At 43.1% G+C, this 143294-nt stretch overlaps 3 protein-coding genes across 18 annotated transcripts; 2 read left to right on the forward strand and 1 right to left on the reverse strand.

Annotated features, from left to right (window-relative positions):
- Positions 1-2004: 2004 nt before the first annotated feature.
- ZNF131 (zinc finger protein 131) lies at positions 2005-31227 on the forward strand. 9 transcript variants are annotated; one of them, XM_041749791.1, is made up of 8 exons: positions 2588-2825; positions 3060-3198; positions 4423-4524; positions 10927-11071; positions 21439-21799; positions 21902-22124; positions 28629-28759; positions 29606-31227. In XM_041749791.1, exons 2-8 carry the CDS (start codon positions 3075-3077, stop codon positions 30290-30292), a joined length of 1773 nt encoding a protein of 590 aa, XP_041605725.1. In that variant the 5' UTR covers positions 2588-2825; positions 3060-3074; the 3' UTR covers positions 30293-31227. The 9 variants fall into 9 exon arrangements, with proteins under 9 accessions (XP_041605724.1, XP_041605723.1, XP_041605722.1 ...); XM_041749790.1 differs by lacking the exon at positions 2588-2825 and adding an exon at positions 2005-2147 and having other exon boundaries at positions 3065-3198; positions 21439-22124; XM_041749789.1 differs by lacking the exon at positions 2588-2825 and adding an exon at positions 2041-2147 and having other exon boundaries at positions 21439-22124.
- A 10888-nt stretch (positions 31228-42115) lies between these two features.
- NIM1K (NIM1 serine/threonine protein kinase) lies at positions 42116-105308 on the forward strand. 5 transcript variants are annotated; one of them, XM_041746833.1, is made up of 4 exons: positions 42116-42204; positions 88221-89235; positions 102204-102472; positions 104534-105308. In XM_041746833.1, exons 2-4 carry the CDS (start codon positions 88944-88946, stop codon positions 105281-105283), a joined length of 1311 nt encoding a protein of 436 aa, XP_041602767.1. In that variant the 5' UTR covers positions 42116-42204; positions 88221-88943; the 3' UTR covers positions 105284-105308. The 5 variants fall into 5 exon arrangements, with proteins under 5 accessions (XP_041602767.1, XP_041602766.1, XP_041602769.1 ...); XM_041746832.1 differs by lacking the exon at positions 42116-42204 and adding an exon at positions 43511-43623; XM_041746835.1 differs by lacking the exon at positions 42116-42204 and adding an exon at positions 44737-44834.
- A 6711-nt stretch (positions 105309-112019) lies between these two features.
- HMGCS1 (3-hydroxy-3-methylglutaryl-CoA synthase 1) lies at positions 112020-134586 on the reverse strand. Of its 4 annotated transcripts, XM_041748856.1 has the most exons (12): positions 134450-134524; positions 128329-128389; positions 123178-123635; positions 122743-122868; positions 122057-122221; positions 120769-120934; positions 119827-119997; positions 118780-118886; positions 117453-117578; positions 117059-117222; positions 116146-116249; positions 112020-114329 (listed from the first exon to the last, which is right to left on the reverse strand). In XM_041748856.1, the coding sequence occupies exons 3-11, from the start codon at positions 123623-123625 to the stop codon at positions 116160-116162; spliced, it is 1563 nt and encodes a 520-aa protein (XP_041604790.1). In that variant the 5' UTR covers positions 123626-123635; positions 128329-128389; positions 134450-134524; the 3' UTR covers positions 112020-114329; positions 116146-116159. The 4 variants fall into 4 exon arrangements, with proteins under 4 accessions (XP_041604790.1, XP_041604792.1, XP_041604794.1 ...); XM_041748858.1 differs by lacking the exon at positions 116146-116249; XM_041748860.1 differs by lacking the exon at positions 112020-114329 and having other exon boundaries at positions 114470-116249; positions 134450-134586.
- Positions 134587-143294: the final 8708 nt, after the last annotated feature.

The raw sequence follows: 143294 nt of genomic DNA on the forward strand, positions 1-143294 counted from the left end.
TTGCCTCTTCTTCCATTTAGCCTATTGTCCATATTGGTGCTTAGAATGATCTCTTTAGAGAGTAAATCTTGGGATTGAGGTAAAATGGCGGGCTGGTCCTGCCGCTGACACAGGGATGAAAATAGTTACGCGTGAAAAGCAGAATTTAAAATCCGTCTCTTCAAATCATCTTTCACACCACCCAATAGCATCTGGATTCACCATGGCGTTGGCAGCAGTAAAATGGGCAATATCAAACAGAACTGTCTGGAAACATTTATTTCCAATTCAAAATGGAGCTTTATATTGTTTTTGTCATAAATCTACATATTCTGGGATCCCTGGGTGGCGCAGCGGTTTAGCGCCTGCCTTTGGCCCAGGGCGCGATCCTGGAGACCCGGGATCGAATTCCACGTCGGGCTCCTGGTGCATGGAGCCTGCTTCTCCCTCTGCCTATGTCTCTGCCTCTGTCTATCTCTCTGTGACTATCATAAATAAATAAAAAATTTTTAAAAATCTACATATTCTCCCCTACCAGATGACTATAATTGCAAAGTAGAGCTTGCTTTGACATCTGATGGCAGGATGATAGTATGCTACCACCCTTCTGTGGACATTCCATATGAGCATACAAAACCTATCCCTCGGCCAGATCCTGTGCATAATAATGAAGAAACACATGACCAAGTGCTGAAAACCAGACTAGAAGAAAAAAATGAACACTTTGAGTAAGGACTCATGATAGAACAACCTAGCAAAATGTTCTTTACTACTAAGCACCGTTGGTATCCTCGTGGACAGTATCATAGACGTCGTAGGAAACTGAATCCTCCAAAAGACAGATGATACTGAGGTTTTCAGGAATCAAAAAGATGTTATCTTGTGTCTCATTTGCCATTTGAGAAACGCAATGGAGTATATTCACTAATGTGTTATATAGGAAAATAATAATAAAATGTCTTTTCATATGTTAAAAAAGATAAAATAAAATAAAAAGTAAATCTTGGGCAGCCTGGGTGGCTCAGCGGTTTAGCGCCTACCTTCATCCCAGGGCGTGACCCTGGAGACCCCAGATGACTCTCATGTCGGGCTCCCTGCATGGAGCCTGCTTCCCCCTCCGCCTGTGCCTCTGCCTCTCTCTCTTTGTTTCATCTCTGTGTATTCTCATGAATAAATAATAAAATCTTTTTTAAAAAAATAAAAAAGAGTAAATCTTAAGATGTTACTATCCTGCTCAACCTTCAAGGTTTCCCATTTGCGATTGTAAGAAAACCTATCACCTTTAACACTGTTTACAAGGCCCCTGTGGGTCTGTCCCACCCAACTTCCTTTAGTTCCCGAAATGCTATGATCTCGGGGCCTCTGGATGCGCTCGCTGTCCACCTGCTGACGGACACCCACAGACACTAGCTTTCCCGGCCGCTCCCCACCCCCACCCCATTACCTTGTTCTTCACATCTCATAACACCCAGAAATGCACCCAGGTAATTAACTGCCCAAAAATACCTATCAGACTAAGTTCAGGGAGGCAGAAAACACATTCGCCTTGCTCACCAGTGCCCACCCCAGCGCTGGCGCCCTAGAAATGCCTGTTGAGATAATGATGCCACTCACCCTTGCATACAGCCTGCTATTCTGGGTCTTTCCCTGACCCCCACTCTATTTTCTTGTGAGAAAAAAAAGTAAATCTCCACTCGTGATCTTCCAAAAGCACCCCCCCCCCCGCCGCCCAGGTGAACGGGTGAATGACCCAGCCAAGCGACCAAGGGAGCCGCAGTAAGTCCCCGGCCTCCTCCAGCGCGGGGGTTGGGAGAGCGGAGCGGCAGCAAGGGCGCCGCGCTCGTCCAGGATCGTCGAGGAGCGGAGCCAGGTCGCGAGCCCCGCGAGCACGTGCTGCCCGCCGAGCGCCGGGAGGAAGGTCCCAGGGGCCGGGACGTGCTCGCGCCCGGGGCCGCCGCCGCCGCGACGCGGCTGCCCGGGGCGCGGGGCGAGCGCACGTGCGCCGGGGGCCCCAGCGGAGGCCGCGTCCGGGCGCTCGCGGGGAGATGGAGGGCGAGGCGCTGGGCAGCGGGGGGGCGCTGCGTGGGCCGAGCCTCGCCCCGCGACGGGAGAGCGAGGACCGAGACGCTGCGAGGGCCCGACGGCAGCGGGCGAGGACCACGAGCTAGGTGAGGCGGGCCGACCTGCGGCTCGGGAGGGGCGGGGGCGGGGCGGCGGGCGCCGCGGATAAAAGCGCCCTGGGAGCGCGCGGCGAGCTCACTCTCCCGAGGCCGGGGGCGGCGGCGCGCGCGCACCTGGAGCTCCGGCGGGGGGCGGAAGGGCGGCGACTTAGGATCCCCGCCCCGGGCTCGGCCTGGCCCGCGGCTGGCCCAGCCCCGCCGCCGCCGGACTTCCTCGTTTCGGCGGTCGCGGCCTGGCGCTCGCCGAGCTTGGATCCTCCGGGTAGCTCCGCCCCCACCGGCCGGGGCGTGGCCCGTTCCCTCAGTGGTCGGCGCTTGGTCGGCGTCCGCGTCAGCCGGAGCCCAGCGCGGTGACGCAGCACGTCGACGTAAGTGACGCGCAGGCCCGGGCCGCTCCTCCTTCCCTGAGTGAGTGCCGGCCCGGTCGGGGCGGGGGAGAAGAGGGAGGGCGGGGGAGGGAGAGGCGACCCGGGAGTCGTTGTGGGCCGCGGGCCGGACCGGGTCCCGGGGCGGCGGGAGCCAGGGCCGGGCAGAAGGGCTTGGCGGGCCGTTGGGGGCCGCCACGACTGTCGGGTCCCTTCCGCTGCCGGACCTGCGCGCCCCGGCCCCGGAGCCTCCGGCGCTCTGCCCACCCCGCTTCAGCTCGCGTCTCCCGACTCCAATTAGGTCAGGCTCGGAGTCCCGCGGCCGCGGCTCCGGCCCCCAACGCGCGGCGGCCACCCGGCTCGCCTTCCTTTCTTCCCTCGCCCTCCTCTCCTCTTGCCTCACCCTCCCCCCTTCTTTTCACGTAGCTGGGGTTTGGGGGTTTTTTGTTGTTGTTGTTGTTGTTATTTTATGCTTAAGGGGTTTTGTACCTCAGCCCGAGCTCATGGGTGTAATTATCATGCTCCTCTTTTGTAGAGCAGCCCGACGGCCATGGAGGCCGAAGAGACGATGGAATGCCTTCAGGAGTTCCCGGAACATCATAAAATGATCCTGGACCGATTGAATGAACAGCGGGAGCAGGATCGGTTTACTGACATCACCCTGATTGTCGACGGTGGGTACGGTGGTGGGCAGAGCCTTGAATTTGTGGCTTCCGTTCTTATCTCCCCTTCCCCCACCCGCTTTTTCTACCCACCTTCATGGCTTGTGCCTGTCGAGTGTGCGCTGGGACCCGGGGGTGGGGTGGGGAACTTGTCAGTGTCCACTCGGACCGTGTTGCAGAAGGCTAGTTGGCTAGTCATGCTTTCAACGTAATCATCGCATCTTAACTTTTTGCAGCCTTTTTGAAGTTTTCCTGTTGCACACTTGGGAGCAAGATAATAGCGTTGGAGAGAGGAAGGATCTCTCTAAATGTTTGGTTAATAGCCTTCTATTCATCAGCTGCTTTGAGGAGCCTTTTACAGCAATCATGTGGGAAATGTGGATTCTTTTTCTCGTTTCCCAGATGGTCTCGGAGGGAGAGTGTGAGAGATTCCTTTGCAGCACCGGCACCCTCTTTGGGAAGCCTCCAAATCCAGTGGGGTCTTTACCAGTATTAGGAGTTGTCGTTCGTTATTCAGGAAGCAAACGCAGTTTGGGTATCTTTTCTGGTTAGTGAAAATAGGCTTCTTGAGGGCAGCCCGGGTGGCTCAAGAGGTTTAGCGCCGCCTTCCGCCCAGGGCGTGATCCTGGGGTCCTGGGATTGAGTCCCACGTGGGGCTCCCTGCATGGAGCCTGCTTCTCCCTCTGCCTGTGTCTCTGCCTCTCTCTCTCTGTGTGTGTCTCATGAATAAATAAATAAAATCTTCAGAAAAAAAAAAATAGGCTTCTTGAGGCAAGGTATCCTTTATTACTGATCTGCTGTATTGTAGGTCTGCTGCTTCCAAATAGTAGGCATGTTAACATGTTTTCCATAGCAAATACGTCAAGCTTTATGCTTATTCTATGGCTTTTTCTTCTCTCTTTCCAAAAGATGTATAACATTTTGGGTTGTGTTTATATTTAGCAGTTTTAAATGAATAGGATATATCTTGAAGAAGCTCCTTACCTCTTTTAGTTTTGTAAACTGACTTTTATGAAACTAATAAAAGATCTTTGAGATAATGATTTGGCTTCATGTCTAATTAAGATTGAAATTTAACAAGATAGCTGCTAAGATTATTCTGATTTTAGTTCGGTAATTTATATAGTCTTGTGGTTATAATGTGGAGAAAGGTTTACTTTATATAAATTTACTTTATTTATTGGTCTTTTCTGAGTGATACCTTTTTTTTTTTTTTTTTTTTTTTTTTTGATCTAGGACACCATTTTAAGGCCCACAAGGCTGTTTTGGCTGCTTGCAGTAAGTTCTTCTACAAATTCTTTCAGGAGTTTACTCAGGAACCTTTGGTGGAGATAGAAGGTAAATGTCTGTTTTGAGTATAATACTTAGCAGATGTTATAACTGATGAAGAAGCATTAGTTAATTTAGCAAGATACTATAGGAAATAGCATCTCAAATAGTTTCTATTAGGTGATTGGGTAAATTGTCCTTTTGACACTTGAGAATTCTTACTTCCATTAAAGTGCTTGGTAAAACGATCTACCATCTACATTGGATGGTAGATGTTGGTCTCTTAAAGGAGTCTTTTCCACTTCTAAAATGAGTGGTCACTCTTTTGGAAACGCGTTAAAAGTAAATTCCCATCTTTGTTCAGTGGGCTTATGTTTCAGACTGATGGGGATGCTTCAGGTTACAGTAGAGAGTTCTTTACTAGCAGAGGTACATATGACATGCACAGAATGAAGTGAGCTGCCATAATATGGAAAAGGCTAGGAAATAGGAAAGATGAACTGAAATAGCATTCAGAAGCTCTAGTGGATATAGAGTTTGGGATAGAAGGAATCATTTAATAGATACTACCTTAAAGTAGAAAGTGATTCTTGTACTTGCTTGGCTTTTATAATAGTGGCTCCCCAAGTGCCAGCAATAGTGCTGTGTAGTTTTTGTGCCTTTTCTAAGATTTACAGCAATCCTTTGAAGTAAGTGGTATTATTTCATATTTTTACCTCAGGGAACAGGCTCTAAATGGTTGCTTGCTCATTGTTGTCCAGCTAGCAAGGGATTCACTTTGTGCTGTTAATTACTATGTTTTTTTCTTATACTGTCATGTTACTTACCCTTCCCTGTCGTCCAAAACTGTAGGAAAAAAAAAAAAAAAGCTTGCCTATGTGAATACAGAATTTTAGTTCTCAGTATTCTTGAGTCTTGGTTTTGTATCTTTTTCACAGTGTATATAGTCTTTGTTATAAATGAGTTGCCTAGAAACACTATTCCCTTGGGGAAATTTGATGCTCTGGGGAATAAAATGTAAAAAGTTAAGCATATTCTTTTTGGGGGTACACTCCAATTTATCTAGCATGCTGGCCAATACATCCATAGATAATCTTTTCATTATCTGTGATGGACAGAGCCATAGGCATAATGGAAATCCACGAAGCTTACTGAAGTGAGAATCTAGCTGCCTGTACGGTATTGGTTTCTATTACAGGGCAAGACTTCATCCATTTATTTACCTGAGGTACTGTGTGATGCCAAGCAGGTTACTTTTACTTCAGTTGCGTATTTGCCTCTTCATCTGAAGACTCATTACTTCATAGGCTTGTAATGATTAATTGAAATAACATGTGCAGAGTGCTGAGCACAGTATTTGGTACATTGTTAAACTTAATAAGTTGGGGCTATTTGTCAAATTGAAAACGTGTTATATGTTATGCACTGTGCTAGACCCAGACGTGAAGAATTGATGAATAAGACAGCCCTTAAAGAATTTGCAAATTTAATCACAGATAAGCAGTAGATATTAGAAACACACACACACACACACACACACACACACACAACGCAAAAAAAGTGTTACAGTGACTTTCATGGTGGAATGGTGGTTTAGTCTACCTTAGGAAAGATTTCAAAAAGGAATTGATTTCTGGTCTTTCTTTTTTTTTAAAGATTTTATTCATGAGAGACAGAGAGGCAGAGAGAGAAGTGGGGTCCTCTCAGGGAGCCCAATGTGGGACTCGATCCCTGATTCTGGGATCACGCCCTGAGCTGAAGGCAGATGCTCAACCGCTGAGCCGCCCAGGTGTCCCTGATTTCTGTTTCTTAAGCAGAATCTTAAAAAGCCAAAAAATAAGTGGCCCAAGCTGGAATATGCATTGCTTTTGGAGCAAGAATACCTGGAGAAATAGGATCTTTTCTTTTATAGACTAATCACCTTGAGATTGTCTCTTGTATCTTTTAGTAGCTCTGACCTGTTAATCTCCGTTATAGTATAGCATATACAAGTCTTCAGTACTTAATATAGACAAATTAGAAAATAAAACGTAAGAACATTTTCTGGTTTTGTTACCAGATTCAGGTTTCAAAAATCATTTTGGCTCAGTGTTTTCTTAAGCCCTTAACTTTGAGATCACTGTACAACCTCTCTGGGTCACGTGGCTATAGAGAAAGCCCTAGGCATATAATTCAAAAACCTGAATTTTCTTCACTGTTGTCAGTTGTATAATCTTGGATGTGTTGGCTTCCCCTTTTTTTTTCATTTCTAAATCTGTAAGATACGTCAAGTAATTTTTTTTTAATTTTTATTTATTTATGATAGTCACACACAGAGAGACGGGGGTGGGGGGTGGGCATAGACACAGGCAGAGGGAGAAGCAGGCTCTAGGCACCGGGAGCCCGACGTGGGATTCGATCCCCAGTCTCCCGGATGGCACCCTGGGCCAAAGGCAGCCGCCAAACCGCTGCGCCACCCAGGGATCCCAAGTAATTTTGTATTATGTCATGGACATTTTGAATATCATGACACTGTGTTAGAGTGTCATATCCTCTGGATTTGTTGTTCTGATTTTGATTTTTGTTTCTAGCAGGCAGTCATCCTGCTTTAGGTTCCGACTGCCTTATGTGGACTGGATGCAATTCCAGTTTAGTTTTCAAAACTTTGGTTGTGGTGTTCAAGTCCCAGGTATGCCGACCTGGGTGGTAGTCCGCATAATAGCGTAGTACTCAAACCCGTTGCTGTGCTGTCTGAGGTCAGTTCTACGTGTGTAGCATGGGGGCTACAGCAAGACTTCATTCACAGAAGACCTTTCTCTAGTTCCCTCCTCTGACTACTGCACTTTAGCTCCTAGGAGCAACTTTTCCTGATCTTCTGGCTAGAAAACTGGGGTTTTAGCTTCCTTGTACTGTCTGTCATATGCTTCCCACAATGGGATCCATTTCCTAGACAAAGTGGTGAGAGAAAAAAATAATTCTCTCCATGCTTCTCAGATCAATAGTCTGTTTCCTAGTTCTCTGTCAGAAAAACTTTCTGAATTAGTGCCTGCTTGGTGGCCATCAGTCACAGGTGTGCAGCATCAGAACTGGGGCTTGCCTTGAGGCAGCACTGAGAGGAATTAAAAACCAAGAATCTCACCCCTGCCCAATACTCTCCATTGCCTTTCCTGGTTCTCTAGCTAGAAAGTTTCTTCTGCAGATTATTTGACTGTTCCTGCTACACAGTTGGGGGATATGGGCTGTCTTCAAGTCTAAGATGGGATATGGGGGGGGGGGGGAAATCAGGAAATTAACTGCTGTTCTTTGAGTTTTGATTTCTCTCCCCAGCCTGCTTGCTTCTGTTTATCTTTGAGTCCTTATATATTTGCTTTACGTATTCTGCCCAGAATGTTTAATTTTAAGTGGTGGACAACATGGAGTGTGGAGTGGTGGAGTGTGCTTTCTTCATCTTAACTAGAATTGGAATCCCATCTATAAAATATGAATAATGACCTCACTATATATCTAGAATGCTGGCTTAAAAGAAGATTCAAGTTAAGGTGTTTATATTAACAGTTTCCTTAGAGTCTCAGAAAAATCGTGTTCTCCTACACATTTCTGTTAGGAAAGGAGCAAGATGGGACGCCTGGGTGGCTCAGCAGTTTGGCCCCTGCCTTGAGCCCATGGTGTGATCCTGGGGTCCCGGGGATCGAGTCCCATGTCAGGCTCCCTGCATGGAGCCTGCTTCTCCTCTGCCTGTGTCTGCCTCTGTGTGTGTGTGTGTGTGTCTCTCATGAATAAATAAATAAAATCTTAAAAAAAAAAAAAAATGAAAGGACCAAGAGATTGAGAAAGTGGGCTGAGATTTGAAAGTTACCAGACTAGTTCTGATGGAGGATAGTGTTTTTGCAATTGAGCAGCATCTGTCACCATGTCACTTACCTGGGCAGGTGTTATCAGTTTGGTTTGTGTTAGCTAAGTAGGTCAGTGATTTATTCCTAGGACTGGTGCTGGATTGTCAACTTAAGTACCTAAGATGCTTATTAAAAAGTTCCCTATCCCAGTTTTGATTCTAGAGATCAGAGACCCATGTTTTTATTAAATCTACAGGGATTCTAATTAGCCAAAATTGGGAACTAAGTCCACAATTCCTTATGCAGATCCTTGGAGACCAGATGTTTCTTGAAATTACAAATTTTCTAAAGATAATACAGTCTGTGTGTTATACACCCAGTGGGGTATGGGTTGACATCCTGTAACCAAATATGTTGGAAGAGCAGAATATTAGTATTTACTGTAAGTGGGATAAAGACTAAATAAATAGCTTTATGTCAGTTCAGATCAAATTTTGCTGCCAAATTTAGGGAAAACTTCTGGTCTTAAGTGATTTGGGGGACTTTGGAATTATGAAGAGATTGTGGGCCAATAGTGAATGAACTCATGGGTATTCAAACTCTTTGAAGAAGGAATGTTTCCTGCCATTATCTTATTTAAAAATCTTTATCTTAGCCTTTAGGAGCCGGGCTGTCTGGGATTGATTCTCGTTTTATCACTTAAGTAACTTGCCAAAGTCACAGTTATTAATATCTCAGTGCCTCAGTTTTCCTATCTCTAAAGTGGAGATAATAAAGTTCTCCACAGGACTGTTACGAGGATTAAGTGAGTTAATACTTGTGAGGTGTTTAGAGTCATGCCTGAAATTTGTAGTATTACATGTGTATCTTTGATTAAGAATCAAAATGTTCCAATTCAAGAAAAATTTACACATTGTTTTTAGAAAGGACTTCTGTTGTACTTTTAAACATTTGGTCAAAATTCCTTTAAAAAAATGTAGTTATCTGTACCTTGGGTTACTCTCATATAATAAAGAATAACATGGTCAGAAGACAACCAAGAGAAACAAGATTTAGGAGATTCAAATAAAAGTAACCTTCAAAGAATCTAGTTGTATTTAGTTTGTTTTTTCAGGTGTATAAAGTACATTGGAAAAGCTTAAAAGTATTTTTGTATTTGCAGTTGTGTATATTGAGTGCACTTTGGACTCGGATGTTTCATAGTGTACAAATTCTGTTAAAAGTAGTTTTCTCGGGACACTGGGTGGCTCAGCGGTTGAGTGTCTGCCTTTGGCTCAGGGCATGACCCCAGAGTCCTGGGATCAAGTCCCACATCAGGCTCCCTGCATGGAGCCTGCTTCTCCCTCTGCCTGTGTCTCTGCCTCTCTCTCGGTCTCTCATGAATAAATAAATCTTTTTTTTTTTTTTTCCTAAGTAGTTTTTCTCTTGGGGTACCTGGCTGGCTCAGTTGGTGGAGCATGTGACTCTGGATCTCGAAGTTGTAGATTGAAACCCCAAGCTGGGTTGTAGAGATTACTTGAAAACCTTTTATAAATAAATGAATAAATAAAAGTAATTTTCTCTTTGTTTCAGTAGATTTTTGTAGGCTTACATTAGCAAACTGAAGCAGTAATACATAGCATTGAAGAGCATGAAGAAGTAGAGTATCCTTTTGGGCCAAAATTTAAACATAAAGCTTGTAAAGAAAAGTTGGAATCGTGGAAGCTTTTGAAAGTCATTTCGGTGTTTTGTTTTTGTTTTTAAAGATTTTATTTATTTCTTCATGAGAGACACAGAGAGAGGCAGAGACAAAGGCAGAGGGAGCCTGATGTGGGACTCGATCCTGGGACTCCCAGGATCAGGCCCAGGGCCGAAGGCGGCACTAGACCGCTGAGCCATCTGGGCTTCCCTGAAAGTCATTTTGAAAGTGACTTTAGCTCTTATTCATTCCTACTTTATATGTCTGCATTTTAGGGAGCATTGTGTTTGGTACTGTGAGGTGAGTGTACACAGACAAAAATTAATTTCCCTCAAGTAGCTTAGAGTCAGGAGTTGTCCATGAGTTGTTATTGTCAGAGTAGATACAGAGTTCAGCGGGGCAGAGGTATTAAAAGTTTCATTAAATATATGGCAGTAGAATTGGGCCTTCAAGGTGCTAGTATTTGTTCAGAGATAAAGTGACTAAGCAGGAAGAAGGGTAAATGTTAATGAAGGCAAGGAAGCTTTTAGAAGTGAACAGTTTATTAGAAGATCATTGTATAGAATGGGATTGATAAACAGTTTAAAATTTGGAAGTGCCTTAAGCTAAAGGCAGAGTGGTATGGAGCTTTATTTGCTGAGCTGTGGAAGGCCCTCGAAGATTTGAAGCTGAGTTGATACAGAGATGTCTGGTAGGAAAGTAGCATGTCTGACATGTAATAGCCAATTCATATATTTGAGTGGTAGGTTTTATTGTCATAAGAGCCTTAAGAAATCTTTGGAAAAAATCCTAAAGTAGTTGGTAGTTACTGCTGGAACTTGGCTACAGTCTTACTGGAGTGTTAATGAGAATTCCACCAGGAAATAATTTTCCAGAATTCAGATTTTAATCAGGTTTCAAACATTGAGGTGTTTTTTTCTTACTAACGTTAGAAGATTTGATCAACATGCATACATGCTGATGCACATCTTTTTTTTACAGGTGTTAGTAAAATGGCCTTCCGTCATTTAATTGAGTTCACATATACGGCAAAATTAATGATTCAAGGAGAGGAAGAAGCCAATGATGTATGGAAAGCAGCAGAGTTTCTACAAATGCTAGAAGCCATCAAAGCCCTTGAAGTCAGGTAATTATTTTCTGAGTGATGCACAGTTATATTGAGTCGTGTACACCCTGTTAGTCAAGAATTTATTATGTGTGTCATCCCATAAAGAACTGACATTTTAAAATTAAGAATATATAAGGTTCTATAAAATTCTGGGTACTGAGTACTCTTTCTCTCACACTTTATTTTTTTGTCCTTATGTGAAAACTGCTAAGGTTAACTAAAGTAGCATCTAATAAAATAATAATAAAATAAGGAGGACTAGGCAGCATTTAAGGAGTTGCCTGGGTTGCTGTAAACTGTTTTGTTGGATTTGAATTGTTAGTTACACCAAGCCTTACTCTCAAAAGGGTTTGGCTCACCAAGATTAACCTAGTAGTGTTTTAAAATAAGCAAGGAAATGGACGAAGATAAATAGACCAGATGAGGGCGATAATCAGTGAAGTTAGAAATATGGTAGTCAATATGCATGCCATTTAAGTCTGTATACTTGCTAGAGGGCTAAGTCTAGCTCTGAATTCTGAAGCAAAGACAAAGGAAAGAAAAATCCTCAGTTACATTATTCGTGGGAATGAGAACAAATTAGTTGCTTAGGAGCCATTCCTGGAATTAAGACACAAAATTTCTCATAAAAAGCATTAAGAAAACAGTAAATGATATAATGAGTAAAGACTTCCAACATCTTACATAATGAATGGTGGCGCCATAATACTGTGACTGAGAAGAGCTCTGGAGTCAGGCTGCCTAGGTAATATCCTAGCTCTACCACCCTGTGGCCTTTATGAAGTTACTCAACCTGTCAGCAGCTTGGTTTCCTCACGCATCAGATGGGGATAATGGTACTTTCTACATAAGATTATATGTGAGGGCTAAGTGAATTAATGCATCTAAAGTGCTTGGCGTGGTGTCTGGCATATAGTACTCTAAATGTGAACTGGTGTCTTCTTGTTTCCTGGCTCTGTTTCTTATCATGACCCTTGGTATAGGTTATTGGCTTAACACTAACGTGTAGTTTGGTAAAAAAATCAATTACAAATGAGGCAAAATAATTTAGTCCAACTCAATGGTATGGTTCAGTCAAAAGATATAATTTAGAATAATTCTAAAAAGTAATTGAACTGTAATCATCCAGAAGTACCAATTCTCTTAATGAGCTTTTAATTAGTTTGCTGAGTTCAGAATTAAGCCAAGAACTTCATGTGTATGTATGCTCTAATGCCTAGCACCTGGCACATAGTAGGTGCATGGTATACATTTGTAAATGGATGGATGGGTGCATGCTTATTAAAACCAGATCACTATTCTCCTGTATTGAGAGCTGAGATATAGGTAGCAAAATCGAGATATGTTGAGGACATATATCTGATGATGTCATACCTTTTCAAAATGGAAGTAAAGAAAACATAATATGGATAAGGCAGATTTGTGCTTAAATCCCGGATGAGAACCTTCTGGAAAAATGTTCTATGTAGTCCCCTTGCTGGTCATAGTAGTGAGTAGTATCTCACTATGGGGAAAGTCCTTGGCAGCAGAAAAATGGAACATATTCTGCCAATAGCCTAGGTTGGATTTGGAAGGGTTAGGAATTGAGTTCATGTGTGTAGTCATTGGGAAATGAAGGTAAGAACAACTGGGCACAGCTGTTTACCCAAGCCTATTTATTTAGAATCTTTAAGATTTATTATTATATAGGATCCTTACAGTAATTACAACCATAAGTGCGTGCTTTTCAGTATAAATGCAATGACATGTTGAATTGTTTGTTGAACCAGTTAGGCATACAGTATCCTCTGAAGGGTTTTGTTTTTTGTTTTTGTTTTAAGATTTTACTTGAGAGAGAGAGGCAGAGAATGCGAGCAGGAGCAGGGATGTGGGATAGAGGGGAGAGGGACAAGCAGACTCCCTGCTGAGCAGGGAAGGATACAGGGCTTGATCCCAGGACACTGAGATCATAATCCAAGCGGAAGGCAGATGCTTAACTGACTGAGCCACCTGGCGCCACTCTGAAGAGTTCTTAAAACAGGAAGACAACAGCGTTATGTATTGGCTTTTTTTAATCAATTCTGGAATAAAAATTTACTTGTGGTTAAATTGACTGGTTAAGGCAACTCTGTATTGTGAAGATTATTATATAATGTTTTGCAGAGAGGTGAGTTAGGTGCTCCTCTCACATTTGCAGTATGCAACTATCTTTGGAATATAGGGTCAACTTTTTGAGTGACACTGAAGAAATCATGAGGACCTTATTTTGCTTTGCTGGAATTTCATTATTTGAAGCTGTAAAGGAGAAAGTTCCTGATGTTTATTAGGAAGCAGCAGTTGCCTTACAATTTTTCCTCTTCAGCCTGTTGAGGTGTAATTTATATGTAAAACAATTCATCCAATTAATACGGAGTTTGAATTTTGACAGTTATATATAGTGGTATAATCACTACCATAATCAAGACACGGGAACATTTCCATCATTCTAAGTTTTCTCATGACTCTTGTCAACCCTGATCCCCAGCCTCAGTTATCCACTGATTTGGTCTTTATTACTGTAGTTGTATTTTATTTAGAATGTCATATAAATGGATTCCTAAGTGTAGTTTTTGTGTTTGACTTTTTTTGCTTAGCGTTATGTTTTAGAGGTTTGTCGGTGTTGTTGTATTACTATTTTGTTCACTTTTATTACCAAGTAGTAGTCCATTGTATGGCTGTACCACCTGTTGATGATGGCCATTTAGGTTGTTTTTACCTATTACAAATAAAGTGGCTATGCTTTCATTTCTCAGTAAATACCTAGGAGTGGAGTAGCTGGGTTGAATAATAGGTGCATTTAATTTTTTTTAAGAAACTGCTAAACTGTTTTCCAAATCGTGCTATTTTACATTCCAACTTGCAGTATATGAAAGTTCTCATTGCTCCACCACAGCCTTACTAATCCTTGGTATGATCAGCCTTTTTTCATTTTAGCTGGGTTGGTAGGTTTGTAATGGTTTTAATTTGCATTTCCCATTCAACTAATGATGAGCCGTATTTCGTATAAGTACCGCGCGCTAACCGATCGCACCACTGGAGCTCCTGATGAGCCGTATTTCATGTGCTTTTTTGCTGTGTGTTTATCTTCTTTGGCAAGGTGTCTGTTCAGATCTTTTGCTCATTTTTAAATTGGGTTATTGTCAAGAACTGTGAAGGGTCTGAAATTTTATCCTATTTGCAAGCTATAAGTTGGCCTGCCAGTTTTTGGATGCTGGCAGAAGACATGAAACTCCTGAGTCAGAGAGAAAAGGACTTCATTTCTCTCATAGCATAAAGGAGCAGCATGAAATCCTTGTTACATATCAATTATTCTTGCCCCTCTTAGCCCCCACCCAGGTCCCATAAGGGTTGCACAGTTGCCTAGATGTGTACTATACTCAAAGTAGTTGGCATCACATTTGAAGAACACCTGACTTCAGGAAACGCAACTTTTTGATAATGAGCTGTAAGCACACCTGCCCAGAGGTGCCATTATCTTTATTATAAGGACCAGTAAATGAACCTGTCCTCCCCTCAAGAAGACAAGCATTCTCTTCTAAGGCTATTTGCTATACAAACAACCGTGAAAAGATCCAGAGCAAAAGGCTGTCAGTGTCTTTGTTTACAAGACCTGCAGAAACATGAGGTATCCGTGGAGAGTTATCTTCCAACAGTATCCTTGTTTCTATATTATTTTAGCTTCAGGTGAATTTTTCCATGAGTGTACTACTCTGTAGCCACTCTGATTAATCTGATCAGTAGGGATAGGTCCTAATCTATTCCGTTTTTTTCACACTGGATTTAATAAGGTAGCTGTCAGCAGAACTTGAAGCAGCAGGATGTGGCTACCCTGCAGTGCTCGGCCTAACCATCCATCTACTCCTCTAAGGTCCTGGACTCAACCAACTGAATAAGTCCCTAGAAAGCCAGGTAGCTTTTTTTTTTTTTTTTTTTTTTTTACTTATTTATTCACGAGAGGCAGAGGGAGAAGCAGGCTCCATGCAGGGAGCCCAAGGTGGGACTTGATCCCAGGACTCTGAGATCACCCCCTGAGCTGAAGGCAGATGCTCAACCACTAAGTCACCCAGGCGTCCCAGCCAGGTAGCTTTTATCTTTAGTTTCTATGTTGACTTTTCCAATTAGCCCTAAGCATTAATCCAAGTATAGCAAGATCTTTTAGCACTTGCACAGTCTCTCTGTTGGTCCACTGGGAGGAAGTCTAGGGCAAGTCTGTCCATAATAACCCTGACTAGTGATATAATACTGACATGAATGCCTTCCAGGGCCCCAAGTGGTATCAGTGATCACATAGGCTTAAGTCAGGCACAGGTTTTGTGTCACCTTTTTAATTTGGATGGTTCTCATTATAGGGAAAACTTCCGATATAGCACACATAAATAACAAGTCAGTTATTCCTTCAGGAAACTCCCCAGGTACCCAAAAATTGCCTTGTTTTGGAGAGATCACTCCAGTCATTTGAGAACTGAACTGATCTACTGAAGTGCAAGTTGTCATACTTTTGGAAGGGAAGGAAGTTAGTACCTGGTTCTCACATAAGAAGTATAGTCATAGGGGCATAAAAGTAGGTTGGAAAGAAAGTGTTGTTTATGATTGTGTCCCAGAGTAGGACCTTCATCAGTCAGAGGCATGAGCCTTAAAAAGTAGCTTCCGCCTTTCCCTGATTGAACTTATTCCTTGTTTTTTGGAGAGATTCCTGAGAGCAGTCAATTTAGTCCATTCTGTTTGTCATGTGCACCTGAATGCCAGTTGAGTGGTAATTATCTATTCACCTCATGAACTTTGGGAATGGTAGTGGGGCAAATATGGAATATGCAAGAGCTTGGTCATCTCCTGCTGTTTCCAGAAGACTTCTCAGTATAGTTAAGGAAAAGATCATCAGATCATGGTCTGAGTCATTGGGCAGGGGAGGACAGATCCAGCGGTCAATTTAAAGTTGCTTGTGACAGTTGAGAGCTACATCAGAGCATTTTCCTACTGAGGAAGGCTATAGGGGCGGTTCTAAAGGACAAAGACCATTAATCCCTTCCTCCCCCATACCTCCTAGAACCTAAGATTTTTCTCTTCTCGGGTATCAGGGTTGTTCTTCCTTCCGCTGCATAGAATTATTGTGTCCCATTCTAGTAGCTATCACTTTACCTCTTTTACAATCATCCCCTTCTCTTACCCAGACCTTTCATCCAGAATGGTCAGGGACACATAGGCATTTTTATAAAACCTAGAGACCCATTGTATCTCCCACTCTGACTCACAAGGGCCACTCTTTTTGTTGTTGTTGTTGTTTTTGCTTGTTTTTAAGATTGATTTGAGAGAGAGTGAGCATGAGCTGGGGAAGGTACAGAGGGAGAGGGAGAGAGAATCTCAAGTAGACTTTCCCCTGAGCATAGAGCCCGACATGGGGCTCGGTCCCACGACCCTGAGATCATGACCTGAGCTGAAACCCAGGAGTCAGACACTCAACTGAATGAGCCACCCAGGCACCCCTTGAGTGTCTTATTTCTTTTTGATAAGTGAGACTTGGTGGTCAGGTTTTACCTTGCTGGTCATGAAGTTGACATCCTGCCAAATGGCGGTATCAAGCTAAAGAGCCTCAAAGCCTCAGTGGATCAGGTATCAGTTTCAACAAGAGCCCAACAGTTAATTAATCCTTTCTTTTCAAAGGAGTGTGCCTTATAGATGTGTCAGGGAATTGACAAGTTACAAAACCCAAGGTATACCTTGTTGGTGGAGCCTGACTACCTTTGCAGAAGTTCTAATGTGCAACAGCATCAGTCTCAAAGACTTCTAGTTCAAAAGGGCCATTAAGAGTTGTAGGGCCCCCAAAATTGAGTATGTGCCACAGCTTGATGAGCAACTTCCAGTGTAACCTTTTGGTTGGAGCCCCACTTAAAATATACTGATGTGGGTCACTTGATTGGCTCGGTGGTTGAGCATCTGCCTTCAGCTCAGGTCGTGATCCCGGGGTCCTGGGGTCAAGTCCCACATCAGGCTAGCTGGAGAGAGCCTGCTTCTCCCTCTGCCTGTGTCTCTTCCTTTCTCTTTGAGTCTCTCATGAATTAAAAAAACAAAAACAAAAAAACGCTGATGTACAGATTAGCTGATATAAAAAAGTAGAATGGCTAAGTGAGGTACATGCTATATCCAGTACCCAAAAAAGTTCGGTAGCCTGCTGATCCTCATTTTTGGTAGGGAGAGGAAAAAGGTAAAGAAACAGTTTTTCTTTTACTGCTGCTGAAGGGATTGCATGTGTGAATCCACCTGCTTAGTCCCAAGAACCTTAACTTGATGAGCGGGCCCCTGAAGTTTGTTGAGGGTTTATTATCAACACTTACTGGTGGGGATGTCCTAACATTGCAGTCAGGGCCTTTTAGACAGACTTCTAGCATGCTGGTCAACAGAACATCAATATAGTGTAAACTTTAGTCATCACAAGACACCTGTGCTAAACCCTGATCAGCTGCTGGTGGCATCTGTCAAGGGGTTTCTTCCAGTAGTTCTTCTCTACCTATGGCTCTTTCCATTTGGGACAATCCATCCCTTGTCCTTACAGAAGAGGGCAGTGTAAATGCCATACTAATTCCTGCTGTACATTCAGATGTCAAAGCAAGAACAATATGTAGACTCCGCGCCATGCACAGGGTTAAGACAGCCTCCCTTTCCTGCTGTGAACCTTGCCCGAATCCCATCAGTAGGATGTAAATGCCTCCTCTCCCCTTGGTAGGATGATGAATTGGACACCTGAATCTAACAGAGCCATGAAAGTTTGGGTCTCTTCTGTTTCTGAGTTTCCTCAGCATCCTTGGATGGGTACATGGTGTCTTCACTATACCCTTGGGAACAGGGAGACCTTGGCTTCACCCCTAATTATCTTCCTCTAAAGATATGGGGGCAGTGGGAAGGTAGAAGAGGAAGAGAGACTGGAGGGAGAGAGTGACTCTATGCCAGTGAGCAAGGCATATTTACTTTTGGTTTCAAGCAGATGAGAGTTGCATGTGGCTTGACTAAACAAATCTCAAGTGTTTTCAGCCCATAAAAGCCCCCTATCAGCCAGCAAGGTCATCATTACTGACAGTATCTATATTGGTTTTAAAGACCCCTTGATTCAACTGCCTTGTACATATTGATTTTCATTTGGGGCCATAAGATTTTTTTTTTTAAAGATTTATTATTAGAAAAAAAAATTTATTATTAGAGAAGGCTCACAAGCAAGCAAGGAGAGAGGAAGAGAATCTCAAGCAGACTCCCCACTGAGTGCAGATCCCAACACGGGCTTAGTCTCAGTATCCTGAGACCTAAGTGGAAATCAAGAGTCAGATGCTTAACCCACTGAGCCAGCTAGGGACCCTGGGGCCATAAGATTTATATGTCTTTTGGCTGACTCAGATGACTTGCATACTCTGGTGACTTTTTAAAAAGAGTATACCTTAATCTTGGACATTTGCTGCTCTGTTTTCACAATAACAACTCTTATGTTTTCACCTGGTTTAACATCAAAGTTAGGTGGATTTTCAGGAGGCCTGACCATAACAATTTATATTGTTTCGGATTCTTTTCTCATTCCGCAGTGACTTGTCTTCATCAACAGTGTAAACTCAATTGGCAGGAAGACTTACTAGTCAGTGCCTCATCACAGGAGTTTGTCTCAGAAATCTCCCCAGGAGCATCATAGCACCCTTATGGCAGCCAGGACACATTGCAGAGAAACAAAAACAAAACAAAAACCCTGAGACGTTTTACAGTTCTCTCCAAATGCATCTAAGGTGGACATGAGACACTCACTGCGGGAGAGGCTGAGCCCTGTGATGGCCTGGTGTTGCCTATTTATTTATTTATTTATTTATTTAATTTATTATTTTTTATTTATTCATGAGAGACACCAAGAAATAGATGAAGAAGCAGGCTCCCTGCGGGGGATGCGGGACTCAACCGCAGGACCCCAGGATCATGCTCAACCACTGAGCCACCCAGGTGTCCCCAGTTGCTATTCTTGACAAGTATCATGTTGCCCCCTCATCTTTCACGTGGACTAGCCAAAGTTCTAATGACTCATTTCTGTTAGTAACAGTTGAAGATTTCTCTCCTGTCCGTGTCACCCTTGGTTTAGGTAACTTGTCTGTCATGGGCCAGAACCTTCTGTCTCCACCCCTGCCCCCACCCATGAACCTTAGTTGTTTTGAAGGGGTAGACTTAAGGCTGACCACCAGGTTGACAGGGAGGTCCTCCCACAGCCCTGGGAGAGCTTGCAACACTAGAGAACCATTCCAGCAGCTGTCCTTGAACTTACTGCCCAGTACTCATCCTGCAACTTCCCAGTTTTTCCTCACTAGTAGGTGTTTCAGTTTTCTGAGGCTGCCTCAACAAAATACCACAGACTGGGTCCAACAGAAATTTGTTGTCTCAGGGTTCTGGAGGCTAGAAATACTAAACCACAGTGTTGTCTGGGCCATGCTCCCTCAAAAACCTCCAGGGGAGGGGCCTGCTTTGTCTCTTCTAGCTTCTGCCAGCCCCTAGTGTTCCTTGGCTTGTGGCAGTGTGACGCCAATTTTTACCTTCATCTTCATTCACGTTACTGTGTTTTTTCTCTCCTGTGTGTGTGTGTGTGTGTGTGTGTGTGTGTCTGCCCAAATGAACCTCTTTATAAGGACAGGTTGTGTTAGAGTGTGGCCCACTCTGCTGACCTCATCTTAACTTGATTACATCTGCAAAGACTGATTTCCAAATAAGGTTACATTCACAGGTATCAGGGGTCAGAACTTCAACATATCTTTGAGGGACACAATTTAATTCGTATAGTAGGCAATTAAATGGAAGACCACGCATTGCCCAGTTAACTGTACAAATTTGGTCAAAATATCTGCTGCTAGCTCTAGTGGACTTCCTCACATCCCATTGTTTGCTGTATGAGGCCTCATCTTTTGTCTTTCAGAAAACCTTATCTTTTTGGCATCCTGCCCTTGTTGCCAAAACCTGGTAAGAACTGTAACATGAGATTTTACGCTGTTTGCAAGCCAACAAGTTATCCTGCAGTTTCATGGATTCTGATAGAAGACATGAGACTGTTAAGTCAGAAAGGTTTTACTTTTTGCATAGTAAACAGCGTGAGTTTGTATTTGTTCCAGTTTTTCCTTCTCCCCCAAAGGGGTGACAGAATGGCCCAGATGAATGCTGTGCATCTATTTGGTTTACATCACAGCTGAAGAATCTCCAGCTTAAGACGCCCACATCTTAGGTAATGGGCTACAAGCAAACCTGCCCAACCGTTACCCAGAGGGGGACATTATTATATGGATAGTAAGCAAAGCTGCCCTCTGCTCCAGAGGGAGCCACACTCTCTGTCTTTCCAGATTGCTGGCTCTACCGCATACAGCCTTGAAGAGAGTCCAGAAGAAAAGCTGTCAGTTCAGAAGATGTGCAGAAACATGAGACTCATGGATAATTGTCTCCCAATAGTTGTCTTCTCGTATTGAGTATATTGGATTGTGAGAATTCTTTTTATACTGTCTGTACAGACCTTTGGCAGATACACGTGTGCACATGTTTTGTCCTGATCTGTGGCTTGCCGTTTTGTTCTGTTGTTTTGTTTGTGGCTTGCCTTTTTGTTAACTATTTCAAAGGGCAAACATTTTTAATTTTGATGAAATCCATTTTATCAATTTTTGCTATTAAGTTTTCTGCTTTTTGTGTGCTGTTTAAGAAATCTTATCCGTAACCCAATTTTATAAAGATTTTCTCTCTTTTTTTCTCAAAGCTTAATAGTTTAGTTTTTATCGACAGTCTGTGGTCCATTTTTTGTTTGTTTGTTTGTTTTAAAGATTTTATTTATTCATGAGAGACACAGAGAGAGAGGCAGAGACATAGGCAGAGGGAGAAGCAGGTTCTGTGTGGGAAGCCTGATTGTAGATTCAATCCCAGGATCCCGGGATCATGACCTGAGCCAAAGGCAGATGCTCAACCACTGTGCCATCCAGGTGCTCTGTGTGGTCCATTTTGAAATAATTTTCTGTGTATGATTCAAGAGTAGTAGTTGAGGTTTATTTTCTCCATATAAAGACCAGTTATTCCAGCAGTACTGTTAAGAGATTCTTTCCTTCATTAAATTATCTTGGAACCTTTTTTCAAAAGTCAGTTGAATAAGTGGGTCTAATTTTGGACTTTACTCTGTTCATTAATCTTCATGTCTCTCACCAATATGGATAATTTACTGTAGTTTTTCAGTTTAGTCTTGAAATCAGGTTATAGTATAAGACTTCCAATCTTATTTTTCGCCTTTCCATATAAATTTTACTATGAGCTTATCAGTTTCTTTCCAAAAGCCTGCTAGGATTTTCACTGACCTTATAGAGTTTTAAGTCCATCTATTATGTTTTCAGGAACAAAGAAAACTCAGCTCCACTAGAGGAAAATACCACAGGAAAAAGTGAGGCAAAAAAAAGAAAGATTGCAGAAACTTCAAATGTTATCACTGAGTCATTGCCATCTGCAGAATCAGAACCTGTTGAAATTGAGGTGGAGATTGCCGAAGGCACAATTGAAGTGGAAGATGAAGGCATCGAAACGTTGGAGGAAGTGGCTTCTGCCAAGCAGTCCATAAAGTACATTCAGAGCACAGGTTCCTCTGATGATTCCGCCCTGGCACTGTTGGCAGATATTACCAGCAAATACCGTCAAGGTGATAGAAAAGGGCAGATTAAAGAAGAAGATGGTTGTGCATCTGACCCCACAAGCAAACAGGTAGAAGGTATTGAAATTGTGGAACTTCAGCTGTCACATGTGAAGGACTTGTTCCATTGTGAGAAATGTAACCGTTCATTTAAATTGTTTTACCATTTTAAGGAACACATGAAATCACACTCCACTGAGAGTTTCAAGTGTGAAATATGCAATAAAAGGTATCTTCGGGAGAGCGCATGGAAACAGCACCTCAACTGTTACCACCTTGAAGAAGGTGGAGTCAGTAAGAAGCAAAGAACTGGGAAAAAAATTCATATATGTCAATACTGTGAGAAACAGTTTGACCACTTTGGACATTTTAAAGAGCATCTTCGGAAACATACAGGTAACTGGCAAATGCTTTATGTTAAAAGTATATTTTTCCACATTCGCTTCAAGTCTAAGTGTCTACCTTTTTTTTTTTTTTTTAATTAGTGCCACAGAAACCATCTCTTGTATTTTCTAATATGCAGGCTGAGCTCACAATGTTCTGATGATACTAGCGTGTTGAAATATTGACACTTTAAGAGCAAAATCATTAATTTTGAAGGTAGTTGTTACTCTTACACCTTGTCAGTTTTTATATTTTTAGAAGAAATACACAAAACACAGTTTGTGATTATTTACCAAGGATTATAAATTATGAAATCCTAATTATAGGGAAACTTCGCTCTTACTATTTTTACCTGTTTCTGATTTATAGGTTATATAGATAAGTACATTGACAGCCGACCTCTGGCATGTTTATACCTTTGCATACACTTAGTAACTGGTTTTGACCTGGTGGCCAGGTAGGTAGTGTGTGTGTTGTTTTTCCCACACCTCTCTGGGGGCACACAGTGTCAGGACTGATGAACAGCGGGGAGATGAGAAAGGTGAAGTCTTTCACTGCCATCCTCCTGGCAGCCCTTAGGCATGCAGGAGGGATCCCAGAGAGGCTCACTTTGGGCCTCTGTATCTATCCCCTATACCTGTTATTCCCCTTGTCAGATTCCCTGTCCTTCCACTTCCCAAGCATTCTTTGCTGAGTCTTCTGTGCCATACACAGGAGCCTACCACCTATGACTTGAATCTTGGGTGTGGGAAGAGCAGTGGATATGGTGTGCTAAGTGTCAGATTCTAGACACTTGTTCCCATGTTCTTGTGTGTGGTGGCTAAGGCTGTTTAGACTGTTTAATATAGTGAATACAACAAGGGTATTCCATGCTATTCAGTCTTTCTCTTTGCTGCAGTTTGGAGAATTTTGAAGACTTTTTTTTCATAGATCTTTTGCTGTCCTGAGTTGCTCGCCACATACTGCTTGAAACTGAGGAAATGGATAGATTGAAATAAATAGGATATCCTTCATTTTTAAATGCTTGGTATCAGTACTCAGGGACTGAATAAATGCTTGGTATCAATACTTACTGGTTACATGAAGAGCAAGAGAATCTCATAACTAAGTCTCTGTATGGATTTTAAAAGCTTTGGGGTCCAAGTTTGGGTAACTAATAGGTGTTAATGAAATCTTTAAGGGAAATATGTTCTGATTTTCAAACATAGGCATAATACCTATTGTATATTTAGAAACTGCCTATAGTAATAGTTTAAATAGTTAAATGATCATCTATTTTAATGTAGATTAGTTTTCCAAAATGCTATACCAGTAGCACATTAAATTAGTAAATAAATGTTCCTTGGTGTAACTAGTGTGCTTTGATAAAGGTTTACAGTATCCCAACAGATAGTCACTTTTACATTAGCATAAAAGTGGAAGCAAGTTGTCTCTTTAACCCAAAACATACCTAGTGGCTTACCCACTGTAAAACAGGCAACACAGACTATTTTGGAAGTTTTAGAATGTGCTTTCCATATCCTATACTTTGTATTTTGGATTAAATAGAAGAAAATAGAGCTTAAAGTGTATTATGTTGTATGTCTTTATAATTATGTAATATAACTTAATTAAGTAGTTAGAAATTACAGAACTAGATGTCCATTGGAAGAACAGTTTAACACCTAAAGCAAACTGAACTTTGTTAGCATTTAACTGCAATTAACTGTACTAGTAATTAGTAATAAGATAGTTGCAGATGTGACCAGTGACTTGGTGAATCAAGGGAGCATAAGTAAACGGTTTTAAATTGTGCTTATGTTGGGCACCCTGGATGGCTCAGCGGTTTAGTGCCGCCGTCAGCCCAGGGCCTGATGATCCTGAGGACTCGGAATCGAGTCCCACATCTCCATGCAGGGAGCCTGCTTCTCCCTCTGCCTTGTGTCTCTGCCTCTCTCTCTGCCTCTCTGTGGTCTCTCATGAATAAATAAATAAAATCTTTAAAAAAAAATTGTGCTTATGTTAATAAAGGATGGATCATTTTTTGCTTCTAAGAAACTCAGTGTAAATGAGGAAACAATCCCATTCCTGTTTCCTATCATAAAATATACATAAATCTCCTTCAGTTTCATATTTTGCATACTTTTACTAGTTTATTTATTTATTTTTTTTAATTTTATTTATTCATGAGAGACAGAGAGAGGGAGGCAGAGACACAGGCAGAGGGAGAAGCAGGTTCTCTGCAGGGAGCCCGATGTGGGACTCAATCCCGGGACCCCAGGATCACGCCCTGGGCTGAAGGCAGGCGCTAAACCTCTGTGCCACCCAGGCGTCCCAATACTTTTACTAGTTTAGTGGTTTGGTTTCTTTAGTGTTCTTAAAGCCTGCACTATAATCTGTGGCTTGATTTGCAAAATTTTGGCTGTGTCTTGTCCTGTGAATTAGTTTGTTTCCATTTGGAAAATAGTAACGGTAATGCCAACCTGCTAGGTCTTAGAGGTAAGGAAATGTTAGAGTCCCTGCCCTCAAGGAGTTCACAGTTAATGTTGGGGGAGACAAGTAGGCACAGTCACATGGGATGGGCCAAGGGTTGATAAAGGTCAGCACACAGTCTTATGTGAATGCCTGCCTGGGCTGTTTATTTATGATGGAAAAGACAGGGATGGTTTCTTGGAGCATTCCCCTTATAATGACTCTCAAAGGAAGAGCAGTTAGCCAGGAGATAGGCATTCCAGGCAAAAGAAATGAAGTGTACACAGGCATAAAGAAAGAGAGGGAGCAACTTGTTTGGAGCACTGCTGCCTGGGGGATTGGGTCCAAGTAGAGGAATGACAAGATGGAGCTGGAAGAGTTAGTAAGGGCTGACTGCGTGGCACATCCTAGGCATCATGAACAAGGGCAAGGGAGAGAAAGTGATGGAAGATGAAGCCAAGACCACACTGTTAATTTTTGTAAGTGCTGCAAATGAATTTGGATTTTATCTTGAAAGACCATTCATTTAAAGAAGTTTAAAGGGGTATCTGAGTGGCTCAGTCAGTTATGCATCAGCCTTCTGCTCAGGTCATGATCCCAGAGCCCTGGGATGGAGCCTTGGATTAGACTTCCTGCTCAGCAGGGAGTCCGCTTCTCCCTCTCTACTCCTCTTGCTCACTTTCCCAAATAAATAAGTAAAATCTTTAAAAAGAAAAGTTTTTTTTAAACCAGGATCAGATGTATATTTTAGAGTGATGATTGGCAGGAGATAGATTGGAGTGAGGTAAAACCTCCAAGATCTTAGCAAGCTGTTGGAGCAGTCTAAGCAAGAGTGAAGAGTTGAGTAAATGTAGTGATAATGGAAAAAAAAATTAGAGATGTGAATCATATTAAGTAGGCAAAATCAACAGGATTTGGTGACCAGTGAAATATGGGAGTAAATCCTAGCTTTCTGGTTTGGTTTTATTAACTTAGAAAAAAATAAAAGGGTGAGCACTTTAGAGGAGGGAGGAGATACCAGACATTGACAGATTCACCTGTGGGACACCTAGAATGAGAGAGAACCTAAAAGTGACCTTTAACCATGTCTTCAAATAATTGTTACCTCATTTCCTAGAGAGGCAGTGGGGAATTATAGAAAGAATGTGGGTCTGGAAATCAGAATTAGATTCCACCTCCAGTTCTGACATTTGCCAGTATGATGAACTTGACTAGTCACTTTATCTTTGGACCTCTTCCTTGTCTGTGTAAAAAAGGGTAATGATAACCTACATTACAGGGTTATGACAAATAAGAGAAAACAGTAAAAGCACTTTGAAGATTGTGCTGTCCACACATCTAAAGTAGAATTAATCTGTTGCTATTTCTATATTTCATTGGTCTTAATTAACTAAGCTAATTGTTAACTTTTTTATTTTTTATTTTTAAGCTAATTTTTTTAAATAGCAAAAGTTCAAATGACATAAAGGCTGAAATGACATACAATGAAAAATGAAATGCTTTCCTACTTCAGTAGATCTCTCCAGAAGCAACTACTGTCATTATTTTCTTATTTATCCTTTCCTAGCGTTTGTATTTTCTAGTAACCATAGATGGACACAGAGTTTTGGGAGGGTGGGGGGAACAATAGAGACATGCAATACAGTGTCATGCCTTTTCTCTTGAACTCTTTAAATATGTGAAAATTGAGGAATTTACATGTCTTTTTTTCCCCACTGTGGCTGCATGGTGTTTGGGTGTATAGGTATGCCATAATTTACGTGTATTGATACACATATAGGTTGTTGCTGGTCTTGTGCTATTACAGACTATGCTGTAATAATAATAATATACTGGTGCATATGGCTTTGTGTACATGTTCAAGAGCAGAATTGCCAAGTCATAGAATATGTACATTTTAAATCTTGGCATATGTCATGAAATTACTATTTAAAGAAACTATAACAATTTATATTTGTAGATTTTATTTATAGTGAAAAATTATGCACTACTAAAACCACAAAACTTAACCTTTTTATTTATCTCTTAATATTTGAGGAGTCGAAAACAAGTTTCTGTACCAACACTAATTCTAGGTCATAAGGTTTCTAATTTTTTCATCTCATGAACATTGTACAAAAAAATAAGCTTTTTTTTTTTTTTTTTTTTTTGGTCAGAGTAAAAACAACTAGTTACTTAACTAGTATGGGGGTCACAACTGGGACCTCAACACTAGAACCTGTTCTCTGTAGGCATCGTGCTATCCCTTGAATCCTCCCTCTCCTTCCCTTACTCTGACTATTGGACTCTTCCTCAGTTAGCCTGCCAGTCCTTCATATCCCTCTCCACCTAGCTTATTGCCCCATTTCTGATTTCTCTATCTTATCTTGTCCTCCTTGTGTACAACTTGAATCACTTTTTCTTGGGGTGCCTGAGTGGCTCAGCGGTTGAGCGTCTGCCTTCAGCTCAGGACCTGATCCCAGGATCCGGGATCGAATCCCACATCAGGCTCCTTGCATGGAGTCTGCTTCTCCCTCTGCCACTGTCTCTCATGAATAAATAAAATCTTTAAAAAAAAAAAAAAAAAAAAGAATCACTTTTTCTTACACTCCAAGCATATTCCCTTGGCTTTTGAAGCCACTTGCTCTAAAAAAAAATTTTTTTTTAATCCTGGAATTATTGGTCATTTACCCCTACTCTCTTGCAAAGGACTGTTGGAAACAATTCCTATCAGACCTTAAATGAGGCTTTTTAGTATCTGATTTATATCTTGTGAAATTATTCTGTACCTTCAGTCTAGTACTCAAGACCCTGCCCACACCCTACCCCAGCAGATGATGTATTTGTCATGTCAAAACCCTCCATCCTCTTTACATCCAAGACTTTGGAGAAGAATTTCTGTACTGTTTTCATTAAGTTGTCTCTCATCTCACCATAGTCTAGCTTCTAACCCCACCATGTCACTCACACTGTTCTCACTAGAGTTAGTAGAATCCCCTGTTGTCCTACCTGACATCTCTGTTCAGCTGACATTGTTTACTGCCCTCATCTTCCTGAAATTTCTTAATTTCCCTCGGTGCTCTTTGTTCTGCTTCTGGCTGTTCTGATTCTGTTGTCTTTGCTGCCTCATTACCTGTTTCATTGAGTTCCGTCCTTGATTTTGTTATCACATAACATACTTAGAGTTTTAACCACATCAGAGGTTTTTATTACCACTCAAAGTAACTCCTAATCTGTATATCAGTCCACCCTCTATTTGGCTTCAGATTAATCTACAGCTGTTTACCAGACTTTTCCACCTTGAGTACCTTCAAATCAACAGATACAAAACTAAATTTATAATCTTTCCCAACATACTGTACTCCAAACATACTTGGATTTCTGTGTTCTTTATTCCAGTTGGTATTCTAAGCCAGGAATCTGGGGGTCATTACTGATACCTTCCCTCCTTATTCCTCACCCACCATGTTGTTTTATATTCTATGCCTCTGCCTTGAATAAACTTCCTCTTTCCTTCTCTTACTCTATTCTAGGCAGGATACTCTCCTCCTTTCGTGCTGCTGCAGTACATTTTCCAGTGCCCTTTTTTCTGAAACAAGCCTTCTACAATACATTGCAGGTGTTCATTTCTGTGTATTTCACCTTCATAAAATACTCTGGCTTGTGATATGGAGTTTTTAACAAGAAGGGCCATTTATTTATCTTTCGTCACCTAGCACATTGGTCTGACACATAGTAAATGCTCAAAAAATGATGGTGGAGTGGATGGTGAGGCATTTCCCAAAAAGAGAAATTGATCTTGATTTTTTTTCCTAAGGGAAAATAGTTTTTTAAGAAATGAGAAAACATGAAACAACTCTGATCCAAATTTTATTTCTTCCTCAGAGTACAAATAACAATTACAATAATCACTGAAAACTTACTATGTCCACCTCTAGAAGAGCCTTTTGGATGTGGTGAAAACATCTTAATTATAAATTCAGATCTTCTTTCAAGAAGGTGCTACTAGAATTTACCAAAAAGAAAAAACTTTGCTTTTTCTGTTTTTCTTCATTTGTCAATATAATTTTTTTTCTGTTGTAATAGGTGAAAAACCTTTTGAATGTCCAAATTGTCATGAACGATTTGCTAGAAATAGCACCCTCAAATGTCACCTGACTGCGTGCCAAACTGGAGTAGGGGCAAAAAAGGGAAGAAAGAAGCTTTATGAATGTCAGGTATGTGTGGATGTATTCTGTCCTTCGCAAAGGAGGAGTCTGTGTTTAAAATTAAAAGTGAAGGGTGGGCAGCCCCCGTGGTGCAGCGATTTAGCGCCGCCTGCAGCCCAGGGCCTGATCCTGGAGACCTGGGATCGAGTCCCACATCAGGCTCCTGCATGGAGCCTGCTTCTCCCTCCTCTTGTGTCTCTGCCTCTCTCTCTATGTCTATCATAAATAAATAAATCTTTAAAAAAAATAAAAATAAAAAAAATGAAAGTGAAGGGTAGCAGAGTCTAGAGTAAAAAGTATAGAGCTGACAGTTTGGAAAGAATGAGAGTAAAGAACATCACTCTCCTCTTGATTTTAGAAGGAAGATTAGAATAGGGTGTTTTTTCTATCCAACCCCAGATTACACCAATGGCAATAAAATTACGTCCTCAATAATAGGTAGTCTGAAACCATGGTTATTCTTAACCATCAGGCAATCATTAGAATTCTAGAGTGAGGCAGTGGGGCACTGACTAGCTGTGATCAGCTCTTTCATGATTCATGTGTATTTAGCCCACATAATGTAAGTGTTCTAAATGTTAAGGGTACTATGGGAGAAATTTTAATATTGGTACTTTAATTCTTTGAATTTATATGGCATTTAAGCAATGAAGGCAGTATTAAAACGTTTCTCAAAATGTATTTAAGTTATTAGCTACATCAGCTAAAAGGCAAATAAGAGAATTATGAAATCTTAGACAACATTATAACATTTTTCAGAAAAATTCAAATTTTTCCTTACAGAGAATAAATGCACTCATATTTTCTTCAGTTTGAATATTAGTATTGTTAAAACCATATGTTTGGTTATTTCAGGTCTGTAACAGTGTGTTTAACAGCTGGGACCAGTTCAAAGATCATTTGGTAATACATACTGGAGATAAGCCCAACCATTGTACTTTATGTGACTTGTGGTTTATGCAAGGAAATGAATTAAGGAGGCATCTCAGTGATACTCATAATATTTCAGAGCGTCTAATAACTGAAGAAGTTCTTTCAGTAGAAACACGTGTGCAAACTGAACCTGTGACGTCAATGACAATTATAGAACAAGTTGGGAAGGTGCATGTGTTACCATTGCTCCAGGTTCAGGTGGATTCGGCACAAGTGACTGTGGAACAGGTCCATCCGGATCTGCTCCAGGACAGCCAAGTTCATGATTCACATCTGAGTGAGCTTCCAGAGCAGGTCCAGGTGAGTTACCTAGAAGTGGGTCGAATTCAGACTGAAGAGGGTACTGAAGTACATGTGGAGGAGCTGCATGTCGAACGGGTAAATCAGATGCCAGTGGAAGTACAGACTGAACTGCTAGAAGCCGACTTGGAACAAGTAACCCCTGAAATCATGAACCAGGAGGAGAGAGAGCCCACCCACGGAGATGCCGCCGGAGCTGCCGGGGACGATCACGAAGATGCTGAGGGTTTAGAGACCAAATCAACAGTGGATTCCCAAGCCGAAAGGGCAGGGAATGAAAACAGAACACCTATGCCTGTTTTAGAATGAAATAACAAATGAATATATTTTTAAATTTATGTGTTCAGTTTTTGAACTGATGATGGGCAGTGTGACTGTCCTTAAGCTAACAGACAAGTGGACCAAAGTTAAAGTCTTTTCCTGTTGTGCTGAACTGTTTCTATTGAAACAAACTGATTCCCCCCCTTAATGCCACAGAGGAGGGATCTTTCCCATACGTGAATGGGAAGCTTTGAGAAGTATTATTTCTGCAAACTTAAATGGATTATATTCTTATTATATAGTTGGGTACGAATGTATCTATTTTCATTGTGATAAGGGTTCTCCCTTCTCTTTCCCAGGTCACGTCCTTTCTCAGATTTTTTCCATGTTGTAAAATCAAACGTAAAACCATTAGAATACAAGTTTATGTATTCTAATGCATGTTAGAAAATTGAATATATAGGAACACAAGGCTGCATGAAGAAAAGTACATTGTTACTGTGCAGTTAAATTTTGGCTTCCGGCTTTCTTTAGTTTGAACAACCTTGTCTATACTGATAGTCACAGATGTCATCTCTGTGACAGAAACAGTGGTGGTGGCAAAATTTCTAGAAGGAAAAACAAAATAAAACAAAAAAACCACACCCATGTGCCTTTTCAAAACCAACTAAACTTCTATAAAGCGTCTCTGGTTCTTTCAAAATTTGTGTTGTAAGGAGCAATGTAGGTGATGCTGTAGTACTTTTATGTTTTTGCTTATAATGGCAACTACCAATTCTTTTTCTTGGTAACTTAGGTTGAGAAATTTCATTTAATGGCAACTGAAGGGCCATCTCCAATTGGGAAAATTCATTTATATCTGTGGTAAACTTTTTTTGATGAAAAGTTGCACTAGTATTTTACCACCAGATGAAAAAAAAGATGAGCATCATTTAAAAATTAATGTATTAAAATAAAGTACAGAGAAAAACATGTATATAATATATCAGGCTTTGTTTTGAATGAATCTTTTTCCCCGATCCTTAATGTAAAGATCTTGTGCTATAACTTTTAAAGCCATACAAATAAGAGTGCTAAACTGTGGACTTATAAGTAGGTGTGTAAATATTTTTAATCAGTATTACTTGGAAAATAAAATATAACAACCACATAAAGTAAACCAATATGCTATTTTCTTTACCTGTTAAATATTGGGAGATATTTACATTTTTAAAGTAAAGTTTAAAATGATGTGTTCATGACTCTTTTTTTCTTTTTGATTACTAGTGTAGAAGTTGGTCTGTGGTCAGAGATATTTTCTCATTCATGACTGATTCATGAATTAAGATCTACAATTCTTAGTATATACCTCTAATCCCCAAAAAACAGTTCAAAAGAATGGAAGGAGGAATAGGTTGGCATTTGCAGTTCAGTTCCATGGTAGTGAACAACAGCCAATGCAATTTTTTAAATAGAACTTTTTTTTTTTTTAAGATTTTATTTATTCATGAGAGACACACACACACAGAGAGAGAGAGGCAGAGACATAGGCAGAGGGAGAAGCAGGCTCCATGCAGGGAGCCCAACTTGGGACTCGATTCCGGGTCTCCAGGATCACACACCCTGGGCCAAAGGTGGTGCTAAACCAATGAGCCACCCGGGCTGCCCAGAGCTTATTATTTTTAAATAGACCTTCTCCACTTACTACTAGTATGTTAAATTTTATTTATTTTTAAAGGTTTTATTTATTTATTTATGAGAGGCAGAGACATGGGCATAGAGAGAAGCAGGCTCCTCACAGGGAGCCAGATGCAGGACTTGATCCCGGATCTCCAGGATCACGCCCTGGGCTGAAGGCAGGTACCAAACCGCTGAGCCACCGAGACATCCCTAGTTTGTTAAATTTAAAAGATCAATTCAGCTTATCCTCATTTGGTAATCCTAATATTAAATGGTATCACATGTATGAACTATTCCAAAGGCAGTGACTTCCCACAACTGGTGGGGTCATGGATTCAGATATAACAGGAATAGGAAGTTGTGTTTTTAAGATAAAATTTTATTAACATTTCTAAGTCTGTTCTGTTTGGTAGTTGGGTACTTACTACAGAGCTTACATATATATTTTTTTCTTTCTTTGAAGTTAGAAAATACTGATGATATAGTTAAATTATATTATGTGGGATTTTCAGCTTGCCATAAGATGTCCATGTTCCCGAGTTGGTTGTAGTTTTTTGTTTGTTTGTTTTTAAGATTTTATTTTATTTATTTATGAGAGACACAGAGAAAGAGGCAGAGACACAGGCAGGGGGAGAAGCAGGCTCCATGCAGGAAGCCCGATGTGTGGAACTCGATCCAGCGACTCTGGGATCATGCCCTGAGCCAAAGGCAGACACTCAACCACTGAGCCACCCAGGCGTCCCTGGTTGTAGTTTAAAAAGAAAAAAAATCCCTGACAGATAGTGGTTTCAAGTATGTAAATTACTAGTTAGTATCTAGTGAATTTTGAATGCTGAAAATAGCTAACGATGTGCCCTTTAAGCCAAGGTATGAAGTGAGATTTATTTTTAAACCTAATCTTTCAAGAGCTCTGACCAGAAGGGAGAGATCAGGGACAAGGCACAACAAAGTATTAAAATTAACATTTGAGTTCTCAGATTTGGCAAGGCCTTTCAAAACTGGTTTAAGGGGTAAGTATAAATAATTTTACTTTCTTCAAAGGGTATAAAGGCCATATCAGTGTACCCTGAATACCAGTTAGTTTGATTGCATAGAGGGAAGCTACCCACTGGTAGCTGCCATAAACCTGTCGATTTGCAGTTTGCAAAACATTTTACATATAATAAAACAACTATGAAAAACCACAACATATATTTAAGAACTGAACTGAATATTTTATTCCTTCCATTTTACTCCTAGTGGGGTTTTAGGTCTACAGTGACAGCTGGGCCTTGGAGTGCCAGACACACTGGTCATCACAGGAATCCCAAGTGCACTGCAGAACCGTAGGAGAGCCTCTTCTGTCTCCCCTATTCCACTGTTCTAACAAACAGCAGTACTTTTATTCTCTAGTACCAACTGGGTGTCCAACAAGTCACTTCTGACACCAGCCAGAGTTAGCATAGACTTTGTAAGTTAAATGAGCAGTGCCACAAGACTGCCCTCACTTCAGACGGTAGCCAAAAATGAGGTATCCAGGATATCTGCACTTGTGCCCTGTCAGCTACAAATTAGGGTTTCCCATCCTTGTCAGGTTCAGTACACTAGAACAACTTACAGAACTGAGGAAAGCGCTACATTTACTAGTATAGTTTTACTCTAAAGGATACAACCCAGGGGCACCTGGCTGGCTCAGTTGGTAGAGCATGTGACTCATGATCTCTGGGTTAAGTTTGTGCCCCGAGTTGGGTGAAGGAATTACTTTAAAATGTCTTTTAAAAAATGCCAAATGGAAAAGATGTATAGGGCAAAGGGAGTTGGGGGAGGTGGGCAGAGCTTCTGTGAACTTTTGGTGCTCCACTCTCCCTGCACAGGATGTGTTCACGAACCTGGAAGCTCTCTTAACCCCTTACCTTGTTTACTCAATTTCATTACCTAGATGCGATTGATGAAATCATTGGCCATTGACTATTGAACTTACTCTCCAGCCTCTCCCTGGATATCTTGGGGTGTGGCTGATTATTCCAGCCCCCTAATCATGTGGTTGCTTGCACTGGTGACCAGTGCCAAGATCACCTCATTAGCATAAACTCCGGTATAGGCAAAAAGGTGCGTATGACAAAAGACATCTCAGGAAATTCCAAGGATCTTAATAGCTCTGTGCCAAGAACCAGGGACAAGACTGGTTGTCCCTTACCTACAATCAAATTCAAAGGAAAACTAAACTGAACCCTAATAGGAATACATTTAAAACCCAGAAGTCAGGCAGCCCTGGTGGCGCAGCGGCTTGGTGCCTGCCTTCGGCCCAGGACGTGATCCCACATCCGGCTTCCTGCATGGAGCCTGCTTAAAAAGGCTGACTTCCTCATGCACTATTGAAAGGAATATTAGTGTGGAAACATACATGCTTCTGTTTCTGCTACATTCAACTTGAAATTAAAGATTTCAAGACTGAAAGGGTCTTTGAAGTTCTAGACTATTTGCCCGTGTTATAATTGGAATAAGCCAACAGTACCAACTGAGGCCTAAATGTAGATCAAGTCCACACTAGAAAATCAAGTATGTTTTAATGTACATCTTCAATTGAACATGAGTTGTTTTAAACACATTATCGGAAGGTCATCAGTGTATTCACATGGAAATAATGTTTTATAACTATGTCATACAAAATTAAAAGGAAATGCCTGACCTTAAAAGTTTAGCCTGATTCTGTTGGAGAAAACTTAGCTTCACATTCCTTAGGTTAACACTCTTAATTACATCAAGAGAGGAGGGGAACCTAAGCTTAATATTTTTCAGATATGTGCTGAGCTGTGCTATGGCTCTTACACCATTTGTCATAAAAGACTTAAAATGAGAAGCAGCAGGAATTAAAATTTAAACCCTCCCCACCACCACTACCAATTAATAGGATCCTTTGTAGTTGGAGACCTAGAAGTATATTGCTTTAAAAAGGTAACAGGAAAAAAAAATAATAATAATAAAGGTAACAGGGCAGCCCGGGTGGCTCAGCGGTTTAGTGCCGCCTTCAGCCCAGGGCCTGATCCTGGAGACCCAGGATCGAGTCCCTGCATGGAGCCTGCTTCTACCTCTGCCTCTCTCTCTCTCTCTGTCTCTCTCTGTCTCTCATGAATAAATAAAATCTTTTTTAAATAAATTAAATTTAAATAAATAAACAAACAAAGTAAAAAGGTAACAGAGGCTGTCATCATAAATGTATCCTGACCTTATGGGGACATCTTAAAGTTACTCTGCTGTATGAACATTACTTCATTAATCCTGTTGACATGGTAAATAGGAAGGCAGGCTGTGAATTCAATATTTTTTCTTCTCACTTTTCCTAAAACCTGATGTCATACATAATTATTCACCTGAAATAATGCCCACCTTGATGGTCATTGTTACAAAAGACAGTCTAGGGGCAGCCTGGGTGGCTCAGCCAGCGGTTTAGCGCCACCTTCAGCCCAGGGCGTGATCCTGGAGACCCGGGATCGAGTCTCACATGGGGCTCCTTGCGTGGAGCCTGCTTCTCCCTCTGCCTGTTTCTCTGCCTCTCTCTCTCTCTCTTTGTATCTCTCATAAATAAATAAATAAAATCTTAAAAAAAAAAAAAAAAAGACTAGGATAGAAAAATAGCATCATGGGCAGTCCCGGTGGCTCAGTGGTTTAGCGCCACCTTCAGCCCAGGGTGTGATCCTGGTGACCCGGGATTGAGTCCCCCATCGGGCTCCCTGCATGGAGCCTGCTTCTGCCTCCGCCTGTGTCTCTGCCTTTCTCTCTCTGTGTGTCTATCATGAATAAATAAAATCTTTTTTTAAAAAGCATCATTTATGAATCACTTATCATACGCTGAACATTTAATCATCTCAGTGACCTGAGGTAAATATAAATGAGGGAAAGTAAGAGAAGGAGATGAGAAACTGGTGAAGAAGGGAGCCAGTATTTGAAACCAAGGAACTTGACTGCACAGACTACAGTCTTGACTAAAATACAGTTAACCTTTGTATGAGCCTTCTTTTTGGAATCCACATCAGCCCATGATGGGGTTTGGGGTGCAGGGTACAGGAGATCAGAAAGGCTGGCAAGATACGTGCAGCAAATTCTTCTGATGTCTCCTTGCCCTGACACTACACCATCTAGGCAGTGGTTCTCCCACTTAGTGCATGAGAATCTTGTTAGAACACACATCGCTAGACTTCACACCCTAGGTGGCTGATTTAATTGGTCTGGATTAGGGCTCTAAAGATTGCATGTCTAACAAGTTCCCAGCTAATACTAACACCCTTAGTCCTGGAACCCCTGTCAGTTGGGGAATAACGGACATAGGGCACTCCAAGGAAGCACAGGATGAGTAGCCTTTCTGATGGTCTTTTTCTATAGTGTAGACAGGTGCTACTCTAAAAATATTTTGTTACCTATTGCTCATGTTTATCATTCAAGTAATGGACTGGACGAAGGCATATATCTTCGTTTTTTTTCATTTCAAGCAAGAACATTCTGCTTGTTCTCAGTAAATAATTACTTCTCTGTTTCTAAAATGAAAATGCCACAAAGACAAGAAGCACTGGAGAATAGAGAAATTAAAAGCCAAAGTATCAAAATAATTGGCTTGGAATACTTATGCTGCTTCCAAGTAACCCAAATATACGTAAGACACAAAATGTTAGCTAATATCTGCTGAGAAGTAAATGCCAATATATGAATTCACTTGAGAGAATAGCTGATCATGACTTGTGGTTTTGCGGTCTGGTACACTGCCTGCCTATATTTGTCAGGACACAAACTGTCCTGTGAAATAATTGTTACTAGAGGGCAGCCCTGGTGACGCAGCGGTTTGGCGCCGCCTGCAGCCTGGGGTGTGATCCTGGAGACCTGGGATCGAGTCCCACGTCAGGCTCCCTGCATGGAGCCTGCTTCTCCCTCTCCCTCTCCCTCTGCCTCTGTCTCTGCCTCTCTCTCTGTGTCTGTGAATAAATAAAATCTTAAAAAAAAAAAATTGTTACTAGATATAGCTGGGAAAATACTACTGAGGAAATACTATGGGTTCAGAACCCTGCTCCAGTTAAAACAGTGCTCATTAAAAACTAAAACTTCAGGGCAGCCCGGGTGGCTCAGGGGTTTTGTGCCACCTTCAGCCCAGGGTGTGATCCTGGGGACCCGGGATCAAGTCCCACGTCGGGCTCCCTGCTTGGAGCCTGCTTCTCCCTCTGCCTGTGTCCCTGTGTCTCTGCCTCTCTCTCTCTCTGTGTATTCTCATGAATAAATAAAATACTAAAAAAACCCTAAAGATTCAGACAAAGGTAAATGATTTATTTTTTATTTTTATAAATTTTTGTAAGATAATTTTACTTAAGTATCAGTGGGCCCAGGGCTCTTACGCTGTTCTTCATTGCCGAGTTGTAAATAATACCCAAGTGCCAATTATAAGAACATATTACACTAATTGCTACTATGTGGCTACACCTTCAAGAAAAGTTTGGAGTACAGTTGCTACTGTAAGTGAGAATCTCAGGGACTCAAATTTTATAGTGAAAATTACTTATATAATGAAAATTTCTCAAGATCACAATTTGTTTTTTTATTTTTCTTATGTCTTTTTGTATTTTACCTTTAGGAAGAAAGTTCAATGTTGAACTAAAGGATGCAACGGGGAGATCTGAAGTGAATTAAATAAAAATATTGAGAATATTGGGACGCCTGGGTGGCTCAGTGGTTGAGCGCTTGCCTTTGGCCCAGGGTGTGATCCTAGAGACCCAGGATCGAGTCCCACATCGGGCTCCTTGCATGGAGCCTGCTTCTCTCTCTGCCTATGTCTCTGCCTCTCTCCCTCTCTGTGTCTCTCCTGAATAAATAAAATCTTAAAAAAAAATTTAAAAAAATATTGAGAATATTGATAGAACTTAGGCTCACTGGCAGAGGGAAATGTAGTGGCCCTTCACTCAGCTACTGAAATTTGCAACCTCTTTCTTTATCATTTTGTTATTGATGTTAAATTACACCCACTCAAGTAAAAGATTTACATATTTTAGGAAATAAAGTAAGAAAAAAACATATCTTAGGAAATAAAGTAAAAAAAATATTCTTTAGGGACACCTAGGTGGCTCAGCGGTTGAGTGTCTGCCTTTGACTCAGGGCATGATCCTGGAGACCCAGGATCGAGTCCCACATTGGGCTCCCTGCAAGGAGCCTGCTTCTCCCTCTGCCTATGTCTCTGCATCTCTCTTTGTGTCTCTTATGAATAAATAAATACAATCTTTAAAAAAAAAAAAACATTCTTTAGGAAATAAAGTGAAAGTTATTTTACCGGTTATTTCCATTTATCAGAAATAATTATTGTTAACATTGCATGAATATTTGAATATCTAGCTCTACACACACACATATACACATGAAAGAGAGAGGAAGAGGAGGAAGGAGAGAAGGAGAAGAAGAAAAACAGAAGAATTTAAAAAGGAGGAAGGAGAGAGATGAGAGAGATGAGGGAGAGAGATGAGAGAGAGGGTGTACTTTTTAAAACAGTATTGCCATGCTAGCTTTAATTCTTTCAGTTTAATCTTGCTTGAATTTAATAAGCTGAATAAAATGGTAAAGCTCAGATAAATCTTTCTTACTGCAAGAAATATTAGTTCTTGGGACACCCGGGTGTCTCAGCAGTTGAGCTTCTGCCTTTGGCTCGGTGTGATCCTGGAGTCCCGGGATGGAGTCCCACATCAGGCTTCCTGCATGGGGCCTGCTTCTCCCTCTGCCTGTGTCTCTGCCTCTTTCTGTGTGTCTCTCATGAATAAATAAAATGTTTTTTAAAAAGAAATATTAGTTCTTTAAAGATTCTTACAAAGTTGACAAAGGATTTTAATAAGTATCAATTGTGATTAAATTTTAACTTGTCAGTTGACCCCCATGCTGTGAAAGTATGAACTTGGCATTCTCATACTTCCACTCATTGATTTTGTTGTATTTGCGCTGTCAAAGTTTATAAAGTCAGTGTTCAGGTTAAGCCACTGTTGAGTTACAGCTCAAGAAAGAATTAGTGAAATATAAGATCTGAAGATATTACCAGAATATAAAAAAAGTTAAACAGAAGGTAAAAATTTGGGAAACATCAAAAGACATGAGCTAGAATGAGGTCTGACATATATAATATCCAATTAAAATTCCTGAAAGAAAGGTAAAACATGGGATAGGGGTCATAGTCAAAGAGATTGAGAATTTTTCTGAATTGTTGAGAGATATGCATTATCAGATTTAGGTAGCACACAGATCCTAAGCAGTATAGAGAAGACAAATTTTCTTGGAATAAGATATGCCTTTGGAGTTGCAGATCCAACTCCACAGCACTATGAAGTCTTAGAAAACTTTTACTCTACTTCCTCTCCCAAGATTTGTCAAATATCCCTATGGGAGGAAAGAAGGAAGGAGACTAGGGGTAGGAAAACCCTAATTCAGGTTCACATTTAGTAGGATAGAGTATACCAGGTAACAATGCCAGAAAATGAGTAGACTGTCCCTATATGCCCTAGACTAGTAACTACCAATCCCTCAGAACTTGAAATAGCAATAATAGCTACCACTTATTAAGCACTCATTAGAGGAAGCACTGACCTGTTTGTGGCCCAAACTACTTAAAGACTGTGATGAAAGTTGTATCCTTTCACACATTTTTAGTGGGAGCTCCTCCTGGGAACCACCCCGAAGCCCCTAAAGTCCAGATTAAGACAACCTAATTTAACTGTTTGCCAGAAACTTTGTCATTAATTCTCACAATTTCCAGAGTACAGATGAAGGACCTGACATTAGAAGATGCTTGAAACAAACAAGCAAACAAACAAAAAAAAAAGATGCTTGAAACCAAAGAATTCATACAGCTAAGCTAATCAGTGCCAGAACTAGGAGACAAGGTATAACATTATGACTCAAAAATCTAAACTTTTGGCCATTGCCAGTGTTTCTCAAAGCATAGAGCAAGTACCTCCTGTGTTAGAAACACACAGGGCTGTTCCTAAGAATGTATTTAACTTATTTTCTGCCAAGACAAAGGAGCAGCGCTTAGAAAACTGAGACTACCTGCATTGACTAGGTCTGTTTAATCAATTCTTTCAAAAAATATTTTTTTCTCACATTAAAATATTTTTTCTGACACATATGCCCATTGTAGAAAATAGGAAAAAATGCTGGAAAATATTAAGAAGATCATTTAAATTACCTATGATTTCACTAGGTAACAAAAAAACATTACTAATATCTAGTGTATATCCTTCTACTCAAACATATCACAAATTTGTAACATTTGGCTTGGTAACTTTTGCTTTCACTTAATATGTTGAAAATATTTCCCCATACTATTCAAAATAAGAATTTTTAACTTCTAAATAATGCTACACTGTAATCAACCAATTGAATGGCTCTTTCTAGAATAAAAATAATACATTTTTCAAGTGGAGGGAATTGAATGAGCAGTCACTAGTCCTATATGGCTGGGGATCCCAGGACTTCCAAGGGAAGGGAAAATATGAAGGAAAGGCTCTGAAAGGGAATAGGCCCTAGCAGAATGGCTGCAAGAGAAATCGGGCTCAAGGGAGCTCCTGGAATGGAATCTGGCCAATGGACTTTGGAAGTGGTCTCTGATGCTGAAATTTTCCTGTTTTCTTTCAGTAACCTTCCAAGCCACTAGAATCTAGCATCTTTGGTGCTCTACAGGGGCATGATGGGAGGGTCTACGCAAGAGTCTATGTTAGGTTGTGAGTTTGAGGCTCTTGGCTTCCAAGCAGTTTCCTTAGGAACTCCTATCCTGTATATTATGTTACAGGATTCAAGTAGAATTTTATATTTTTAAACATGTAATGTCTTACCCTATGCTTTATTGCTTTAGAAAGAAAACAAGGGGGCAGCCCCAGTGGCTCAGTGGTTTAGCGCCACCTTCAGCCCAGGGCCTGATCCTGGAGACCCAGGATAGAGTCCCATGTCGGGTTCCCTGCATGGAGCCTGCTTCCCCTCTGACTCTATCTCTGCCTCTCTTTCTCTGTCTCTCATGAATAAATAAATAAAATCTTAAAAAAAAAAAAAAAAAAAAGAAAACAAGGGGCACCTGGCTGGCTCAGTAATGCTCCACCTTAGTGGAGCAGGTGACTCTAGATCTTGGGGTTGTGGGTTTGAGCCCCATGTTCGGTGTAAAGAGTACTTTAAAATATTTTTTATTTTTTTCATTTTTAAAAAAAGATTTTATTTATTTGTTCATAAGAGATACAGACAGAGAGAGGGAGAGAGAGAGAGAGAGAGAGAGAGAGAGGCAGAGACACAGGCAGAGGGAGAAGCAGGCTCCATGCAGGGAGCCCGACATTGGACTTGATCCCAGGTCCCCAGGATCAGGCCCTGGGCTGAAGGCGCCACTAAACCACTGAGCCACCCAGGCTGCCCTTTTTTAAAAAAAAAAAAGAAAAGAAAAGAAAGAAAGAAAGAAAGAAAGAAAAACTGATGGCATGTACTATTTTTAAAATCGCTCTTCAAAGAAAAAAAAAACTTTTTTTTTTCTTTTTAGGAAAGGGTCTCCCTTTATTTTTTATTTTTTTTTTAAAGGGTCTCCCTTTAAAGACAAATCTTTCTCACAGAGAATTTTCGTCTTCCACAAGTAGATAACCACTCTCATCAACCAAGGATTGGTTGCTTGCCAATCTCAAGGGCCAGTCCCTGGAGCTGTCCAAGGTTTTGTTTCTTGCTCTTCCTGTTCGTGGCCCCCTTAGTCATACAAAGAGGCAGCAAAGTAAGAAGAAGGGCAGGGACTCTGGAGTCCAACTGCCTGGGCTTGAATCCCAGCACCAGCATTGGACTGCTGTGTGATCTTGAGCAGTCAAGTAACATCTCTGGGCCTCAGTTTCCTCATTTGACAAAACAGGGATGGTAATAAGAATACCTAATTTATAAGGTTATTCTGAGGATTTAATCAGTTACTGTTGTGAAAGTATGCAAGCGCCTGTCAAATAGCAAGAAAAGGAATTTCTGGCTTCCCTAATTTCTACCATAAATAGATTTTAACTTAAGTTATTTGACTCCTTTAGCACTTTTGCTTTTTGTAATTATTACCCTGCAATGAGGAATACAGAAGAGTATGAGGAAGTGGCAAGGGTGCTCACCGAGCTGTGCCTTAGGGTGCCCGGTCTTGGCTTTGCCATTAACCAAGCTGTGAGATCCTTGTTAACTGACTTCTCTGACCTCACGTTCCTCCTCCGTAAAACGAAGGACGTGAATTTCAGTAAATAACCTCTATGCGTTGACTCTCCTGGGAAGCTCATTTTCTGCTCTACGCTCAGTTCCGGTGACTCGGCTTCCCGGTTTGTATCTGGCACCTACCCTTGGCCGAGGTTTACAGCTGGGGAAGGGGCAGGCGCTTGCAGAGGCTCCCTCCCCGCTAAGCGCTGCCCAAGCTACCGGACCTGACGCGGGCGGGGGCCGGGCAGAGGGGGCACCGGCGCCGCTTTCTGCGGAGCCTAAGCCTGCCAGACTCCCCTGGAGGAACCGTCACGGGGGTTTGCTCAAAACCGCGGTCTGTCGGGAGGGTTACGGGGTCGCGGTCTCCCAAGGACCCGCAAACCTTGGATCGAGGGTCTCCAGCGGTTCCGCACCGGGCGTGAGTCGAGAGCCGGGTGTGGCCCTGTCGCCGCTTCCCATCCCGGCCGTGCGAGGGCCAGACCCCGCCTCCGTGTCCCCGACGGGTGTCCCCGCGCCGCGCACCCCTCCCCCGGCGCCTCCTTCCTGGCTGCCATAGAAACCGGCCTACGAGGTCCGGGCCCGCGTCCCGGCGCCCGACAGGCCCCCGGCCCCCTCCCCCCCAGGCCGGCCTCCCCCGGGCGGCCCCCTCCCCCCGGCCGGCCCCCTCCTCCGGGCGGACCCCTCCCCCGGGCGGCCCCCTCCCCCCGGCCGGCCCCCTCCTCCGGGCGGCCCCCTCCCCCGGGCGGCCCCCTCCCCCCGGCCGGCCCCCTCCTCCGGGCGGACCCCTCCCCCGGGCGGCCCCCTCCCCCCGGCCGGCCCCCTCCCCCCGGCCGGCCCCCTCCCCCGGGCGGCCCCCTCCCCCCGGCCGGCCCCCTCCTCCGGGCGGCCCCCTCCCCCCGGCCGGCCCCCTCCCCCAGGCCCTGGCCCCCTCCCCCGGGCGGCCCCCTCCCCCCGGCCGGCCCCCTCCTCCGGGCGGACCCGTCCCCCGGGCCCCGGCCCCCTCCCCCCGGCCGGCCCCCTCCTCCGGGCGGACCCCTCCCCCCGGCCGGCCCCCTCCCCCCGGCCCTGGCCCCCTCCCCCGGGCGGCCCCCTCCCCCCGGCCCTGGCCCCCTCCCCCGGGCGGCCCCCTCCCCCGGGCGGCCCCCTCCCCCGGGCCCTGGCCCCCTCCCCCGGGCGGCCCCCTCCCCCCGGCCCTGGCCCCCTCCCCCGGGCCCTGGCCCCTTCCCCCCGGGCGGCCCCCTCCCCCCGGCCGGCCCCCTCCCCCGGGCGGACCCCTCCCCCGGGCCCTGGCCCCCTCCTCCGGGCCGTCCCCATCCGCCGGGCCGGCCCCCCGCTCCCGATTGGTCCTCCGGGAGGCGCTGCGGGGCGCCTGGGTCCCCGCCGCAGAGCCCGGGCCCGGGCGGCGGGCGGGGCTTGCGGGAGCCGCCGTGGGTCCGCCGTGGGTCCGCCGGCCGTGCCTGACAGCCCGGGAGCCTCCCGCGGGCCGGCGGCGCCCGCCACCCACGCACCGGCCGCCCGGGGCTCGCGGCCCCGCCACGGAGGTAAGCGGCGGCCGCGGGCTCGCAGCCAGCACCCCCGCCCGCGTGCCCTCCGCCGGGCTGGGGGCCTGGGGCCGCGCGGGGCGTCGGGGACAGGGAGACCCGGCTCCCCTCGGGGCGGCGGGCGAGCTGGGGTCCGCAGAAGGGCGCCCCTCCCCTCCCCTCCCCTCCCCTGCCCTCCCCGGGCGGCGGGGCGCGCGCGGCCGGAGGGCGTTAGGCGGGAGGCGCGGGCGCGCTGGCTGCGCCCTGGGCCCCGGAGCCCGCACGACGGCGCCCGCCCCGCCCCGCCCCGCCCCGCCCCGCGCACACCTGGCGCGGGCACCTGAGCGCGGGGCACCTGCGCCACCCCGGACGCTGCCCGCCGACGGCCGTGGCCCCCAGCGCCCCGCACCACCACGCCCCCGACACAGTCGTGCTGCCTCGGAAGACTGTGCCAGTAAGGAAGAGCCTCGGCTCCTCCTCCCGGGGGTCCCCTTCGGGAGTGTTAGGAGCTCCGGGATGACCGGGAGAGGATGGCAACGGGGTCTTTGAAATGCCCTGTCCGGTCAGCTTCTGCGTGCCTGACCCAACATCTGGGCAGGTGGACGGGTCCAGGCAACCCAAGGCAACCTAGGGCCGCAAGGATCAGCCGGCCCCACTTTTCCCTTCCTTCCTCCCCAACCTCGTCCTCCTCCCCCCCCCCCCCCCCCCCCCCCCCCCGTCTTCGTCCTCCCGCGTTCAGTAGACGAGGGGCCCCTCTGTGAGACCCGCCCCCCACCCCCTTGCCCACCCCGCTTCAGAATGGGAGCAAGTGAACCACATTCCAAGCTCCCACCCGTGCGATTCAGACAAGTTTGGAAATTAAACAAATCGCGTTTGCGACCGGAGACCGCGGGAATCCAGAAGGGAAACAAACAAAACCAGACCCGAAAAAATCTATTGCAAGTTAAGTCAAGATTTCAAGGGAGAATCTAAAAGGACTATTTGTTTTTGGCAGTATGGGGTGTGTGCGTGTGTGAATGTTTGAGAAATCTGTATCACTCAAGCTTGCATCATCAGTATTCAATGGGATTCACAGAAGCGCTTCAAAAGATGGTTTCTGTTAGTGTTGCAAAAGCACTTCCAATGTTGGTTGCCATGGTAACCGGAGAAGTCGCCCCGCACCGTTGAGACGCTGCCTGGCTGGAACCAGGAACTGTTCTTGAGATCTCCTCACGTCCCCTCATGTCACCATGGTAATAATAATTGAGCTTATAAGACACTTGTTTCTTTTCTTTGAAGTACTAGAAGCCCCGGGCCTGGTGTCTTTAAATTTTTATCTTTTCAGAGTTTGCAATTTGTGGAACAGAGATCTTCCCTCCCAGACAACTGAGTGTAAACACTGCCCTCCAGCCTGGGCCCTGCTGGCCCAGCTCGCTCCCCACAGCTCTCTCCTCTGACCGGAGAGGCTTGAAGGAGGAGGGTGTTTGATGTTAAAGGAATCCTGGCCTGGCACCGCATCTCCCTCCTCATCCAGCATTTCAATTTGGAGTCCTAATTAGCTCTCTAATTAGGAGATGGGGGGAATGTGAGTGGAGGTCCCAGAAAGACTAGAATGGGGGAAAAGCTAAGTCCTACTGTCCTGGACACTCCTGTCCTGTGGGCTGTTGAATTTGCCTCATGGCAAATTTATTTTTGGCTTGACCACTGTTCAGTGGTAAGCCTGGAAAACCCTTCAGAGAGGCCTCCTTCTGTGTTAGGAAAAAATGTGGGTTGGATATTTAGTTTGAGGAATGTGCTTTTTTCTAATAACTGAGCTGCATTTAAAATAAAGGCAGGTTTGTATGAAATCTAAATTTCCTGGTAATAACTACAGCTAGGCGGTGGAGCCCTCTATGCTCTTGGTTTAGCCTTAGGTTTTCAGTGGAGATAGATTCATTTGGGGGCAGCAGTGGCATCATTCAGATACTTTCATTAGCAAGTGTTGGTGTCTTTAAAGAACCATAATTCTTGATATCTCCACAATCCCTGAGCAGTGAATCCTATAAAATCAATTTTGTACGATGATGGCACATGACTGGGAAATTTGAAAACCTCTAGACTTACAGTTTTAAAAGAAGGGAAAAATAAAAAAATATTTCATCCTAGTAGGTTAATGTTTTCAGGCAAATATAGTTTCACTTTGAGAAATTTAAAAATTAAAATATAATGTGAAATCCAACTTCATTTTTTGAAGTTCATTACAGTATCTCACTGTTAAAGACTAAAAAGCCTTAATTCGTTGGCTGATTTCTTTCAGTTCTTTTTTTTTTTTTTTAAATGATTTCTTTCAGTTCTTTTTTTTTTTTTCTTTCAGTTCTTGAGAGGATCAGGTGTTTATAAAATTAGCCTCATTCTATTGTATTGTCATTTCCTATTGTTGTACTAGAAAAAATTTTCTAGAATTGAAGTTATGTATTTTGAGAGAAGGAAATATTCAAATTTCTTGTGAAGACAATAGTCTACAATTTGAATTAAGCAGATCACAGCTTCTAAAATTATTTTCTTCCAAGAACTTCAAAATAGCTCAGCCAGTATTATATGGTATCTTGAGGAATATTAACCAGTTTTACAGATGGGCAAGTTGCATTCAAAAGTTTCAAGTCATTTCAGTTAATCACTACATGGAAAGTGAAGAGACAAAAATACACCAGAGTCAGCCAAGACTCAGAGAAAAATCAAGATGAGAAGAAGGACAACAGAGGAATTGTGAGAAGAATTTAAGATTAGACAGAAAAATAAAACTGTAGGGAAAAGGAGTCTTAACTGAGAAAAAAAACCGCACAGATTAAGGAAAAAGGAGTCAAAGATAAAAAGTCAGGTGCAAAGAGAATTGCACAGAAACAAACTCAAAACCAAGACAGGGAGCAGGAAACTAAAAGGAACTCCTCATCTTTCATGGAGAACAGGGACCTTGATGTTTTTCCCAAAAGCCCAGGTATCTCATTTAGCAAACTCCTCTGACTTGTGTTGCAGAACCTATGGGAGGCCTGAGTGGCAGATTGGGGGGGCACGCTGGCCCACTGCCTCCTGTTGCACCCAGACCTTGAGATGAGGCAGCTTTCCCATCTGCAGGCCTGCCACATGAGGTGCTCCCAATCCTTAAGTCACCAGGAAAGCCTGTATCTCCATTTATTGGGGTCATTTAATTGAGATAATCTGTAGATGCACTTGATTATGTAATTGTATTTTTTTACTTTAAATTACAAGTTTTGATCTTTAAAAATTGCTTATCAAATAATGCATTCATCTAATTTTATGAATTCGAGCATTTTAAAAGATTCTAACAAAAACAACAGTCCCCCTCCTTGGATACAGCCACTCTCTGCTCTTGGCTGTTTGATTACTTAACCTCCCCATTTCTGAATATTTGCTTGCGTAGTTGGTCTTGATTTATCAGTTTTAGACAGAATCTATGGGCCTTCTCTTATTGTAGGAGTGGATATAGCTCTCTCACTCCAACCCTTGCAAATTCCCCCCCTTTATTTTTGCAGCATAATTGATGGAAATAAATCAGCCAGGGCACCTTTGACATAACCTTTTATTTGGTTTCCCATTGCCGAGCATGGGAAAGCTCTTAAGAGCATCTGGCTTGGGGCAGGTGGGCTAAATGTTTCCTAAGACTTTAGCCAGTGTAGCCAAAGTTCAGCTAGTATCGGAAATAGTTGATGGTGGGTGGCCCTCGGACAAGGGAGGAGTTGCTCTTGCAGATTAGCATCTATTGTTTTGCCTAATTTGGGTTTTATACAAGGGAATGGGGAGGAAAAGTCAGTGGCTGAGTCTTTTGGGATGGTAAGGAGCCAGAGCTGCAGGGGACAAGGCCTTGTGCACATCTCAATGTAAAATTCTGTCCTACAACACCTCTGTCAGGTAATATCACAATTTTAATTAAATCGATGTTGAGTTAGCATTACGATCGTATAATTATTGTTCACTGCAGAGCCAAGTTGTAAACTACGATATTTCTTTTTTTCTGTACAATTTTTTTGGAGAAAAGAATTATTTTTTATTTGCTTAATTTTTAGGAATCTATTGTTATTTCTTCCCAGATAGGCTAATGGATCTGTGAAACACCTCTCGAATGTATTTTCTACACAACAAAATGCATCAGATAGTCGTTGGTTCCTTCTGGGCCTCCCCTCATCCCCACCCTCCAAAATGGAGCCCTCAGATCCCCAGTCTGAACCAGTTCTTTTGTGGCCTTGACACACACCCACATTGTGAGATTTCCCTTCACTTCACTTCTTTGCGGATTCCTTGTTCTCTTGTTTTTCTCTCTGTTGGTTTACTCTTTCATTTTGTAAGGCATCCACTGTGGTAACTTCTTCTTCTTTTTTCTTTTGTACTGCGGTAGCTTCTTAAAGAGTTATGGGAAAGTTTTGAGACCTCGCATGTCTGAAAAAGTCTTTATTTTACTCTCGCACTTGGTAGTTTGAGTGTAGATATAGTTCTAGGCTGGAAATTAATTCCTGCAAATTTCTGAAGGCATTGGTCCATTGTTTTTAGCTTCTGGTGTTGCTGTAAGTTCAGTATCATCCTGATTCTTGATTCTTGGCCTGAAATCTATTTTTTCTGTCTGGACCTTGTAGGATTCTCTCATTGTTTTATGAAATTTCACTAAGTATGAATTCATCTTCTATGGATTATGTTCACATACCTACTGGGCCTTAGAAACTTGTATCCTGCCCTTCTGGGGAATTAATGATATAGGCATACTTGGAAAAATCATTCCATTTTATTGGTTACTTTTCCTTGCCATATATTGATTATTTTATTGCATCAACTCAAGACTTCTAGCTTTGAATGACTTGGTTGCTGCTCTTTGGAATCATGCTTGCTTCCAGGCCATTTTGCATTCCATTTGTTTTCTTACCACTTTTTGTCTTTTAAAAATAATCAGTGCTCATATTCATATGGGTCATACCCGTAACTCTACAAATAGTTTTTATACTCTGTGCATTTGCTATATGGGACATGTGTGTTTTAAAATGTAAATTAAAGCACAAAGACAGCAAATTTGTTGTAGACTAAACAATGATGTGATGGCCAAGTCTAAAATGATGAGGGAGGCAGCCTGGGTGGCTCAGCGGTTTGGTGCTGCCTTCAGCCCAGGGTGTGATCCTGGAGATCCGGGATCGAGTCCCACGTCGGGCTCCCTGCATGGAGACTGTTTCTCCCCTCCGCCTGTGCCTCTGCCTCTCTCTCTGTTTCCTCTCTGTGTATTCTCATGAATAAATGATAAAATCTTTAAAAATAAAATATAAAAAATAAAATAAAATATATAAAATAAAATAAAATAAATAATGAGGGATCTTTCATGCCAACTCTAGGTAATCTGCAACATAAATATTTCTCTAGAATATAGTCTTGTTCACCCTCTCATTTTGCAGGTGAGGTAACAAATCCAGAGATATTAACTGTGTGGCCATTTCTCCTGACTCCCACCCCCTTTTTTAAATAGGCTCCATCCCCAGCATGGAACCTAACATGGGGCTTAAACTCACCACCCTGAGATTGAGAACTGAGCTGAGATCAAGAGTCAGGCACTTAACCACTTGAGCCACCCAGGTGCCCCTCTCTTGGCTCCCTTTTAAACATTCATTCTTTCAACCCTCTCTTTGGCTACCTTGTCTTCTATTCCTTTTCTTTTTTAAAACTTTTTTCTTTATTATAAAGAAGGGTTATACTTCTTTATTATAAACTATGTATTATAAAAGAGTACATATTCCAGAGATAGCAAGAAGTAGTGGTTAAGTCTTACTTACTTTTACTTTTTTTAAAAGAAATTTTTAAAAATTTTTTATTTATTTATTTATGATAGTCACAGAGAGAGAGAGAGAGAGAGAGGCAGAGACAGAGGCAGAGGGAGAAGCAGGCTCCATGCACCGGGAGCCCGATGTGGGACTCGATCCCGGGTCTCCAGGATCGCGCCCTGGGCCAAAGGCAGGCGCCAAACTGCTGCGCCACCCAGGGATCCCTAAAAGAATTTTTTATGAAAGATTTTATTTGCTTATTTATTGGAAAGAGAGAGAAAAAGAGAGGGAGGGAGAGCGTGAGAGGGGGAAGGAGCTGAGGGAGAGGGAGAGGAAGAGGGAGAGAGAATCACAAGCAGATTCCAAACTGAGCCACTGAGTCCATCCAGCACAGGCTTGATCCCACAACCAAGATCATGACTTTAGCCAAAACCTAGAATCAGAACCTTTTACCGACTGGGCCACCCAGGCACCCTAAGTCTTATTTACTTTTTAAAAAAACATTTATAGTTAATATACAGTGGGGTTTTTTGTTTTTTGTTTTTTTAATTTTTAAAAAAGATTTTATTTATTTATTCATGAGAGACACACACACACACAGAGGCAGAGACACAGGCAGAGGGAGAAGCAGGCTCCATGCAGAAGCCCAACGTGGGACTTGATCCCGGGTCTCCAGGATCATGCCCTGGGCCAAAGGCAGGTGCTAAACCGCTGAGCCATCCAGGGATCCCGATATACAGTGTTATATTAGTTTCAGGTGTATAATATAGTGATTCAGTAATTCCACATCATCCAGTGCTCATCATGACAAGTGCACTCCTTGATCCCCATCATCTTTTTTTTTTTTTTTTAAGTTTTATGTATTTATTCATGAGAGATACAGAGAGAGAGAGAGGCAGAGACACAGACAGAGGGAGAAGCAGGCTCCCTGCAGGGAGCCCGATGTGGGACTTGATCCCCGGACTCCAGGAACACACCCTGAGCCAAAGGCAGACACTCAACCTCAGCCACCCTGGCGTCCCGACAAATTGAATTTAAATTAAAAAAAGAGGAAGGAATTAATGAGCTCATAAAAACCAAAAAAAAAAAAATTCCACATATGAGTGAAATCATGTGCTATTTGTCTTTCTCTGACTTAATTTCACTTAGCATTATACTCTAGCTCCATCCATGTTGTTGCAAATGGCAAGATTTCATTCTTTTTTTTTTAGATTTATTTATTTATTTATGATAGAGAGAGAGAGGCAGAGACACAGGCAGAGGGAGAAGCAGGCTCCACGCAGGGAGCCCGACGTAGGACTCGATCCGGGATCTCCAGGATTGCGCCCTGGGCCAAAGGCAGGCGCTAAATCGCTGAGCCACCCAGGGATCTCCGATTTCATTCTTTTTGATGGATGAAGAATATTCTGTTGTAAATACATATACCGCTTCTTCTGTATCCATTCATCTAATGAGGGACACTTGGGTTGCTTTCATAACTTGGCTATTGTAAATAATGCTGCCATAAACATAGGGGTGCATGTATCCCTTTGAATTAGTGTTTCTGTATTTTGTTTTTATTATTATTATTATTTATTCATGATAGTCATAGAGAGAGGGGAGAGAGGCAGAGACACAGGCAGAGGGAGAAGCAGGCTCCATGCCGGGAGCCCGACGTGGGACTCGATCTCGGGACTCCGGGATCGCACCCTGGGCCAAAGGCAAGCGCCAAACCGCTGAGCCACCCAGGGATCCCCCCAGTGTTTCTGTATTTTGGGGGTAAATACTCACTAGTGCAATTCCTGGATTATAGGTTAGTTCTATTTTTAACTTTTTGCGGAAACTCCATACTCTTCCAGGGTGGCTTCACCAGTTTGCATTCTTATCAACAATACAAGAGGATTCCTTTTTCTCCACACTCACCAACACTTCTTGTTTCTTGTTTTTCTGATTTTAGCCATTCTGACAGTTATGAGATGGTATCTCATTGTAGTTTTGATTTGCATCTCCTTGATGATGAGGGATGTTGAGCATCTTTTCATGTGTCTCTTGGCCATCTGGATATCTCCTTTGGGGGATCCCTGGGCCGCTCAGCGGTTTAGCGCCTGTCTTCCGCCCAGGGCGTGATCTTGGAGTCCTGGGATCAAGTCCCACATCAGGCTCCCTGCACGGAGCCTGCTTCTCCCTCTGCCTGTCTCTCTCTCTCTCTCTCTCTCTCTCTGTCTCTTATGAATAAATAGATAAAAGCTTAAAAAAAAAAAAAAAAGAAAAAGGATCTCTCCTTTGGAGAAATGTCTGTTCATGTGTTCTGCCCATTTTTTAGATTGTTTCTTGGATGTTGAGTTGTATAAGTTCTTTATATATTTTGAATGCCAACCGTTTATTAGACGTGTCATTTGCAAATATCTTTTCCCATTTAGTAGGTTGCCTTTTAGTTTTATTGATTATTTCCTTCACTGTGCAAAAGCTTTTTATTTTGGGACCCTGAGTGGCTCAGCAGTTGAGTGTCTGCTTTCGGCTCAGGGCATGATCCTGGAGTCCTAGGATTGGGTCTCACTTCAGACTCCCTGTGGGGAGCCTGCTTCTCCCTCTGTCTGTGTCTCTACCTCTCTCTCTCTGTGTCTCTCATGAAAAATTAAATAATATCTTTAAAAAAAAAAGCTTTTTATTTTGATATAGTCCCAATAGCTTATTTTTGCATAGTGGTTAAATCTTAATTCTGAAAATAGCTTGTTGCATTTGAATCCTGGCTCTGTGACTCACTTACTATGTATGTGGCCTTGGGCATGTAATTTGATCGTTGTGCCTCATCTTTCTTGGGGGTAATAACAGCACCTATATTCTAGGATTGTTGTAAGAATTAAATGATTTGGTGAAGCTTTATGTGAATAAAGCTTCTAGAATGGTGCCTGGCACACAATAAATGTCATTGTTGCTAGTATTATTGTAATAAAATACAGAAATAAATGTTAAAATGAAAGAAATAATCATTTATAATTCTATCTCTAATCCTATTGTTAATCCCAGCTAGAGAGATTACCATGGTTAACATTTCAGAGGGTTGTTTTTTGATAGTTAAAAATAAAGCAAAAAAAAAATTCTTGAGATATTGTACACAATTTTATTTGTTGTTCTTTTCACTTTATGTTTTGAAGTTTTCTCTCATGTTGTTGGATAGTCAGTATCATTCTGTATGGTATATTTGTTTTCTGTATTGATCCTAACCCAGAGCCTTACAAATTACATTTTCAGTAAGCACTAATTGTCTGGGAAGACTACCCTTTCTTCTGGACCCTTTGGGTTTGGTTCAGGTGTAAAGAGAGATTCTTCCATTATGAATTTGTGAAGCTCCCCCCACACCCCCCACCCCACCGCCGGTTTTAAATGCCACATTTCATTTCTGTTTTCCTGACCTCCATTTCCTTACCTTAGCGCTTGTTTACTCACAGGGGCAGATTCCTTCAGGCCTCTTCTGCTTCAGGAAATTTTCCTAATACATTCACGACACCCAAGATGTTCTCTGGACGCCCACTCTCCTGTACACATCTCTAGCCAAGAGCTTTGTACATTGTATTTAAATGACCTGGGGCACCTGGGTGGCTCAGTGGTTGAGCATCTGCCTTTGGCCTTTGACTCAGGTCGTGATCCCCAGGAATCAACGCCCCCCCATCCCCGCATCAGGCTCCCCACAAGGAGCCCACTTCTCCCTCTGCCTATGTCTCTGCCTCTCTTGGTGTGTCTCTCATGAATAAATAAATAAAAATCTTTAAAATATATAAACGGTCTTTGGCACAAAGTAAGTAGGCCGCACTTAAAAATAATGTTTGCAGGACTGGACGGTCCATTGATGCTGATGGAGGATTCCATTGTAGAGTGAGAGGGTAGCAGCCTCACATTGCTTAGGGTGGGAGTGAGGGCAAGAAAGTAGGGGAGAATCATCTGTTTGTCATCCTTCGTCTTTCTAGCAACATCTGTTCAGTGGGATTTCTGTGACACGCACAGCTCCTGCTTGTGAGACCAGATGAAGCAACAGCATCTGCTGTGTGTGAGGCACAAGCTCTGAGGTCAGATGGGCCTGAGCTGGAAATCAAACTGATATGTGTTTTATTGCCTGGACAACTTTGGACAAGTCCCCAAGTTCTTTTTTTTTTTTTTCAAGTCCCCAAGTTCTTAAGTTTAGTTTCTTCATCTGAAAAATGAGGGTAATTGCAGGCACCTTTCAGGGCTGTTGTAAGGATTAAAGGTAATACGTATCAATTAATTGGAACAAAACAATGATAGCTATTCTAAGTTAAAAATGCTTTTGGCTGCAAGGATTAAAAGAACTTGTCTGCTTAGCTACAAGAAGTTTATTTTCACATAGGAAAAAAAAACTCTAGGTAAGGTGTATTAGCCCAGGCTGCTGTAAAAAAAAATACTATAAACTGGGAGCTGAAACAACAGAAGTCGATTTTCTCACAGTTCCGGAGGCTGTAAGTCTGAGATGAGGGTGCTGATGAGCGCTGCCTTCCTGGCTCTCAGATGGCCACATTCTCTCTGTGTCCTCACGTGGCAGAGAGAGGGGTCAGGCGGGGGAGCTCTCAGATCTCTTCTTATAAAGGCGCTAATCCCATCATGGAGACCCAACCCTTGTGCTCTCATCTAAATGTAAATTCTGTCTCCAAATACCATCACCCTGGGGGTTAGGGCATTAACGTGTCAATTCTGGGAGAAGTACAATTCATACATAGCAATAGGTTATGTTAGCTTTGTTTGAACTGCCGTCAGAGACGTAATTTATTGCTATCTTTTTGCTCTGCCATTCTTCCTCTTGCTCTCAAAGTTATCATTTCCTTATCTTTAGGTGACCACTACACCTCCAGACAAGGTCCACACTGGAAGAAAGGGAAAGGGGCTGTGCTGCTTACTTGGTTTAAGGCCGAGTCTCCTTACTTGGCATTGTTGTATAGGAACCTTTAGGAGTGTTATACCCTATTTTATCAGGAAGCACAAGTTATCAGAAACTTCTTGTTAAGGTCTTATTCTCCAGAATTATGTCTCCTGGCCAGCCCCAGCTGTGTGTGGTGGGGGCAGAGGGGCTTTCCAGCTTTTTTTTTTTTTTTTAAGATTTTATTTATTCATGAGAGACACAGAGTGAGAGAGGCAGAAACACAGGGAGAAGGAGAAGCAGGCTCCATGCAGGGAGCCCAACGTGGGACTCTATCCCGGGTCTCCAGGATCAGGCCCTGGACTGAAGGCAGCACCAAACCGCTGACCCACCCGGGCTGCCCTGCTTTCCAGCTTCTATAGCAGAAGTCAAGGAAGGGAGAAAAGAGTTAGAAAGATGTTCATTGAACCAACCTGTAACTTTTGTCACATTGTCACTTATTGATAGAGAGCCCATATGTCCCCATAGGCCAGGGACAGCCCTGGTTTACACCTGTTGTCCCAGTGTGATTATTAAATAGCAACTCCTTCTATTCTCAAAATTGTCCTGGATTGAATGACAAATTCTATGTTCCCTCTATTTATTGAGTACTTGCTATTTAATGTAGGCTCTCAGTAAATAGTGGTTATTAATAAAAAAGATAGAATGCAAGCATAAGATAAATAATAAGCCAAGATCACATGTGATGAATGCCTGTGTGGTACAGGCAGCCAATGTGTTGGGTTTACAGGAAAGAGAAATGGGTGAATCGGTAAATGAGTTGGGGTGAGCTGATTAGGGTAGAGATGAAGTATAGGGGGAAATGTGACACCATGGCATGGAAAATAAATGGATTGGGTACAGTTTGGAAGATGGGAAAGTTTATGTGCCAGAGTTTGCTTTGAAAGGATGAATAATAACAGGGGCACCTGAGTGGCTCAGTCAGTTGAGCATCCAACTCTTGATTTCAGCTCAGGTCATGATCCCAGGGTCATGGGATTGAGCCCCACATCAAGCTCCATGTTCGGTGTGGAATCTGCTTGTCCCCCTCCCTCTGCCTGTCTCCAGGCTCATGCTCATTTGCTCTTTCTCTCAAATAAATAAATAAATAAATAAAATCTTAAAAAAAAAAAAAGACTAGCAATAAATAAGTCTTAACACTGCCTTTGTTTGAGTGATGAACACCTTGTAATATATGGGATACAATACTAAGATATTGATTTGGCCTAAGAGTATTTTGAGAACTTATGACACAAAATAAAAAAAACATTTATATATTAAGTCACATATACTTTTCTGCCATCACAAAATTTATCAGAGAAATTTTGCATATGTGAAGAAACATTTTCTAGATTATCATCTTTTTTTAGTAATAATTGAGTGAGCAGGAGTAGGGAGAGGCAGAAAAAGAGGGAGAGGGAGAAGCAGACTCCCTGCTGAGCAGGGAGCTGGATGCAGGGCTCAATCCCAGGACCCTAGGATCATGACTTGAGCTGAAGGCAGATGCTTAACCAACTGAGCCACCCAGGTGCCCCTCTAGATTATTATCTTGCAGAGCATATAGTAAAGTATGACCTTGAGCTGTTTAGTAATAAAACCCTCCTTCATCAGGAGAAAATATTTGTATCTTCTAAATTTTCTTTTGAGTTGATTTGAAAAGAAAATATTTACTTAGCTATTTTTTTTCCTTTGCTTGGTTTTAAAATCCCAACAATGTGTTTTATATATTCATTCATTCTGTTGGGCTGGGTTGGTTGGTGGTTTGACATAGCAGAAATAAGGTAAAGAAATTTGGTTCTTGTCTTATCCCTGGCCACCGACTAGTAAATCTCTTTCCTCTCTGGATCTGTTTCTCAAATACAAAATAGAGATTAAATAATCCTATTTCCTCTCTACTTTGGGTTCCTAAGAGTCCATGAGTGGTTTGGGAAACCATGAGACAGCCAATCGTTTTACAGTCTCAGGTCACTTTGGTTTAAGGAGGTATTAAGAAGTAAGTTTGCGGGCAGCCCGGGTGGCTCAGCGGTTTAGCCCAGGGTGTGATCCTGGAGACCTGGGATCGAGTCCCATGTGGGGCTCCCGGCATGGAGCCTGCTTCTGCCTCGCCTGTGTCTCTGCCTCTCTCTCTCTCTCTCTCTCATAAGTAAATAAAATATTTTTTTAAAAAAAGAAGTAAGTTTGCAGAGGAAAACTGACATGAGGCCACGACGTCCCTGAATGTCCATCTAAGCAACTTGCCATTCATTTTTGGCAGAAGGAAGGCATTTCCTAAACAGCATGGATCAATGGCACTCTGATGGATTGGAGGGAAGAAAGACAAAGAAGGAAAAGACTTGTTTTATTCCAAGTTCTGAGCTATTTTACAGTGTTCAGTGACCTAACAACATGGTCCAAAGAGCAGAACACCAGTGAGGCTTAGCTTCCCTGTTGCTGGGTTGGTGTCCCGAGGAGTTCTAATGGCACATCACAGGTCTAATCACTGTGACACTCTACTGTTGGTAGATCAAGGCCAGCCCTCCCATTCCCATTCTATTATAGCTATCTGCCACTTTTCAGAGTTCACGTTATACTATTCCACTTGTAAAAAAGATCTACGACGGTACCTGTTTTCCCTAACCAAAAGAAACCTGAAGAGGATTTTGGCTTTTATGGAAAAAGTCAAAGAATAAAAATGCATTCAGCATTGGTTTTGCAGCGAGCCCTTACAGAGGTAGTGCCCCCAGAGCAGGGACAGAGGCGCCACCAACCTCTGTCCCTGGGAGCCACACTGAGCATCTCAGCATCAGCCAGCAGAGGTTTGAACTGTTGTCTGTGAGCGTCTGTGCTTTATCTCCATTTATTTTGTGCAGCTGCTAGCAAAATATTTCCTAAAGTATCAGAAAAGCCCAAGAGAGGGACGCCTGGCTCAGTGGTTAAGCGCCTGCCTTCTGCCCCGGGCGTGATCCTGGAGTTCTGGGATCCAGTCCCACGTTGGGCTCCCTGCATGGAGCTCTGAAGGAGCTCTGCCTTGTGTCTCTGCCTCTCCCTCCCTCCCTCCCTCCCTCTCTCTCTCTCTCTCTCATGAATAAATAAATGAAATCTTTAAAAAAGAAAAGCCCAAGAGAGGTTATTTTTGGGGTCTGGGAATGCTAAAAAATTAAAATTAACGGTAATCGCTCCTTTACATTATGCCATCAAAGCTCATGAAAGGTTTTGCAGAAATTCTATACTTTCGAAAAGTGGCAGAAACCTGTATTTCCTTTCTAAATGACATCGCCAATATTCTGCAACCTTATTTCCCTATTACTTTTATTTTTGAAGGGAAAGATTTACAATCTAGATAATTTGTCTGTCAGTCATCCAAAACAATTTTTGTTTAGATCTTCTCTTGGGAAATAATATTATCAAGTAGTTGAAGAGATTAGCATTCCAATATCATGCTGCCACTTTTAGGAGTAACCACACCATGGATTTTGATATTTAAGTTGCCTGTTGCAGTGATTTTCCCAGACTGATGTCTTCAAGTTTCCAAAGACTGCTGTTCCTGACCTGTTCCAAGATCCTATCTCTGATCACCACCTTTAATGTGGTTTGGAATTATTTTGGATTTTTTTTCTCCTTTTAAGTCTTCATCTTTACCTCCTCTCCTATCTTATCTTTCCCATTCCCAAAAACTCATTTCTTTTTTTTTCTTTTAAAGATTTTATTTATTAAAAAATAAAAATAAAAAAAAATAAAGATTTTATTTATTTATTCATGAGAGACACACACACACACACACAGAGGCGGAGACCTAGGCAGAGGGAGAAGCAGGCTCCATGTAGGAATCCTGACGTGGGATTCGATCCTGGGACTCTGGGACCATGCCCTGGGCCAAAGGCAGATGCTTAACTGCTGAGCCATCCAGGCATCCCTAAAACTCATTTCCTTTTATGAAATCTTCCTTAGGTAGATTTTGATTCTCTCAACTTTTAACTTGTCAGATTTAGAATTATCTGCTGAGCACTTCTACTTTAGCTAACTGATGGAAATGTTGAAAAAGATTCCTCCAGTTCCATACTCAGGACAACTCATTGCCCTATCCAAAATTGTTCAAATCTCTGGGCTTCTGTGGCTATTCTGACCCACTCCTATGTAATGACTTTGCTCAGACCTCCTTTAGAAAGTATGAAGATGTTTGCAGTACCAATCTACATTATGAAATTGAAACAGGTCTGCTTGTATGTGGGTGGCACAGAATACAAGACTAAATATACCATTTTAAGCCTTTCCACACATAAAAACACAGAACAGTTCAGATTTTAACTGAAATCCATTAAACTTACAGATTCATTTGGGGGAGAGTTTATTTATTTATTTTTTTAATTAATTAATTTATTTATTTATGATAGTCACAGAGAGAGAGAGAGAGAGAGAGAGGCAGAGACACAGGCAGAGGGAGAAGCAGGCTCCATGCACCGGGAGCCCGACGTGGGATTCGATCCCGGATCTCCAGGATCGCGCCCTGGGCCAAAGGCAGGCGCCAAACCGCTGTGCCACCCAGGGATCCCTGGGGGAGAGTTTACATCTTTCTGATAGTATTCCCTTATTAAACATGGTATGTCTTTCCATTTATTAGATCTTCTTTTATGTTGTCCAATAAACACTCATAATTTTCATAATTTATGTCGCTCTCAACTCCTCTGTTGGATTTATGCTTAGGTATCTCATCAATGTTATTGCTACTCATATCAGTGGACTATGTCTTATTATTTCCTTATTATTACCAGATTACTGTTGGTAAATACAAATGTTATTGAATTTGCACTAATCTCATCTCCAGCAACACTCACTGTTAAACCTACGTATTAGTTCTAACGGTTTATAAGTAGGGGTTCTGGGATTTTCTATGTTTAAAATCTGTGTCGGCAAATAGGAACACTTTTATTTCTCCCTTTTCAATATTTAGTTATTGTCTTCTTATCATTGGCTGGAGGCTGCAATAACTATTGAATAGAAGAGTGTTGGCCGGATCCTCGTGTTGACTTTGTAGAGAATGCTTCTAATATTGAGCCACTGAAGATATTGAGCCACTTAAAAAGATGCTATAGGTTTTTGGTAGGTAGGCTTAACTTGCTTGAGCAAGTTCCCCTGTATGCCTCATTTGCTAATATTTTTATTAATAATGAGTATACAATTTTATCAAATGCTTTTTCTGCATCTCCTGAGATATCCTTTTGCTTTTCTCCTTTAATTGAATTATGTGTTGAATTAAACTCACACATCTTCTATTGTTAAGCCATGCTTATATTCTTGGGAGAAATTTTACTCAGATGTGCTTTTATAGGGCAGCCCCGGTGGCCCAGCGGTTTAGGGCCACCTTCAGCCTGGGGTGTGATCTTGGAGACCCTGGATGAAGTCTCATGTCAGGCTCCCTGCTTGGAGTCTGCTTCTGCTTCTCCCTCTGCCTGTGTCTCTGCCTCTCTCTCTCTGTCTGTCATGAATAAAAAAGAAAAAAAAGTGCTTTTATAAACATATTGCTAGCTTTGATTTGGTACTACTATTTTTATTTTACATTTTTGGTATCTATGTTAGGGAGTGAAATTGGCTTATAATTTCACTTTCTTGTACAGTCTGCCAAACTTTCATCATGTATTCTCTTCCAAAAAGGCCTGAGTTGTGGTTGTAACTTGAAGTATAGTTTTGTTTCTTCTATGGTATGTACATATACAGCAAACAATGCTATCCCTTCTTCTTTATTACTTCCTCTGAAACATTTAAGTAATAATTATAATAATTATGACCCATTTTGGACTTTCTCTGTATAGTTGTCACTCAAAAGCACAGTTATCTAGAGTTTCATCAAGTCAATTTGGATACTTGCAGTAGTTATTTCTTACTGTTATTACGTGTTATTACAAGTCCATTACAAAGTTGAGAATAAAGAAGAATTTAATTTGTATATTAACTATCACTGATGTTCATCAGGCCTAATGGTTTATCTAAAAACAAAGCACTTTAAAGAATATTACTTTCTCATTCTCCTACCTGCCCTTGCTACTGTCACTGATTCATGTCATACCCAAACTTGGACTTCATGGCGCTTGCTGGTTTCTTAGAGCATTATGTTCCACAGTAGAATACACCAAAGGAGGCAGCAAGTGGACTGGGGCAGGCTTGGATCCCATGCTGGCACTGTAGCTTCCCAGCGCTTTGAGTTTGGACAAATTCCTTAACCTCTCTAAAATTTTACTTACGCCATCAGTCAAATGGGAATTTTAATAGCTGTCTTGAAGAGTTTGTTATAATGATTAAATCTATAATATAAGCAAGCACAGCCTGGTATATTGTAAATGCTTAATAAAAGTAGCTTTTAGGATTCTTTCACTGTTAAAATGAATAAAATGCTAACAATACTATGCTAGCACCAAATAAAAATATGGCTTCTCTCAAATGTCCTTCAAAAGGTGCTGTTGATTTGCAGATTTTAAGTGAATGTGACAGTGCTTTTCATATCGTATGTCTTAATTCTTTTTCTTTTAACAAATATTTATTTGGTGCCTCCCATATCCTAGGACTAGATGCTAGGGAATATTGAAGATCTGAGATAAATAAGCAGCAGAGTTCAGTCTAGAGAGACCAAACATAATTAGAATATGAACTGATAGAACATAAGATGGGAAATATCAAGATGGGACATAAGGTAAAATGTGAGAATAGCAAGATAGGAGTTCAGTGGGACTCTTGAGAAAGAAGCAACTAACTAGCTAAGTAGAAGAAAACACAAAGAAAGTGATATTTCAGTAGGGTTGTAGAGGCTAAAAAAGGTTAAGGAGCAGTGTGTTCCAGGCTGAGCAAACTGGATATATAAAACTATCCGGGCATGAAAAGATGTTTTATGTTAGGAAAGGTAAAACTTTAGGAATAAATTGCATAATTGATTCAGATGTCAGAACCTCCCTTCAGGGCTGGATATGCAGTTGTGAGTCTTTGAGCTTGAAGGAAGGGGGCAAGGGATGCTTTGAAACCTCTGCTAGACACTGACCCTCTGGTGTCCTAGAGGTAGGATTTAATTCCCTGCTAATTAGTGTTGGTTTTGGCTCCCCTGGGGAAGTTTAAACACATAAAGAAGGAAAGGAGTAGGGAGAAAGGCAAAGGCAAGTGCATGGATGTGTATGTTTGCTGAACTGTTTCAGAGGAATTGAGAAGTGCAGAAAAGGTCTTGAAAATAGAGCAGGGATTATTTCGCACACTTTAAAATGAAGCAAATTTTGTTGGAGGCTGCTAACATCTCACACCCTAAAAATAAAAACAATGAGATATGGAACCTTTTTTTTAAAACTCTTAACTGTGATCATTTTAACCTCGGTAACCTTCCAAAGGGAAGCCATAATTGGGTTGCTTTTATTGTCTGTGGGCTGGAGCAAATGCTGGTCTGTAAACATTCTGATGCTTCCAACTCAAATAGCCTTCTTAGGAATGTCTACCCACATTTGAGGTGTGCTTCACTGGGAACCGTAGAATGTTATATAAAAGCAACGGGGCATCTCACCAAACCCCACAGTTTCAGAAATTTTCCAGCCAGAGGTGCTCTGGTTAGGGGCACTTATAACAGAGCCGCCCTTGTTTCAGGAGAAAACACTTGAAAGAGGTTTGGAGTTTTAACATTTTTTGCCTTTATTTTTTCTTTATCATAGAACAGTTGTTAGTAGTGCTGTTATTTTTCCACCAGAGAAGGATATGAAAGAAATACCTATTTCTGTATCTTCCAGGATCCATACTAGCCTTTTTTAAAAAAAAGATTTTATTTATTCACGAGACACACACACACATACACACACACACACACACACACACACAGAGACAGAGAGAGAGACAGAGAGAGAGAGGCAGAGACACAGGCAGAGGGAGAAGCAGGCTCCATGCAAGGAGCCTAACGTGGGATTCGATCCTGGGACTCCAGGGTCATGCTGTGGGCCGAGGGCAGACCAGACACTCAAGCGCTGAGCCACCCAGGCGTCCCTCCATACTAGCTTTTAAACTATCTGTACAACAGGGGCACCTGGGTGGCTCAGTCGGTGAGCGTCTGCCTTGGGTGCAGGTCATGATCCCTTTGGGCTCCCTGCTCAGTGGGGAGCCTGCTTCTCTCTCTCCCTCTGCTGCTCCTCCCTCCTTGTGCTCATGCTCTTTCTCATCAATTAAAAAAAATCTTTAAAAAAAACATCTATACAACTCAGATCCACTCAGGCAGCATTTATGAACTCCTCCTGGGTACTCAGTGTCCAGAATCCTGAAGCTAATAAGATTGAGGACCTGCCCCATAGAAACCCGCATTCCAGTAGGGAGGACAAATATGTACACAAGTAGCACAAGCACTAGACGGAATTTGAGGATGTTCAAGGAAAACACAGAGTTCATGGAGGAAATATCAGAGGAAGAGCTGAATTCTGTGTGGACTATCAGGAAGAGAAGAGAAGGGAATTTAGGCTAAATTTGAATAGCAAGTAGACTTTTAATCATGAGGTGATTGAAATGAGGAAAAGAATGGAACTAATCTCCTGTAAAACAAGAATTTAAAGTAATTGTTGTGCTTAACAACAAAATGCACCTGTTTTAATTTGCTTATTCATTCGTCTATTCCATAAACGACTACTGACTACCTGTGCCAACTAGCTGTGCGGTGCCAGGCACTGTGCAGAGGGATAGGCGACGAGCACAGCCTTCCTCCCGGCCCTCAGCACCCTCACCGTCAGCAAAGATGGACAGAGATGTTCACACAAGGGACAGTGTCCACAGAGACGCGTGTGAAATTCGCTGAAAGTCTCTTGGACTCAAAGGAGGTGAGGAAGCCTTCACAGCGGGATAGAGTTTTGAAGGTTCAGTGGGGGATGGATTGAAGAAAACAGTCCTGGTAGAAGGAACCATTGGAGGCTACTGCTCCTCGTCAGCCCAACACACAATGTGGATGGAACTCAAGCAAAGATCGCCATAGATGTCCAATGAAACACAGGTTCTGATTTTTCTTAAGTGCCTTGAAAAAAAATATATCAAGTATCAAAATATTTTAAGACTTGTATTGCCTCCTCCCTGCCAGTGCCCTAAAGCATGTGCATCTCCACCTATTATAATATGACAACCTTGCTGGGTTGAGGCAGCAGTCAAGGGTAAAAGGACTGGGCTGGTAGTGACGCCGGAAGATTTAGGACTTGCTTCACCTTTAAGACTAGGAGAAGGCAAGAGAGAAGTCTGGGTTGGTGCTCAGATGTCTGACTTGGCTGACAGGGTGTTGGCCACACCCTGCTTTGGGATTTCTACTCCGCATGTGTCATTCTGGTCATTCCCCATGTCTGGCAGAGGCCCCTCGGAGGCAGGCAGGCCTCCAACACTTGTTGCCCTTGCAGAGTCCCTCCATTTTTTGCACTTAGTCCAGGCTCCAAAGGGTGTTTTATAACGGCCCCCTCTGAGGGCCCCAAGCAAATCCTCACAGGCTTTCAAGTCCTCGGGACCAGATTCAGCCTCTGACATAAGTATCATTTCAGCACAGCTGTCAGGAGGCTCCTGACACAAGCTTGGCTCAGGACAGGAGGGCTCAGCAGGGGCTCCCAATCCTCTCACCCATCTCTTGTACTCCCCTGGCTAGTGCTCCTCCAAGCAAAGGTAACCTGGTCCCCTTACTCCCTGCAGGACTGTGGCTCAGTGACAATAAAGAGAAGATGCAGCCTGATGGAGACCCATCCTTATCCCAGCGTCAGGCTAATTAACCCACTCCCAGCCCCCAAGTCTGTCTGGGAACAAAGCCCCAGGCAACAGCTAAATATATCTCTGGGATGTTCCCGAATATTCTGAAGTGTCAAAGACTGAAAGACTTTTCCGTCTTATCCTGGGCCTAGCATTCACTACATTGTTTTCTTCAGGATTCCCAAAGCCCCAGCTTCAAGAGAAACAAACAAAAAATATCTACAGGTACATTATCAATAGAGGTTTAGCTTCCTCTCCCCATTCTCGCAGGCCCAGGGCAGGATACAGGCTCCCTACGTGCCATTTATTTTCATCACCAATAATTGAGCGTCTAAGTCTGCTTGGGAATCTATTCCGTAGTCGGTTGGTAACTATGTCACCATTTCAAGTGCTTGATTTAATATGGTGCCAGATTTCATTTCTTTCTAAGTCATCCTATTTCTGGATTCAAAACTTTAAAAAAGATCTCATCTTTGGAGTGCTGGACTAGACCATCTCAGTCGGGGGGGGCGGGCAGTGTATCATACTGGGGATGAGTCACTTTTACATTCGTGGTCATCAGAAATCAGCCACAATTCCCAGATATTGGTGAAGATAAGTGTATATTTTTCGCCCTTAAGCCAAGAAAATTTCTGTTGTAATCATAGTCAAAAAAGTATCAACAGCAAAGGCACACACAGAAGAATAGAGTAAAATATGACAGAGCTCTTCGAATTCTCCCCCTTCACCCCAATTTCATTTCCCTCCTCGTCAACAGCTAGGAACCCCATACATCCAGAACCTTCCCTGAACTTTGCAGATATCTTTCCTTTTTTTTTTTTTTTAAGATTTTATTCATTTATTCATGAGAGACAGAAAGAGAGAGAGACAGAGACACAGGCAGAGGGAGAAGCAGGGTGCATGCAGGGAGCCCGACATGGGATTTGATCCTGGGACTCCAGGATCACACCCGGGGCCAAAGGCAGGCCTTAAACTGGTGAGCCACCCAGGCGTCCTGATAACTTTCCTTATACATGAATATAGATCCCTGCTTAAGTGAGGAGTGACTATTTCCATGAAGCTCTCAGAAATGATCCCATTTCATGGACCCTGTGGTCATTCCCCTGTGATCTCTTATTTTTACAGTTATACGTAATTCATGAAATTGAAACTCAAGTAGTACAGGGTGGGGAGAGGGGAGTGTGGGCCGGGAATCACAGTGGAACCCTTGATGCATCCTTCTGAATCTTTGCATGTTCGGTCTGTGATCTTGCAGTTTTTTTTTTTTTTCTCTCTTCTTGCAGTTTTATGCATTGAAATAATATCTAGTCTCTAGATCTCAAGCTTTTTTCCGAGCTGCCCTGTGAGATGAGAGATCCTCATTATCTACTTTGACTTGCCTCCTTGGGGAGATTACTGCAGCCAGAAATACCGGTCAATTAGCAAGCACGAGGGAACAGTCTGTAATTCTCAGAACTGGCTTCCAAAGCCTCCAGGCTCCCTGGTGGGCAACACTTAGCTGCCTCCTTAGCACTGTGTAATCACTTCTCCCATCAGCCCCAGAATGGTGGCTGCTCTGGGGAAGAAAGTGTCTCTAATTACATTTGCTTCTCTCTTCCTCAATCGCAAAGGTCCTCTGTGCGGAGGTCTGTGCCAACCGGTTCTTGGAGAAATAAAGGCACAGCCAGCCACGAGAAGGCCCCCCTCCCCTTTTAGAGAGCAGTTTCTTTTGCTTTTTGTTAAGCCAGGTAGGCCCATGTGACCTTCTACTTCGCTACTCATACTCCTTTTTTTTTTTTTTTTTAGACTATTTATGTATTCATGAGAGAGGCAGAGACACAGGCAGAGGGAGAAGCAGGCTCCCTGCGAGGAGCCCAGTGGGGGACTCGATTCCAGAATCCCGGGATCAGGACCTGAGCTAAAGGCAGGCGCTCAACCACTGAGCCACCCAGGCGTCCCAAGCATTCATGTTCTTAAATGGATTTACATCATTATTTACCAGGCTCTCTTCAGATGAAAGACCAGTTTGGTTTTGCTGTATTTTCTCTTCATGTAAAGTCCAGAGTGACTGCATGATTTATGAATTTCCTTCCCCACTTTAGAGGTTTTTCAGTTTCCCATCAAGAATACTTTTTTTTTTTTTAAGAGTTTACTTATTTATTCATGAGAGAGAGATAGAGAGAGAGGCAGAGAGAAGCAGGCTCCTTCCAAGGATGCCTTCCAAGGAGCCTGATGTGGGACTCAATCCCGGGACCCCAGGATCACACCCTGGGCCTAAGGTAGGTGCTCAACCACTGAGCCATCAAGGCATCCCCACTTTTTTTTTTTTAAAAAAAAGCCACTTAATCTTTGATCCTGGTATATTTACAGTTATAAACCTATAAAGACAGGTAAATGCCCTTTATTACCATTTTCTTTCCCGAGAGAATTTAAAAATGTAGAGAGGCTATATTTTATATGGACTAAATTGCTCTGGTCTGAAGATCTCAGGAATGATTTTCTGTGAGATGAATTGAGGGGGTGTCCTTTATTGGAAACTGGGCAGGGAGTTTGTCACTGTGTCTGCTCCCAGCTGGCCCTAAGCCAGCCTCCTACCAAATTGCGAGTTGTTCTTCATGACAACGGATGAAAGGCTGCAGCAGCTGAGATCAGATGTAGTGGCCATGGATGTAAAAGAACGTCTTTTCCCCTCTGGTATGCAAGATTTGAGTTTAAATGTGAACGATGTCTTGAGATCAACGCATTCAGTACCTTTTAGTGATGCAGTAAAATATCCAAAATTGAATAGAAAGATAGGGAAACGTTTGCTTAATGAATGAAGGCTTTTTGGAAAAGATGAGCAAGGATAAAGTATTTTGGGGAACTGTGGACAAGTTCTGTAACCTCTCTGGGCCTTTGTCCCCTCATTCCTAAAACAAAGAGGTTGGAGGAGAGGAGCACTGAGGTGTCTTCCATTTCTAACATTCCAGGATTGCACAGTTCTTCCTTCTGGCCATTTTGGACAGTCTTGGCAAAGACCAGTAGGCAAGAAAGAGGAGTAAGCTCTTAAGAATGTGAGCAGGAATGGAAGTTGCAAGCAGAGATATGAATTACCGAAAAGGGAACATGAATGTTCTGGAAGCAGGTTTTTTAATCCAAAAATGTGGTCAAGGTTGTTACAGAAAAAGATTTGGAGGCAGCTGGCTGGGTGGTTTGTATTAAGTGAATATTTTCTAGTGTAACATTTAAATTCCTTTCATTATTTTAAATGTATTTAAAAGTACACATTTAAAGTATACAATTCAATGGCTTTTCATGTATTCACAGAGTTGTGCACACATCACCACAACCAATCTTAGAATATTTTCATTACCCTAAAAAGAAACATTGCTCTGCTTAGCAGCATTTCCAACCCCTACCCCAAACCGCAGTCAGCCACTGATCTACTTTCTGGTTCTATGGGATTTGCCTATTCTGAACAGGTTATGTAAATCGGATCATATAATATATGGCCCCTTGCGACTGGTTTCTTTCACTTACTGTATGTTTTCAAGGCTTGTCCATGTGGTGGTATATATCTAGTACTTCATTTCTTTTTATTGATGAATACTATTCTATTGTTTGTATATACCACATTTTATTTCTCCTTTCATCAGTTGCTGGATATTTAAGTGGTTTCTACTTTTTGGCTATTATGAATTATGTTGCTATGCTTGTATAAAAATTTTTGCGTAGACATATGTTTTCAGTTCTCGTAAGTATATACCTAGGAGTGGAATTGCTGAGTTGTGTGATAACTATTCAGCTGTTATTGATTGATTGTGCAAAAAGGTGATTTTATTAAAGCATGGGGATAGGACCCATAGACAGAAAGAAGTGCTGCTATGCAGCTGTTTTAAAAACTGGCAGATTGTTTTTCAAAGTGGTGAACCGTTTCATATGCCCATCAGCAGTGTACCAGGATTCCAGTTTCTCCACATCCTTGCTACACTTGTTATTACAACTTTTTGATCCTACCCATCCTGGTGAGTGTGAAGTGGTGCCTTATTGTGGTTTTGCATTCCGTGATGACTAATGATGTTGAGCATCTTTTCATATGTTTATTGGCCATTTATATGTCTTCTTTGTTTTTTTTTTTTTTTTGAAGATTTTATTTACTTATTTGAGAGACAAAGAGTGGGAGGGAGGGGGCTGGAGAGCAGAGGAAGAAGAACAGGAAGACTCCATGCTGAGCTTGGAGCTAGACGTGGGAGTCAATTCTACCACCCTGAGATTATTACCTGAGCCGAAATGAAGAGTTAAACGTTCAACCAACTGAGCCTCCCGGATTCCCCTGTATATCTTCTTTGAATATATGTCTATTCAGATCCTTCGTACATTTTTAAATTGGATTATTTATCTTTTTATTATGGAGCTTTATTTATAGATTCTAGATACAAGTCCCTTACCAGATAAATGATTTGCAGAAAATTTTTTCCATTCTGTAGGTTGTCTTTTCACTTTATTGATGCTGTCCTTTGAAGCATAAAAGTTTTTAATTAATGATGGCCAGTTTATCTGTTTTTATTGTTGTTGCTTGTACTTTTGTATCATAGCTAACAACAAATCATTGCCTAACCCAAAGTTGTAAAGATTCATGCCTATGTTTTCTTCTAAGAGCTTTATAGTTTTAGCTCTTACAATTGGGTCTTTGAAGCCAATTTGAGTCAACTTTTGCTTATGGTATGAGGTAGGGGTCTAACTTCTACATTATGGTATGAGGTAGGGGTCTAACTTCTACATTCTTCTACATGTAGATAGCCTTTTAATTATTTTTAACTATATATATATATATATATATAATCAGTTATTTTCTGAGTGGTTGCTCCAAGCTTAAAATATATTTTTTAACTGATCAGAAATTAGTTTAAATTTATACTAACATAATTCCAGTGAGATCTAGATATTTTACTCCTTTATAGCTCCCTTCCCAGCTCCCCTTTGTTTTGTTATTGTTATAACTATTACATCGATATGTGTTATATCGTTATAACTAATTGTTATAACTATACTTGTAGTATAGTTAGTATGCTATATTATAGATAGATTTGGGGGTTATTATGAGCCCCTGAGGTGCAGAAATGCTCTCTGCTTTGCTCATCTTCATGTCCCCTGCACCGAGAACAGTATTTGTCACATAGTAGGTGCTTACCTAATACATAAATGAATGAATAATGATCTCCATGCAGATAATATATAGACTCCCAGAGAGAGAGAGAGCGAAAGAGCATCACAACAAGATGTGGAGATGAGTAGTAAAGAGATAAGAGAATAAGATTACATGATTGTGGAGGTGTTGTGGGAGAGATAATAATCACAGTAAAAAATAAGAAGACCATGTCTTTCTCATTCAGTGTCATGTATCTGATGCCTAGCGCAGTGTTGACATTTGGGAGATGCCCAGTAGAGGTTTGAATGAATAAATGAAGCATCCCATGACTAGTGCAGATCTTGGGGTAGGAGGCAAGAGTTTCAGCCTCAAAAGTCCCGGTGCTCCCCAAATGGGCACATTCTCTGACTCTTCTCAGTGACCATGACTCTGCACTGGTGCTTCTTCTGTGGTTCTCACCTGTGTCCCACATCCCCACTAGACTGTCAGCTCCCTATGTGTGTTCTCAGCAGAAAGTCCAACCACTGAAGGATAAGAAGTACAAACCTGTTGGTTAGAACTTAGCAGAGGAAAGATGGTAAATTTATCATTAACCAAGTTGGTAGGGCAGAGAGTGGGTCATGAGAAGAGGAAGAAGAAAACTATTGATAATAGAATGAGACAACTGAGAGAAAGCCTGTGATATCCTAGATTTATTTAACTCACTCATTCCTCCACAACACCTATTGAAAGCCTGTTTTATACTAGGCTAGAGATGCATATAACAAAGTGTTCAACTTTTCTTATACCAAATATTAAATCCTAGACATAAAAAACTTCATTGTTGTAAGAACATTCTGGAAATAACTATACAGCCCTTTATACTGACTAAGATGTATAAGACTGGAGCCTTGCTCCCTGGGCTTGAATCCCAGCTGGGTGGATCACCTGATGACCTCCCTGTGCTGACTAGAGCTCCTTTTCCTGTAAAATTGAGATATCCAGACTTTTGGATTAAACAGTGAGTACACATAAAACACGTAGGATAGTGCCTGCCACATAGCATATAGTAAATAAGAGCTAGCTATTATTATTGATATACAATTATTATTAAACAAAGACCATAATAGTTAATTGAGATCATCTAGTAAGTTTCTTTTTCTTACGAAAAGATTTTATTTATTTATTTGACAGAGCGATAAAGAGAGCCAGAGAGCACAGGCTGGGGTGGGGGTGGGGGTGAGGGGAGTGGGGGGTGAGGATGGCAGAGGAAGAGGGAGAGTGTAGGGTCCCCACTGAGCAGGGAGGTCAGTGTGGGCCTGGATCCCAGGACCCTGGAGTCATGACCCAGGCCAAAGGCAGACGCTTACCTGACTGAGCCACGTAGGCGCACCCATCTAGCAAGTTCCAATACAATTTTAGAGTTCCAATTTCATAGTACTTAGCTACCCAGAAATCTTCTTAGTAGCAACCATTTATGTACAAATGAATTTATTTATTTAGAAGCTTTAGCTATTAAGAAGGAACAATCCTCTCCTTATGTATGATTCATTTTGTTAAATGATTACGATGGCAAAGAGCTGTTTTCTATCTTTGAATACCAGCTCCATTCCAGAGGTTACCAGAACAGAGAGGAACCCGCTGGATGGATAAATCAGAGGGCTGGAAAGAAGTTGCTTTATTTTTTAATTTTTTTTTCAAATTGGGTTAATATGAATGAATTCCTGTCTGAGATTTCAAAGCTGTGGCAGATCAATGGGCTCAGGAATCAAAGGCACCAAACGTGATGTTGCTAATGTCAATGTATAAGCCATTCAGAACACTAATTAAAGACTGTTCCCAGTTGGTTTTATCATGTAAAAGAATAGCATCATGAAAGATTCTGAGGCTTAAAAATATCTTCAGAAAGATACTGTAGAAAAAAAAAGATACTGTAGAAAGGTTGAATGATTTTTTTTTTTTTTAAGATTTTATTGATTTATTCATGAGAGACACACAGAGAGAGAAGCAGATACAGAGGCAGAGGGAGAAGCAGGCTCCATGCAGGGAGCCCAACGCGGGACTCTCGATCCCAGGACTGAGGGATCACACCCTGAGCTGAAAGCAGTTGTTCAACTGCTGAGCTGCCCAGGCATCCCTGAATGATTATTTCTATTACTGTATTCAAGAACCTCCTCCCTCTCCCCACCAAAGTGTTCCATAACCCACTATTGCTTGGAGTCCTAACGTACAATTCAGGAGTACAATTCAAGAGTAAGATTTTTCTTACTGTAGAACTGCAGGTTCCCTCCTCCCTTCAGTTGTTTTCTAGTAGAAGCAGAGAACTTACTTCAAACACTGAACATTAGTACCTGATGTTCTTTTTTCATCAGTAGATTGCCTATGTTAGGTCATGCATGTCCAGTGAATATCCAGCACTTTGGGTCCTGAACAAATACATCATGTGGAGAGGAAGTTGATGGCACATAATAAATGTTTAATAAGTGTTTGTTTAATGAATAAATATGGTGGTGAGGGCAAACTGAAAAAAAAATGATTATAAAGAGGAGTCTCATCTAGATAATTTCACCCTGAATGATTGCAAACAAGTCATATAACTGGATCATTCCATGCCTCAGTTTCCATGTCTTTAAAAGAGTTTTTTTTTTTTTTAAGATTTTATTCATTTATTCATTAGAGACAGAGAGAGAGACAGAGAGAGAGAGAGAGAGAGGCAGAGACACAGGCAGAAGGAGAAGCAGGTCCCATGCAGGAGTCCGATGTGGGACTGGATCCCGGGATTCTAGGATCACACCCTGGGCCAAAGGCAGGCGCTAAACCTCTGAGCCACCCAGGGATCCCCATTTAAAGAGTATTTTTTGATACATTGTGGTTTAAATTAAATTGTGGATTAAAATATTAATTAAAAAGTTGATGCTTTTAGGAGTAAAATAGAACTATGTTAATTCAAAATCGTAACATTGAAGACTCCCACCGCCCAGCTCACCTGGCTACAGTAAGGAGCAGGGAAGCAATCTAAACATCACGTTGTACAGTTGCTCGACCCTGGGCATACGTTGATCATCAGGAGAATGAATGCTCACTCTTATTTGCCCTGAGATTCCTTTGAAGGAAGTGACGCTAACAAGTAAAACAACACAATGGGTATGCAACTATATCATTATTCTTAGCCTCAGGGACTGTCCAGGGGAAGGAACAAAAAACAAAGTAAGAGGAAGAGATAACAGACATAAGGAGGACGATCATATTCTATATCATGCAAATGAAGACACTTTTGAAAGTGAAAAAGCAGCTAATATTAATTACATGGACAGCCTTAAGGACACCGGAATGTCTGGTTAGCCTGGGTCTATACCATGCCCAAAACCCATTCAAGCATATAGCATCAATTCTACCCTTTTTACCTAATTTTTTCCCTTCCTGACTCCATCTTTTCTGATAAAACTCCTCCCAGCAACTCTAGGTAAACACTGGGAGTTCCACCTTCATTTGATAGTTACAGCATCTGTGGTTCTCATTATAGAATCATTGGCATCATGGAGGCAATGAAGATTGAGGTATATGCCTTTCTGCTCCATTTGGTGAAATTCCACCTGTATTTTTAGTTAATTTACTTACATGAATGCTATCCAGTTTTCCACACCTTATTTTGTCTGATAAACTATAAGTCCTTGTAACCTGTAGATAATCTCTTGAGTTTGCTGACTTGACTTTGACTTTTATTTCTACTAACAAACCTTGATACTTTTCTTACCTCCAGTGCAATAGGTTTTTCCTTCTAATTAGCACTGCCCCCTCAACAGTCAGAGTGTTGACATCTCTGCTGGCCATACCCATTAGAATACCTGTGTGTTGTGATGGGAAAGAGGCAGGTCTTTTATACATTTGGTCAATAAATATTTAATTGAGCATTTATTGTGTGCCAGATACTATTTAGAGCCCTCGATTTGCAGTGTAGTCTGTGATTTGTCTTTTGGTTTTCTTAATAGTATCTTTCGATATGCAGAAATTTTTACTTTCATGAAGTCAAACTTGCCAGTTTTTTTCTCTTTTATGGCTTGTGCTTTTTTGTGGCTAGTCTAAAAAACTTGCCCTACTTCAGGGTCCTGCATATATTCTATGTATACTTCCAGAAACTTCATTGTCTTAGGTTTTATGTTTAGGTCAATGATCCATCTCAAATTCATTTTTGTGTGTGGTGTAGGATAAAAGTCAAGGTTCAACTTTTATTTGCACAGATTATCCTATCCCCCTTTCTCCTTTCCTAGGTTGTCCAGTAATACTTCTATTGGAAAACCTTCCCATCGGGCTTTCTAAACTGTTTGTGAGGGGAAAGCAGTTGAGTTACAATATTTCAGCATGTCCATATAGGCTTATGGGTTTTTAATCTCATTCGTGTGAATGTTACAAAGGTCCAGAAGGGGGCAATGTGACACTTGGACTTCAAGAGGGTTTTTTTTCACAGATGCTTTCGGAATTCATCCTATATCGTTAAAATCAAGAATCTTAGGTTAGGGAATGATTCTGTAGACATCACGGAGTCCATCACTCTCACTTGCCAGGAAAGAAACTGAAGCCCAGAGAGGGGAAGGGACTTGCTTAAGGTCATACAGGCATTTAGTGGGAAAGTCTAGACCTCAATTTCATCCTAAGTCGTCTTCCTTCTAGCCTGTATACACCTATAAAGCAAAACAAATGTTACTGATTAAATACAAACAAAGCTTCAACCAATGAAATTTCGATTAACAATATCACTTGGGGGACACCTGACTGGCTTAATGGTTGAGCGTCTGCCTTCCGTACTGGTTGATCCTGGGGTCCTGGGATCAAGTTCCACATCAGGCTCTCCACAGGAAGCCTGCTTCTCCCTCTGCCCATGTCTCTGCCTCTCTCTGTGTGTCTCTCATGAATAAATAAAAAAAATTAAAAAAAAAACCCGACAACACTATCACTTGAAAAATATGAATGGTAATTGTTTTGTTGAAATTAATTTGTTCCTTATAAGTAAATTAAATAATTACAGTGCTTTTAAAAACAATGTCATAGTTATTCATATCATACCTCAATTTCTTTCAAATGACCAGTCCTCAATAAATATTTGTGAATTTTCTTTGTATTGAAGGTATAAATAATTTAAAATATCTTAAGATCTCAGAAACTGTTATCTGAAGTCTCTGCAATTTTTATTCTCTCCTTGACCCAAGTACTTTCTCTCTATAGGTATATATATATATATATATATATATATATATATACACACATATATATATTTCGCATTTTTCAAATAATTATACATTACAAGACATTCAAATGATACGGAAACATAGGAAGTAAGAAATGAAACAAGCTCATTTAACATTATAAATATTGTATAACATCAGGTTGTAAAAATACTAGGTTGCTTTGACAAAGGTCAAAACAATGACCTTAAGGAAGGCTTAAAGAAGGTAGAATCTTAATTCTCTCACAACCAAATCTACAAGTGAGTGACCCTGGGCTGATACGGTGGCTCTGTAGTGAGGGAGGCCCAGGTTCCCCCCCTCTTGTGGCTCTGCCATTCTCAGGCCATGGCTTCCATCTTGGTCTAAGATGGCTGTTTCCATCTACACCACCATGTCTGTATTCCAGCCAACAAGAAGGGAAAAAAGAAGAGGAGGATGACACGCTTCTTTCCTTTCCTTTTCCTTTTGTCGACAACTCATGACCAGAATTCAGGTGCATGGCTGAACCGAACGAGAAGGGAGACTGGGCAATACACTAGCAGGATAACAGCACGCCCAGATAAGACTTCCTTGTTGTGGAATAATGGCTTTCAAATCTGGTTATGCAACACAGTCACCTGGGAAACTTAAAAACAGACCAAAAAAGTCTGCCCTCTCCCAAGATCACTGAAATCACAACCTTTGGAGGTAGGAGCCTAGGTTTCTGCATTTTAAAAGAGCTCTGTGGTGATTTTGATGCAGGTCAGGGCTAAGAATCAGTGCTATAACAAAATACAGACAGGAAGGAAGGAAGGGAGGAAGAAAGGAAGGAAAGGAAAGGAGGGAGGGAGAGAGAGAGATAGAGAAAGAAAGAAGAAAGAAAGAAAGAAAGAAAGAAAGAAAGAAGAAAAGAAAAGAAAAGAAAAGAAAAGAAAAGAAAAGAAAAAAGAAAAGATAGAAGGGGTACAAATAACAGCCTCTACAATACTCCTCTTTATTACCTCCAACTCTGCATCACCCTCTTCCCACCTCCACCCCTACAGGGTTGTCACCTACTAGTTCAATCTGTATTCTTCAGACCTTTTCCAGGGAATACACAGATGGACACTTCCATCCATACACATGTGCATGTCTAAACACCCAGTAGTGACTCAAATTTCTCTATGTATGGGTCTTGGGACTGCAATATTGTGGAGGTTTTTTTGCATGACAGTTTACATTAATTTAAGAAAATATAGATATCAGAGAATGGGGAAATCCAATGGGAGAATTTGGGGTGTTGAGAGAGCGATAGCCTACCTGAGACACCTGCTGGCTCAGTCTCTGCAAAGATCACATTATGGAATCATTTATATTTTGCCAGTGATTGGGAATGGCATGTCTATTACATGGGAAATTTCCATAATCCATGAGATTTTTTTTTTAATTCTCTATTCTGTTAGTTCAGATTGCTATTGTACACTGACACAGGTTCACTTTTTCATATTGGATAACTTCTCTCCTGTTCCCTGTCACCATTACCCTCGCTTACCTACACTACTAGGTAAATATTTAAGAATTCTCAGATTTGTTGTTTATACTGTGTGACGGGATCACTGAGATATGGGAGGCTCTTAATAAAGGTATCAAATCCACCTGAACTTTTTATATGGTAAAAGTAAAAGCTTTTGTTCTGGAACACTGTTCTCCCTTTCCCAGATCCTAGTCCTCTAGCCTCTGGTCATGCTAGCTTTCTTGAGTTCTGCTCAGATAGAAAAGGACAATGTTTTCCTAACTTCTAAGACCATCACTCAAACGTGGTTCCCTACTTCTTCGTGAATGTGCTATATCAGAGTTGAAGTTCTAAGGCAGCAAAAGAGCAGTTTCTGTTTTGACTTGCAAATATTTTTAGCCCCCTAAAAATAAACGGTGAGCTGCAAATAGACACAAATGTTCCCACACTGTGTTTCCTAAATTCATTATTTTTGAAGAGATGAAGCATACATTTTGTTTTTCTGCTTAGGGCCACCTGCTTATCATTCAATCCATGATTCCATTCTGTACCTTAATGCTATTCCTTCTCCGTCCTATACCTTAGTGTCATTTCTTTATTTGTTTAGATGCCAGCATACTCCCTCAGAGGAGATGGGAAGATTTATGTTTTGGAAATGGATTAATCACACATAAGATTAAAATCCTTATGGGGAAGGCCTTGGGTTTCTGCTATGTCCTGACTGAAACATAATAACATTCTCTCCCTTATGTGTTTGAAATTCCTGATTCCACATGTTACAAGACTTAGGTAACATAGTCTTCTCCCTCATGGTGCTTATAGTCAAGACATCAAAACAACTTCTTTCTTTCTTTTTCTTCTTTTGACTTAAATACATATTTCCATTTTAAAATCACTTTGTTTTGTTCCTTCCATCATGGTAAGTGTACTCTTTAATCCTCCTCCCCTATTTCTCCCACCCCCCCCCACACCTCCCCTCTGGTCACCTCCCCTCCGGTTTGTTCTCTGGAGTTAAGAGTCTGGTCCTTGGGGACACCTGCCTTAAGCTCAGGTTGTGATCCCGGGAGCCTGGACTGAGTCCCAAGTCAGGCTCCTTGCTCAGCAGGGAGCCTGCTTCTCCCTCTGCCTGCCACTCCTCCTGCTTGTGCTCTCTCTCTCTCTCTCAATCTCTCTGATAAATAAATAAATAAATAAATAAATAAATAAATAAATAAATAAAATCTTTTTAAAAAAGCCTATTTCTTGGTTTGCCTCTCTTTTTTTCCTCTTTGCTTATTTGTTTTGTTTCTTAAATTCCACATATAAGGGAAATCAGAGGGTAGTCTTTCTCTGACTTATTTTGCTTAGCATTATGCTCTCTAGCTTCTCATGTCATTGCAAATGGCAAGATTTCATTATTTTTTTATGGCTGAATAACATTCCATCATAGATATAGATATAGATATAGATATATAGATATTTATATCCACATCTTCTTTATCCATTCATCTACCAATGGACACTTGGGCTGCTTCCATAGTTTGGCTACTGTAATTAATACTGCAATAAACATGGTGTGCTTGTGTCCCTTTGAATTAGTGTTTTTATATTTTTGGACAAATACCCACTAGTTTAATTCCTAGATTGTAGGGTAGTTCTATTTTTAGCTTTTTGAGGAGCCTCCATACTGTTTTCCAGAGTGCCTGCCCCAGCTTGCATTCCCACAACAGCGCTCAAGTGTTCCTTTTCTCCACATCCTTCACTTGTCGTTTCTTGTGTTTCTGATTTTAGCCATTCCGACAGGTGTGTGAGGTGATACCTCACTGTGGTTTTGATTTGCATTTCTCTGATGATGGGGGATATGGAACTTTTCATGTGTCTGTTGGTAAAAGCAACTCTCTTAACTTTAGTCAGGCTTAGTTTTGTTTTTTGTTTCTGTTTTGATCTATGAAAAGGGAATGACAATACTCCACATCACAGGACTGACATGTCATGTCATTCATTCATCTACCCATTTGTCACTGTTGCCTATTGTAAAATACCTAACATTTTAAAATTACATGTATATTTTTGACCTAGTATATTTTAACAATCTTTTTAAAAATAGCAATAGAAAATGTTAAACAGATACAAAAATGGTGCAAAGACTGTTATAAACTTCCATGTGCTCATCACCCAGCTTTTAAAATGATCAATTCGTTGCCAAACTTGTTTCATTTAAATTTTACTATTCCCTCCACTCCTGGTTACTTTGAAGCACATCTCAGACATATCATTTCATTTAACAATTATTTTTTCTGGAACTTTATCTTTTTTTTAATTGATTTATACTTGACACACAGTGTTACATTAATTTCAGTTGTACAACATAGTGATTCAATAAGCCTATACCTTATGTTATGGTCACCACAAGTGTAGCTACCATCTGTCACTATATATTTTGACAATACAATTGACCGTATTTCCTATTTTTTAAGATTTTATTTACTTATTTATTCATGAGAGACACAGAGAGAGAGGCAGAGACACAGGCAGAGGGAGAAGCAGGCTCCATGCAGGAAGCCTGACGTGGGACTTGATCCTGGGTCTCTAGGATCAGACCCTGGGCTGAAGGCGGCACTAAACCATTGAGCCACCTGGGCTGCCCTGGATCCATCCATGTTGTTTCAAATGGCAAGATCTCATTCTTTTTTATAGCTTAGTAATTTTTATGACTTAAATTTATTTTTTAAAACATTTTATTTGTTTATTCATGAGAGATACAGAGAGAGAGGCAGAGACATAGGCAGAGGGAGAAGCAGGCTCTCTACGGGGAGCCCGATGTGGGACTCAATCTCAGAACCCAGGATCACAACCTGAGCCAAAGGCTCAACCACTGACCACCCAGGTGCCCAATAGCTTAATAATTGTATATATTCACCACATGTTGATCTATCAGTGGACACTTGGGTTGCTTCTGTATCTTGGCTACTGTAAATAATGATATAATAAACATTGGAGATGCATATATCTTTTTGAATTAGTGTTTTTGTTTCCTTTGTGTAAATGCCTAGCAGTAGAATTACTGGATCATACACTATTTCTATTTTTAGAGGAGCCTCATACTGTTTCCCACAGTGGCTGCACCAATTTACACTCCTACCAACAGTGCACGAGAGTCCTTTTTCTTCATGTCCTCGCCAATACTTCTTATTTTTGTCCTTTTGATTTTAGCCACTCTGACAGGTGTAAGATCATAGCTCACTGTGGTTTTCATTTGCATTTCCCCAATGATTAATGATTTTGGGCATCTTTTCATGTATGTCTATTTGCCATCTGTATGTCTTCTATAGAAAAATGTCTATTCAGGTCCTCCGCCTACTTTTTAAACAGATTATTTGTTTTTCTTTCGTGTTGGATTGTATAAGTTCTTTTTTTTTTAAGATTTTATTTATTTATTCATGAGAGACACACACACACACACACACACACACAGAGAGAGAGAGAGAGAGAGAGAGTGACAGGCAGAGAGAGAAGTGGGCTCCTCACAGAGAGCCCTATGTGGGACTCGATCCCAGATTCTGGGATCACGTCCTGCGCTGAAGGCAGACGCTCAACCGCTGAGCCATCCAGGTGTCCCTATAAGTTCTTTATATATTTTGGATATTAACCCCTTATCATTTATATCATTTGTGAGTATCTTCTCTCATTCAGTAAGTTGACTTTTTGTTTTGTTGATGGTTTCTTTCACTGTGCAAATGCTTTTTATTTTGGTGTAGTTCCAACAGTTTATTTTTGCTTTTGTTTCTCTTGCCTCAGGAGACATATTTAGAAAAAGGTTGCTAAGGCCAATGTCAAAGAGATTACCTCCTATGTTTTCTTCTAGAAGTTTTATGATTTCAGGTCTTACATTTAGGTCTTTAATCTATTTTGAGTTTATTTTTGTACATGGTGTACACACTGCATCTATAATTTAATTTATTTAAAAAAATTTAATTTATTTCATTTCCTTTTAAATAAGGTATTTTATTTCATTAACAAAATACTTCCAAAATACTAATAATTTTTATAAATATAATTTATACATATAAACAGGGTAAGCCTTACACTTTTCTTAAATACATTCCTATGCTATTTATAAACAATGAAATTTCAACATAAAACCACAAATGTAAACCAATTTTTCAATTCTTTATTTAAAATTAGAATCATGGGTTCCTGGGTGGCTCAGCTGGTTAAGCATTTGCCTTTGCTTCAGGTCATGATCCCAGGGTTATGGGCTTGAGCCCTGCATTGGGCTCCTTGCTCAGTGGGAAGCCTCCTTCTCCCTCTCCCTCTCCCTGTCCCTCTGCCTGCTGCTCCACCTGCTTGTGTGCTCTCTCTCTCTCTCTCTCTAATAAATAAAATCTTTTATTTTTAAAAAATATTTATTTATTTATTTATTCATGAGAGACAGAGAGAGAGAGGCAGAGACACAGGCAGAGGGAGAAGCAGGCTCCATGCAGGGAGCCTGATGCGGGACTTGATCCTGGGACTCCAGGATTACACCCTGGGCCGAGGGCAGGCACTAAACTGCTGAGCCACCCAGGGATCCCCCTAAATAAAACATTTTAAAGAAAATAAATAAGTAAAACTAGAGCCACAAAACTTTTTGTCACTTTATTCTGTTAAATTTTCTTTACAAGTATATAAAATCATCATCATCACAACAAAAGTATTAATACTATGGGATTTAAGTCTCTTAAACATCTCTGGTTTTGACAATAAATCCTCCCAAGGTTAAAAGATACTTGACCACTAAGTAGCTACTATGTCATTCTAGATGTCACAGAGGCAGGCATCTCCCAGCCAGTCTGCCACATTTGTGGATTAAACTCAACTAATCTGTTTCTATTCTCTACTGAATAATTTCACTAATCTTCTTGGGACCCAAACTCCTACAGATATTTAATAGACAGTTGAGTATTTTATAGCTTTGTCTAACTCTGAGGTCAGAGTTGTAAGAAAAATGCCAATGACAAAATAGATAAATACCACAAGACTATGAGGTACGAATGCAGATAGCTGAGTGGTGCCTGTCCCAGGTGACCTCGACTGTGGACCTCTGGATGACCCTCCCCTTTTCTTCAGGAGATATTCCTAGAAAACCTGGAGCAGACTCTGTAAATTGGCAACCTGAACGCCAAATCTGGCCTGATGGTTCAGTTTCACTTGGCCACACGGTATTTTTAAAATCTTTAATCCACCATTTAAAAGTTGAGAGAGGGGGGATCCCTGGGTGGCGCAGCGGTTTGGCGCCTGCCTTTGGCCCAGGGCGCGATCCTGGAGACCCGGGATCGAATCCCACATCGGGCTCCCGGTGCATGGAGCCTGCTTCTCCCTCCGCCTGTGTCTCTGCCTCTCTCTCTCTCTCTCTCTCTGTGACTATCATAAAAAAAATAAATAAATAAAATAAAAGTTGAGAGAGTTCACCAAAAACTTGAAATCCAGCTGTTTTTAAACAAAGGCCAGACAGAAATAAGCCTGCATTCTAATGTGGCTACTCTGGCCGGAACTGAGTGTGGGCTTCTTCCTCATGCTTGGGATGGGCATTAAGCAAGGTATGGGCAATGCACTGAGCCTCATAGAACAGCTGCATGGCTCTCTAGGTAAATTTGAGTTTGTGACCTTGATGGCTGAAGTTGACCTTGATGGCTGAGGAAACCTCAAGGGAAGTTGAACTCCATGTGGGAAGAGCTGATGTAATAAGTCATCAGACTGGGTGGATTGGCCATGGATGGTGGTTATAAGTGGATTGGGGGACACCTAGGCTGAGTGGCCAGAAAAGTAGCCTGTAAGGTCAAGCAGAGTGAGAGGTAGTGTTAAGAACAGCCCTCTCTATTCATCGCTAGGGCACACCCAGTTCTCCTTGATTTTCCACTTGCTTCAAAATTTCCCAACTGCCCCCCGTGGAGATCTTGATGTGTGTTCAGAAATAAAGAGCTAAGGCCAAAAGCTAAGACGGTGCAAATGATTTTAAGTGGTAAAATATATTTTTAAAGAAGCCTATTTGCTAAAGATTCTCCCTGAGGGTGCACCATGCCTGAGGAAGAATTACATGGGATTTGTCTATCATTGCATCTCGTTGCCACACAGACAACCCAGCTTTTCCTCTAAGCAAACCAGTGCCTGCCTGCCCTTGCCAGCCAGTGAAAAGGTTGTCTGAAAGCCTTGCTCAGAAATTTTGTAATTTAAACTCAGACAAAGAGAATAAAGGCCAGATGGTTTTCTTTGATATACTCTTCTTCACAGTGGGTCGCAAGTCAAGAGAATGAATTACTTAAGGAAGTTCTGTTTTCTTTCATCTTATTTAATGCATTGCTATTCAGCAACAGTAAGCTAATAATTAAGGATGGTCCTGCCTCCTCCAGAAGCTTTGATCTATACTCATGTGACTCCATGTTTTTGGCTGGTTGGGTTTCTAAGCTCTCATTTACAAAATCAAAAGGGCAAAAAGTAAAACCCCCAACAAATGTCTCTGAGAAAAGGGGGATTTCATCTGCAGTTAGGTATGTCATCATTTCCATCATTTGCATGATGTAACTTGATGTTTCGGGGACACTACTAGAAAGTATTCTAGATAGAAGCTATTTATAGCAACCCCACAACCTGTAATCAGGACATCTATTTCCAAACATCTAAGAAAAGTCTTAGGGGAAAAGATTACGAATGCAAACAGTATTCATTATACACATACCCAATGGGATTTATCTTTCCATTAGATTTTTTTCTTCTATTTTTTTTATTCTATTGGACTAAGAATCATTACTACTTTTGAAATTTGTTGGAAATTCAGGGCAGTCCCGGTGGCTCAGCGGTTTAGCGCTGCCTTCGGCCAACAGTGGAATCCTGGAGACCCAGGATGGAGTCCCATGTCGGGCTCCCTGCATGGAGCCTGCTTCTCCCTCTGCCTGTGTCTGCCTCTCTCTCTGTGTGTGTCTCTCATGCATGGATAAATAAAATCTTTAAAAAATTTTTTTTGTTGGAAATTCAAGTACAATAGGAATCTAAATAGGAACCATGTCTCATTTTACTGGGGACACAATAGTGTGACTCTAGAAATTCTAATAATTAGATGTTGGACTTCCTGAGTTGATCAGTTAATTTTCTTCCTTTTTTTTCTCTATTGTTCATGTCTTCTAGATTTTTTCTTTTTTCTTTTTCTTTTTTTTTTTTTTTTTACAAATGTTCAATCAAATGATTTAATTTCAATTTAGAAAAGAGCTCTTTTTGGTTCTCTGAGGGTTTGTGTGTGTTTGTTTTAGCATTTTGTCCTTGTTTCTATAGATGCAATATCATTTCTTCAGTCTTCTGCTTCCTGCCTTGCTTGCTGTTTCATTCAAGTTCCTCTCAGTGGTTGTTTTAATTGAGTGCGGTTTCTTTCATTTTGGAACCTTTCCTCAGGTAGTGCTTCTCAATTGGACATTCATTCAAAGCAGGAGGCACTAGAATCTGATTGGAAGCCCCCTGGCTGCAAGTGAACCCCACACCTGGGGCCTTTGTGTTGAAGAATCTGCAAATACTTGTTTCCGGAGATCTTTTCTCTTGAGAGCTATTAGGTTTATCCAAAAGAGGAATCCAGGGCACCCAGCTGGCTCAGTCAGTAGAACATGTGACTCTTGATCTCAAAGTCCTGAGTTCAGCCCCACATTGGGGATAATTTTTACTTAATAAAAAACAATAGGAAAAAAAAAAAGAGGAATCTCCTGCCTGAAGATTATATACTTATTTCCCTCCATTCTAAAAACTCAGAGTGCAGGGGTACAGAGAAAAGGGAAGGAGGGATCCCAGAACTCAGAGTCGGACCAAACCCTCTGTCCTGGGCCCTGTGAGTGGGAGGAGAAAGTAACCACCTGGCTTTGAGAAGGGGCTCCCGCTCTTACCGCTCCACATTTCAAACAATTCCTGTTGTATTTTGGTCTGCTTCATCCCTCCATACATGGAGGTACTTGGTCTCTCATAGTTTGAAGTGTTTTGAGCATTCAAATGTTGCAGTTTTTGTCACCGTCTTTGCCAAGTTACTCACTCTCCTCAATATGCTTTCCAAGCCTGCAGAAACATGTTGACATTTCACTGGGTTGCTCTTCTTTATTTTATTCTCTTTGTTTTTGTGAGTTTATACCCTTTTTCCTACTATTCCTATTGTGGATTTTTGGAAGGAAGTAGAAATAAATGAAAGTATAAATTTTTCAGTATTTAGTCAGAATTCCTAATTAATGTTTTGACTTTACAAGCAATCCAATAGAGCAAGCTTATTGTATAAGATTGCAACACATTACATATTTTTGATTTTCTAAGTGTAAATACATGCACATGGAAAAAATGTAAATCAGTTAAAAGAGTAAATAGTGAAAAGTACACTTTTCTGTCACTTTGATCCTCAGTCCAATTCTTTCCCCGCCAGATACAGTAATTATTGTCAGTGCTTTAGGGATGCCCTCCTCTCTGACACTCCTGATACCACATTTATATACACTCTTCCGATCTCTTAACCATATATGTTGGATATTGTAACTCATTCTTTTTCAAAAGTGCATAGTAATCCATTATGTACATATTATCATTTATTTAACCAGTTCCCTCTTGATAGCCACATAAAAAATTTCTAGTTTTTGCTGCAAAGCAATGCATTAGTGAATATCAATCTAACAATCCTTATATTAGAAATAGGTATATTTTGTGCAATGTGCATAAGTTAACTCTAGAAGTGGAATCACTGAGGCAAAGAGTATGTATGCATGTGCTTTACTAGTTACAGCCAAATTGTCCTCCAAGCACTTGTACCAATTTATACTCTCAGTAGCAATGAATGACAGTCCCTGTTTCTCCAGACCCTCTCTCACCAGTGCATTATCAACGTTTCTTTTTTTTAAGGTTTTATTTATTTATTCATGAGAGGCACACGGAGAGAGGCAGAGACATAGGCAGAAGGAGAAACAGGCTCCTTGCAGGGAGCCAGATGTGGGATCATGCCCTGAGCCAAAGGCAGAGGCTCAACCACACAGCCACCCAGGCATCCCTGTTTTAATGCTTTTTTTTTTTTTTTAAGATTTACTAGTGCATTATTTAAAACTTCTTTGTAGTTTCCAAGTTTATTGGTAAAAAATCTAATTTCAGTGTAGTTTTATGTACATTTCTTTGGTTCTAAGTGGGGTTGAACATCTTTTTCAATATTATAGAGCCATCTGTGAAATGTCTGCTCATGGTATCATTTTTTTTTCCTTTGGAGATACTTTATTTTTCTAATCAATTTGTAAAAATCACTTATCTAAAAATTAGATCTTTGTCTATCATGCGTTGGAAAGCTTTTCCTACCGATTATCATTTAATTTGCTTTATTTGGGGTGCCTGGGTGGCTCATCAATTAAGCATCTGACTCTTGATTTCAGCTCAGGTCTTGATCTCAGGGTCCTCACATTGGGCTCCATGCCTAGCATGGCACCTACTTAAATAATAATAATAATTTGCTTTATTTGTTTATGATACCTTTTGGCAAACAGTTATCATTTTATGTAGTCAAATTTAATGTTTTCTTTTATGGCCTTCTCTGAGATCATAAAAAAATTTCTTTTTTTTTTTCTAGTATATTATGGTTTCATTTGTTTTACATTTGCTCAAGTGACCTATTTGGAACTTATTTTGGAGTAAGATGAGTTAGGGGTTCAAATTTTTCCAGTTGGCTTGCTACCTGTTTCAACAAGTTGGAGTTCATCCTCAATACAAACCCACTTCAACATTTTCAAAATTGCAAAAACTCCTTTATCTGATCTAAACAGAAGATTAACTATCTCCCTAGCCACTAAGGTAAGACAATTGATTTCAAGGACATTGTGCAAGAAATTTAATTTGCAGGTAGAGGGTATATAGTGCAAGATAAAGCCTGACACTTGATAATTGTGCCTAATCCTATATTAGGAAGAAAGAAGGGAGGAATTCCTGGAGGCACCTGAAGTTAATCAAGGTAGCAAGTCAAAACCCAATTGTAAATCCCAGGCCTGAATGGAGTTCAAGAAACAGAGCCCAAATCAGGAGAATGGGGGAACCAGAAAAGCAGAAAAGTCCTGACCAAGCATGAGAAGTCAGAGAGCAGGGCAGCCCCGGTGGTGCGGCGGTTTAGCGCCGCCTGCAGCCCAGGGTGTGATCCTGGAGACCCAGGATCGAGTCTCACGACAGGCTCCCTACGTGGAGCCTGCTTCTCCCTCTGCCTGTGTCTCTGCCTCTCTCTGTCTCTCATGAATAAATAAATAAATAAAATCTTAAAAAAAAATTACCTCTACTAAATCATACCCAAATGGGACAGTTGATAAATTGGTATATTAATTCATTCCTTCTTCATCAATTGTTTATCAGATAGATAAGTGGCAGGCAATATGCTGAGCTCTGGGAGATAGAGGGATAAGGTACAGGTCCTGGCTCTCCAGGTGCTTGTCTAGCTGGGGTACAAGTAGGTGAGGTGCAGAGATGGTGCAGTGGTGAGGCACCCCGAGCGAGACAGGCATGCCCGGAGTTGTGTGAAAGGCCCAGGAAGGACACAGAGCCAAGAAGTTCTTCATACAGCCTGCTGGAACATGAGATGATCCAGCACTGCTTTCCTGTCTAAAATCTTTACTCTCTTTATATAGGTAAAGCTAAAGAATTATAATTTCCAAATTATAATTAATGCCACTCCTCATCTGTGTGGTAACTTTCTGCCAGGGATCTGAGGAGACCTAGTGCCACTTGATCTTCATAGAGATTCTTACTCTGAGGTCGGGTTTCAAAGGGTCCGTTAGCCCCTTAAAATTGGATGCAAATTGTGTGCGCATGCTTTTTATTTCTGGGGAATAGGGTCATAGATTCCCCAAAAATCTCAAAAGAGTATGTGACCCCAGAAAGCTAAAGAACCAGTGACTAGATTTTCTTCAACCTAATTAAAGATCTTCTATCTTAAAGACATCTTTTAAAACATCTTCACCAGGGGCACCAGGGTGGCTCAGTTGGTTAAGCATCTGCCTTCTGCTCAGGTCATGATCCCAGGGTGCAGGGATCAAGCCCCGAGCCCCATGTTAGGCTACCTGCTTGGCAGAGAGCCTTCTTTTCCCTCTCCCTCATACCTGTCCCCCTGCTCGTGCTAGCACCTGCTCTCTCTGTTGAATAAATAAATAAAGTCTTTAAAAAAATAATAAAACATCCTAATCAGACTATAACCTAGAGATGTGTGTGGTTACTAATGCCTGGCCCCTTTTACGCCTTTATCCCTGATCTTCCAGCTTCCTCACTGTCCAAAAAGAGGAACAGAGCTGGGCGGCAGTTTACTTTCCTGTCTTTATCTTTATTTGGCAACCCCACACATAGCATAATAATAGAAACATCTCTGTACTTAATTGTAATAATGTGATATCATCAAACAGAATCAGAATTCACATTTCTGGGGCACCCGGGTGGCTCAGTGGTTGAGCATCTGCCTTTGGCTCAGGTCATGATCCAGAGCCGGGGATTGAGTCCCGCGTGGGGTTCCTTGCATGGAGCCTGCTTCTCCCTCTGCCTATGTCTCTGCCTTTCTCTCTCTCTCTCTCTCTGTCTCATGAATAAATAAATAAAATCTTAAAAAAAAAAAGAATTCACATTTCCAAAGCAATCTCTCATGTTCACACAGGTTTTGGTTCAGAATGCTCAAGTCCAAAAATCAAATTCAACACTCTTTAGGTAGGACATTGTGTTCTGTGCTGAGGGAGTGAGGAAGGGAACGAGACATACAGATGAATTAAACCCAGTGCCCACTTTCACGGAGATGGAAAATGCACAACATGCTGTGGGAATTGAGAAAGTGATTATTTCTTACTGGACGGTGCAGGAGGAAAAGTCCTGAAGATGTTTACGCTGGACAGTATTGCTTTACTGAGGAGGCCACAGACTTAGCCCTCCAGCAACATTACCCTTGGCTTCTGCACCTTCAGAATGAGCTGACCGGCCTGGAGGCAAATACCCGATCAGAAATACACAGAAAATAAGCCTGGGAGAAAAATTAGCCTTTGTCATGGAATGGCACATAAAGAGTGGGAACAACCATTATCAGAAAAATTGTGCAAGAACATACAGTGTAACAGGAAATAGAATACATTGTTATTTGAATCAATGTAAGGATTTTGGAAAACATATTAATAGGAAATCTTTATCATCATTAGTACTATATTATTATTTTAAAAGTCTGGCTTTAAAGCAATTAAAGGCAATATATATATTTTCCTTAATGTTAAGAAACAGAAAAATAGTATGGCTAAAAATATTTACAGGCTGTGAGGGCTTTTCTAAAATGTAGATCGAGTAGTGAGTGTATGTTCATTTTCTTCTTACTAAATCATATACAATCAAGCATTTACCACTGATAGTCACAACTGAAATTTGTGTGGTGCTTTTTTTTAGATCAATGCTTACAAGGCAGTTTCATGTTCGTTATAAATCCTGTGCAGTACATTAGCATAGGCTAATAAATTTTCTTATTCTCTCTTCTTAGGATGAATCAGCACCTGCCAAATTTTTGAGACAGCTCACGGCTTAGAGGAAGGCTCATCTAAATAAAGGCCGGCTAAAGTGACATTGCAGGGACTTAATCCTTCTCGGGCAGCCCTTGTGACCAGAAGGCTGATTTGCAAGTTTCTTCTTTTCCTGGGGTCCAGATCATTGGGTCCCTGGGGCCCTGCGACTCGCCAGCAGAAGCGCAAAATGCAGGAGGTCAGAGCAGAACGCCAGCGGCAGGGCCCCGGGGGCCTCCGAGGGGCTCTTACACACCAGTGTGAAAGATCCTCCAGCCATCAAAGGAAATAGCAAACTGGAGCCTTTGTCCTGGGACGCAGCCGCCCACCACAGAGCATCAGACCGCATGGGTGGCCAGAAGGCTCCTGGAGGCTGATCAGGGAAGTGGTTATGGTAACTGGCTGTGTGCGTGCCTGGACGGTGAGAGCTGGGAAGTGCACCGTGAAGGCAAGTGTGAAATGTCCGGAGTGATGGGGGCAGCTCTTGGCTTGGCTGCGCAGGCCCTGCCGGCCTGTTGGCCTCTGCCCTCCTCCTACTGAAGCCACCAGGGGGGCCCCTGGCTCCACGGGCCAGCTGTCCCGGTCCGGGGTCCCGCAGGCCCAAACTCCCTCTCCCACCCCTGGGCCCTTTGCACTGCCCCGCACCCTGCCCGCCTTCCCATCGGTGCCTCTGGCCGGGCCGGACATGTGAGCCAGTGTGGACGATGACTGCAGTGTACGCGAATGGAGGCGGCCTGGTGACCCCCCACTATGCCAGGTGGGACCGGCGGGAGAGCGTGGAGAGCGGCTGTCAGACGGAGTGCAGCAAGGAGGACGGCGAGGGGCAGCCCCGCCAGCTGACGCCCTTCGAGAAGCTGACGCAGGACATGTCCCAAGACGAGAAGGTGGTGAGAGAGATCACGCTGGGGAAACGGATTGGCTTCTACCGAATCCGAGGAGAAATTGGAAGTGGGAACTTCTCCCAGGTCAAGCTGGGGATTCACTCCCTAACCAAAGGTAGGCGCTGAGCTTCCAGGATCCCCTCCTGTGGCACTGGGACAAGGGGAAAGGGTTAGGAGGCCGGGGCCAGGGCAGTGGGTGAAGGAGGCCCCATGGGACGCCAGCGCTGTGCCACACCCCTTCCATCGTGACCTCGGTTAGTGTTCACGGAACCGTGTGAGGTCAGTATTTTTATTTCCATTACCAGAGAGGGAAGCTGAGATCCAAAGAAATTAAATATGGTTTCAGCAGTTCAATCTCGAAAGATTTTCACTCTAAACGTTCTCCCGCTTACTGTGTAGATGAATTCACTCAACGTTGAAGGGGCCCTGTCCTCTCCAGTTAGGCCTTGGAGAAGTGGAGTGGAGTGTGGCTTGGTTCGAGGCAACTCATCTTCCAAGTCCTTATTTGTAACTTCTGTGTATGTGCATCTGTGTCTGTGTGTGTGCGTGTGCATGTGCATGTGTCAGTACTGATACACAGGAGACCTCCCTGGTCACTATTATCAGGGGATATAGCAGAGTTCAGGCTCCCCTCCTCATCCAAGGCTGCTCCTCCTGCTATATTTGGGGAAATGGCTTTTGATCTCAGGACTTCTCTGCTCCAGTCTACTCCGTACTACTACTTCTGCTTGACTCTTTGCTCTCTACCGGAGACGCTGGCTTGGCTCTGGACGCTCTGGACCCCAGACCAGCAAAGTCCACCGCTCTGGCCTCAGGGAGGACTGATGCAGAGAGCCCAGCTGCCCTTTGCTGGCCCAGCCCAGTGAGGGCACTTCTTTGTGCCACCTGTAACTTAGCTGAAGCCTGGAGATTGTAAGAAGGGAGGTGCAAGGCAGGAAAAGACCACTTGCAACTTGGTATCATTTACCAACCTCCTAAGGCCCACAGACTCCTCCATGTCCTGGCGAGTATATTTCTCACCTGTATTGACATTTCTCACCTGCTACCATATCTCAGTGCTGCTCTTTTCTTATATTAGAGTTGCCTTTTGTTTTCTTTTCTTCTCGGCCCAACCCAATATCTGGCCCCTACATAAAAAGCACCCACATATACATACACGGAGGCACTCATACTCCCAAGTCACTGGAACTCCAAGTCTCCACCCATCTTACTCGGAGACCAAGTGTCCAGGTGGGTCCACATGCTCACGTCTCAGCCACTCACCGTACTCAGCCCACTACATGCCAGTACTTCTGTGAGCCTCTGCACCCCCACTCACACAATGTGGCCAGTGACAAGTGCTGACTTTACCCACAAAAGTAGATCGAGGGCTGTGACCCGAATCTTTTTTTTTTTTTTTTTTTGTGACCCGAATCTAATTGGGACACATGTTGCCTTTTGGTGGTGCCAGAGGAAGAATGAAGGACAAAGGTATAAGACACAGGGAGAGGAAGGATCAGAAACTGAGATAGAAGACATGATTAGGGAGAAAGAGGACAAGGTGGGGAAAGACAAACCCGAGAGAGGTGCTCAGAAACGAGAGCATGTCCAGCGCAGCAGAGAGCCCACGAGGCCAGAGTCCAACCAAAAGGCCAACGTTGAGCTGTTTCCTGAGTGTGGGTTCAAGTGTTAAGATTCCAAGGGTGAGGAGGCAGGGTGCGTGGGGCAGTGGAGAGAACAGGCACTTTGGGATCGGGCACATTTGTTTCAGGTCCTGGATCAGTCCTTTACGAGGCACTTCTTTGGTCCCTAGTTGCCTCAGCCATAAAATAGAGATGATTCTTCTCTTAGAATTGTTGGAAAATCAGATTTAACATACACAAAGTACATGGCACACTCATTGGTACAACTTATTTTGTTTTTTACTTAAATAAATTTACTTCAGAAGGAAATGTAGGGCACCTGGGTGGCTCAGTCGGTTAAGCATCTGCCTTCAACTCAGGTCATGATCCCAGGGTGCTTGGATTGAGCCCCATGTGGGGCCCCCTGCCTGGTGGGGAGCCTGCTTCCCCTCCCTCGCTTGTGCTCTCTCACTCTCTCTCAAATAAATAAATTATCTTTTTTTTAAGAATAGTCTTTTTTTTTAAAAGAATAGTCTTTAGAAAAAAAAGGAAATGTATTATTTAAATAATGAAAACTAGTGTCACTTGCTATGAATAGAAGGTAATGGTAAAAACATATAATGGAAACTTAATTTTTTATTATTTCTTATAGAAATTTTTATATAAATTCTTGTGCGTATGGTGAGAACTTTTCAAATTTACTCACTTAGCAACTTTCAAAAAGTTCTCAAGGAAGATCGCCAAGTAATAGAGAGTAAAACACTCCAACAACCAGTCTGAGACTTTCTCTTTGCCTTACTTGGGAGAATTAAAGAATAACTCAAACGGGAATGATTGTTCCTGGGCTGTGATTCAGTGCTATTTAAGGCAGTTTCTCCGCAGGAAAATCAGTCGGCGCCCCATGAATGGTGCAGGCTCCACTTTGGGAAACACCGACTTCATCCAGCCCTCCCAATTTCGGGAGGCAGCACGGCTTCATGGGGCAGCCCGTGGTCTCGGGCCTTCTCCGGCCCACTGGCTCGGTGAGAGCTGTTCTCTAAGTAGCAGACGGTCATGCGATAAAATACTGTGGGAAGACACTAGCTCTGGAATCCGTGAGACCTGGGGGGGATTCCTAGTCTTTCCAACTCTAGCTGTGTGACCCTGAACAAGTTACTTTATCATTCTGTGCCTCAATTTCTTCATGAATAAAATTTAAAAATATATCAAATGTCTACCATGTGCCTAGACAGAGCACACAGTAAGTATTCGTTAAATGCTCCTTCTAGCCTGATGTCAAAGAAGTCTGGGTTCTTTGGGCCTCCTGAGTCACACAGCATTGGGTTCGCGGAACAGAAGCCTACTCAAATGAGCTCACGTGGAAAGGGGTGAATCATGGGCAGGGGAACCCTGGGCACCCACAGCAGGGAAGCAAGTGAGTTTCGAGATACGACCCTCTCCATCTCCTCTTTTTATCTGGGGCCTCACGGTTTCTCATTTCTACTTCCCTTGAGGAAAGTGTTCCCTCTTCATACTTCTTTCCGCAGAGTGGCTTCCTCTGCAAAGTTATCAGAGGACTCACGGCGAAGAATGGTGGTTGCCAGTCCCCCACCTCTATGGTCTCCCAGCATTGTTACCCCTCTCCGTCCCCTAGTGTCATTCTGCACCAGCTCACATTTTAAAGAGAGAGAATGTGATTGCTCCCTAGCCAACCGAGGACAGGCCACCGCGGAGCTCAAGGGCACCCCCAAGTCAAGTCAGCTGCGGCCTCTAGGGTCTCGCATCCCACAACCCTGTCAGCAGAGCCTGAGGTCCTAACTAGTGTCTCTGAGAGGGGAGGATAGAGAACACAGCAAATCAACGGACACATCCGCCCTCGAGATAATAACCAGCAGAGTAGAGAAATCAGCACAAGCCAGAAGCAAGAAAGTGAGTCTGGAGTCAGGCTGCAGTGAGGAGGGCAGGAGAAAGACGACTCACCCATGACTTCGATTCATGTGATTTCCTTCTCGAATGTCACAGGCTTCTCATCTCCCGTATGGCAAAATTAACTGATTCCAGTTCCTTGAGTTCCAGAGAACATGCCATTTGTCTGCTGTGCCAGTTGGGTGCCTCAGTGGCCTCAGCAACATGCTCTCCTCACTGCCGACCCACTGCAGTGTAGCCCTGCTGTCAAAGGTTCGGTGTCACCCTCTGGCTGTGGGACATATGTACACAAGAGGGAGGAAAGCCCAAAGCACAGGCAGTGGGAAAGTCAGTTCAACCAGCAAGGTTAAGCAACAGAAAATGTTAATGGCAGGTCACTGAGCAACCTAAAAGTGAATCCTAGACCTCACTTGTAGGTCCATCCCATAGTCGCCCGATCCTAGAGCCTCACCCCACCTCTCTTCTGTGGTTCTGCCCTCAGTGAGCCCCCTAGTTAGGAGGGAGCAGGAAGGTGACAATGAAGGCAGCTGAAAAAGGGGGTGGAATGGGGGAGCAGGGAGCCCAGATGCCAACAGGTGTGAGGGCTCAGGAAAGAACAGGGTGGCTCAGGTACCAGGAAGTAGAATCTCTTGGGGACTGGAGGACTTGGCCACCTTGAGCTAAATGGAATGGAAAGTTAGCTGCCACATACCTCCAAACTCTTTACCTCTGAAAGAGGAGATTCATCAGTGGGTGGCTTAGAAAGCCATGCTGGGCATTCCAAACAGTAGTCCCACTGCCCGGCCATATCAGATTGTGTAACATGGATGGCAATTGTATAAATGTGGTTCCTGTACAAAAGCCAAATGGCCCAGAATTGTCATCAGGTTTTCTAGGAAATGTGGACTATCTAGATGAGACAATGAAGGGATTCCCAGGAAAGCAGAGGGTTTTGGTGCCAGGAGCAGCAATTAGGACGTAGTTTTAAAAGGGCACCAGCTGTTATGGATGCATCTCTAGAAAGAAGACTCCAGGAGAGGCCCCTGTTGGCTGGAGTTTATTTTTATAGCTAACAGCTCAGATTCCCCTGGGCCTTGCAAGCTGATAGGACACCTATGAGTCCCCTTTTAAGCTGATTAGAAATTTCACAAAAGACATGATGCACTCAGCTTCTGAATATTTTATGTTCCATCTGCTTTCACAAACAAAAGTAAATGTGGCCACGAGGTGCCAGTTCCTTCCTCTGTTGCTGCCCTCCCTGACCTGTTCTTCCCTGGTCTTCCTGTCACCCTAGTCTCACATTTCTAGAGCCTTTCTTTTTTCCCAATTTATTTATGCATCAGTTCATCATGCCCCCCCCCAACCCACCCCACACACGTTCCTTTTTTAAAAAATATAATTACCTCTCCTGTGCCCACATTTTGTTCTGGGCCTTAAAGAGATGAATGTGATACAGCTCCAACCTGTTAGGAACTGGCGGTAGGTAGTGGAGACAGGATGCGATTGGTAAGTGTTGCTGCAGAGTAAGGCCAAAGGGTGTGCCGTGCTGTGCCTGAGGGCAGCAGGAGAGGGTCATGTAGCAGGACGGCCTGGTGGTAGGTCCTGAGATATATGAAGTGCGTGGAGGTATGAGCCAGTGAGGGGAATATTTGGAGATTCAAAAGGAACCAAACCACGGGGACCCAGAGGGTGATGTAAGCAGGGCCTAGATCATGAAGAGTCTTCTTGCACCTTTGGCGTTTGTCATTTAGGTATTGGGGAGTCACTAAGGAACTTTTAGCAGGCAGTTAATACAAGTGATTAATATGATCAGCATTCAGTGAGGAAAACAAATTGAAGTTGAGGAGTGGCAAAAGTCAGAGAAGCCAGAAAGAATGTTAGTCTCAGGTCCAGATGAATGATGATGTCCATCTCCTAAAGAAGTGACAGAGGGTCACCTGGGTGATTTTACTCATGTGGAATATAAGAAATTGTGAAAGGGACCATAAGGGAAGAAGAGGAAACCGAATGGGGAATATCAGAGAGGAAGACAAACCAGGAGAGACTTCTGACTCTGGAAAAACAAACTGAGGGTTGCTGAAAGGCAGGTGGGTGGGGGGAATGGGGTAACTGGGTGACGAGCATTAAGGAGGGCACGTGAGTGATGAGCACTGGATGTTATACTACATGTACGCCAACTGAAACTAAATTTAAAAAAAAAAATCAGGATCACAAAGAGTCTATGGTAACATGGAAGGTGCATGGAACAAAAGAGTAAATGAAAAAGCCCACTGCCAAACTGAGTTTCCTCTGCAATGATAATACTCACCCTGGGTCCTTGTGGGGTTGGCGACTACATTCATTCAACAAATATTTGTTGAGTACCTACTGGGTAACAGGTCCTCTTCTAGGGACTGAGGATACAGCAATGAGCAAAGTAGACAACAATCTCTGTCCCGTGTTGCTGATATCCAAGGGGGGAGAGACTGATAAAAATAAGTCAGGAAAGTATTCACTGCTTTACATAGTGATGGGTGGTAAGAAGGAAATCGAGCAAGGGGCATAGGGAACAGTGAGGGCCATGTTTTAGAGAAGTTGGCCAAGACATCTTTCCTGGAGGGTGATCGCTGACCTGAAAGAAATAAAGCCATTGGCCGCACATGTGGGGGAGAGGTGGCCGAGCAGAGGGGACGGCCAGCCCAGGGAGGGAGTGCGCCGGTATTGGCCCTGGAATGGCCAGGGTGGTGAGGCCAGGGGCAGCAGCCACCAGATAGTGTGGGGTCATCATATCACAGGAGGGACTCTGGCTTTTCCTCTGAGTGAAACTAGAGCCCTTTGAGGGAGCAGAGAAGTGACATGATCTGGCTTATGCTTTAATAGGATCACCCTGGCTGCTCTGTTGAAAATAGACTGAGAGGGGTCAAAGGCAGAAAAAGAGAGATCAATTAGGAGCCTACTGCAGTTATCCAGGCAGGAGACAGGAGATAATGGTGGCTTGGGGCAGGAAGGCAGCTGAGGTGAGGTGCTCGGAAGTGGCTGGATTCTGGCTGTATCTAGAAGGTAGGGATAACGGGATCTGCTGACAGATTCCAAGTGGAATGTAAAAGAAGATTCAAATACTCAAAGATTTTTGGTCTGGACAAGTGTAAGAATAGAGTTTCCATTTACTGAAATTGGGAAGACTGGAGGAAGAGCAGGTTTGGGGAGGCAGAGATCAGGAGCACAGTATTGAACGTGTTATGTCGTGCATACTTGTTACACATCTGTTACACGTCCGTGGCAGGTGCCATGGGTGCCTCACCCACATCTCCCAGCGCCTTACCACCTCGGGGCATGCAAGCCTGACCTCCCCGTGCCAGGTTCTCCGTCTCCTTGCCTCTGGGTTTTCTCTGGCTGCTGGAGCCTGCTCTTCCCGCATGCGTGGGAGGCCAGAAATAGAGGGAATTGACATCCCCCAGAGCAGCCAACCACCAATCACTGGCAGTAGTTGATGTATAAATACCCCAGGCTCCTGTGATATTTAGGCAGAGTAACCCTTAGAAGGACTGACTGGTAACTTGCTTGGTAACACACCATTTATTGGCCGTCTTTCCCCTCTGTTCCTTATTCTTGTGCCTGTATTTCCTAGGTTACCTCTTTCGTAAACTACTTACACCTAAATCCCTGCCTCAGGCTCTGCTTCACGTGGAACCCAAACTAACAACTAAGTGGCGAGGTCATGTAGGTGGACATGCTTATGCATCTGGAATCACTGAGGAAATGATTGTGGGGAAGGAGTCCAAGGACTGTGCCTTTAGGTAGCCAACATCCAGAGGCTACGGAGATGAGAAGGACACAGCCTTGGAAGTAGAAGAGGCAGGAGAAAAGACAGATACCATGGGATTCACTTATATGTGGAATCTAAAAAACAAAACAGATTCTTAAATACAGAGAACACAGGGTGCCTGGGTGGCTCAGTCAGTTGAGCATCCAACTCTTGATTTTGGCTCAGGTCATGATTGAACCCTGTGTCGGGCTCTGCGCTCAGTGGGGAGTCTGCTTGAGATTCTCTCTCTCTCCTTCCATTCCTCCTCCTGCCCAAATAAGTAAATCTTTAAAAATAGATAAATATAGAAACCAAACTGATGGTTGCCAAAGGCGAGGAGGGTGGGGGAATGGGCAAAATAGGCAAAGGGAATTAAAAAGTATAAACTTCCAGTTATAAAATAAGTCACAGAGATGAAAAGCACAGCATAGGCATATAGTCAATAATACTGTAATAATGTTATACGGCAACTACTTACCGAGGTGAGCATTAAGTAACGTGTGGAACCTGAATCACTATGAGGTCTTCCTGAAACTAACATAACATCGTACTCAACTGTGCTTCGGTAATAAAAAAAAATAAAAATAAATAAATAATAATAAAAAAAAAAACAGGGACACCTGGATGGCTCAGGTTGTGATCCTGGGGTCCTGGGATCAAGTCCCACATCAGGCTCCCTTTGAGAGGCCTGCTTCTCCCTCTCCCTATGTCTCTGCCTCTTTCTCTCTGTGTGTCTCTCATGAATAAATAATAAAATCTTAAATAATAATAATAATAATAATAATAATAATAATAACCAAAGAGAGATAGGAAAAATGCCAGGAGTGTGTGTTGCCCTGGAAACCAAGTGACAAAGGTGTTTCAAGGAGGAGGAATAAAGCCTAAGAAATGACCATCAGTTTTAGCAACTTGGGGGCCTGAGTGGTCTCCAGAGTAGGGTGCACATTCCCTAAGAATTGCGCAAGATAATTCACTGATGAGGGAAGGCAATATTAGAATTTCCATTTATATTTATTTGTCCTATCTTTTCCATTTCTATGATTATATATATTTAAAATGTTTGTATTAGTAGTACATGTATATAATTTGTAAATGTATATAAAAGTAGTGCTCAAAAATATTTATTGATAAAGCCAATCAAAAAGTTTTTTTTTTTAAGATTTTATTTATTCATGACAGACAGAGAGAGAGAGAGGCAGAGACGCAGGCAGAGGGAGAAGCAGGCTCCATGCAGGGAGCCTGATGTGGGATTCCGTCCTGGGTCTCCAGGATCACACTCCCGCCTGAAGGCGGCGCTAAACCGCTGGGCCACCGGGGCTGTCCCTCAAGAGGTAATTTAGACCAATACCCTAAAGTATCAAGGTTTTTCCTGCTTCAAGACCTTCTCTCCTACACATCCCGACCATTAGAACCTACCGGGCAGCCCCGGTGGTGCAGCGGTTTAGTGCTGCCTGCAGCCCAGGGCGTGATCCTGGAGACCCTGGATTGAGTCCCACGTCAGGCTCTTTGTATGATGCCTGCTTCTCCCTCTGCCTGTGTCTCTGCCTCTCTCTCTCTGTATCATGAATAAATAAATAAAATCTTTAAAAAAAAAAAAAAAAAAAAAAAAAAAAGAACCTACCCTCATCACCTCCCCTCTACTTTCTTCTAACAGTCAGATTTCAGGGAGAGCCTTACAAGTCTTCCCTGACTAGGGGTACACCCCCTTACTCTATGCCTTCATTGCCTCCCACACCCTTAACCTGTAAGCCAGAGACCTTCCACCTGCCTCTCCAGATCCACTCTCCACCCCTCATTCTGCTCTCTGCCCCAGGATACAACCAGTCTCCTTAGTTCTTTGGGTTCCGGTTGGCTTTGGTCTCTCTCAGAGGATCGGAGGAAGGAGCGGGAGGACCTACTATCTGTTCTCCCAGCTTCTCGCTGTAAGGTTGGCTCAGCCTGGCTATGTGTCTAGAAGGAAGGTCTCAGCTCCTCTCACGGCAAATTTCTCTACACAATATTCTGTGTTCTAAGGTCTCTTTTCTTCCCTAGCCCCTTTGCTCCCATAGACATATTTTGCTTGGTCCAATCTAGGTTTAAAATTTTGAATTTGTTGCTGACACTTAGTGATTGGAACATTTGCATAATTTCAGATGTCTGGCTTCTCTTGAAAAAATCAGACTTGACAACACTGGAGTTGTTTGCCCTAGGGCATGCACTGCTCAGGCTCCATAGTCCCCACTACTCCCTATTACCTTGCAGTAAGCTTGCTGCCCTCAGACTCTTCACTAGATTTGGAAAAAGGGGAGGGCTACTTTCAAATGTGTCTACACTTTCTCTCTCTCATCTGCCAGCACCAAGAGGGTCCTCAATCTGGGATTGCCATAGTCCCCTCCTTACCCACCCGCCTGCTCACAGGCCCATCCTTCTATCAATTTCCCACAATGCAGCCAGAGTACTCACTCTGGCACGGAAATCAGAGATCACACTCTCCCTTAAAACCATTTTCCACTGTCCTACAGATAAAGGCTGCATTTCTTAAAACAGTCTCCAAGGCCCTGGGTTTTCCGACCCTGCCTACAACCCCAGGCTGGTGTGGACCCACTCCCCTAAGTCTCTGTGTCAGCACAGCGGGCCCCTCTCAAGTCCGTAGACACACACCCACACGGTCCCTCGCCCAGGCCCAATGCTCATGCCGCTCCCACAGCCACGTGCTGGGCCTCCCTCCTCCACCTCTTGTTCACAGTGTCCTTTCCCGGGGAGGCCTCTCTGTTCTATCTGTACTCCTCCTTCACAGTGCTACACTCGTCATCTGGGCTTTTTTCAAAGTCTTTGTCCCTCGCTGGACTGTAGGAACGGTGTATTCTTCATCGCCTGGTGCGTAGTAGGTACTCGCTTGTACTCAATGAACATTTGTTGAAAGAGTGGATGTGGAGACCTAGCTCTTCATGGAAGAGCAGTTCCTACCACTCGGCAACAGTTTAGAATACTGGGCTTTTTTCTGTTTTTCATAAAGATTTTATTTATTCATTCATGAGAGACACAGAGAGAGAGGCAGAGATACAGGCAGAGGGAGAAGCAGGCTCCCTGTGGGGAACCTGATGTGGGACTCAATCCCAGGACCCTGGGATCATGACCTGAGCCAAAGGCAGATGCTCAACCACTAAGGCACCCAGATGCCCCAATACCAGGGCTTTTAAAAATGTTTCCTGTGATTACCCATTTATGTTACCAAGCACGGCAACAATCTGATTGAACGCAGAGTGGAGGAAGCAGGTCGGGAGGAGTGAGACCCCAGGGTCCCCAGGGCACAGGGTTTAAGGAAGCTCGTCCCCTCGCAGCCCTTCTCCTGCCTTTCTTGGGTCCAGGCCCTGGGAGGGCAGCCTTGCCAGGAACCACCCAAAGAGAAGAAAAATGAAATAAGACGAGGACTATGCTCCAGGGAGGTCTGTGCTCCAGGGAGGTTTGTAACAGCAGCCTGACCGCACCACGACCTGGTCATCGGGGGCCTGCAATGTGGGCAACAGTGAATGGCAGAGGGGACATGCGTCCTCACGGAACCTCCCAGAACCTCCCAGAAGTCTGGGTTGGCTCGGGTGGGGGAACAGCAACTGGCCCTCCCGCAGGCAGTCTGCCCAATTAAGGGATGGAGCTCTTTATTCTCACCCTTAAAAGAGCAGCTCACCTAGCAGGCTGCCCAGACCCGAAGTTTCTATTTCTGGTAAGCAGGTGGAGTGAATCTGCAGCCTGAAGCCTGCCGGGTAACGGACACAGGACCCGGGAGGCCAAATGCATCCGGGCTTGGCGGTGGTGACCCTGTCCCTGGGGCTCGCTGCCTGCAGAGGTCACACAAACCCCAAGGATTCCGCTCCCTTATGGCTCGGCTCCTCCTTCCCTAGTATCGCCTCCACCAGAGCAAGAGTGGTCACATCGGAGGCCAGTGGACCCTGCCCCTTTCCATTCCAGAAGCCCTAATGGGCCTACTTTATATACCGACAACGCTCTACTTGCAAGCAGCCCTATCTGTTTTCGTGCCCACACCCACAGTGCTAAAATTCTTCAAGGCAGTTGTTTGCAAGTGGGTCAAAGGGGCCCTGCAACCCTGGTTTCCCATTTACTGGCCTGGAAATTTCTTTTCTTACCTAATCGAAAGTCTGGTCCCAATTCGAGCCAAAAACTGAATTGTTTTACTTTGGAGTAGATTCATCATTTTCAGACATTAACCATTTTTATTACACAATTGGCTGTCAATTCTGTAAATTAATTGCAGGAAAATTAGAGAATACAGATAAGTAAAAATAACTTTTTTAAACCACCCATAATCTCCTTATTAATAAAATCACTATTCTAAATATTTTGGTGCAAAATTTGCCAGATTTTTTGTATGCAAATGCATATTTGTATTTTTCTCTCACTTGCTCTACATTGAACATCTCTTCATTTCAAGAAATAAAGACGCGCACCATTATTTTGATAGCTGTATGGTGTAGTGTCATAGAGATAGAGGAACCACACTGGTTAAACCCATCTCTCTTGTTGGATGCTGTTCCCAATAGCACAGAAATCTACATGTGTCAGATTATTTCTTTAAGATTAATTGCCAGGGGCACCTGGGTGGCTCAGTGGGTTGAGCATCTGCCTTTGGTTCAGATCTTGATCCGGGGGTCCTGGGATCAAGTCCCACATCGGGCTCCCTGCGGGGAGCTTGCTTCTCCCTCTGCCTGTGTCTCTGCCTCTCTGTGTGTTTCTCATGAATAAATAACTAAAATCTTTAAAAAAAAAAGTAAATAAAAAAGATTAATTGCCAAAGGTGAGGGGCGCCTGGGTGGCTCAGTCAGTTAGGCATCTGCCTTCAGCTCAGACCCTGGGATCACGTCCCACACTGGGCTCCCTTCTCAGCCGGAGTCTGCTTCTCCGCTTGCCTGTCCTCTGGCTTGTGTTCTCTCTCGCTCTCTCAAATAAATAAATAAAATGTTTTTTAAAATGATAATTGCCAAAGGTGAAATGGCTGGGCCAAAACATGCAGCTATTTTTAGGGCTGTCAATACATAATCGCAAACTACAGTCCAGAACAATCTGTACCAGAGAACCCTCACTCCCGGTGAGCATCACACGGCCTGGTCAGTCTGCTGGTGACTGCCCCCGCCCTCTCCTGTCCCCCAAGTGCCACTGTGGCTTGTACTGTTGCATCATGTGCCTGGCACTGACAGAGTCAGACAAAATGTGGCCACATGGGAAGGGGCAGGAGGGGCAACAGACAAGGAGTCAACATTTATGGGCCAGTGTGCTGAGACCACAGTACAGAGAATACACAGAACCCTAATGTCCTAGAGCAGGGAAGCAGGGACGAGCCAAGCAGAGGAAATGATCCAGGGGGAGGAAACGTCCCAGGCTTGGGTGTTTAGTCTCTTTTCAGGGAACAACAAACAGTTGTGTAACGGATTAAAGCCATGCATGGGGTGTTGGGAACTGTGGGCCAGGGGTTATGAGGCAGAAGAGGTGAGTTAGGTCTGATCGGGAAGGGTTTTCTGGGCTAAGCAAAGAAGCTTTAACTTGATCCAGAAAACTGGGTAAAGATCATCAAACTGAATCTTCCTTGGAAGGTAGGAGTGGGCACCAAAGTCTGTGCCTGGAAGACTCACACTGATCCAAGGGATGAGCACTGACAGCCACTCAAGAACGGCTGTCATCACCACTGACGAGCTCTGTGAGCTTGGGAACAGCCATTTACCCTCTGTGTCTAGTGAAATAAAGGGGCCACTTTGGGTCCCTCGCAGTTCTAAGCTTCTGTGCTCCTATGAACACTGGCATATCTTTTGGCTTTTTCCCCCCCAGAAAAGGTGGCCATTAAGATCCTGGACAAGACCAAGTTAGACCAGAAAACCCAAAGGCTACTATCCCGCGAAATTTCCAGCATGGAAAAATTGCACCATCCCAACATCATCCGTCTGTACGAAGTCGTGGAGACCCTGTCCAAGCTCCACTTGGTGATGGAGTATGCAGGGGGCGGGGAGCTCTTCGGGAAAATTAGCACCGAAGGGAAGCTCTCAGAACCAGAAAGCAAGCTCATCTTCTCCCAGATTGTGTCTGCCGTGAAGCACATGGTGAGTGGGGGTGAGGAATAGAGTTTTGCTCCCACATCACCCACGGTGGGAGCATGGGCCTGGTTCACCCCTGTCCGAGCATCCCAGAGGCCTTTCGTCCTGCAGGGGCTGATGGGAGTCCCTTCTGGGAGAATCCAGAGTCTGAATTTGATCACACTCATAGCCTCTAAAGCAGTGCCCAGGGGTCTCCAGTGACATAGCGGCCCCCTGGCTTCTGGGGAAGTTGGCAGAGCTGCTCCCATAGCAGGAGCACCCTCACCAGTCCCCGGCTCTGGCCTTTCTCCGCACCCAACCTCCACACAGGAGAGCTGGCTCCTCGCAGCTTCTTGGCCCTGGCTACCTACCTGTGTGTGTAGGAAGCTCTCTCCCCTCTTACTATGTCTCATTCCAAATCCTTTCCACACTTCACGACTCCACTCAGTCCTGTCTGTCTCTGGAACTTTCTTCAATCTCACATCAGCTCACACAGATCTTTCTCGCCATCGGTAGATCCCCCCAGCTCTAGCTGCCTCGGTGCTCAGCAGATTAACACTTGCTTATGTCATTCTTCCTTTAGTTCTCTGATTATTTCATTATGTAAATCTGGACTCCTAAAGCACCCCCCACCCCAGTTCCTTCAAGAACTGGTTTTCCTGTGCCTTCTCCGCCATTGGCCATATTGCCACGAACACAGAGGGGCTGGACACATGGGCCTGGCCACCACCCTTATGGCTCCGCTAGTCTACAAGTCTGGGCTGTCCTTTTTACCCAGTACAGTCTCAGTCCAGTTGGTAGAAAAGAGACACTTGCCTGGGGGTCTTTATGAGCTGAGAGGCTATTTCTGGTTCATTCTCTGACTGAATGGACAAGGGGGCAAGGCTGGGGTCAGTGGCTTCCCAGACAAATTACTAGCAGGGAAGTTAGTGACCTGGGGACCCAAGACAGGCATCAGGAGAGAGAAGGGGAGGGGGAGAAAGTGAGCAAGAGAGAAGAGCACGACTGTAACGGCAGTGGGTGTTTCAGACGTGTGGTGCCAAGCGTTGCCATTTAAGTGGCCCTATGCTGCCGCGAACTTTCCCAGGGCCAGGGAGTAAGCGACACCCACACTGAGCAAAGAGATGGGAAGAGTCTTCCTCATCCTCTGTAGGAAAAAAATCGGGTGGGAGAGCAGAAGAGAACCCAGGCTGAGTCTCCGCAGGCCTCTGCCCGGGCATTCCTCCCGGCTCTCTGGTCGCTGAGAAGGGGGCTGGTGAATCACGGATGTAGACCCGGATTCCCGAGCGTGCTTACTGTGCGCAGGGCCTTGCTGGGCCCTGCAGATACAGCATCGAACACCGTTCTCACGGCAGTCTCGTAGATGGCTCTCGATCTCTCATTTTACCAAGAAAGAAAACACATTGCACAACTGGTATCGTTGAACCTAGAATTAACCAAGCCGTCAGGCTCCTAAGCCTGGATTCTTACCCCAAGAAGCCCAGCAAAGTAACACTAAACCATCTCTTGGGACTAAGGAGGTTAGGGGTCCCAAGATGGTCTGTCTGGATCCACCCCGATCGTGAGAGTTGGGATGGGACATGCTCTAGAACCTTACCAAATATAGCCTCCTAACTTCTACTGAATTCTGCAAAGATAAAGGAGCACCCCCCAACACACACACACGCACACGCACACAAAGGAGCATGGTTGAAAAGTTGAGGGAGGCCTTTAAACCTTGGGGATGGTCCTTGCCAAGAGATTGCTCAGCCAGAAAAACCCATATATGGCCTCAAACATGAAGGTTACTGTTTGAGAACATTCAGTTTCGAAAGATCCAAGTCTCATGTGGGTGGGACAAACTCCAGCTGTTGCCCCACAGAAGAACAGAACCTTTGGTCTCTTTGGGAGGGTGTGGCTGTTATGTGTGCTAAGGGTTTGAGGACAGGGCAGCTCTGGAGGCCTGCAGATGTGACTTAGGTTGACATCCATTGAACTCCTGCTACCACCCCATCATCACCTCCCTGTTTCAGAGCAACCCACGCATTTGTCTTTCCGTTAGTGTCATACCTTGAAAGTGATGACTTTTCCCTACGTCTCCTCCCGCAGCACGAGAACCAAATTATTCACAGAGACCTGAAGGCAGAAAATGTATTTTATACCAGTAATACTTGCGTGAAGGTGGGTGATTTTGGATTCAGCACAGTAAGCAAAAAAGGCGAAATGCTCAACACTTTCTGTGGGTCGCCTCCCTACGCTGCGCCGGAGCTTTTCCGAGACGAGCATTACGTCGGCGTTTACGTGGACATCTGGGCCTTGGGGGTGCTTCTGTACTTCATGGTGACTGGCACCATGCCCTTTCGGGCAGAGACCGTGGCCAAGCTGAAGAGGAGCATCCTGGAGGGCACGTTCAGCGTCCCTCCACATGTGTCGGGGCCCTGCCTCCGCCTCATCCGGGGCGTCCTCCAGCCGGTACCCACCGACCGGCACGGCATCGACTCCATCATGAGCAACGAGTGGATGCAAGGGGTGCCGTACCCCACCCCTTTGGAGCCTTTCCAGCTGGATCCCAAACATTTGTCCGAAACCAGCACCCTCAAAGACGAAGAAAATGAGGTCAAGAGCACTTTGGAACACTTGGGTATCACAGAAGCGCACATCCGGAACAACCAGGCCAGGGATGCCCGGAGCTCCATCACAGGAGTCTATCGGATCATTTTACATCGAGTCCAAAGGAGAAAGGCTTTGGAAAGTGTCCCGATAATGATACTCCCGGACCCTAAGGAAAGGGACCTAAAGAAAGGGTCCCGGGTCTACAGAGGCCTAAGACAGACGTCTAAATTCTGTTCAATTTTATAAATTGCATTAAACTGCTGGTACTTCACCAAGAGCATTGTTGCTGCTTTTAATTTTTTTTTTTTCATGGACAACTTGGGTGGAGACACTTTTGTAATTTTTAAATAAATTATAAACTGAAGATATGCATTTCCCCCCAAAAAAAATTTGTCTAGATTTGCTGTCTTATTCACCAACTCTAGCGTTCATTCATTTATTTAATCAAGGACTATTTATCCAGCACCTGCCGTGGGCCAGGAAGTGTTCAAGGTGCCAAGGAAAGAGCAAAGCATGAGAGAGGCCGGACCCTTGCGCTCCTGTGCAGGGGATTCTAGGGCTGGACGAAGGCACTGGTGAAAAAAAACGTTTTTTAAGGAAAACCATCAGATAGTGAGGGATGCTCTACGGAGCATGCAAATGTGAGAGTAGAGGCTTGCTCCTTTGTGTGGAACCAGTAGGGAAGGTCCCTCTGAGTAGATGAGGATCCGTGACCCTGGAGAGCCGGCCAGGGGCACAGCAGGCAGCGAGGGGTTCAAGGCAGCTTCCTCCCCGCGCAGGGCACAGGCTCCAGGCAGAGGAGCTTCTCTGGGGAATGATCCTGGGGAGGAGTGAGGCGCCGGGCAGAGAAGCAGGGTGCTGGGCCCTCGGCCTCGCGGGGTGCTTGAGGAGCCCCGTGAGCGCGTCAGGTGCTTGCCCGGGTGCAAACGGGGAAGCCAAGGGGAAGCTGGCCAAGAGCGCCTGGCCCGGCGCCACCCGCCTGCGGTGCCCTGCGCTGCGCTGAGTACGACCTGGCCACCCCGGCACCGGCTTGTGGTTGGGAAGGAGGGGTGCAGACTATGCGGCGGGAGGGGCAGGGGCGCCCCTGGTGCTCCCCAGCCTCCCTGGGGGGAAGGGCACCCAGCCCTGGCGCTGGGCTGCAGGACGCAGTGCAGACCCACACCCCACGGTCGGCCTCGGGGGCTGGAGGAGCGTGTGGCCCAAGGGATCTGAGGGGACACAGAGGGCCTGTGGGACACGCTCCACCCCAGGCTCCCCGCAGCTCAGGCTCCCCCCCCCCCGTTACATGCAAACTCCTGGGGCCCCCGGGAAGGACCTCACTGGGTCGGATGGGTCGGCAGGTTACAGCGTGGCCCCCATTCCGGCGCATCCGGATCCCCTGGAAGGCTTGTTCAGGCTGCCCGGAGGCCCGCCGCCGCCCCCAGGCTTCTGATTCAGCACCTCTGGAGTGGGGCCCCAAGAATTTGCCAAGAGTTCCTGGGCAGAGGGACCCAGAGCCACAGGCCGCGCCGCAGCTCGGCCCTCCCGCCCTCACGCGAAGTAGGCATCCTGATCAGCAAACATGGGAGCCTCTGGGGCTGGCTCGGTTGGTGGAGCATGGGACTCTTGATCCCGGGGTTGTGAGTTCGAGCCCCACCCTTGGTGTAAAGATTACTTTAAAAAAAAAAAAAAAGGCAAAAACAACCTTAGGTGCACCCTGGTGGGTCAGTCTGTTAAGTGTCCACCTTGGGCTCGGGTCATGATCCCAGGGTCCCGGGATTGAGCCCCACATGGACTCCCTGCTCAGTGGGGAGCCTGTTTCTCTCTCTGCCTGCCCCTCCCTGCTTGTGCTCTCTGTCAAATAAATTAATCTTTTTTTAAAACACACCTTGAAAAGCAAAAGATTTGAGCCCTTATTTGTCTTGCTACAATCTCTGTTCACTGGTATCACGAGGCCCCAAAATTACACTCCAGTGAATCTCTTGGGTTCCAGACCTATTCCTCTATCTCCTCGTGATAATCACGCCCAACAGTCTCCACCAGCGTAACAGCTCCTTTCTTTGCCTGATTGGCCACTGGCACAGGGACCTCAGAGTGACCGTGTGATAGTCACGGATTCCAGTTCACTGGACCCTTACTGGAGCCCCTGCTGAAAGTATCCCCCTGCCCCCTGGAAACCCAGACCTCTAATCTAGCTGACCCAGGGCCTAAGAAAGAGAGGTACTAATTCTTCAGGTGGGTCCCTGACTGTGCTGACGAGAAAAGGTTATTTGCTTTCTACCTGTTGGCGCCCAGGCCTACGTTGTGTGTGTGTGTTTTTAAGATTTTATTTTTAAGTAATCTCTCTGCCCAATGTGGGGCTTGAACTTGGGACCCTGAGATCAAGATCACAGGCTCCACCAACTGAGCCAGCTTGGCGCCCCCAGACCTGTGTATTTTAATAACAGGGGACAACATCCATCAGCCTTGGAAGACTGTCAGGACGCGACCTCAGGCCTACAGCTAGGGTCCTGTAGCACCGGTGCCTTAGCTGACCCACTCCGCTGTCCTGCTCATGCTGCCTGCGTCTGGTGTCGAGGCGTATAGTAAGATGAGTAGATGCCATGGTCAGGGGCCCATCGCCTTTTCCAAAAAAGTCTCCGAGGCAGTGTTATGAGAGATACCCCGAAAAGAAATGAGCTGCTCTCCGTGTCCTAGCACGATGGTGTTCAAGGATACGTTGCAGTCAGGACAAGCAGACCCATGTCCCGAGTAGGTGGCCATCCAGTAAGGTGAGTCGCTGTGGTGCCCATCTGAAGTTAAACCCCGAGGATCTGATGATGCCCAGCTCACGAGGAGACAGCTCCAGGGGCTTCATCTCCTACTGCCCCGTGATCAGGTGCTGCAGCTCGCAAGGGCCCGGCGCACACCAGCACCCGGAGGAGTCCCTTGTGGAGAGCATGGCCTCTCCAGGCCCCTCCAGGCTGGGCTGTGACCTTGTCCTGGGACGGCCAGAGATACCACACGGTGTTCCTCTCTGCCGTGTTTACGGCCACGGTGCCAGTGCCGTTTGCACCAAAGCCTGAACTGGATCATTCGGTGTGTTTGTGGGATCCGCTTGAGCCTGGCAGCCGTGACCACTGGGTGCAAGAATGTGCTGAGCACCATGTATGTACCCTCCAGGACCCAGACAGACCTAAGCCCTGGGCCTGACTTCGCACCAATGGATCTAAGACCCAACGGTCTATCCTTTGCCGCGGAAGGAATGTGTAGCCCCCAGGCCACTGGCCCTCTAATCCTTCATCCATGTGGCAGGCCCCCGATTCTTCCTGGAGTCTGTCACCCACACTCCAGCACACATGGGTCTTGCGAGGCCATGTGAGTTCCTGCCACTCCGATGCTACACCCCCCTGGCACACTGTCGCAGCTCTAGGCTAGACGTCCTGCAGGCTGGCAAGGTAATCAGGTCCTGCAGACCCTGTGGTGACCCAGAGTGCGAGACTTGCAATTGCCCGGAGCAGATGAGAATAGCTGCCCATCCCGGAGGAACCTGAACTGTTCCGATTCTCCTTTTGATGGAAATTGAGAAGAATGCATTTTCCAAAGTAATAGCCTATCAATGCCAGAGGCTTCCGGGAAAGACCCCACACCCAGCGTGGCAGCTACAACAGACTAACAACTACCTTCCTCTATTATCCATCTGCTCTCTGTAGCAGCCTGATGGAGAAGTTAAAGGAGGTGGTGATGGGGCCCTTTACCCTTGTGTCCTTAGAAATTTTTGATGATGAGACTGACTTTGAATGCTAATACTGATGGCTGCATTTCCTCATGTGATTGCTCATGATTTACTGACATGATCTCGGATAAAGTACAGTTCCAGAGGTTTCCATTTGGCTCTTCCCCCACAGGTCAGTGGTCTAAACATAGTTATCCCAAATATATACTTGAAGATGGGTGAAAGAGACCCAAGGTGGGACCCATAGTGCAGCATACGTTGGCCTGAACTCCACCCGTCACCCAGTTTCCAAAGACCCCCATCCACACATGGGCCATAATAGAGTTTAGGATTCCCTGGTATCATTTCAGTTTAGACTTTTTAATCCAACAGTCCTTAAAACTTCTGGGTGTGTAGTTGAAATACTTGTGCCAGCAGGGCTTTTCCTCAAGAAGACCTGGCCTCCCAGTCACTGGGCACTGGGTCAAAAATTAACCTGCATCTGGGACCATGATTTTCTCGACATGACAGGCTACAGCAGTCTCTGCTCACCAGCTCTCCTCTTTTCATTCTTTTGTTGTTATAAAAGGAACACTCCAGCCAGCTGTCACTCAGGACTCTGTGATCTATTAGCCATTGTCACAAAGTCCTGCAGATCAAGACACCTTGATTTCCACTTCAGCCTGACTGTCCATTATATCATGTCCACCTTGCCTCTAACATTTAAATAACAATGCGTGGCCTCTGCCGTTCTAGAATCTCATCATCTCTGCTGATAGTAGCATGCCCAGTTCCATGGCAGCATTCCCCACTGTCAAGGCCTACCAGCAGTGGCAGCCATCACTGACCTTTTCAGAGGTGCTGGGACACCCCTCCCCAGAACATTCCTTGTTGCCTCCTGGGGACTGTAGGTAGGGGGTTCTTCAGTTGATGTTTCCCTTAACACTGCCATCTGTGACTCATTTACTGTGGGCCGTACCCCCCTCCAGCCTCTCTAGCCAACCCAACTGCACATTAGGACCAGCTCCGGATGTTCTATTGAACCAAGTCATGGGTAAATGCTCCCGTAATGATAAACTCTCTCCTTCCAGCATAACGGTCTCCCTTGGACCTCCACCCTGGGCCCCACACCCTCGAGATCCACTTGAACACATTTTGCCCCGGTTCCTGATAGTACACATTAGCCCGATTCTGCAGTTCCTTCCAGGAGACCAGGCTGTTTCCTCCCACACACACAGGCTGCGCTGGCTGAAGCCATGTCGAGACCTGACCTGGCTCTGGCTTTGCCTTTGGGGGAGGATCTCAGGGAGGTCATGCACCATCTCACAGGCGTCTGCCTCCCTGAGGTCTTGGCCGGGTCTTCAGGCAAGGAGGGACAAGCTGCTCCTGCCAGCCCTATGTGAGGGGAACCTTGTTTTCAACACTTGCAGGTGCATCTACACTGTTGTTACCCACTGAGGTCCCAGGGTCCCACTCTCTTCCTACCAAGGCTCTGACTTTCATAAAGAATTGTCAGGATGGTATTTTATCTCGTCTGCAGCTCAGCCCATGTTACAATGAGACCCCAGGCCTCTTTTAGGTTCTCTACCCTCTGCCTGGGAAGGCCCCAGAGCTTCCACAGTGGGCCTCGAGTTGAGAGCTGGCTGTCTCAAGCCTGTATTTTCTCCCCCAGGCTGCCCAAGCACTTAATAAAAATTAGCCAAACCCACCATCTTCCTCATTGCCCGGCTACCGCTCAGGTGCCAATGGTACTGTAAGGTCGGGTCAGCACGTCATCCACCCGCATCTACAGCTGAGTCTGGGTAGCGATCGTGCCCTCCATGTGCCAGGGCTGGTCAGTCAGCACCTGCTCACCAACAGCGTTAGTGGTCTATTGTTGTGAACAATTACTACAAATGTAGCTGATTAAACAACACAAATTAATATCCGACAGCTCTGAGGTAGAAAGGAATCCCTCCCGGGGCTCTCTGGCCTAAATCAAGGGGGCACAGAGCTCCTTTTGGGAGCCTGGAGAAGAATCCATTTCCTTGCTTCTTCCTGCCTCTGGAGGCTGTCCCACATTGCTGGGCTGGTGGTCCCCTGCCTCCACCCACAAGGCCAGCCACGCAAGGCCAGCCACGCCGCAGCTCCCCGGTCATCCGTCCATGCTCACCTTGCCCTCTAATCACAATCCTGCAAAGTTCTCTGCTTTTGAGGACTTATATGATTAGGGTGGGCCTATCTGGACAACGCAGCAAAATTTCCCCATCTCAAGACCCTTCACCTTAATTCCATTTGCTTTTGCCAAGTTGGGTAACCTCTTTGCAAGTTCCAGAGATAGTCATCTTCTGGGATGGGGGAAGTCGTGCCTACTACATTTGCCCCCTACAAATGGCAGTGTGAGCGGTTGCCATGACTGGTGAGCAAACCAGCTCCAACCTATTATCCCAAGGGTCTGCATCACAGAGCTATTCTGGGTACCGGTGGTCTTTGCCTGGATTCTCCAGAGGAGAAAAAAAAAAAAAAAAAAAAAGCCTGACATAAAGGCTTACAAGCAGCTCACTTATTTGGGAAATGATCCCAGGATGCACGAGATATAGATGCGCACAAAGAAAACAGAAGAGGAAAGCCAGTGTTAAGGGTGCACTGGCCCAACTGGCCGTGGGCAATTGGTAGTTGGTTCTGCAGGATCTTCTGAGGAACCTGGAGGAATGCTTTACGCACTAGCCAAATGTCCACCACTGGTCCAGGGTGGCCCCATGGGAACTTAACTCGTCTGTACATCCAGGCTGTGAAACTGTGAGTGCCAAGTGAGTTCTGTAGGAGTCCCACATCACAGTGAGGCTAAAGTGAAAGGTACTTAGCAGGAATCCAATGGAAGGTGCTAGCATATTTTCTGAGATCCTGGTCAAAGACCAAATGGAAACAGTTGCCACATCTGTGGCTGAAGCTGAAGGCAGGGCAGAGAGCATGAGAAATGGGGCCCAGGTGTTCAGACACAGGGAGCAAAGACTCTAAGACTGGAAGAATAACCTTGGCACATTTGAGGAATGAAGACAGGGTCGATGGAAACATCGTAAGCCTTGGGGAGGAGTGTGGTACTGACTTGAAGAAGGCAGACAACAGAGCCCCTAGGAGTTGGCAAGCCTGAATAAGAAATTTGAAATGTGAGTAGGGCAGTCCAGGCAGCCTTCAAGGAGGAAGCAACTCGTGAGTTAAGCCCTCAAAGATCAACAAAGTTTGGCTAAAATGGGTTGGAGATGCTAGTTTAACAGCATCTGAAAGACATGGAGGCACGGCGATGCTTTTGCAAAGTTAGTCTAACAAAACTTTTATTCTTTTTTTAACAATAGATGCCTGCGCAGTGATGAAATAGGACAAAGATGAATTCCTTTTTTTTCTTCTAAACATTTAAAATAAAAATATTTTAAATTTTTATAAGCTGGAGCCCTCATGATCTATGAACTTCAGGAGGATTGGTATTCATAATCTTCAGCACCAAATTACTATCTTTGTAATACTGTTTTTTTGGGGGTGGGGGCAGTGGGGAAGAATCACAGATCACCTATTTTCTTTGACTACCAATAAGGAAAATAATGAGGAACCCAGCAACTACTTTAATTAAAAGTAGTTGCTAGGAATCTTAAAGAAAATTTTCATTTTTTAAAAGATTTATTTATTTATGATAGACACACATACACACACAGAGGCAGAGACACAGGCAGAGGGAGAAGCAGGCTCCATGCCAGGAGCCTGACGTGGGACTCGATCCTGGGACTCCAGGACCGCACCCTGGGCCAAAGGCTGTCGCTAAACCGCTGAACCACCCAGGGATCCCCGAAAATTTTCATTTTTATGTCAAGATTATCTAGCTCTAAATTATTTAAAGACCCGGGGTGACTGGGTGACGGGCACTGAAGGGAGCACTTGACGGGATGAACACTGGGTGTTATACTATATGTTGGCAGGTCGAACTCCAATAAAAAAAATATACAAAAAAAATTATTTAAAGACCTTTTACGTTCCCTGCTTTACTAACCTCTCCAGTTTAAGGATAACATATTATCAGGGCATTTCCAATAGCAGACGAGACAGGAAGTGTTTCAACTGAGTCACAGGAAGATCAAAAGTAGCTGTTTGCATGTTTGAGTTTTATCTCCTGCTAATCTTAAACTGACTCATTAGTGTTCATAAAAACAAAAAAAAGTTCGGTGCCCAAATAGAGCACAAATTCCAACAAGGAGTGAGGGGAAGGATAGCACTCCTAAAGCATATTAATTAGGATTGAAGGATTTGCAAAAATGACCTTAGAGAAAGAACACTAGCCCATTTCCTAAATGATCCAGAGGGATAGACTGGTCCAGAAAATAAAAGGAATCATCACTAAGTATTGAATCTACACATGACGTATGAGCTGAACAGGGCTAGAAATAATCTAGGTTAATTCTTGATTTCTACAATCTGAAGAGTGGATAGGGCTCTTAGAGGTGATCTAGTTCAGTATTAATACCACTGCAAAAACTCTATAAAACCCCTAGGAGTGGGACACCTGGGTGGCTCAGCAGTTGAGCTTCTGCTTTTGACTCAGGGCATGATCCCAGGGTCCCACATCAGACTCCCTGCTTGAAGCCTGCTTCTCCCCTCTGCCTGTGTCTCTGCCTCTGATTCTCATGAATAAATAAAATCTTTTTAAAAAACCACCCAACCAACCCTAGAAGCACCAGCAACATGTGGCTCTTAGGGGCGCATAGGTGGTTCAGTCGGTTGAATGTCTGACTCTTGATTTTGCCTCAGATCATGATCTCAGGTTCATGGGATGGAGCTCCAAGTCAGGCTCTACGTTCAGTGGCCAGTCTCTCTCCCTCTGCCCTTTCCCTACTCATGCTTGCTTTCTCTCTAAAATAAATCTTAAAACATGTGGCTCTTGCTGACAGTAGGCCATTTTATATGGGCTGTAAAATTTGCTTTTAATCTTTATTTTTATTATTTTTAAAAGATTTTATTTATTTATTCATGAGAGAAAGAGAGAGGCAGAGACATAGGCAGAGGGAGAAGCAGGCTCCATGCAGGAAGCCTGATGCAGGACTCGATCCTAGGACCCCCAGGATCACGCCCTGAGCCAAAGGCAGATACTCAACCGCTGAGCCACCCAAGCATCCCTGCTTTTAATCTTTAATTGCAACCCTTAATCTTAGGTTATTTTAAGGAAAATATAGTCGTTTTCTTCATAAATACTTACGGCAAAGTTTATACATATTTACTACCCATTTGGGAGTTAATGTCTTTGTCTCCAGTTTAAGGATAACATATTATCAGTACAAATCTTCTATGTTAGATAAATAGCTCCTTGAAGGCAAGACCATATATCTTGTGTTTTTTTTGTTGTTAGTTTGTTTTTTATTGAGATTTTATTTACTTATTCATAGAGACACAGAGAGAGAGAGGCAGAGACGCAGGCAGAGGGAGAAGCAGGCTCCATGCAGGGAACCCGGCGTGGGACTTGATCCCGTGGGACTCAATCCTGGGTCTCCAGGATCACACCCTGGACTGAAGGCGGCGCTAAACTGCTGAGCCACCCGGGCTGCCGTCTTGGTAACTCTTTAATTCAGAGTGCCTTGCTTATATCAGGTTTTCAAATGTCTGTTGAATGATGAACGAATAAATTAGTGAATGAATGAACTGAAATGAAACCAATACCCATACTTTGAAATAGCACATTAGCTGATTTCTTGCCTAAACTGTTAGTTCAAGAGGGAAAAAGAATACACACATATCTGAAATATTTCTCTAAAACTTTATTCAAAGTTATTCACCTCACTGTTAATAAGGTGTACAGTTAATGCTCTGTGCCAATATTACGAGGCTTGCCCATTGCCGGCAATGGACTTTGAGAAAAACCCATTTCCTGACACCCAAAAGTTAAATTACTCTTTTCAAAACATACCAAACTCCCAATACTTGTGAAAGTATTACATGCACCATTTTCCCATTAATCTTTAAATGTGAACTTACATTATTAATCTACATCAGTGGATGTTAAAATGAAGTCATTTTAACAAATGGACTGTACAAATCAAAATACCACTAGTTAATATTAGACAAGAGTATTTTACAAACACTACATTACATATTACCTTGCAATTTGAAACATTACAGTTCATGTTTGTGTAAGTTTATTTTAGATAACTGAAACTTCACAGAATTTAACAGCAAATAAAGTTTAAAAAATTTAGTTCTGTACATTAGTTCCAACTATCTCTATTTTACAGTCTATAAGGCTCATGTCATAGTTCAGCACCAAAAAGATCTACAAAACTGTCTAACCAGTCTTCTTATTCATTTCATGTGATAGTTTTTTTTAAGTGAAAGTCTGAAAAAATGCTTTATAAATCCTACTCCCAGACCTTGAAATGGAATACTTTTTTTGGCCGTTCATACTATATAAAACTTGGGTTGTCCTTTTATTTATTTTCATTGAAAAGATACCAGAAAAAGGGAAAAGAAAGGAAAATAACACTTATACCGTGAATTTAGGCTGTCAGTCTGTAAGTTGAATTTATAACACTGAAGCATCACAGGTAACCTAACAATGCCCTGTGCCCCATCCTTCTATTTTGTTTTAAAATTTTAAAAGGCAGCCAGAAAAATTTATTTATTCTTTAAAATAAGGCGCAAAGAAGGATTGCAACAACTTCCTCATACACCGCTTCACTACCATCTCCACCTTGAACCAAGGATTCCGAAGCTGACCCAGAGCTATGTCCATAGTTTCCCAGTGTACCACACGGTCTATACCAGACGTCTGCTCAATGCTAGCATCTCTCTGTTCAGAGGTCATTACAATAACTTGTCACTGCTGGCCTGGATTTAAAGCAACATTCCAGTTTCCAGAACCAGTGTTACCATCCCAACTCTTCTCCCTCTTTAGGATTTATAAATTATAGAAAAAGAGTATATCTGTCTTGCCATTTTTAAACAGGGTTTGTGCATATCACATTTTAAGACTATGTTCCGTAAACTAGAAACTTTTTTTTTTTTTTTCAAAAACCACAGATACTTTCAGTAAGCTTGTTGGTTCAAAGTACAAAAGTCTTACGTGTTTAAAAAAATTAAAATTGGAGACTAGTACCTCTGCTTTCTTCGCCTGAAGCACACGATTCATGATACCACATTTAAAAACTAAGCTTCATGCATACGAATGGCCAGAGAGGTATGAAGTTTACAGAGCCCTTAAACATCATTCCTGTACATTAAGCACTGGCTGGACCACAACAGGAAGCGTGTGAGCAAATTGAGCAAAGAGACTCTCCCAAGAACACGATAGTTTTCCAGGCTTCATGTCAGTCACATAAAAAGTTACACAACATGTAATCCTTTAAAACTGTCCCCAGACATCCCATTCCCAGAACTGTTCCTATACAGACCCCCCACCCCAACCCGCACTGAAGTTTTCCACCTCATAGAAGTATCTTAATGCTCCCCGTTACTAATGACAGCTGCTTCGGGTTCTGCTGCTGTGGCAGGGAGTCTTGGCACTTTCTTAGCAGGACTTGGGATATGCTAAAATCAAAGGAAAAAAACTTGTCAACTCTCACAGCAGTTTTTTTGTTTTTTAAAAAGTCATTGTGTTAAATTCCAGTAAGAAAAAAACTGAGAAGGGACAACTTTGGAGAAGTTTATGCTGAAGTTATTAGACAAATATTCCTAGAGCAAGGAAGAGAAGGAGGCCACAGAGACCCATCACACACAGCATTCTACTTGTTACTCTTGCATTCCCAACTCTGACTCAGGTGGCCCAACTAGCTACTTCATCGGTGTAATAACAAGAGGAAAGACTATGCATCCTTCACATTGGTGCTGAACAGATAAAAGAAACAACTTCAGGGTTATATAAAAAGTTCTCAGTTCAAATTGGGGCCATGATCCTTGGCAAGTCATTTAACTTTTCGCAGCTTCGTCTCTAAAATGGGAATAATACCATTTACCTCAAGATGGATTTTGTAAAGATTAAATTAGAAAATGTAAATAAAATCCCTAGCATATAATAGGAATTCAAATCCTTGCTATTAAGTGTTACTTCTTGATAATCTGCAGAGAGATTTGACAAGGGCTCCATACTCCGCTCTCACCTAGACATGACCACAAACGGGCCTTCTCTCTACATCAGTCTTCCTTTCAATATTGGTATTATTAACAAAACCTAGTCTTTACTGCGTGTTTTAAAAATGTTAATAATTGTAAATGCAAAGCTCATTCTTTATCAACATTCCTTTAAGCTGCTCAGTCTCAGGTCCTGGAGCCCTGAGATCTGAGGATGGAGACTTCTCAGCCTGTCCAAGGCCGAGCAAAACACGAGGAGCTTCACCTACCTCAGTGGCTGCACTTGAATGTACGAGTCCTACTCCTTCACCCAGAGTATCCTCACTGGGGGAGGGGCGCCGGGCATAGGTCCTCCTGTGCTTCTCATCCACTCTGACGAGGTACCAGGTCCCTTCGAAGAGGGAATCTACTGAACTCTGAGGAATATAGTTGACTAAAGGAAAAGCAGAGAACATGAAACATTAGTTAGGATACATAAGTCACTTGGTAATAAAACTAGAGAAAAGTTGCCTATTTCCCCACAATTTTCACTGATAACACATTAGTACAGAATAAAGCCTAGACACCCTTATCTTATATGTAACATGTTTCAGGTTATTAGAGCCTTCTCCAGTAGGCTTTGGGTGTATACCTCTATGTTTAAACACAACTTAGTATTTTTACCCAAGTGATGAGTGTCTTCTCTGAGCTTCATGTTTTCAGCAAAAACATCTGGTGCCACACAAGTTCTTGAGTCAAGTCTTGATTTGAGGTCACATAAACTTGCTGTTATTTTATCAAGAGCAGACCCTAAAACAGTAAATTCCAATATTAAAAGAGAATTTTTTTAAAAGATTTATTTACTTATGAGAGATACTGGGTGGGGGTGGGGCCGGGCAGAGACACAGGCAGAGGGAGAAGCAGGCTCCATGCAGGGAGCCTGACGTGGGACTTGATCCCGGGACTCCACCATCATGCCATGGGCCAAAGGCAGGTGCTCAACCGCTGAGCCACCCAGATGTCCCAAAAGAGAATATTTTTATATTCTCTTAACTGACTGGGTGGCACAGTCAGTTAAGTGTCTGACTCCTGACTTAGGCTCAGGTTATGATCTCAAGGTTGTAGGATCGAGCTCCACATCAGGCTCTGCACTGTGTGTGGATCCTGCTTAGGATTCTCTCTCCCTTTCTCTGTCACTCCTCATAGCCCCCCGCAATCTCTCTTGGAAAAAAAAAAAAAAAGGCATCCCAAAACTTGAAAATGCTGCCAAATAGAAAAAAAAGCTTTCCATTTCTTGAAGTACCAGATACTACTTAGGTGAAAGAGAAAATGGTATCTGTTTGGCACAGCTCCCTATGATCTCTGACTAGACATTTGTTCAGTATCAGCCAAGAGACAAATCAGGAAATAGATGGGATGTGAAACTACAAATAACTTATTGTCCACAGTCAACCTATGACACAGTATTAGACTAATGTCAAGTCTTTCATCAGTTTTTCTCCATGTTTTTGCTCCTTCCTGTTCAGGAATATAAGACAAGACCATAAACCTATAAAAATTAGGTATGTTGTATGAAACCAAACCACAAGAAAAGACTTGGTATTACTCATTCATATGATCAGGCTCCACAGCTGCCTGCATTAGACAGATCTGCTTCCCTTACCCTCCCGACTGCACCTCCCCTGGTTATAAACACTTTACAAATGAGAAAAAAATAAAGTTACTTGCTGGAGACAGAAAAATCAGACATTGTGCCATAAAAAGATTTTTTCAGCTCATTATATATATTTTTTGACTTGGAAAAAAGGGAAGCTCTCCCAACGCAGATAATCCTGCCATTTACCCAGTTAAGGTGGATTCTTAGAGAGTAAAAATCTGGCTACGCTGAAAGAAACGAAGATACAAATGTAATGATCTATGGGGCAGATTCAAGTGCTTGCTTGAGGAGTCTGCTCAATCAACCTTAGCACAGTAGGTCCCAACACATTCTTGTTAGAAGAGCTGCGTTTACCTGGTGTGGCATCTTGTGTAACTCTAAGGGAGTACAGGGTGGCAGCCAAACCAGAACCGTAAGAGAACACACCAATCCTCTTTCCTGCCAGCTGCTGAGGGGAGTACCTGTGTAGGGGGAAGAAAAGTTATTAAAAAGTCTCACTGATCCTTTCTCTCTCTCTCTGCCCTTTCTCTCTCTCTGTCTCTATGAATGAATAAATAAAATCTTTTAAAAAAAAAAAGGGCAGCCCCGGTGGCGCAGCGGTTTAGCGCCGCCTGCAGCCTGGGGTGTGATCCTGGGGACCCTGGATCGAGTCCCATGTTGGGCTCCCTGCATGGAGCCTGCTTCTCCCTCTACCTGTGCCTCTGCCCCTTTCTCTCTCTCTCTCTCTATGAATGAATAAATAAAATCTTAAAAAAAAAAAAAAGTCTCACTGAGGAGCGCCTGGGCGGCTCAGTTGGTTAGGCATCTATCTGCCTTAGGCTCAGGTCATGATCCCGGGGTCCTGGGATCAAGTGTGGCGTGGGGCTCCCTGCTCTGTGGGGGGTCCGCCCCTCTCCTCCAGCTTGTGCTCTCTCTCAAAAAAAAAAAAAAAAAAAAAAAAAAAGGCCTTTATAAATAAATAAATAAAAATTAAAAGTCTCACTGATCCAAACTACAATGTGTCGGAAGACAGAAGTTAAGAGCAAAAATTCATCCGGTGGCCTTAGGAAGTGGACCTAAAGCTCTACAACAGACCAAAACCAAGAGTCTTTATCTTTTTGGTAATGATGGGGCTTATGAAAGTCATTATGCCATAAAATAAGTTACTTTGTCAACTAGGGGTTTATGGTTCAACTGTAGGTCAAGAATAAGAAGATCATGAGAACAGCAGCCAGGGAAGCCAGCATGAAATGAAGTACTCAGAAGTAGCTTCATCCCATTTATCTTTAAATCAATGGACAGTAGCCTCAAGAATCTGGATGTCATCCTGTGATCTGCCACCAACATGCCTGACCCCAACGTTGGTCTCAAAATCTAACATCCCCAAATAAGAGGAGATAGGCAGCTGAAATATGTACTTACTGTGCTAGAACAGAAGCGAGGGAGCCATAAACAGACGATGTGTACATATTTCCATTTTGATTTGACACAAGCAAAGATGCCTTTGTTTTCTGATTAAAGAGTTCAGCACTAGCCTTCATAAATGCCTTTTCGACATCTCTATCAAAGTAGGTATCTTCTAATTTAACATCCCTGAAACATTTAGAAAAAAGGCCATCTTACAACATTCAAAGACTACATTTTTACTATAGTAGCCAATGTAACTAATATTCTAATCTGCCTGGTTTCCTTATTTATTAAAAGCCAAGTAGTAACATGTTAATTGCCGTGGAAGATGTAACAGTTGTACACATTAGGTCCTTTTTGTCAAATCTTTGTATAATCAAGTTAGGACAACTTAATTCTAATAGGTTAATAAATTCCCTAAAACTCTGTTGTCACCAAACAGAATACACTATACTATTTCAAGTCCATCATAATGCCTATTTAGTTAGCAAAGTCAGGATATTGCAGAAGCTGAGTCTTAAAAGTTGAGTAGAATTTATTAGATGTAGAAGGGACAGGGTGAGTTTAACAGGCACGGCAGGGAACTTTAAGTGGGGAAATGTGGAAGGAGCATGAAAGCGGACTTCAGTAGTGGCGGCACACGGCATGGGATGGGACACAGGTGCTGGAGAGGAGATTTCAGAGGCTGGAGTAGTAAATATAGGCCCCATGGGGCTCTATTATCATGGTGACAGAGGGAACAGAACTAAAAGGAGGAAATCAGAAAATAGGAGTAGAAATGACTAAAGAATTCATGTAGATAAGCTACCAGTTCTCTGGGACTCCGTTTCTTCTACTTTAGACTAGATGACTTTTAAGATCCAGTTAACTTTAAAATTTTCCTGTCTATAAAAAAAATGGTTTAAAGACCTATAAAATACACAAAGAAGAAAAAAAATCCTAACAAACTTCTCTTACCCAAAGGCTTCCAGGCCACTATATATACTATTTTTATCTCTGTTCTGGTCATTAAGGAAGTCATTCAGCAACATCCGAGCTAGAGACTTCTGAACCAGCTTACAGTAGGGCGAGTGGAAGATCATGAAACCAAAATCATTCAAGGTAAAATCTTTATCATTTCCCTCTGCAAGAGAAATCCAAAGAAATTATGAAATTCACTTTAAAACACTAACTTTTGAAGTATGATTTTAGAACAAGGCTAAGTTGTTTTTCTATCTTTAAACAGCAACCAAAAATAAACTGTATAATGAAATTATCTCTATGGCTTAAAATGCATATCAAAAAGACACCCAGAGACAGAACAGTACCCATCACTACATCACTGTTTTCAAACCTCAGAGCTTAGGAGTCTGTAATTAATTTAGTGGGTTGGGCCTGTTTTTTGTTTTGTTTTGTTTTGTTTCTTAACCTTACGGTATTTTTTAATGAAATAGAATAGAGTAGAAAATAGCTGTGTAACCTGTGGCATGGTAAGTAATTTTATGATATTTTTGTGTGAGTTTAGCACATACAGTGTAGAGTGCAGAGTGTACTACTCACTGTGGGTCCTAAAAAGTTAGAAAATCTCTGTCCTGTTAAATACCATCAAAAGTATCACATTTTACACACTGCAAGAATGCTTCTTCTCTAGGACTACTCAATCCTACTGTGTCATTCAATACTTTTTTTTAAACCTCTCTTACAGCCTATAGAATGCGGATCTATGAAAAAGGCTAATTTATATGATACTGTGTGTTTTAATGGCATTAATTCAAACACTGTCTTTTTTAGTATCTCAAGAACACTTTTCAGGGTTAAAGACAGAGATTAATGAGGATACTGCAAAAGCAAGGATGAATTCACAGGTCAAATGCAAACAGGCTGTAGGGGGATGGGGGTCAACATCGGTAATTTATTTTCATTAGATTTTGCTCTGAGTCACAGTTGCAAACTAAAGCCTTGTAAAAACACCTCTCCCAAAAGATGAACAAAATTCAGGTTACTTTCTTTGCCTCAGTGTTTATTTTTTTTACTGGGGGTAAGCCTAAGCATTTCTGCACAGATATACCTCATTTTCAAAGCTTCCCTGTTTCCCTAAATTACTCATTCCCAGAATCTGTGGGGAAATGCTATCTGGTGGGCGAGGAAGGAATGGTTCAAGGACACTAATGAAGGATGCCCACAAGGCAGTGTCTCACTGAAGACACTCAGCACATTACACTGCCCTCAACGGACGTCAAAACCAAGGGAAATGGATGAAACGCACCTTTCTGCCACTGGGCTCGGATCTTTTTGCGGTAGACAGAATAGCAGCGGTCTAGTGCACTGAGGTAGCACTGTATGGAGAGTTTGCCATCTACTATAGGATATTCCGAAAGCATGTCAGGCTTGTAAAAGTCATAGGCATGCTGCATATGTGTCCCACGAAGTCCTATGAGAACAAGAAAGGAAGAGGACATGTATACCTGCAACCTGATGTTTGTATGTTAGTCAGCAGATTGCCTTGTTCCTAAAGCATCTAATCAACTCTTGCCACTTGTAGTATGGAAATTACAAGGTGAAACCAACACATAACTGAAAAGAAACATTACAGTATCCATGGACAGGCCTAAGACTCCTTTGATACACAACATTTTATACAAGTTTCCTATCTCTAACTGGAAGATCATAACTGCTCTACTGAACTGAAAACAAATGAAACTTGTCACTAATGAGTGACAGTGGGCAAGTTACTCCTCTGTTCTTACTTATACCCATTTTCTCTGTAAAATGAGAATGACATTACTTACCTCATAAAATTGTTATAAAGACTAAATATGCTAACACGCATATTTAGCAGGTAGTATCTGCATTTAATGAATACTCAGTACTAGTTTCTATTTGTACTTTCAACTTTCTTCGCATACTTTGTTAATAAAAAAAAAAAAGAAATGCTCTCCCCCAAACACTCACCTCGGTCAAAAATTAAAGGCGCATTTGGCCCAATTAGCAGAGCAACAGCTCCCACTCCACCTGTAGGTCTAGCATTTCCTGTGGCATATACAGCAATATCTCCCGCAACTACCAGGGCATATCGTCCTGAAAAAGATTTTTGTTAATATGCAAGAAGGTGATCACCACTAAAAGTATCATACATATACACTGAAGTCTTCTGTTTTTCTAAGATATGCTTTCCCATCTTTGGCAAAGGAGAAAAAAATGTAAATCTTTATAATTTTGTCCTACATGATAAAGAGAACCAGTTTATAATTCAGGTAAGTTGAAAGAGGTACATTTCTGACCATATTCAAACAAGCATAACTGGTAAATTCACATATGGCATTAATTAAAAGGTCATGTGGGCCTGCGCATCCTCAAGGAGAGTTTCTTTGGAATAACGTAACATACCATCCCAGGAGCTGGACTCAATCCAATTAACAGCATTGAAGACAGCGGCTGTGCCTCCATAGCATGCATTAGTTGTATCTATTCCTTCTATATCTGTGTTCCCAGACTCCTCAAAGAGCTGCATCAAATTAGTCTTCACGGATTTTGATTTGTCAATGATTGTCTCTGTTCCAACTTCTAAACGCCCAATGCAATCATACGAAAGGCTATGTCTCTCCATAAGGTTCTGAACCACAGTCAGGCAAAGAGAGTTGATATCTTCTCTATCCGTGCAGAAGCCCATCTTGGCCTGGCCCAAGCCAATAGTATACTTTCCAGCATCTACACCATCATATTTTTCCAACTCTGCTTGATCAACATATTGAGAAGGAAAATAGATCTCAAGGGCAACAATTCCCACATCTTTTGGCCAGCAGGCTTCTGCATTCAAAGGAAGTGACCCAGGCATGGTGAAAGAGCTTTAGAAAGAAAAACAGAAGAAAACATCATTCTAGGTTATAAATTCCAGACTGTCAAGTTCAAATTTAAGAAATCAACATTAGGAGTTCAACTATCACCTGAAATGTTAGTTTCTAAGTTTAGTATACTTCATCCAGGGCAATTTTATTATTATTATTTTTTTAACTGAAGTATAGTTGACACACAATGTTACATTAGTTTCAGATATACAACAGAGTTATTTGACAACTCCATGCATTATGCTATGCTCGCCATAAGCGTAGCCAGCGTCTGTCACCATATAATGCCATTACAATACCATTAATTATATTGGGGCAATTTTAATATGTGGAGGTAGCAATTATAGTATGAATGGAACACTATTATTTATAACTATTGTCTTAGAAAGATTTTCACTTTATTTAAAACCAGACCTCTTCAGGGGCACCTGGCTGTATCAGTCGGTGGAGCATGTGACCCTTGATCTCAGGGTTGTGAGTTCAAGCTCCAGGGTGGGTGGAGATTACTTAAAAATAAAATCTTTAAAACAAACAAACAAAGCCACCTAGACCTCTTTAGATTAAGACATGATACTTAAAGGTAAATATAAGAGTCTTCTACTATAAAGAGCTATAAGATATAAAAATACAATGACCATTTAGTAATATGGTCCACCAATCAGAATTCAAGTACCTGATCTATTCCCGGCCACCCAAGAAAGTTTAAATAAGTCAGCCAGTCATTCATCATGGATATATTCTTCATTGATCTAAACAATCTCAGCAAGTAGAAAAGGCACACTATGGAAGTCTACAAAGTCCATCTACATCAGGCCCCTGATACTGTAAAGAGCCCCTCTCCTCTGCCCAGAACCCAATGATTAAAATTTTAAGCAAAAATAAGTTCCAGGACCCATCAGAGGGTCATATGCCAATATCCCATACTTTCTACAGCTAAAATATGGGCAATAAATGACCACAGAATAACAAAAAATCACTTAGCTTCTAAATCAGGAGATAAACCCAAACTGATTCAAATTTGAAAACTGGTAATCCACATATTATTTGTGTGGCAGCTAGAGAACACCTCTTAAAACCAACTCTTCTATCTTAAAAACCAACTCTTCTATCTTAAAAAGGGCACTACAAAGACTGTTGCCACACTGTAAATACTTTCAGTAGTATCTAGATTCACTAACAGTAAGTTAAATGTGCTAGCCACTTAAGACCATTGCTATGTGTGTATGAGCAAGTCACATAACTTATCAGAACCTCCTCAATTTGTTTAGAGATTGTATTAATCAGGAAAAGTTATTCTAGGTATTTCAAATAGGGGAGAATTTAATACCGGGAAATGGTTACAAACTTGTTGGCAGAGCTAGAGGAGCAAAGGGAGAAGGTGGCTGGCTATTCAGATCCCAAAAGCTCATACTCCTAACTAAAGCTGCTGGAGCACTTCTACTGCTGAACTAGGGTCTACACATCTTCCCCCCCACCTCCCGCCTCCCCGCTCCTTCCTGCTGACAAAAACAAGCAGGTCTCTTCTTCCTAACTTCTAATCTCACTTTAGTACTTCCATGGGCAGTCCACCCAGAACCCAGTTGGCATAGGAGTCAGAAAATACAGTTATCAGGCTTTGAAGAATAGCATAGCCTATTAGTTTAAGAGACAGAATTTTCCTCCCTTTTAAACTTCTACAACTTAATTTCCTTTTTAGGCATCACATAATTGGAAGGTGCTACTTAAGTGACAGGATTTCAGGTCTTCATTGACCTAAAGGTCTTAGCTTATGAGAGAGCTACCTGAGTCCTACCCTTTCACCAACTCACTACTACTTTGACTCCTAAAAATGAAGTCAAAGCCCATATTTATGTCATTTGTCCTCTGCCACTCTAAAAACTCTAGTATAGTATCGGTATGAAATTACAGACTATTGCCTTGGTGAGTTGTTAATTATTGAAGTCTTGAAAGAACATTGAAAGCAGAGAAGTTATCCTTAAATCATGTAATCCACCCTTAGCCTATAAGTCATCAAGTATATTAAAACCTAAAAAATAAGCACCTAGAAATATAATCACAAAATCTAAGTTAAAGATCTTAAAGGATACCACTGAATCTTCCTTCCAAATATACAAATCTTATTTATGTTTTTTCATTCATTCAAACAATGACAACATGTTACACGCCAAACATTTGGGATAAGTTTCATAAGAGAGAATCCTTGCCCTTTCAAATAGTCACCATTTTTATGTATAAGATATAAACAACTAATAATAAACAAGTGAAATAACAATCACATTATGTTCCAAGAACTACTTAATCCAGCCTGGAGGCCAGGGAAAGAGTAGGAAGGGAGGCTTCTTGGTTACTGGTGCGGACGTGAGTCTTCAGAATGATTAAAGAGTAATCAGTAAAGCTCTGCAGAAGCAAAGGGTGGTAGGAGATTTTCAAGAGGGTGGACAATACACAAAAAGGCACAGTACAAAGAGCTACAAAAAGTTTTGCTAATTTACTGAAGTGAAATGTGAGGCTCAGTGAATAGATCACGCAAGCAGTACGTCAGGAGAACTGGATCAGGGTCAGGACATAATGGTTCCGGTATGCTGATGTTAGGGAGCTTCAATTTCATAATGAAGACAATAAGGAGCCATCAAACCATTTTAGACAGGAATAACTTGGTCATATTCATGTCCAGATCAATGTTTCTCCAACTCTGGAATCAATTTGGTGGATGGCAAACAATGTATTTTAAAATGTAGTAGAAAAGGACAGAAAATAATCAGATTGCATGGCACACAGTAATTTAAAATTTTTTCCACGAAAATTCTGTTTCATTCATTCACACATATCCTAGGTTGCAATATAAAGTATATTTCTTACTGAAGGTCATAGTCAAAAAAGCTTGCGAGTCACCGTTTTGGCATAATCACTAGTGCCACGCAGAGAATGGACTTGGGTTATGGAAGTCCAGTTAAGACAGGTTATGTACTAGAGCAATTACTACATGAGGGGTGAGGGAGCAGCTTCAAGAAATAGGGAAGCCAAGTGGCAGAAATTGTGATTGGCTAGAAGTTTGGAAAAGAAGGAAGTGTTTAGGATGGCTCCCAGATTTCCAGCCTCAACTGTTTCACGGCTTCACATGCTTACTATCACATCAGCTAAGTGAACAGAGAAGCGCCTCTTCACTTTATTCTACTCTTTCCTCTCTTCCACGACAACCTCTCAGTTTATGCTCATCTAAACTGTGCTACACTGAAGTTGAAATAAAGACATAAAGGGACTCAAATATCACTAGGCAGATTCTAAGTTTAGAATAAACTAAGATTAAGTCCTCTGCATAATTAATAGAAAAGAGCTCTACAACTAGTGTTAAAAACCAAAGACCAGTCCGTATCTTTTAAGAGGAACCCCTCCTATATGCTACCCTCTAAATTGCCAAACCAGAGGCAGTAGGATTACCCACGTTCCCAGCCTTTCCCACAAGGTTACCACCCTGGATCCTCTCTACTCTTCAAACTGCTCTAAACACACTGAGGACAGTGTGATTTTCCCTGCTTGGCCCAGTAACTTGCAATGCTTTTAGAAATAAAATGGACAAGTATATGCAATCTTCTGAAAGTATAAGCCAGTTTATTAAAAGCCACAATGCAGGGCTTTGATTCCAGAATTAACCCCTATTTACCATAATCTGACTGGCTCTGATCAGTTCTTGTATTATTGCCCTTAAGAAATAAGGTGTAACTGTTATTCTTAAACTCCAAGAGGTTAAAAATAAGTCCCTTGTTTCACTTCGGGCGGGGGAATGTAGCTTAATTAACCCACCCACATCATGTTCAAAGTGAATCCTGACTCTGATCGTGGTGTGGAAGAAATTTCTACATTATCTGACTCAGTCTTTATTGCTCATTCTCTGAGGGGTTTTGATAGCCAATATGTTCTCCCTATACTCCTGATAAAAAGCTGTCCCATTTGAAATATTTAGCTTTTGATTGAAATTAAGGAGGCATAAGATTAAGCAGGAAAAGAATGGAAAATTAATACAGGGAAATAACTGTTTCTATGGCATTTCAAATAACAAAAAATTTGATACAGTTTCTGATTTGTAATCTTTACTTTTAACTATCCTATTAAGGTATGCTCTTATGCTGTCCTCTCAAATGCTCTCTGAAATAGACCAGATACAGTAAGAAAAAGGCAAAGGCCAGCTAAAGAACTGAGATGTTCACATTATGGTGTTAACTCCATACACAATAGGGTATTCTAGTTAATTCACTATTCTAAATAATCACACACAAAAACATTTCTAAATAAAATATAGTCTAAAAACCTGACAGCTTAAGAAATTACCTGCATATATTTTTAACTTTTTGCTGATAAAAAGCATTTTTCAGAGCATTGTATCCACAATTTAAAAAAAAAAATCTAAGCCAGATAATGGGATTCTGTATTTATAATAAAGTATGTAAATTTTCTCTTTAGAAAGGGTAAAAAAATTAGCTTCTAGATTTAAAACAGTAGTCTAATAATCACAAAGTTGGACAGTCTCCCAAAGCACTACACCATTAATTAATATTTAAAGATAAAGTAACTCCATAATGGATTTTAAGAATGTGTGGGTCACACGAGTGGTTATTTGCCCTGGGATAAAAATTCAATTTCCCCCTTTCATTTAGAGAGGAAGGCTTTCCTTCAGCAGCATGCTAGGATGCCATACCTGTGTGAGGAATAAAGAACTGCAGTCTCCAGGTCTGTCCCTCTGTTTCCTCCTCCAGGCACTAGGAATTTCAAATAAGAACTTCTTTTAAAGTCATAAATCACCACAGAAATTCAAATAATGAATCCAATTCAGAGTTAAAATAAACATTTCTTTGTCCAATTATATTACATAGAACTGATTTTGACTTTGCTAGAAATACGGTAAAGCTCATAAAACTTTTTCCCCCTTTGAGATTCTCCCATTCAAAAGCTTGCTCTAGGGGTGCTTGGGTGGCTCAGGTCATAATCCTGGGGTCCTGGGATCAAACCCTGTATCGGGCTTCCTGCTTTGTGAGGAGTCTGCGTCTCCCTTTGCTTTCCCCCCACTGGTGTTCTCTCTCTCAAATAAATAAAATCTTAAAAAAAAGAAAAGAAAAGAAAAGAACACTTAGGAGTTTGTGGCTTTAGCAATTTGTACCTCTGAGTTCATCTATAAAATGGAGTTAATACCTGCCCTCTCAGGTGGTTGAGAAGATAAACTATGTGGATAACGCTTTGTAATAATATAAAGCATCAATACATCATTATCCTAGTTCTTAGTATTTCTCAAACAAAACATGTATCTTTCTAGTAGTAAGACCTAATTACCTACATTTATTTGATCTTATGCTCGTGATCTTCAACATGTCCACCTTACCCTCCCCAACCTTTTAAAAGTGATTTTTCCCAAACTGTGCTGGTAATAAAAAGATAAGCATGTGGTATCAAAACAAAAGAGCATTAAGCTTTATCATCATTTAAGTTATGTGGAGATAAAATGGGAAGGTGACACCAGCGCATTCTCCTCAGTCTATCTGTTCTGAAGGATTGTTTTTTGTTTTTTTGTTGTTGTTGTTGTTCTGAAGGATTGTTAACTTGAGACAACAACAGTTCTTGTGCTTAATGAAAACGCAATTACCTTTGCTATTTAACTACTGGCAAATTGAGCATCGTGCTTGCCTGATTAGTCAGAGACTACATTCAGTGGTCTGAATTACTCTTAGTAAATAATTTAGTAAGATTTCTTTGACATGATTAGATCATTTGAGTGCTCTTTACAGATTTCATCCCTTTTACTACATTGAGTTTACCCTTCTCCCCGCAAATAAATAAGCCCTGAACTTTGTAGGAAAAGATAAGACTTCTACATTCCAAGAGACCTCTTTGACTACAGAATTATATATACACTTTGAGAAAATAACCTATATTTTGTTCTTTATTATCTTCAACTATGCTTTTGTAACCTGCAAATTAAGTAGACCACGGGGACTGGTTCTCACTGGTGGGGGGAAAACATGATTCCCCCTCCAGGTTGGGACTAAGTAACTTAGTAATATTTCTTCTTGAAACCATATTATGTATATGCATTTGATGCTATTTTCATCAAGGAAATTTCCCCTGAACTGCCAATATTCCCTCTTTCAATTTTGATTATTTCAGCTGAGGAGAGTTTAGGTGGGGCAAGCAGGGGCAGAGACAAGAGGAGGGGGAGAGGGGAAGAGAGGGGAAGAGAGGAGGACTTTAGAGCAAAGAAAAAAACAAAAGAAAGAAGATTCACGAGGACTGCCATGCCTAAGCTCTCGGGAGAGGCCTGGAGGAAAGGAAATGGAGGCTGTAAACGCCACTTTCAGGAACAGTCCATCACGAAGGGACTAAGCTTCCCTTTCTCTTCTGCAACTGCTAGAGGGTTCTGGAGCCTGAGATGATCCGAAACAGCACTGCCAAAGTCTCCAGCAGGTCATCAGCTTATTTGTAACAGAAGGTCTTTTCAGAGCAACGATGGAAGGGGGGCAGCACAGGTCAGGAAGCAGTTAATGAATGGCAAGCGGCTGGCAGGTTACCACACAGCATGTTTGGAGCCTCTGGAGCCACAATATAGGCATTTTTGCCAAACCTAGTTTGGCAAAGAGAAAAACTGAAGAATGCGGGAGGCTGCTAGCATCAACTAGGTTCATGCAATGAAGCTTTCTTTCTCCTGGGGTTTATTCAGAGTTCTAAATTCCTTCTTCGGGATCCCTCCTCAGCCTTGATTCAAACAAAGAGTCAAAGAAGTTCATCCAGCACACATTTAGGTCCATGATAAACAGTAAGCGGTTACGGTTACCTGCTGATCTTTTTCACTATAACAGGAGAGAAATCCAGGACATCCTTTATAATGAGAAAGACCTTTCCTCCTTGGCAAGAAGCAAGCAAAACTACTGGTGAAGGCTTTGCCCATGCCTGTACACTCTGGTCTAGTTCTCTGTTAAAAAAATAGACATTCCGGCCTCTTCCCCAGAGTTTCCGGTCTGCTTATAAATTCTACTTCTATTGCAAGGCCCTACTCTAAGCTACCTCTTCCAGGAAGGTTTCCTCAAGTTTCTCATCAGGGCCCCGCAATTCTACAGCAGGTATAGGTCATTCACACAAAGTCTTCATATTCTGCTCCCTGGAAAACTAGTCATGGGCAGTCTTTTGATCCATACTCAATTCCTAGACGTCTCCTGGGAGAGGGGGCTGTATTTTGATCCTTTTTTGAAATCTCTCTAAGGGGCTCCTGGGTGGCTCAGTGGTTGAGCATCAGCCTTTAGCTCAGTCGGGATCCCGGGATTGAATCCTGCATCAGGCTCCCTATGTCTCTGTCCCTCTCTGTGGGTCTCTCATAAATAAATAAATACAATCTTAAAAAAAAAAAAAAGAAAGAAAGAAAGAAAGAAAAAGAAATGTCTCTGAGATCTTGGAGAAAAGGGCATCATTCAACTGCCATTTTCTGAGGGGCTGAATTTGGAGTTATCATAGTTAGAGGACAAATCTTTTAGATTTAAGTACTTGTAGCAGCTCTCATCAGTAAGTTCTTTTTGCTATCACTTTTTAAATGAGTTGCAGCACCAAACAGTGCCCGGAACGTGTTTAAGAAAACTGGCTTTCTACTGAAAAATGTAGGTGATCCAAATGGAATAAGAGAACATGTGTTGCTCTTATCAACATTCCCATATGCACATATCCCCAGTCACAAAACCTGCAACGATGAAGCCTTTGAAAAATTAGCTTCTCTACTGCTTTAACTATACTCAGTTGACAGACAGTAAGTGAGCATCACCATATACCAAGAAGTCTCAGAATGAATAGATTGTTAAGAGTTGAGGGCTACTACCATCCCATTAGATTGAGTAACATATTTTTCAACCTTCTGAATCTGTACCATCATCTTGAGAAATATAAAAATGTCAAACAGGGTGCCTGGGTGGCTCAGTCAGTTAAGCGTCTGCCTTCAGCAGACGTGATCCTGGGGTCCTGAGATCCAGCACTCCAAGGGGCTCCCTGCTCAGTGGGGAGTCTACTTCTTCCTCTGCCTCCCCCCACCTTGTGAGCACTCATGCGGTCTCTCTCAAATAAATAAAATCTTTAAAATAAAATAAAATAAAATAAAATAAAATAAAATTATAAGACTCAGTTCTTTACATGAAACTAAATATAGATTCTGATATATAGTCCATCAAATTCCTCAAACCAGAACCTCAACTGTATCTCCTCTCATTCAGTTCCACTGCTTTTTTTTTTTTTTTTTAAAGATTTTACTTATTTATTCATGAGACACACACACACACACACACAGAGACAGAGACAGAGAGAGAGAGGGCCAGAGAGAGAGGCAGAAGCAGGCTCCATGGGACTCCAGGATCACGCCCTGGGCCAAAGGCAGGGGCTAAACCGCTGAGCCACCCAGGGATCCCAGCTGTTTTATGGTTTTATATTATTCTAGAGCACTGAGTAAATACACATTACATCAATTATCAGGGTTTTGCACTTCCTTCCATGAAAGCTATCTAAAATCTCAATCAAAAAGTCTAAGTTCAACACTGCCACATACACCACAAAAACAAACATCCCCCATGACCTTAGCCCCATTCCATTCACTCACAGGTGGGAATTCAGGCAAATGTCCACAGAGGTCACAGACAACATACATATGGTTCTGTTATATCCAGTATATTACCCCTTCATGTCCTAAGGAAGACCTTTCTCTTAGAGATTTTCATTTTAGTGTATCTTTAAAAAATCTTGTGTTAAGTTGCCTCCATCTTTTTTCTGGGTAAGCAGGAATGGCCCTTTTATGTCTATGATGCTGTTCACAGCTTTTGATAGGCTTAGTACAATCTTGGGAACAGGGTTGCTGTATGCTGAAGGTCAGACAGTAGCTCTTAGCCTTGCCTATCTTAGGTAGTTATGCTGTGCATTTTTTTTTATTGGTGTACCATGTTTGATTTGTCCCTGATAACCTTTGGAATTTTTCTGAGAAATGGAGCAGTAATGCAGCATCAACTTATTAAAATACGTTCTAAGCCTTTAAAAAAAAAAAAAGTCTTAAAGTCCATCCCACAGTTAAGAGAAACAAGATGTAAAAGCACTCTGGAGGAATACCTAGGAAAACAAAATCAAAAGCAAGGCCCTGAAATAGCCAGCAGATGACGTGGACTTTTATGGTACATAAAACATCCTGTAATTTCTCCCCATTGGCAGCGCCTTCCTAAGAATTGGTGTTACCTATTAAACTAGAATTGGATAAAGGGCAAATCTACAAATTTAGGAGAGACCTACAAAGGTGAAACACCGAGAAAAGCGAGTCTTTCTCCTTCCCCGTAAAATATACTATCCCTGCCCTCCTTACCCCTACAAAAATAACTGAAATTTTAAAAATATAAAGTTTTGATCAAAGAACACAAACTGCTTAGAGGTCTCAAGATGCAAAGAACCATTGGACAGATCCATGTTAAGGGCTTTCAATCTCCTTTCTAACAGAATCTGTACAAAGTCCAAACTCCAACTCCAAAAACCTGTTAACTACATGAGCGTCTTCATTGGTCTTGATTTTGTCATTTATCTTGCCATTGTTTTTCAGAATTCAGCAGTGTGATAGAGCAAACATCACTCAGCCACAGCCAGAACACATCATCCAACTGCAGCAGGTTGACGGGAGCATCAGCAGCTGTGGGAAGCGCTGCAGCAGAGGTGAGCAGTGAAAAGAAGCCTGTGATGGCCTAAGGCCAAGGCCACAGGGCAAACATGACAAGCAGAGATAACCTCCTTCATTACCTGTTGTCCACATTCCTCCTCCAGGGAAGCTCAGAGTAATCCTTTTCTCTACCATCCGTCACACAAGGCCACGTTTTTGGAAGACACCATACACTTAGCTTAATCCCCAACCCTCCGTGTGTGAAGGCCCTGCGGATACCTGCCCACTACATCACAGCAGGTCAGACCGGCTCTAAAACTATTAGCAAGAGGGAGGCACAGGGTTTCAGAACACCCAGGAAACCTATTATTTTTCCCTTTAACAGGGGCATAGAAAATACGGAGGCGCGAAGGTAGGTGGGAGGCAGGAACCTGTGATACCCGAAGCAAGCCAAGGGAAGCAGTCAGCAGGCCAAGGACTCGTTAAATCACGGTTTTAGGGGGGCACTTGATGGGATGAGCATTGGGTGTCATGCTATATGTTGGCAAACTGAACTCCAATAAAAATAAATAGATAAATATTAAAAATAAATAAATCCCGGTTTTGATGCTTCTCTGCACCTGAGCTAGGGAAGAAAAGTCATGCTCGCCCACTTCCCTTTCCCAGCAACTCTATTTGGCTGCAAGAGGACACACCCCCCGCCAACCTACGAGGCTCCATCTAACCAGGCGTGATCTTCTCCATCCGTCGGCGTCCACCCTCACCCCAAAGCTCGGGGAACGCCCGGGCAGCCCAGCTCCGGAGGCGCCCCCCGCCCCCCACCCCTCAAGGCGATCACGGCCGCGCCCCGGCCCCTCCGGCCCCCGGCCGACTAGGTCACTAGAACCCTCGCCCTCAACGCCCTTTCGCCTTCTCCCTCCGCGACTCCCCAGCCCCCCGTCAAAGCCCCCGCCTGCGGGCCCGGGCGGCTGGCGGGGCGGCCCCGCACCCCGCACCCCGCACCCCGCGGCGCCCGCGCCCCCATCCAGGGCCAGGTCCACGCCTCCCCCCGCCCCCCCCCCGGGACGGAGCTGGAGCTCCTTCGGGCCTAGTCAAGGACACCGCCTGCCCCGCCTTCATCCCGCCGGGCGCCGCGGCAGCCCGGCTCTCCCCGTCGCGGGGCACTCACCCAGACGTGACCGGGCAGCGGCCGGGAAGGGAGCGAGCCACGCAAGGGCAGTACGCGGCGCCTCCCCTCCGCCACCAGCTTTATAGCTGCCGACCCACCCGACTCCGGCACCGCCGGGAGTCGGGGGGAGGCTGGACCGCGCTTCCAGCAGCCAATCGCGGCCCGCAGAGCGGCCCGGCAGAGCCCGCCCCCCCGGCCGGCTTCCGCCAATCCGGAGAGACGTGGAGGCGGGCCCCGGCTAGGGCTTTCCCTCGTGGCTGGGAGGGCGGGGGAAGGGGCGGGGACAAAGCCGGAGGGCCGAGGAAGTGGGGTGAGAGAGTGACGTGCGGTGGCCCGAGAGCCGGCCTGCCAATCACAGAGCGGCGAGAGACGGCGAGAGCCAACGGGAGCGGAGTGAGAGCTCCTCCGGCCAATCGGGGTTCAGTGAGAGGAGACGGGAGCCAATGAGGCCTCCGCGTCCCACCACTGGGGAGAGATGGTCAAGTGTGGGAGGCAAGTTGGTCCCCACTCGAGAGGCTGTCAGGTTGCCTAGCAACAGAGCTGGGCTTCACCTGTACGCAATACTTTATCTGAATTCAATTTTAACGTTCTCTAATTTCCAGAGCGGCCAAAGGCGCCTGCATTACATGTTGGAGCAGGATGTCACCCCGAATTTGTAAATGTGTCCATGTTGTGAACGCTCGATTTGTGAATATCTAATTCCTCTGTTCAAAACTACCTTGACAGAAAGGGAGACTTCTGTCATCAATAAAGACTCCTAACTCTGGGAAACGAACTAGGGGTGGTGGAAGGGGAGGAGGGCGGGGGGTGCGGGTGAATGGGTGACGGGCACTGGGGGGGGCACTTGATGGGATGAGCACTGGGTGTTATTCTGTATGTTGGTAAATTGAACACCAATAAAAATAAATTTATTATTTAAAAAGAAACAAACAAAACAAAACTACCTTGACTTTTTTTTTTTTTTTTTTAAGAGACTGCTATTGGGACAATTCTTCCTAAGTAAACTGGAAGCAAGTTGGGGTTAGACACACCAGTAAGTAGACAGTAAGGGGCCTTGCCTGAGCAAGGAAATGGATTCTGATTCTAGGAGTTTTGCTAGCTCATACACTCCGAAGGAAGGGGCTCCATATGGCCTCACTGTATCTTCTGAGCTTGATATGTGATAGGTGCCAACCTAAAGATTGTTGAAAGAAGGAAGGGGCCCAATAATTGTCGATATGGCAAATCCATAGGATATAAGCTGCCTAGCTCCCCCAGAAAATAGAGAGGAACAAGCTGGGGGAAATCACTGAAACATTGTTTGTGAGAACCCAAAGGAAGACATTTATGGCTTTAAATTAGACTCTACCTCATCTCCTCCTCAGATTGAGAAACTCTACAAATTAGCTTTGATGGGGACCCTGAGAGATGTCTTTCTCTCTCTCTCCTGTTTCATTGAGTCCCAGGAATGCTGTTGATAAGAGGCCATTGATGATTCTGTGCATCACACAACTACTGTTACAGGAAATTTATTATCCACTATAGGTACTAACTTAGTAAGAGATATTCTCAGCAGCAAAGTGGCAAAATATATTGGCAATGGAACCACTGTGAGGTGGTGGCATAAGTTACTTGTGGGAATGGGCCCTCAATAATTAGCACTCCATAGTAATGCTCATTTCATACTCTTGTAAAGCAACTAGGTGATAAAGAGAGAAAAATTGCCTGGTTATGATCAACAGCAATTTTGAAGGGGGAAATTCAACATTCTTGGCGTATTAGAATGTACTGAAAGGCAGTACACAGAAAGAAGATACAGGGATGCCTGGGTGGCTCAACGGTTAAGCAACTGCCTTCAGCTCAGGGTGTGATCCTGGAGTCCTGGGATCGAGTCTCACATCAGGCTCCCTGCATGGAGCCTGCTTCTCTCTGCCTATGTCTCTGCCTCTCTCTCTCTCTCTCTCTCTGTGTGTGTGTCTCATGAATAAATAAATAAAATCTTGAAAAAAAAAAAGAAAGAAGATACAATTTTGTCCTTAGGGAGAACAAATAGTTCCAACTCCAGGAGTTCATAAGAAATGAGTAGCCAGAGAGCTATGAGGATGACCACCTTGCACAACAAGAAAGTTCCACAAGGCACAGCTTGTCTTTTTCATCAAATTAATCTTCAGTTAAGCAAAGTGAGCATGGTACTGGGAGGCTAATGAACAATGAAGTGGGTTAATAATTAGATATGGAGCATCTCAATCAAGTTTTTAAGAACAAGCCTCTGAGAGTCTGTGAAATATAATAGCAGATTATGCCAGCCTACAGAAATATTAGCTATGGCCCATGCAACTGAGGACAAAATACACATATACTTATTTTCAAAGGGGCTGTAAGTTTTTTGAGCTACAATTTTACACAAGCACAGTGAAGTCGATGTCATACTAGAATGTGCATCTTAAGATCTATGTTTTATTATAGTTTCTAAATTTAATGCTAACTCATGTTGGTCATGCATTATAGATGCTATACATCAAAGGCAAAATACAGTTTATTGTTCTGTCCTACTTTGAAAGAAGCAAAAGTTTATTAAGAGGCAGGAAGATGTAATGATAACATTTAATAACATTTAATTTATAATAATAAATTCATCCATTGAACAAACATTTACGTTTTACTTGTTCTATGGCAGGGATTACGCTAGCCTATACTGTCCAATAAGACAAGCATTAGCTGCATGTGGCTCTTGAATACTTGAAAGTTGGCTAGCAAAGTGAGATGAAATATAAGTGTAAAATACACACTACATTTTATTATGTTTTAAAAGATATTTGAGAGAGAGAGAGCATGAGCAGGGCAGGGAGGAGCAGAGGGAGAGGGAGAAGCAGGCTCCCCACTGAGCAGGGAGCCTGATTCAGGGCTCTATCCCAGGACCCTGGGATCATGACCTGAACAGAAGGCAGCCGTTTATCCTACTGAACCATCCAGGTGTCCCCACATCACATTTTCAAGACTTAGTACAAAACCAGGAAATATCATCTTAATTCTTTTTGTATTGATATATCTTATAATGATAATATTTGGATTGTATGGTTTATATGGCTCCCATTTGCACTAAATAGTGAGAAGACACAATTAAAGACTCTTTCCTCAAAGAGTTCGTAGTCTAAAGAATGGGGAAGAGAAAAGTAAATATAGCAAAGGGCTGGGTTTCCAGTCTTTATCTCACTAGGTAAAGAGTAGGAGAGGATGGAGTAGGAGGAATTTTCAAATTTCCCAATTACAGGTCTCTCCATCTCTTCAGATTGACAAGTTTTATTTTGCCTAACTATTCCATCGATTCTGAGTTTAATTCCCTATCAGGGCTATCTCTCTACAAGCCCCTCTACTGGGCAAGATGACATCTGCAGGAGCTTTCTGGGTTGTTGTTTACATCAGAGGAGGAGACTCAGCACTGATTGTGGGTTCTTCACTCTCCCTTTGCTGACCAGGACCCACATTGGCTCTGGCGCTGCAGAACCCTGAGGCTCATCACAGCTTTCACTGGATGCCCTACCTGTCCACCCTCGGCAGTCCTATAGCAGATGTCAACTCTAGGCTCCCGCAGCCTCCTTTGCAGAAAATCCCCTCAACATGGCCAATCAGTTTCAGCTCTCATCTGTCCTCTGCATGATACAAGTAGCTTCTGTAATTCTTCCGTACAACTCAGGACCTGTCCCTACCTGACAGCACGATGAGACTAGTTCACCTTTATTGTTAGACTTCAAGGTACATTTGTGGTGCCCAGGGAGATAGTCTCCTCTCTCCAGAACCATCCCTCACTTCTTCCCCAGAGTGTTATTAGGGGGAACTTGATTGAAAACCCTACTGATTAAAAACAAACACCAAACTACTGATATAGCATTCTTACCCTAACAATCCAGTATTGTTTCCAATACAACTCCTCTCTAGGGTTTTTACCTTTTGCCCCTCCTCTTTCCCATTTTACCCCTGAAAGGGCTACTACTATGGGAGGATACATGAAAGGTATTTCTTAAATAGCACAATGAACAATCACAACATAGTTCAAGCACTACACAAAGAAGCCTGCCCAAAGGACACTGGAAGTTCAAAGGAGGAGTATCTAACCCATCCTGGTGGTCAAGGAAGGCTTTCCAGAGCAAGTGATATTTGTTCCATTATCATATTTAGGGATCTTTCTTGAACACAACTCTGTGCCCGGCCCTGTTCTAGGCTCAGAGGTTCTATGTGGTACACAAGACAGATAAAATTTCTGATCTGGTCAAGCTTAGTGGAAGAAACCTAAACATTAGGTAGGAAAATGAATAAGCTGATGTCTCTTCAGGCAGTGATAATGCTGTGAAGAAAATAACACAGAGTAGTAATGAAACAGAACGTGACTGTGGGGGTGGATAGGTCCATGAGGTGGTTAGGAAAAACCTCTCTGAAATGGATGGTGCCACGTGAAGGCTGAGAAGGAGCCAGTCTATGAAGCTCTGGGGGCAGAGAGATACAAGTGGAGGGATTAGCAAGGGCAACAGCTTGCCTGTTTGAAGAAAAGAAAACAAGAGGCCCAGGTGTCTGACCTTGCATTTTGAAGGAGTTACAGGAGATATCTGGGTTGCGGACCAGAGGGACCAGAGGGCAGGAAGAAAAGGAGGGAAGCGAGAGTCATTTTAGGGAAAGGGATCTATCAACTGTATAATGTGGGAACTGCAACTTCAATTAGGAGTAAGGGAGTAAGTCCAAGCGATGGTGAGTGCTGCTAAAACCTCCCTTGTGCTAGGCTTTTCAGGTAGAAGGAATGTTACTAGAACAGCGTACGATATTTTTTCCATACCACTGGGAGGAAAAGGAGTGAGTTCAATGGGATGTTCTTCCCACAGTGTGATCCTGCGGTTAATCTACTCACTCGTCAACATTTGTCATAAGAGTTTCCTGAGTAGCTACTGTTTTTCAGAGATGACAATATGTGTCTTGTATACCCTTTCCCTCCAGTTTACCACTGGGGAAACTGAGGTGCCGATAGGTTAGGTGACTTGTTTCAAGTTACTCAATTACAAGGTAGCAAAGATACTACAAAAATATGGGTCTTGTGATGTCAAAACCCATGTTCCTTGTACTATCCTATATAAAAAAACATAGTTGTGCCCAAAGAGGGTAGACTAGGGCAGGTGGTAGATGTTGGATAAAGGAAAGTAGGTAACTTCTCCCAGGAAGCCTCAGAGGACAGCGCTAACTACCTTGAGGACTCTTATCATACAACAATTTGGTGCCTGGCTCATGGGCTCAGCAGACTTCTTTTATCAGCTTGCTTAAAACAAGTCCATCATGAAGGGGTGCACTACACTCACCGAGTTTATGCTGCATTAAATCAGTTTACTACCACAACCCTTGAAGTCTACATGACTCACCCTCTAGGTTAACCAACATGGAAAGTCATGTCATCCTCAGAACATTGACTGGTAAACATGGACTTGGGAAGAAAATTAGAAATACAGTTCTTTCAAGCTCTTCTTCTCATCAGGTTAAGATAAGATTATGTATCCATTTTTCAATAGGGTGGTCTTCCCAAAGGAGTGAAGATATGCCAAGGCCATGAAACTATCAATGAACTTCACCCATGCCACTTTAAGCCTGTCTTTGCCGTTGACTCAAGAATACTTGAAATCTACTCCTAATCTCTTCTCTTCTGTGACCCATTCTTAACTGGACACTGTTTGTATTTGTATCTATGGCTCTCCTTTTTTATGAGTCCATGGCTGACCATCTCTACCTTCCTCTGTCCGTTCTTTAAACAAGTCAGTATAATCTATCAGGTTAAAGTCTGGTCTTAACTGCCCGAGTAACATTTGGTTTCTTTAAAGTGATTTTCCTATCTCTGCTTCAGTGTGTATTAACTTTTTAAAGGTTACTCTTCAACAGATGACCCTATTTCCAGGTCCTAAGAGGGCACCTCACAGAAGACTCCACCTCCTGAAAGCACATAACAGCCCTCAGCACCCCCACAGTAGCGTATGGAAGAAATGTATTAAGACAGTGCCCAACTCACAAACAGCCTGGGTAATGCAGTGTGGTTACAAGTGAGTCACCCTGGATTTGGAGCACACAGATAGACATGAATACAGAGGCCCAAAGCTGGGAAGGAAAGAAGCACTAGATACTACACCCACTAAAGAGCAATACTGGAGCCAATTTCATTCCTACAAAGGGCTTTTGAATTGGTGAAAGGAAAAGTCTTTCTACAATCAACCACCACCTGCTCTACCTCCAGGATGGAAAAGAAGAGGGCATGGTGAGGGTAGGAAGAGAGGGAAGTCAAGACACATCAGTCCAGAGAGGAGTTTGGGATTCTAGGGAGAGGACAATTTCTTCTTGCCCTATGGAGGAAGGTTAGTTCCTTCTCTATTGCTCCCAGGTTAAATTAAAGTTGAAGGTTGTTCAAAAGAAGAGGAGACTGGCATTCCCCTCCCTCGCTCCCTGATTGCTGAGCTGTGAAGGCTAAAGTCCTGTCCGACTGCTGCTTTAGGAACACCTTGTGGCATGCAGAAAACATTATTTTTTTAAATTTTATTTATTTATTTATGAGAGACACACAGAGAGAGGCAGAGACACACAGAGAGGGAGAAGCAGGCTCCTCGCAGGGAGCCCGATGTGGGACTCCATTCTGGATCTCGGGATCATGCCCTGAGCCAAAGGCAGACGTCCAGCTGCTGAGCCACCCAGGCATCCCTACAGGAAACATTCTTTTTTTTTTTTTTTTTAAGATTTTATTTATTTATTTAGTTAGTTATTCGTGAGAGACACACAGAGAGAGAGACAGATACAGAGACAGTGACAGAGGCAGAGGGAGAAGCAGGCCCCATGCAGGGAACCTGATGTGGGACTCGATCTCGGGTCTCCAGGATCAGGCCCTGGGCTGAAGGCAGGCACCAAACCGCTGAGCCACCCAGGGATCCCCATACAGGAAGCATTCTTGAAAAAATTTTACATACATCCCAGGGGAGGGGAGGGACACATTAAATATAGAGACTAGTGTCACTTTTGGTCCATTGATTTTTGAAAGAACGAAAGAAAACACATTGGAATGGTCACATGGGGAAGTACCTGGGAAGAGACAGGAGATCACCCGATCCTATGACACCACAACACTGAGGGAGTTTGAAAAAGAGCCTCAGAGTTCCCCACAGCTCCATGTAAAGGCATTCGTAATACACAGGGAGCAAGAGTTGTGTGGCCACTGTGTACAGATCTGGCTATGTATGGTTTTGCTCCACTAACCCCAGGGCCTTGTTTGGCTTTTATCCTAGGCTTATTTAGTCACATCACAAGATGGTTGCAACAGGTCTAAGCATTACATCCCCACCTAACAATATCCCAAGGCTGGAAGAAGGAAAAAGGCCATCCTTCCCTAAATCCCTTTGGAAGAACAAAGACAACTTTTCTAGAAGCCTCCTTAGACTTCCTCTCATATTTCATTGGGCAGAATTTCATCACATGCCTGTTCCTAAATCATTTATGATGAGAGAATACAATTATCATTATTAGCTTCAGCCTTCCCTAAAAGACTTTCTAGATTCTGGGGCACCTGGATGGCTTCGTCAATTGAGCATCCAACTCTTAATTTTGGCTCAGATCATCATCTCCAGGTCCTGAGATTGAGCCCTGCATCAGGCTTCACGCTTCTTTCTCCCTCTTTCTCTGCACAACCCCCTCCCCACGCACCACTCATGTGCTCTCTCTCTAAAAAAATTTTTTAAATAAAATAAAAAAGAACTTCTGGATTCTATTTATGAAGAATATGGAGTAAAGGTAGTCAGGAACTGCATCTGCCATGTGGAGGGATCCCCAGCTGATATCTGTTCTGCTTGAGCAGTCACCTTCCTATGTGTGGATATGGGTGACTGGGGGCTGCATGGACACTATGTAATTACAGAACTCTTCCTACCGGACATGGGATTTTATGGCAACAGACTCCCTTTAAACCCTAATTGGTTGCTGGCTGAGTTCATTTGGAGATTCCATTTACTGGTATATTAGTCAATACTCTTTTGGTTGCAAAGGACAAAAACCAACATAAACCAGCTTAATCACTTTGTTTGCATGATGAAGAATCCAGGAGGTTGGTTTTATTTCAAGGATAATTGGATCCAAGAGGTCAGTTGATGTCTTTTACTATTATAGTGCTCCCCAAATCTGAAGAATGATTTCCTCCATGTAGGCATTTTTCACAGAAAGGCATCTTTTTTGCTCATGATTCCCATCTCAAAGTCAACAGTTGAAAACAAGATAAGCAACAAGGTCAATAGTTGAAAACAAGATAAGCAAAGTCCTTGTTCCCATAGAGCTTTCTTTCTAGTGGGGTGATCTAAGGAAAAACACATACTCCTATATGCTTCCTCTACTCTTGGTACTCTAACACTGCTTCACTTCTGACACCAGACATGTGGGTTTACCACAAATGAAGCAATTCTTTAACACCAGCTAGATATACTGCAATTTAACTCAATTCTGACACTGTCTACCTGGAGATAGCATCTGGTCTTACAGGTTAAAGGCTCAGTCTCATATGACTACCTCCCTCTCAAACCACTTCAGATGTCAATCACTAGTCTGGGTTACTACCTGTACCTCTGACCCATCACCTACAAATCAGAGATTCCCATGGCACCCTCCTTAGGTTCAACTAATTTGCTAGAACGACTCACAAAACTTAGGAAACCAGCTTATTCCTTAGATTACTGGCTTATTACAAAGGATTTTAAGGATACAAACCAATAGCCAAATGAAGAGATACGTAGGGAAAGATCCAGCAGTGGATCTTGTACAAGTGTATCTCGTACTCTGAAGTACAAGAGTTTCTGTCCCCATGCTGCTGGTA

Source organism: Vulpes lagopus, chromosome 3 (genome assembly GCF_018345385.1).
Source record: "Vulpes lagopus strain Blue_001 chromosome 3, ASM1834538v1, whole genome shotgun sequence".
Classification (NCBI taxonomy): domain Eukaryota; kingdom Metazoa; phylum Chordata; class Mammalia; order Carnivora; family Canidae; genus Vulpes; species Vulpes lagopus.

Bases quoted from the DNA above. Each gene is read 5' to 3' on its own strand.
- ZNF131 (XM_041749790.1), top strand. From the start codon at position 3,075: ATGGAGGCCGAAGAGACGATGGAATGCCTTCAGGAGTTCCCGGAACAT. The intron at 3,199-4,422 runs GTGGGTACGGTG...TTTTTGATCTAG, and splicing joins CATCACCCTGATTGTCGACG to GACACCATTTTAAGGCCCAC. The intron at 11,072-21,438 runs GTAATTATTTTC...TTATGTTTTCAG, and splicing joins ATCAAAGCCCTTGAAGTCAG to GAACAAAGAAAACTCAGCTC.
- NIM1K (XM_041746833.1), top strand. From the start codon at position 88,944: ATGACTGCAGTGTACGCGAATGGAGGCGGCCTGGTGACCCCCCACTAT. The intron at 89,236-102,203 runs GTAGGCGCTGAG...TTTCCCCCCCAG, and splicing joins GATTCACTCCCTAACCAAAG to AAAAGGTGGCCATTAAGATC. The intron at 102,473-104,533 runs GTGAGTGGGGGT...CTCCTCCCGCAG, and splicing joins TGTCTGCCGTGAAGCACATG to CACGAGAACCAAATTATTCA.
- HMGCS1 (XM_041748856.1), bottom strand. From the start codon at position 123,625: ATGCCTGGGTCACTTCCTTTGAATGCAGAAGCCTGCTGGCCAAAAGAT. The intron at 120,935-122,056 runs GTGCGTTTCATC...TTTCTCTTGCAG, and splicing joins CCGAGCCCAGTGGCAGAAAG to AGGGAAATGATAAAGATTTT. The intron at 117,579-118,779 runs GTAAACGCAGCT...TTACTGTTTTAG, and splicing joins TACACAAGATGCCACACCAG to GGTCTGCTCTTGATAAAATA.